The sequence below is a fragment of the Triticum urartu genome, chromosome 1 (assembly GCF_003073215.2).
Source record: "Triticum urartu cultivar G1812 chromosome 1, Tu2.1, whole genome shotgun sequence".
Lineage (NCBI taxonomy): Eukaryota > Viridiplantae > Streptophyta > Magnoliopsida > Poales > Poaceae > Triticum > Triticum urartu.
In genome coordinates this window covers 148,977,442-149,121,620 of record NC_053022.1, presented here as the reverse complement: position 1 = coordinate 149,121,620, position 144,179 = coordinate 148,977,442, and positions in this window count along the sequence as shown.

The window sequence follows — 144,179 nt, the reverse complement described above, 5'->3', positions numbered from 1 at the left end:
GGGAGATTACGAGGATGAGGTTGATCAAAATCAGAACTACGTGCCACCACAAGCACAGCAACCACCAGGTCGTCCACATGCAAATAATGGCAATGGTAGGGCTCACCCTCAGGTACGAGATCATGCCCATCTCCCTAAACTAAAATTGAATATTCCACCATTTGAGGGTAGATATGTTCCTGATATATATCTTACTTGGGAGTTAGAAACGGAACAATGATTTACATGTTTACAATATCCCGAGGAGAGACGTGTTCCTGCTGCTGTTTGTGCATTTACTAGTTTTGCATGTGTTTGGTGGTCTGAGCATTGTAGATTATATCCTATTCCAGTTACTTGGGCTGCTTTGAAAACTGCTATGCGTACTCATTGGGTTCCACCATATTATCAACGTGAATTACTTCAAAAATTGTAGCGTTTAAGACAAGGAAAAAATTCTGTAGAAGAATATTATCAGGAATTACAAACTGGCATGATTGGATGTGGTATTGTTGAGGAGAATGAAGCTATGCTTGCACGTTTTATGGGTGGATTAAATAGAGAGATTCAGACCATTCTAGAGTATAAGGAGTATACTAATATCACTCGTTTATTCCATCTTGCTTGTAAAGCTGAACGTGAAGTGCAGGATCGACAGGCATTGGCGCGAACTAACTTTTCTGCAAGTCGATCTTCATCATGGATACCACGTGCATCCTCTACTTCCACTACACCAGCACCTCCATCAGGTGCCACCTCCAGCCGTGATACAAGAAAGCAAGCACAACCACCACTATCTGCCAAGAGCACACCTCCCGGGCCTGTGCAGAGTTCTTCTTCTTCCATGGCATCAACAGGGCACACAAGTGATATTATTTGTCGTCATTGTAAGGGAAGAGGACATTTTGCGAGAGAATGCAAATCTCAGCGTGTGATGATTGCTACTGAGGATGGTGGGTATGAGTCTGCTAGTGACTATGATGAGGAGACTTTGGCTCTTATTACACGTGCAGAACGCGGTGGAGATGATTCTGATCATGAGACGCAATACATGGCTCCTGAAGATGCTGACAGGTATGAATGTTTAGTTGCTCAACGTGTTTTGAGTGTGTAGGTCATACAAGCTGAGCAAAATCATAGGCATAATTTGTTCCATACAAAGGGAGTTGTGAAGGAACGTTCTGTTCGCATCATCATAGATGGAGGGAGCTGCAATAACTTGGCTAGCATGGAGATGGTGGAGAAGCTCTCACTCACCACAAGACCACATCCACATCCTTACTACATCCAATGGTTCAACAACAGTGGCAAGCTTAAGGTAACACGTACTGTTCGTGTGCATTTTAGTATCTCTACATATGCTGATTATGTTGATTGTGATGTGGTACCTACGCAAGCATGTTCCTTATTACTTGGTAGACCATGGCAATTTGATAAAAATTCTGTACACCATGGTAGAAACAATCAGTATACTCTTGTTCATAAGGATAAAAATATTACTTTGCTTCCTATGACTCCTGATTCCATTTTGAAAGATGACATTAATAGAGATAATAAAGCAAAACAGGAGAAAAATAAAAGTGAAAATCAGATTGTGGCAAAAGACTTTGAGCAACAAATGCAGCCTAATAATAAACCATCTAGTGTTGCTTTTGAAATTAAATTGAAAAGTGCACGTTTAATTGCCACCAAATCTGATATTGATGATTTAGATTTTGGCAAATCTGTTTGCTATGCTTTTGTGTGCAAAGAGGCATTATTTTCATTCGAGGACGTGCCTTCCTCTTTGCCTCCTGCCGTCACTAACATTTTGCAGGAGTTCGCTGATGTCTTTCCACAAGACGTGCCACTAGGATAACCACCTATTCGAGGGATTGAGCATCAAATTGACTTAATTCCCGGTGCATCATTACCCAACCGTGCACCATACAGTACCAATCCATAGGAGATGAAGGAGATTATGCGTCAAGTACAAGAACTGCTCGACAAAGGTTATATACGTGAATCCCTTAGTCCTTGTGCCGTTCCTATCATTTTAGTGCCGAAAAAGGATGGTATGTCACGTATGTGCGTTGATTGTAGAGGCATTAATAATATTACTATTCGTTATCGTCATCCTATTCCTAGGCTAGATGATATGCTTGATGAATTGAGTGGCTCTATAATATTCTCCAAAGTTGATTTGCGTAGTGGATACCATCAAATTCGTATGAAATTGGGAGATGAATGGAAAACAGCATTTAAAACTAAGTTTGGATTATATGAGTGGTTAGTCATGCCTTTTGGGTTAACTAATGCACCTAGTACTTTCATGAGGTTAATGAACGAAGTTTTACGTGCTTTCATCGGACGATTTGTGGTAGTTTACTTTGATGACATATTGATTTATAGCAAATCTTTGGAGGAACATTTGGAACATTTACGTGCTATTTTTATTGCTCTACGTGATGCAGGTTTGTTTGGTAACCTTGGAAAGTGCACCTTTTGCACCGACCGGGTATCTTTTCTTGGCTACGTTGTTACTCCACAGGGAATTGAAGTTGATAAAGCCAAGATTGAAGCTATTGAGAGTTGGCCGCAGCCCAAAACGGTCACACAGGTGAGGAGTTTCCTTGGCCTCGCTGGTTTCTATAGGTGTTTTGTGAGAGATTTCAGCACCATTGCTACGCCTCTCAATGACCTTACAAAGAAGGATGTGCCTTTTGTTTGGGGTACCGCACAGGAAGAAGCCTTCACAGCATTGAAAGATAAGTTGACACATGCTCCTTTACTCCAACTTCCTGATTTTAATAAGACTTTTGAGCTTGAATGTGATGCTAGTGGAATTGGATTAGGAGGTGTGTTATTACAAGATGGCAAACCTATTGCATACTTTTCTGAAAAATTGAGTGGGCCTAGTCTGAACTATTCTACTTATGACAAAGAATTATATGCTCTTATTCGGACCTTAGAAACATGGCAACATTATTTATGGCCCAAGGAATTTGTTATACATTCTGATCATGAATCTTTGAAACACATTAAAAGTCAAGCAAAACTGAACCATAGACATGCTAAATGGGTTGAATTCATTGAGACTTTTCCTTATGTCATTAAACGCAAGAAGGGTAAAGAAAATGTTATTGCTGATGCATTATCTCGTCGTTATACTATGCTTTCACAACTTGACTTTAAAATATTTGGTTTGGAGACCATCAAAGATCAATAAGTGCATGATGCTGAATTTAAAGATGTATTGCATAATTGTAAGGAAGGGAGAACTTGGAACAAGTTCGTTCTTAACGATGGATTTGTGTTTCGTGCTAACAAGCTATGCATTCCAGCTAGCTTCGTTCGTCTTTTGTTGTTGCAGGAGGCGCATGGAGGAGGATTAATGGGACACTTTGGCGTCAAGAAGACGGAGGATATACTTGCTACACGTTTCTTTTGGCCAAAGATGAGACGGGATGTTGATCGTTTTTTTGCTCGCTGCACTACATGTCAAAAAGCTAAGTCATGACTCAATCCTCATAGTTTATATATGCCTTTGCCTGTACCTAGTGTACCTTGGGAGGATATATCTATGGACTTTGTTTTAGGTTTACCTCGAACAAAGAAGGGGAGGGATAGCATATTTGTTGTCGTGGATAGGTTCTCGAAAATGGCACACTTTATACCATGTCATAAAAGCGATGATGCTGTTAATGTTGCTGATTTGTTCTTTCGTGAAATTATTCGCTTGCATGGTGTGCCAAATACTATTGTTTCATATCATGATACTAAATTTCTTAGCCACTTTTGGAGATGTTTATGGGCTAAGTTGGGGACTAAGCTACTTGTTAGTACTACTTGTCACCCCCAAACTGATGGACAAACTGAAGTAGTCAATAGAACATTGTCTACTATGCTTAGGGCTGTTTTGAAGAATAACAAGAAAGTGTGGGAAGAATGCTTGCCTCATATTGAATTTTCTTATAATCGTTCATTGCATTCTACTACTAAGATGTTCCCTTTTGAAATTTTGTATGGTTTCCTACCTCGTGCACCTATTGATTTGTTGCCTCTTCCATCTTCGGAGAAGGTTAATTTTGATGCTAAAGAACATGCTGAATTGATTTTAAAAATGCATGAGTTAAGTAAGGAAAACATTGAGCGTATGAATGCTAAATATAAACTTGCTGGAGATAAGGGTAGAAAACATGTTGTGTTTGCACCTGGAGATCTTGTTTGGTTACATTTGCGTAAGGATAGATTTCCTAATTTGCGCAAATCAAAGCTAATGCCACGTGCTGATGGTCCTTTTAAGGTGTTAAAGAAAATAAATGATAATGCATATAGACTTGAGCTGCCTGCAGATTTTGGGGTTAGTCCCACTTTTAACATTGTAGATTTGAAGCCTTATTTGGGTGAGGACGATGAGCTTTGTTAGGGGTGGCCCTGTTAGGGGTGAAACCTCCTGCCCGACCCCCAATAGAGCTCAACTAAACTGGATCAGCCGATAAATCACCAAGAGTCCTCGAAGCCTCTCGCGGCCTTGGCTGGTGCCCGGATCCCGGAGACGCCACAGGATCCCCACCAACCACGGGCGCAGCAACAGGACCCATGAAGGCATCTGAAACAGACGAAGCCGCTGGAGTGGGGCGGCGCGGCGAAGCGGTGAGAGGCCCCTGGCCGCCCATGCCACCCGACCCTCTCGCCAGGGTAGCCGTCGCCGGTAATGGCGCCGCAGGAGGCGTCGGGGGGATGCATCGCCAGGGAGGGAGAAGGGGGTGCGCATGCCTCCTGTCCGCATGCCCCTCCTTGGTCCGCCAGTCTCTCTAGGGAGCCCATGGCCGCAGAGCCAGCCTTGCCCCCCCCCCCCCGAAGTAGGTGAAGAAGCAGCGTAAGAGGGCCGGGCCACCTACCCGCCTCCATCTGCCGATGCGTCCAAAACGGCCGTCACCTCCAGCCTAGGCAACGGAGATGAAGAGGGAGTAATGGAGACCTCCTGCCTACCGGCTCCTCCCACTCCATCCATCACAAACAAAGAGTCACACCCCACAATCAGCGGCGAAATATGTTCAGACGGATTCCAAATCAACTCGCTCACTGCAAAGACGAGGAGGCGTTGAGAAAGCCCCTGAGGATCCAAGCTACAACATGTTAGTCGGAACAGAAACCGGTGACTTCTCCTTAGCAGTCTCTCCTGCCTTAGACGAATTCGTAGGCCCTGTAGCCTTATCACCATTATTGTGTGCACTATCATCCTGGTTCCCGGAGGCACCTCCCCCCTCAGAAGTGTCCATATGATGTACCTCCTCAAAATCCTTAAATAGATCAGGGTCCTCATACTCGACATCCAACATATACATGATGCCCTCGTTAGTCCATCTTACCACATCCGGCAAGAACTCAATGTTAGCAACACTAACCAGCAAACGCGCCACACCATGAGCATGTGTGAAGGGAATATCCACCTTCTCCGTCTTGCCAAGAAAAGATCCCAGGCTCCATGTGACCAAGAAATTATCCAGTGGTTCAGTTGGCGCCCCAGAGAAACGAACCCAAATCTAAGTCAACGGCGTACCCTAAGGCTCCTTCTTTTTCCACTCATCAAACTACAGCACAAAACTAGTACCAGTGACTCTGCACATGCCAAACTTGAGGATTCTCAACTGATCGTCCTTAGAAGGAAACTCAACTTTGTAGATCTGATCTGATAACTTCATCAATGACCACTTAAAATTACCCGGTGCCAGCTCCCGTAGCTGCTGAATAATTAGCTTCAATCAGCGGTCCATGAACCACCTTCCCAACACCAGGGAAGGAAGTTTCAATCACAGGTGCCACAGGTGCCACATATGGTGGCTCGAAAAACATCAACTCTGAGCAACAGACCCCATAAATGTTAACAGTAGGCTTAGGCCCCAAAAGAAGAGGACACTCTGTCGCCGTATGCTTCGGTTTCCGGCAAAGATCGCACAACTCAGCATTGCATTCACCCATAAAGTGACCCGGTTCACCGCAACGAAAACAGGTCAATTTTTTCTTCTTAATCACCCACTTGGACGGCTTGTCACCCTCGGACTTATCCGTACCTTTGTCAAACGCAGTATCACCAGGCCGAGTTGGCTCCGGCACCGTCACAGCTGCCAAAGACCGAACTGTCTCCACCGCAATCGGAGGCAAAACCGATCCATCAGCAGGCACCTCCGCTAAACTCGTCACCGAATCTGTAGCGGAGGGCGGCAGGCGCGGGGGAGGAGGGCGCCGGTGCCCGCCTCGACCTCGACGGTAGCGGCCCCGGAAGGAGCGGTTATTGGGGCCAACCGCACCCACCACAAAGTTTCCCGGCGGCCCTTGAAACCCTCTCATGTTATCTCCGTTCTCTGACCAAGGATAGCCGCGCCCACCTCCGGTAGACGACTAACCATGATGAAGCCCATCTCCGTAAGCATTAAAACCGTCATTGCCCCACTTACCACGAGGACGGATGCGATTATCTCCCGTGTAAGCGCCCGTTCTGCGGCCAAACGCGCCATGAGCAGAGCCACCCCACCCGCCAGCCTTCTGCCTGGGCCAAGGGTGCTGTGGTGGAGTAGGCGCAGCCCTGGACGACGGCTGCGCGACCCCGGCAGGGGGCATGGCAGCCCGCATGGTCGCCGGAGGGGCCGAACCCGAAGCCTGCGCTGGAGCAGCTCCAGCAAGCCCTGCGGCCATCCTCTCCGCAGGCGCGGTCTTCGTCGGCGGTGGGACCTTAGGCGGCATCACGATCTCGCGGTCTGCCGCCGCCGCGAACACGCCAGCAGGGCCAACACTCCTCCTCGCACGGCCAACAGCAGCGGCAGGGAAACCAATTCGCCCGATACGACAAACCCTAGTTTTAGTGGTGCTGCAACAGGAGGAAGGCGTGCGTGCATGTGGTGGCTCCCGATCCGATGCCTGCACATGCACATTGCCCCCCAGAGACTGAACGCAAGCCTATTCAGCCCCCTGGGCTATAGACCCAGTACTAACCAGGCCCACCTCGGAGACACCCATCAATTCAGGCCCAACTTGGCCCAATAGTGATTTCAAACGTTTCTCCCTGGCCGCCCGGGTCTCACCGAGATCCATCGCCGGTGCCGGCGCCGCCGTCTGCCGAGTCTGCTTCTAGCGAGCTTGAATGACCCTCCACGATCCGACAAAATCACCAAGAGTGAGAGATGGAAGACGTACCTTATGTAATGGACCCTTCCACGGTCTGATTGCCGTCGCCATCGTTCTCCGGTGAACGACTCGCCGGATCATCTCTTTCTTCTCCTCCGCGTCTAAACCAATCCTTATCGGATCATCGAGGGGTAGCACCTTGTCTATAGTCGTTGCCACCTCATCCTCATCGTAACCTGAATTAAAAAACTCAGAAATTAGATCAGAAGGCGTCGGCGATGGGGGATTCTCCGCCGAGTCCGCGTCCGGCTCCCCCTCTGAATCGTCATCGTCACCTAACGCCCAGAAACGGTCACCAACTTGCCGCCGTGAGCCGAGGCCAGGAAGCAAAGAACGAGCATAGGCAGCGGTTGGCCCTACCGTCGCCCCCGCGATTGCCCCCTGAGTCACCCTACGCCCGGCCATATCACGCCTTTCTTGTGAGTTTCCTCGATAGTAAGATACTAATATTTTCTTTATTGTCAGCGTTTTACCACCACATCCTAGTGGTTCATAGGAACATTATTCTTGGATTTTGTTTCTTGCTTCCTACTAATTATGACAGGTTCCGGAGTTATTAGTTCTTGGGCTTCAACGATCTTGGGAGACGTGCCACCACCTAAGCAAATACTACAACCGTCACAAGAGGTACACAAACATCCAAATGCACATGATCAGGTTAATGTTTCTATACCACCATTTAATGGCCATTTTAGACCTGCTTTATATATTGCATGGGAGTTCGACATAAATAATGTATTTGCTTCCCATAATTTTGCTGATCATAAAAAAAGTTTAGGTCGCGGTTGGTTCTTTCACTGGTTATGCTTTAGTTTGGTGGAATGAATACTGTTGGCTAAACCCTGATTATATACCTACTACTTGGGATGGTTAAAAACCTGTCATGAGAGATAGATTCATTGATGTTTAATATACTCGTGGCATGATTAAAAAATTACAAAATTTAAAACAAGGCACTGACACGGTAACAAAATACTATGATGATTTACAAACTACATTGTTGCACTCATGAAGAAACTGGAGAAGATTTTATGGATAGATTTTGGGGAGGATTAAACCATGATATTCAAGAGATACAAATTCATGAAGAGTGTTATCCTATGGACCGTTTGTTTCGTCTTGCTTGTTAATCTGAATAGGAAATAAAATGACGTGTTGACCACAAGAAGAACAAGCGCACAGTGCACATTCCAACTGTTTGTAACACCCACGATGCGGCTATATCTCCCACGTGTCGGAGCACGACTTAGAGGCATAACCGCATTGTAGGCATGTCGCAAGAGGGGTAATATTTACACAACCCGTGTACTGAATAAGAAAGAGATACAAAGTTGGCTTACAATCGCCACTTCACACAATACATGAAAAGCATTACATCATCCAGAATACAATCAAGGTCCGACTACGGAACCAAAATAAAAGAAGACTACCCCTAATGCAAAAGATCCCCGATCGCCCCGACTGGGCTCCACTACTGATCAACTGAAACGAAACAACACAAAGAATGAGATCTTCATTGAGCTCCTCCTTGAGCTCGGTTGCGTCACCTGCACGGTTTCATCGGCACCTGCAAACCGGTTTTGGAAGTAATCTGTGAGTCACGGGGACTCAGCAATCTCACACCCTCGCGATCAAGACTATTTAAGCTTATGGGTAGGGAAAAGGTATGTGAGGTGGAGCTGCAGCAAGCACTAGCATATATGGTGGCTAACTTACGCAAATGAGAGCGAGAAGAGAAGCAAAGCACGGTCGTGAACTAGAAGTGATCAAGAAGTGATCCTGAAACTACTTATGTTCAAGCATAACTCCAACATCGTGTTCACTTCCCGGACTCCGCCGAGAAGAGACCATCACGGCTACACATGCGGTTGATGCATTTTAATTAAGTTAAATGTCAAATTTTCTACAACCGGACATTAACAAATTCCCATCTGCCCATAACCGCGGGCACGACTTTCGAAAGTTCAAAACCCTGCAGGGGTGTCCCAACTTAGCCCATCACAAGCTCTCACGGTCAACAAAGGATATTCCTTCTCCCAGGACAGCCCGATCAGACTCGGAATCCCGGTCACAAGACATCTCGACAATGGTAAAACAAGACCAAAAAAGCCACCCGAATGTGCCTACAAATCCCGATAGGAGCTGCACATATCTCGTTCTCAGGGCACACCGGATTGTCCAAGGTTTCGGTAGGCCAGCCCAGAGTTGCCCCTGGTGGCCACTGGCAGGTGACAAGTTGGACCAACACTCAAAGGAGCACTGGCCCGGCGGTTTAAATAAAGGGAAAAAGGCTTGGTGGCAAATGGTAAAACCAATGTTGGGCCTTGCTGGAGGAGTTTTATTCAAGGCGAATTGTCAAGGGGTTCCCATTATAACCCAACCATGTAAGGAACGCAAAATCAAGGAACATAATACCGATATGATGGAAACTAGGGAGGCAAGAGTGGAACAAAAACCAGGCATAAGGCCGAGCCTTCCACCCTTTACCAAGTATATAAGATGCATTAATTAAATAAGAGATATTGTGATATCCCAACGATAAACATGTTCCAACAAGGAACAACTCCAATCTTCACCTGCAACTAGCAACGCTATAAGAGGGGCTGAACAAAGCGGTAACATAGCCAAACAATGGTTTGCTAGGACAAGGTGGGTTAGAAGTTTGACATGGCAATGTGGGAGGCATTATATAGCAAGTGGTAGGTATCGCGACATAGGCATAGCAGTAGAGTGAGCAACTAGCAAGCAAAGATAGAGGTGATTTCGAGGGTACGGTCATCTTGCCTGAGATCCCACAAGGAAGAAGAACAGGTCCATGAAGAAGACAAACGGATGTAGTCGAACAGATCCTCACAACTCCAGAACGAAACCAAAGCTAACACGAGAAGCAACCCGGAAAGAAGCAAAGAACATAGTAAACAACCATCACATAAACATGGCATGACGCGCAAACAAGTATGATGCATGTCTGGTTTAAATATGCATGGCATGGCAAAGGGCACAAACAAAACTACAAGTTAAGTGGAGCTCAATATGCAACGAGATGCATATTGACGGAACACCACATCAATTATTTAGTTCTCTCTCGTTTATGTACCCAGCAATACTAAATGTTGTTAAACATGGCAAGAGGTGATGCAAAGTAAAACTACCTATTTAGGCAAGTTTAAATGAGGCCAGAACAATAAGCAACAAGTCCGGAAAATCCTCATGTGCATATTTATGGATTTGGTACTGTTCTGCCCTAAACCATATTTTAGAGTTATTAAACATGCAAAGTGATGCCACCATGTTAAACTAGGCATTTTTCAACCCCATTTACATACAAAGTTTATTAAAATCAAAGCTACGGTTATTTAGTTATGAATAAAATCATTTTAACCTGGCAATTAAGCAAAACTTAAACAAACAGTATTTTAAACATTTTAAACATGCGTGAAAGTTGGAGATTATGAATCTAGACACAATTATAATCATTTTTCATATATAATTTATTTTAAAAAGATGCACTGTTTGTGAGTTATTAAATGCATGAAACAGGAGGGTTTTTCTGTAAAAACTGTTGTCTCTGGAATATTGGCAAAATTCGCAGGACCAGGAAAAAAACCTAGCGGGCTGAATCTGGCCGGCCCAACAGTGCATAGGGAGCGGGGGCTGCGCACCAGGCCTCATGGGCCGGTCGGTGGAGGTGTAAGGCAGGCAGAGCCAGCTGGGCCGAGGCGAGGCCGACCCAGGTGCGCGCGGATCTGGCGGTTGACTCGATCGAGTCAACGTGGTCAAGCGGGAGCTGGCATTGGTCGTCGTTCTGAAGGAAAACGGCAGCGGCGGGTTCAGGGTGACGCGGGAACGGGCAAGGGTGGTGCAGGGCCGGGACGGAGCTGTGGCACAGGACTTGGGGGTGCCGGCGGCGGGGATGGAAGCAGGGGCGCGCCGCGGGTGGCTGGACGAAGCGCGCGAGGAGGCAGGCGCTCGTGCACGACCTCGCGAAGCAGGGCGGCGGCGGCGGACTTGGCGCGGAGGCGAGCAGGAACTTGCAGCTTGGTTCCCATGGTGGTGGCTGTGGAATGATTGACAGAAGATTATAGAAAAGAGGGAGCCGCGGGGAGGAGGAAGGAGAGATGGGCGGTGCGGGGCTGGCCTGGTTCCCTGCTGCTGATCGGCGCGACGAGGGATGGCGCGGAAGTGGCTCGAGGCGGCGTCGTGGCTGGCCTGTTTCTCAACAGAGCTCTCCGGCGGTTGCGTGCTCGGGGACGGGAGGACACAGGAGGTGCGGAAGCTGCGGGCGAGGAGCTCGGGGAAGCATCCCTGGCGTTCTTCTGCTCATCGCCGGCAGGGACGGCTGGCTCCATGGAAGTGCTTGAGAAGAAGTAGAGGAGGCCGTGGACTCTGGCTGTTGGTCGAGATCGAGTTTTCTTGATCTGGAAGCCGGCCGGGATGGGTGCTGCTCGGGGAAGGGGAAGCTCGGGCAGTGGTTGGCTATGGTTTGGATCCAGGAAGATCGGGCGAGGGGATTTGGCCTGGTGGGATCTGGATCGCTCCCGAGGAAGGAGGAGACTTGTTCGAGCGCTTCGTTTGGGCTGGTGGGGAGACCGAGGAGAAGGTGGAGGCTCTGGTTGGTTCGCTGGTGATCCCGAGGGGAACCAGAGAGAGTGGCGGCGGAGGGATTCGGAGGATGGGACAGGATAGGCTAGGGTTTGATCTGATATTTATATCAGATGAGTTTAGGTTAGGGGATAACTCGTCCCTCCGATCAAAATCGGATGGTCGGGAAAAATAGGCTAGGGAGCCCAAATAAGAAAACGGTGATGTTTTGTAGATGTTTGGGGATGATCTGGATCCAACAGTGATGACTGTCCGGGTCGGGTCCGAGAATGTTTCGGACGCGCACGTGAGGGGTCGGTGCACTGTGCAAAGCGGGGTTTTCGGACCGTGCGATCACATCGGACGGCTCCGGACGCGAAGAGGGGTAGGTGGATGGACTAGGTGGACTGTGGAGAGGCTGAGAGGAGAGAAGAGAGACAGAGATGGCCCGACAGCAGTTTCCGGAGACCGAAAATGTCCGACGATAGACCGGCTATACTGCCGCTATAGTTTAACGGTTGGGCTATCAAACGAACTCCGAATGCGATGAAACTTGGCAGGCGACCTACTAACACTACAACAACACCGCATGCCAACTTTCAACCCAATCCGAGAACATTTTCCGTCCACTTATAAAATACTATTTCGGACATGCCGCAGGCGCGTGCAAGTGTGTCTGGGCTCAGAACGGACAACGGACGGATGCAAGTTTTGAAAACATGCACATGCAATGTGGATGATGAAATGGCAAGATGCAACACGCAAGTGAATGAGATGGCAATGACGGCAAATAACTAGAAGACACCTGGCGCATCAGTCTCGGGGCGTCACAACACTCCACCACTACAAGAGGATATCGTCCCGAGATCTAGAATGGCACCGGAGAGAAAAGTAAGAGGAAGAGAAGAGGTAAAACTAAGTTGCTTCTTTGACAAACGAGTGACACCAAAGAACCTTGAAAAGTTGAACAAATTGAAAGAAAGAATACAAACGAAGATGAACAAAGTTGAAAAGACTCCTTTAGAAAAGAGAAAGAAGGAAGAACAAATTCGGGCAGCACTCCGGTTGAAAAATGATAAGCAACTTAATAAGATGAAAAGAACTAGAAGAGATGACACAAAACTCCGGTTAAATGGATAAGCAAAGGAAAGAACATGATCTTTGATAAAACGAGATGATGGTTGAAGACAACAATATCACAATGCCTCCGGAATGAAAGAATAGAAGTTGGATCATCAAAACAAAAGAACGTAGAAGAAAACAACATCTTCTACCTCCAATGAGCTTGAAAAGCATCTTTAGGAGAAGGGTCGAACGGAATTGTTGGAAAACCAACAACGAAAAAGAGTAAGCTTGTTGTGGGCTTATAGAAAACATCTCAAAATTATGAGGTGAAATTCCGCCACTAACGGAAGACAAAAGATTTGCTTGGTATGAACAACGAGACGAGAAGCTTATTTCACCGGGAGGATAGATGAAGAACTTGGGTCATTTATGAGCACCATAAATAGCAACAATCCTTAGGAAAGGCTTTAGGTGAAACATGACACAAGATAACCCCAACGAAGAGGTTGATGGATTTAAAATACCTCATTCTTAACAACATGTGAATCATTAAACATGAACTCAAATTATCAAGAATGACATAATACCACCTCCAATGATACGGTAGAAAGAATTGCACTCCGGATTGCAAGATGGAGAATGCTTGAGCTCCTCTGGAAAGAATCTTGATGAACACTTCGAGAAGGAATTAAATCCTTTATGAACCATCATGTAGCGCCTCCATGAAGAACTCCGGTAAACAAAAGGATCGCGAAAAGAAAGAGAAGTTGAAAACACAAGGTGAAAGCTTGTAATGATTTAGATGGATCTCCGTGATAATTAGAGCTTGGAACTCCGAGAAAGAAAAGATGAACAAAAGAAAATCAAGAATTTATTCATCATGAACAAACTCCGAAGGAAGGAATTTATCACTTGGATGAAACAAGAATAAGAATTATGTTATGCGTATCCTTCACCAATTTAATCGATGACAAGCAACGGATTTGGCATACTACTTATTCTCGTAGAAAGAGTTAAGATAGATATAGCACCAACTTGAGAAAGTCTTCAACGAACCATCGGTAGGATTTGGGAACAACGAATGAATTAATACAATAGCAACGGAAGAGAATTCTTGAGCGAACCACCATAAGAATAGAACAAGAAAAGTAGCAAAAGCACAATTCACCGGTAAGAATTGGAAAATGAATGAAGATACTTAAGAGAATTTTAGATACAGGTGAAACGAAGAGATCCCGAGCTGATTATAGAATACTTGGATGATGCACCGGTAAGATTTGGAGAAACGAGAGCTGGAAGCTGGAATGAATAATTTTGAGATGATGGGCTCCGGATAATCTAATTGAAAAATACTCCTGAATTGCTCTGGACGGGTGAAAAGAATTTTTTACAATCTCAACAATTATGAGAGGATGGCATCACGCTTGAACTGAGAATCCTCGAGAGAAGGCACAAGATTTAGAGGAAACACTTCTTTAGTCTTCAAATCCGAGAATAACGATGAGAAACACCACCAAGAATTGTTGAGGCACTCCAAAATGAAAATTAGAAAGGTTGAACCAATGATGAAAAGAATGTGAAAGATCTTGGAGAAGGCATTTGACTGATGATAACTCATTCTTACGTCAAACTTGGAAAATAATTTGAGAATCTCCAGGAAAAATTAGAAGAGTCAAGTAAGATCCTAGGAAAGACCTGTGGGTTAGGGCCCACTCAAAAGAAACACCGTTGAAAGATTTGAAGAGAGATTGCACCGGTTGAAATAAATGGATTGAATAAGATAACAATCTCGAAAAAAGGCTTGAACGAATACAGAGTGGAAGCACGAACGTTCGAGATATCTTCAGCACTCCAGAACAAATGAATAGCGAGGAGTGGATGATTAAGAGGTGCACCGGCATGAGAAAGCATTTGAAACAAGGAAAAGGCATGTGATCAACACAGAAAGCTTGAATTGAATCCACCGGAGAAGAAAAGAATGAAGAATGACGAACGAGTAGAGCATCTTCAAGAGAACCACCGGGTAAGAACGTAGATTGAAAAGAATGGTGAGACTTCACATCCATAAAATGGATAACGAATTAAGAAATCCGAGTCCTTGACGAAAAATGGGTGGGTGGGCGGGAAAACAAAGGCAACTTGGATACGGATGAAACAAACAACATTGACAAAAACTAAGATTGGATCTTGCAAATAGGAAAAAATGATAGAATCATCTTGAAGAGAATCGCACCGGTTGGAAAGAATTGACGTGACAATCTCGATGATCATCAAGGATTAGCATCCACATAAAAATATGAGAACACCGCTTAGGGAAGGTATGGAATCGACACTTGACTTCGAAGCAACTCGAATACCAGAACTCAAAACAAAAACAAGGATTGGCTTGCAAAATAAGCCGGAACAAACATATGATAGAGATTTCATCCGAAGTTTTCGTGGTGGGGCCCACACGGGCTGGATCGTACAGCACCATCATGTACAAGGAAGTGCACATGACATACGAAGCGTCCCCGAGTCAGCATAGCCAAGGACTCTTTAAGACACAACGAGACCACTGTAAAACCAACCGTGGATAGGCAGACCACTAGACGTCGAACCCCAATTTCATATCATACATCTGTCGGAAAGATATCCTAGGAGCTACTTGAATTCCCACTTATAAACTCCCGAAACTTTCCGGTTATGCAATCAGGTGTTGGGGATACAAGGGAAGCATAATATCTCACCCAAAACTAGCAAATCCTACATCCAGCTGTATCCATCCTTCAACACATAACCAAGAAACCTTCGGAAATCATTTACCTCAACCTTCGAAAAGCATCTGTTATACGAGTTATGGCAATTCTCCCGAATTCCCGCCCCAATACTGGGTGGCATCGAGGTTATCTCACCAACAACTGCATAAAAGAGATTTTCGATGTCGGCAAAGCTTAGGTATTCCAGAACTGCAATGATAAAATTGTGACGACAACACCTCGGAGCTCAACTCCCTGGAACACTGCCACAACCCCTAAATGTCAGGAGGCACCAAGAACAATGTTCTCGTCACAAAACCATCGGAACGATTCCAAGATACCCATGTGATCCTAAAATAAATTCAGTGAAATTTAAGGAGAGAAGAGTCAAAACTCTACGTCAGGAGGCCTTACCAGAGCGACGAAGGGACTGAGGAGTAAAAAGAATCCTACTCTCCAATATATATAATCCTCTAAGACTCAAAACATTTTTCTAGACTCAACAACGCCAGTGATTCGATCAAGCGGGCGGCTCCTAAGTTGGGGAAGGCTCTGATTACCAACTTGTAACACCCACGATGCGGCTATATCTCCCACGTGTCGGAGCACGACTTGAGGCATAACCGCATTGTAGGCATGTCACAAGAGGGGTAATCTTTACACAACCCATGTACTGAATAAGAAAGAGATACATAGTTGGCTTACAATCGCCACTTCACACAATACATGAAAAGCATTACAACATCCAGAATAAAATCAAGGCCCGACTACGGAACCAAAATAAAAGAAGACTACCCCTAATGCAAAAGGTCCCCGATCGCCCTGACTGGGCTCCACTACTGATCAACTAAAACGAAACAACACAAAGAACGAGATCTTCATCGAGCTCCTCCTTGAGGTCGGTTGCGTCACCTGCACGGTTTCATCGGCACCTGCAAACTGGTTTTGGAAGTAATCTTTGAGTCACGGGGACTCAGCAATCTCACACCCTCACGATCAAGACTATTTAAGCTTATGGGTAGGGAAAAGGTATGTGAGGTGGAGCTTCAGCAAGAACTAGCATATATGGTGGCTAACACACGCGGTCGATGTATTTTAATTAAGTTAAATGTCAAGTTTTCTACAACCGGGCATTAACAAATTCCCATCTGCCCATAACCACGGGCACGGCTTTAAAAAGTTCAAAACCCTGCAGGGGTGTCCCAACTTAGCCCATCACAAGCTCTCACGGTCAACGAAGGTTATTGCTTCTCCCAGGATGGCCCGACCAGACTCGGAATCCCGTTTACAAGACATCTCGACAATGGTAAAACAAGAGGAGCAAAGCCACCCGAATGTGCCGACAAATCCCGATAGGAGATGCACATATCTCGTTCTTAGGGCACACCGGATTGTCCAAGGTTCCGGTAGGCCAGCCCAGAGTTGCCCCTGGTGGCCACCGGCAGCTGACAGGTTGGACCAACACTCAGAGGAGCACTGGCCCGGGGGTTTAAATAAAGATGACCCTTGAGTCTGCAGAACCCAAGGGAAAAGGCTAGGTGGCAAATGATAAAACCAATGTTGGGCCTTGCTGGAGGAGTTCTATTCAAGGCAAACTATCAAGGGTTCCCATTATAAGCCAACCGTGTAAGGAACGCAAAATCAAGGAACATAACACCGGTATGACGGAAACTAGGGCGGTAAGAGTGGAACAAAACACCAGGCATAAGGCCGAGCCTTCCACCCTTTACCAAGTATATAAGATGCATTAATTAAATAAGAGATATTGTGATATCCCAACAATAAACATGTTCCAACAAGGAACAACTCCAATCTTCACCTGCAACTAGCAACGCTATAAGAGGGGCTGAGCAAAGCGGTAACATAGCCAAACAACGGTTTGCTAGGACAAGGTGGGTTAGAGGTTTGACATGGCAATGTGGGAGGCATGATATAGCAAGTGGTAGGTATCGCAACATAGGCATAGCAGTAGAGCGAGCAACTAGCAAGCAAAGATAGAAGTGATTTCGAGGGTATGGTCATCTTGCCTGAGATCCCGCAAGGAAGAAGAACGGGTCCATGAAGAAGACAAACGGACGTAGTTGAACGGATCCTCACAACTCCGGAATGAAACCGAAGCTAACGCGAGAAGCAACCCGGAAAGAAGCAAACAACATAGTAAACAACCATCACATAAACATGGCATGATGCGCAAACAAGTATGATGCATGCCGGTTTAAATATGCATGGCATGGCAAAGGGCACAAATAAAACTACAAGTTAAGTGGAGCTCAATATGCAACGAGTTGCATATTGACGGAACACCACATCAATTATTTAGTTCTCTCTCGTTTATGTACCCAACAACATTAAATGTTGTTAAACATGGCAAGAGGTGAAGCAAAGTAAAACTACCTATCTAGGCAAGTTTAAATGAGGTTAGAACAATAAGCAACAAGTCAGGAAAATCCTCATGTGCATATTTATAGATTTGGTACTGTTCTGCCCTAAACCATATTTTAGAGTTATTAAACATGCAAAGTGATGCCACCATGTTAAACTAGGCATTTTTCTACCCATTTACATACAAAGTTTATTAAAATCGGAGCTACGATTATTTAGTTATGAATTAAATCATTTTAACATGGCAATTAAGCAAAACTTAAACAAACAGCATTTTAAACATTTTAAACATGCGTGAAAGTTGGATATTATGAATCTAGACACAATTCTAAGCATTTTTCATATATAATTTATTTTAAAAAGATGCACCGTTTCTAAGTTATTAAATGCATGAAACAGGAGGGTTTTTCTGTAAAAATTGCTGTCTCTGGAATATTGGCAAAATTCGCAGGACCAGGAAAAAAACCTAGCGAGCCGAATCTGGCCAGCCCAAAAGTGCACAGGGAGCGGGGACTGCTCACCAGGCCTCATGGGCCGGTCGGTGGAGGTGTAAGGCAGGCAGAGCCAGTTGGGCCGAGGTCAGGCCGGCCCAGGCGCGCGCGGATCTGGCGGTTGACTCGACCGAGTCAACGTGGTCGAGCGGGAGCTGGCGCTGGTCGTCGTTCTGAAGGAAAACGGCAGCGGCGGGTTCAGGGCGATGCGTGAATGGGCTAGGGCGGTGCAGGGCCGGGACGGCGTGGTGGCACAGGACTTGGGGGCGCTGGCGGCGGGGATGGAAGCAGGGGCGCGCCGCGGGTGGCTGGACGAAGCGCACGAGGAGGCATGCGCTCGTGCACGACCTCGCGAAGCAGGACGGTGGCGGCGGACTTGGCGCGGAGGCGAGCAGGAACTTGGAGGTTGGTTCCCCTGGCGGTGGCTGTGGAACGATTGACAGAAGATTAGAGAAAAGAGAGAGCCACGGGGAGGAGGAAGGAGAGATGGGTGGTGCGGGGCTGGCCTGGTTCCCTGCTGCTGGTCGGCGCAATGAGGGATGGCGCGGAAGTGGCTCGGGGTGGCGTCGCGGCTGGCCTGTTGCTCACCAGAGCTCTCCGGCGGTTGCGTGCTCGGGGACAGGAGAACACAGGAGGCGGGGAAGCTGCGGGCGAGGAGCTCTGGGAAGCATCCCTGGCGTGCTTCGGCTCATCGCCGGCAGGGATGGCTGGCTCCATGGAAGTGCTTGAGAAGAAGCAGAGGAGGCCGTGGACTCTGGCTGCTGGTCGAGATCGAGTTTTCTCAATCTGGAAGCCGGCTGGGATGGGTGCTGCTCGGGGAAGGGGAAGCTAGGGCAGTGGTTGGCTATGGTTTGGATCTAGGAAGATCGGGCAAGGGGAATTGGCCAGGTGGGATCTGGATCGCTCCCGAGGAAGGAGGAGACTTGTTCGAGCGCTTCGTTTGGGCTGGTGGGGTGACCGAGGAGAAGGTGGAGGCTCTAGTTGGTTCGCTGGTGATCCCGAGGGGAACCATAGAGAGTGGCGGCGGAGGGATTCGGAGGATGGGACAGGATAGGCTAGGGTTTGATCTGATATTTATATCAAATGAGTTTAGGTTAGGGGCTAACTCGTCCCTCCGATCAAAATCGGACGGTCAGGAAAAATAGGCTTGGGAGACCAAATAAAAAACGGTGATGTTTTGTAGATGTTTGGGGATGATGCGGATCCAACGGTGATGACTGTTCGGGTCGGGTCCGGGAATGTTTCGGACGCGCACGTGAGGGGTCGGTGCACTGTGCAAAGAGGGGTTTTCGGACCGTGCGATCGCGTCGGACGGCTTCGGACGCGAAGAGCGGTAGGTGGATGGACTAGGTGGACTGTGGCGAGGGAGAGGAGAGAAGAGAGAGAGAGAGGGCCCGATAACAGTTTCCGGAGACCGAAAATGTCCTACGATAGACCGGCTATACTGCCGCTATAGTTTAACGGTTGGGCTATCAAAAAAACTCCGAATGCGATGAAACTTGGCAGGCGACCTACTAACACTATAACAACACCGCATGCCAACTTTCAACCCAATCTGAGAACATTTTCCGGCCACTTATAAAATACTATTTCGGGCATGCCGCGGGCGCGTGTAAGTGTGTCTGGGTTCAGAACGGACAACGGACGGAACGAGGAGACCGGGACGGATGCAAGTTTTTCAAAACATGCAGATGCAATGCGGATGATGACATGGCAAGATGCAACACGCAAGCGAATGACATGGCAACGACGGCGAATAACTGGAAGACACCTGGCGCATCGGTCTCGGGGTGTCACACTGTTGATACAGATGTTTCTTGAACTACTAAGCATACTATGATAACCACATCCATTGTTGCGAGGTGATAGAGGCGAGGGGCCCGATCTTTTGATGAGACGATAACTATCGATTTGGTGGAGATGACTTTGACGATCTGACTACAAACGTGCACGACGTTGCGCCTTAGCAATCGCTAAGCCAATCTCCTGAGCTTACTGACGATGATGGAAGCACGATCAGCCTGACCATGAAGGTCTATTCCTGCACGCAATCGAAGAATAAGCAAGAATGTGGTAATGCAATTTGAATATTGCAAATATATATGAAGTATTGATAAAGGTGGGGATCCGAAAGCAGCCTTGGTCTGGTCGTTGGACACAAACGAAGTACACAAAGTTGCAATGGCTAACTTTTAACTAAACAAATCCCAAGGAAAAAGCTACTAGATGGATCTACTTATATAGGAGCAAGGGGTGGCGGCCAAGGATGTGTGACGATGTCCCAAGGCATCCTAAAACTAAACGTAGGTCGTACAAGGCTCATGGGCCCAAGTGGAGGTGATGCAACACGTTTGGACTTGTAGTTTGACTCGGATTCTGCTGCAGCGTCAGATTGTTTCATCGATAACTCAATGCTCCAGACGAATTTTAAGGTGAATCCCATTGAGTTGGAAAGTGCACGAAATCTAATTTCCAACAAAAAAGGAATCACCCAATTCGGAGTCTGTATGAAAGAGTTATTGGTGTTTTGAGTCAGGTATGTCTGTGTAGTCTGAATCTGAGTCCAGAACGTGAGAGACTTGGACTCTATCTTCTCTTGGCCCAAAAGTGACGTGAGAAGACTTTTTGAACGGAACCTAAACTTCTCTTTTTCCATTATCTTCATACGTGGATTGTATAAACGTCCCATACACCTGCAATTAGGCATGACAAAAAAGTTTGTGAAGTATCTTTGTCCTGGATGACATAAATAAATTGTTGCATAGTTTGCATTAGAAATCACCTCACAAATATACATGTATGCAATATTTTTGGTCGTATCCAAGGTAGTCATGTCCTCATCATCCTACCCTTCTTGAAAACAAAGCCGTCCTCGGCGTTGCTTAATCTGAAATGTGGCTAACAAAAGAGATAAGGTGTACATGTTGTATATGCATATGTCATCCATTTTTACTTCCCTTGGTTTTTGCACATATGACACATGTGTACATGATTAACTTTCATAATTCATAAAATCCGAAGCCAAAATATTATCACAAGAAGTAGAAGGCATGAAAATATTGCAACTGAGTTTGCATATATAAGTGAAGCTCTTATTCATTTCAAAAGGTTGACAACGTTCATCATTAAACCATCCCAACATTTGTGAATAAACCTTACTTGCATCAAATTTACATGCTACAACATGCTTAAATAAGCAAACATGCAATAAGTCATTTGACACAGAATCATCAACAAGATTAGAGGTCATATCAAAATGATTAAACATTGGCACAATTATTTTCAAACGTATTTGATCCAAATCTGATTTATTCCTGGATTCACATGGTTCTTTCATATTAACAGTTAATTCAATGGGTCCACTCGAAATTGTTGATCTTTTAGTTGTTTGATCACATGGAAAAGTCAAATTATCAACATAGTCCTCTAAAATAGGTGGTGTGATCAAAGTAGTGGGTAGCTGATCAGATGGTGCATTTAAATTGACAAGGAATTCCTCATTCTCATGTAGAGGTGGAAGATCAGTACCTTTTTCATTACCTCTTACGATCAACTTAGCTGATGTAGTCACTCTCGAGGGTGATGTGTCACATGGTGGAGGTGACGTAATCCTTACAACAACGGATGTGGTTGTCATAGTACAACTAGTAGTTGAAGGAACAACCGTATCAACTCTTGGAATGTGCACCGTATGCTTATTCTCCTTATGGGCAACATGTCATTTTATTTCCTATTCAACTTTGCAAGCAAGACGAAACAAACGGTCCACAGGATAACACTCTTCATGAATTAGTATCTCTTGAATATCACGGCTTAATCCTCCCCAAAATCTATCCATTAAATCTTCTTCATTTTCTTGTAAAAAGGTATGCAACAAGGTAGTTTGTAAATCATCATAATATTTTGTTACAGCGTCACTACCTTGTTTTAATTGTTATAGTTTTTTAATCATAACACGAGTATAATAAATATTGAAGAATCTATCTCTCATGAGAAGTTTTAAATCAACCCATGTAGTAGGTATATAATCAGGGTATAACCGAGAATGTTCGCTCCACCAAACTAAAGCAAAGCTACTGAATGTACTAACTGTAGATTTAACTTTCCTACGCTCATCAAAATTATGAGACGCAAATCTAGCATTTATCTCGTACTCCCGTTCAATATATAAATCAGGCCTAAAACGACCAGTAAATGGTGGCATGGAAACATTAACCTGATTATGTGCATTCTGATGTTGTTGCTCCTCTTGTGACGTTTGTTGTATTTTCTTAGGTGGTGGCAAATCTCCCACGACCGATGAAGCCCAAGAACTAACAACTCTGGAACCTGCCATAGTTAGTAGAAAACAAGAAACAAAATCCGAAAATAATATTCCTATGAACTACTAGGATGTGGTGGTAAAACCCTCACAGTATAGCAAATATCAATATCTTACAAGTTCTTAGCATGCAGCAGGTGGTGACAGGCAACCAGCGGTGTCAAATAACTCTGAAGATTGAGTAAAGTGATTGCCAGGGGAACGTACGTATACACGGTTTAGAAATATGTGGATCTTCGAAGGCATAAATATTTGGTAGAAAAATATTAGCAATCAATTAGAGATGCAATGTTGAAAAAACGCTCAACGACGGTACTGTGCTGGTCCTAGGCGAGACCGCACTAGAGACACGAGTCTAGAACACTAATGAGGTCACGTCGTATACAACTAGCATCAATAAAGGAAACGAAGTAGCTCTGGACAGCAAGATATAAGTGAAGATCACAACGGCAGTAAAGATACTGATGAAAAACAACTACCAAGCAGGATATACAACAACTCTCTCTCCAACTTTCCTCTTGAAAAGTTTGAGCCAATTTTCTGATAATTTTTTCAAAGAATGCTACTAACTCAAGCTTTCGAATGCAAAAAGAATCACTCAATTCCGAATTGATATGAGGAGTCAAAGAATTCTAAAACTGACCTGAAAAACTGGAACAAGTTGTAGGCACGAACTTCGAAGGGCAAAAAGACCTATTTAGAAGCCAATTTTGAGACGCCACATATTAAAGTAGCTTTTGCAACTATTCAGATGTGGCTCGTCGCTAGCTTTAACTTGAGTACTTGTGGAGCCAAAGCGGACTTCGTATGAGAAAGATATGCCTGTTTTACTGAACACTTCGCAAAACAAATTCCAATCCGAATTCAGGTAAGAGATTGATTCTAGATAGATCCAAAATTTCTTTTTTTTCTCATTTTTTTCTTTCTCTCCTTTTTTCTTTGACTTATTTTTTACTTTTCTGCCTTTGTTTTTTCACTCTTCCTCTTTCCAAGACAAACTAGATAAGATGTAGACTGGATCAAGCGAAGATCTGAACGACCTCAACTATGATTGTGACAATGAACGATGGGAAGCACTGTAACGCCCCGGATACAACTTTCCATATTTGTAACTCCGACTCTTGCCTTTTCCGGAGATGCGATATGAGTTTCCCTTCATGGTTGGGTTTTTTTGTCTTTGTTTTGCTTTTTTTTTCATGTCATGTATTTCATATCATGTCATCATGTGCATCTCATTTGCATTCTTGTTCGTCTCATGCATCCGAGTATTTTCCCCGTTGTCCGTTTCGCAATCCGATACTCCCACTTGCACCCGGCGCACCCCTCTTGTCTCTTTTCGTGAGCGGGTGTTAAACGTTCTCGGAATGGACCGAGATTTGCCAAGTGGCCTTGGTACACCACCGGTAGACGACCCGTCAAATTTCGTGCCATTTGGAGTCCGTTTGATGCTCCAACGCTTAACTGGATAATCGTAAAGGCCTTTTTTGTGTTGCAGCCCAACACCCCTCCAAAACAGCCCAACAACCCATCTAAACCATTTCCATGTCCTCCGCCGTCGGATCACGATCGTGTGGGCGAAAACAGCACCTCATTTAGACACTCCCACCTCCTTCTACCTATATATATGTGATCCCCTCCGAATTTCGTGCAGATGAACCCTAGCCCCGCTCCCCTCGCGCCGCCGGACACGTCCAACTCCGGCCGGACATGTCAAGCCTCCGGGTTGCCCGGACCAATCCGGGGACGCCACATCATCATGCCGCCGCCCTCGCCCACTCACAGCGCGCCACCTTACCCGCGCCACCTCACTGCGCCTCCCACCACCGCCGCTGGCCCCGCAAGCCCATCCGGGGCCCTCCCGAGCCCATGGGAGCCCGGATCCCGCCACCCATTGCTCCGCGCAGCGTTGCCCGCTCGCCGCCGACGTTCACCGGTGCTGCCTCGCCAGCGCGACCATAGATTTCTTTTCCTCTTGCATATCTTCAGGACTGAGAAATAGAACACCCCTTTTCTTAGGAGTTGGCTTAGGGGTTGGTTCAGGAACTGGATCAGGGATTGGATCAGGAAGTGTCCAATTATTTTCATTAGTCAACATATTATTCAATAGAATTTCAGCTTCATCTGGTGTTCTTTCCCTGAAAACACAACCAGCACAACTATTCAGGTGGTCTCTGGAAGCATCGGTTAGTCCATTATAAAATATATCAAGTATTTCATTTTTCTTAAGAGGATGATCAGGCAAATCATTAAGTACTTGGAGAAGCCTCCCCCAAGCTTGTGGGAGACTCTCTTCTTCAATTTGAACAAAATTATATATTTCTCTTAAAGCAGCTTATTTCTTATGAGCGGGGAAATATTTAGCAGAGAAGTAATAAATCATATCATGGGGACTATGCACACAACCAGGATCAAGAGAATTAAACCATGTCTTAGCATAACCCTTTAATGAGAACGGAAATAATTTAAGGATATAATAATAGTGAGTTTTCTAATCATTAGTGAACAGGGTGGCTATATCATTTAATTTAGTAAGATGTGCCACAACAGTTTCAGATTCATAGCCATAAAAAGGATCAGATTCAACCAAAGTAATTATATCAGGGTCGACAGAGAATTCATAATACTTATCAGTAACAAAGATAGGTGAAGTAGCATAAGTAGGATTATATTTCATTCTAGCATTCAAAGTTTTTTGTTTCAGCTTAGCTAAAAGCTTCTTAAGATCACTCCTATCATTGCAAGCAAGAAAGTCTCTAGCAGTTTCTTCATCCATAACATAACCTTCAGGAACAACAGGCAATTCATATCTAGGGGGAGAATCTTCATCATCACTTTCATCAATATTATCAGTTTCAATACTTTCATTCTCTCTAGCCCTAGCAAGTTGTTCATCAAGAAATTCACCAAGTGGCACAGTAGTATCAAGCATAGAAGTAGTTTCATCATAAGTATCATGCATAGCAGAAGTGGCATCATCAATAACATGCAACATATCAGAATTAATAGTAGAAGCAGGTCTAGGTGTCGCCAGCTTACTCAAAACAGAAGGTGACTCAAGTGTAGAGCTAGATGGCAGTTCCTAACCTCCGCTAGTAGTTGAGGGATAAATCTTGGTTCTTGGATCTTTTAAGTTCTTCATAATGATAAGCAGATATAAATCCCAAGTGACTCAAAGAATAGAGCTATGCTCCCCGGCAATGGCGCCAGAAAATAGTTTTGATAACCCACAAGTATAGGGGATCGCAACAGTTTTCGAGGGTAGAGCATTCAACCCAAATTTATTGATTCGACACAAGGGGAGCCAAAGAATATTCTCAAGTATTAGCAGCTGAGCTATCAATTCAACCACACCTGGAAACTTAATATCTGCAGCAAAGTGTTTAGTAAATACGCAAAGAACAACATATGGAAAGCTCGTAGGCAATGGATCGGTGATAGAGAATTATGCCGGATGTGGTTCATCATGTAACAGTCACCAATGTAATGTAGGCATGTATTCTGAATATAGTCATACGTGCTTATGGAAAAGAACTTGCATGACATCTTTTGTCCTACCCTCCCGTGGCAGCAGGGTCCTATTGGAAACTAAGGGATATTAAGGCCTCCTTTTAATAGAGTACCGGATCAAAGCATTAACACATAGTGAATACATGGACTCCTCAAACTACGGTCATCACCGGGAGTGGTCCCGATTATTGTCACTTCGGGGTTGCCGGATCATAACACATAGTAGGTGACTATAGACTTGGATCAAGAACTCTCATATATTCATGAAAACATAATAGGTTCAGATCTGAACTCATGGCACTCAGGCCCTAGTGACAAGAATTAACCATAGCAAAGTCATAGCAACATCAGAACATAGTGGATACTGGGGATCAAACCCTAGCAAAAGTAACTCGATTACATGATAAATCTCATACAACCCATCACTGTCCAGCAGGCCTACAATGGAATTACTCACACACAGCAGTGAGCATCATGAAATTGGTGATGGAGGATGGTTGATGATGACGATGGCGACGGATTCCCCTCTTCGGAGCCCTGAACAGCCTCCAGATCAGCCCTCCCGAGAGAGTTTAGGGCTTGGCGGCGGCTTCGTATCGTAAAACGCGATGAATCCTTCTCTCTGGTTTTTTCTCCCCGAAAGTGAATATATGGAGTCAAGGTTGAGGTTGGTGGAGCGTCAGGGGGCCCACGAGGCAGGGGGCGCCCAGGGGGTAGGGCGCGCCCCCCACCCTCGTGGACAGGTGGAGGCCCCCCTAACGTGGATCTTCCTTCCAGTATTTTTTATATATTCCAAAATAATTCTCCATTGATTTTCAGGTCATTCCGAGAACTTTTATTTCTGCACAAAAATAACACCATGGCAATTCTGCTGAAAGCAGCGTCAGTCCGGGTTAGTTCCATTCAAATCATGCAAGTTAGAGTCCAAAACAAGGGCAAAAGTGTTTGGAAAAGTAGATACGACGGAGATGTATCTGCCTCCTCCACGACCATAGCCACGATCACCATGCTTGGGGCGACGACCAAGACGCCAATCACGAAGGGCCCTAAGCTCCTAGCAGTCATTAGTGTTGTGGCTATGCATGTTGTGTAAGATGCAGAATGGGCGGTTGCCCGTGGGAGGTTCGTCATGGTCGTGGCAACGCTTCATCTCAGGTTCAACCGCAAGCATGGTGGGACCCTTGCGCTTCGCCTCCTTAGCTGATGTAGGGTAGAACCCTAAACGGCCGATCTTTCACGATAGGAGCGGATCCCATGAAGAACACGAGAAACACGAGGGTGGAAACAAGGGGAAACACAAGAGAATCACTCAACCAACAAGACTTTGGAGGTGTCAGACAGTCAAGACTTTGGAGACAACAAGTGCGGGACTTGAGTCTTCATCACAAAATACTTGTTCTTCTTCATTGTTCACTTGGCGGTGCATGGCGACTTGCTCAAGGGCTTCCATTTCGCCTTCACTCATGGAGTCATAAGTGCCATCGTCGTTGAAGACCATGGTTCGCTTGTTGGTGCACTCATAGGACTTGTGGCCTCGGCCTCAGCAAGTGAAACACTTGAAGGAACTTGTCTTGACGGTCTCATCGGTTGGGGTTGATGATGATGAAGCTCTCGGCTTGAAGTTCCTCGTAGGAGGATGTCTTGTAGTTGATGAAGCTTTCTTGGAAGTCGACTTGTCGATGTTGGTAGTAGAAGGCTTTGTAGTCGGTGTTGGATTTGTTGAAGCTTGGTTGTTGGAGAAGCCGTAGGACTTGGATGAGAACTTGGCATACTTGAAATCATCTTGCACTTGGCGTTCTGCTTTGGTAGCTTGGTGCACTATCTCGATGAGATTTGAGTATGGTTGGAAGTCGGCGATCTTCTTGATGGGATGATTGAGTCCATTCAAAAAATGTGCCATTGTTTGCACATCATCTTCCGTGACATTGGCTCTTATCATTGCAATCTCCATCTCCTTGTAGTATTCTTCAACGCTCTTTGTTCCTTGCTTGAGTTGTTGGAGTTTCTTGAAGAGGTCGTGGTTGTAATAGGTAGGTACGAAGCGTGCTCTCATGACATCCTTCATTTGCGCCCAAGTAGTGATGGGTAGTTCACCTCTTGCCTCTCGGCACTCTATGATTTGTTCCCACCAAATGAGGACTTAGTCTTGGAACTCAAGGGATGCCATCGCGATCTTCTTCTCTTCTTCGTAATTATGCAAACGGAAGATCTTGTCAACTTTCAATGCCCATGAAAGGTACTCTTCGGGATCGTTGCTTCCGTTGAACTTGGGCATGGTGAACTTGAGCTTGCCATAGCGTTGCTCTTCATTGTGTTGGGGTCAGGGATGATGACGCCCATGTTGTTAATGATTGTTCAAGTCGTGGTGCTCTTCGCGCGAAGGGTTGTCATCGTCATGTTCTTCTTGTCATGGAGGATCTCCAATGTCGTCATGCTCTGGATTGACTTGTTGTTCTTGGCGAGCTTGTGGAGGAGCTTGTCGAGCTCGATGAGGAACTTGAAGATGCACGCAAGCTTGAAATCTTCGTTCTTGAATTTCTTCGCGAAGTGCTTCCTCTTGTTCACGGGCTTGTCGGCTTCGGTCGGCTACGGCTCGACTCGAATTTCGTAGAGCTTTCTACGCCGCAAGTGCTTAAGCGTCACGGAGTTGTTGTTCTTGATGTTGTGCCTCGGCATCTTGAGCATTTTGGTGTAGACGCGCTCGCTCTTACTCTTCATGTTGGCGTTGTCGTTGCCATTCTCGTGCTAGCGCAAAGGCCTCTTGAGTTTGACATTGTCGGCGCTCTTGAGAGTCGGTGTCGCATAAGGGATTGAGGCTTGCTTGACAGTCGGTGCGCGCGGCTCGGCAAAGAGTGTTCGATGTCGGTGTACTTGAGCCGGAGAGGGTGAAGTCGGAGTGGCGGCTTGAACAGCTCCTTGAAGTGGAAGACGAGCGGTTGAGCAACAAAGCACGAATTTCGTCCATCCTTGCATCATTCTCTTGCTTGTGATCATAGAGCTTGTGGTCAGAGTAGTCCCTTGTACGTTGCTCGGAAAGTCGCAAGTCGGAGGCAAGGTTGTCGATGCGTTCACTCATAGCTTGTTGCTCTTGATGCAAAGCACGTTGTGCACCAAAGAGGTGACTCTTGGTGATGAAGGAGTTCATGTCGTCGTCTTGCTCCATGAAGAGTGGGTTGGTAGAAGTACTTGGCCTATCCATTATTCCAAGACAAATGTGAGTGGTAGAAAGAGAAGAACGAGTACCAAATGTACCTTGACCGAAGTTGAAAGTGGATCGAGGATCACTCCAATGTAGGACAAGGAAATAGCACAATTGGTACTAGCTCTTGTCGGTTTCTCACACCTACACAAGTACAAGCTTTTGGTGGAGCTTGGTTAGGATGGTGGCACAAAATTTGATGCAATTGTAAGTGAGCTTCAATAATGTTGGAAAAGATTCGCAAGATGCAATGTAACAAGTAGACCAAGCATATAAGGTACACGGAAACACACACGCAAAAAGATAAGTGGGGTTGTGCAACCAAGGGTGAGCCAAAATGTGGAATCCACAAAAATGCTCTTGTTGCACAACACTAGAGAGACGCTAGCACGATTGCACAATAGGCGGATACAAGAACTTGTGCACAACCTACTTAGCAAAAATGCAACGACTTCTATCCCAAATATGCTCTATGCAAGGAGTTGCTATGATATGATCCAAGATGATCGAGTATGACAATCTTAATGTTGTAAGATGCTATGGTTCTTTCTTTAAAGCTCTTTGCTTAAAAGCTGGTTTGGCTCTTTGATGTTTGAGCTCTTTTCTCATGCAATGCTTGACGAACCAAGATAGCAAATGAGTATGCGATGACAACTTTATGACACAAGAGATGATACCAATATATGCAACAATGATGTATGTATGCTATGGGAAGTATGATCACTAATGTGCACAAGTCTCGTTGCCGGCAATACACAATGGCTAGTCTCGATGGGTAAGCAACGCAAAGGAGTAAGGCTATGATGGCTATCAATGTAATGGCAAGAGTGATATGTCCAATACCAAGATGAGGTTACCGGTCTTGCTTCCGTTATGGTGTCAAAATGGTGGCACGAATACCAAGGTGTAGTCGAGGTGGTCGTTGTTGATGACGATGTAGGACGATGGTGATGATGTAGAACGCATCTGTGTCGAAGATGAGCGGCGGTGATGTCGAAGTCGAACCGTACCTAGATAGCCGAAACACAAAAGGATACGGTATCGCAACTCAAATTCTCAAACCTCGAAGTAGCAAATGTGTCGGAGAGCAAAACGGTCCAAAAATGGTTGGGTTATGCGGAAGTGGTGGAGGTATGCGGAAGTATATATGGTATATGGTGGGCACCGGAAACAAAATGTGGTGAAAGATGGACGGAAAATGGGGTGGTGGATGGAGATGTCGCTGCCAGGGGTCGGATGTCCGGGGGGAAGGCTGGATGTCCGGGCATGACGGGCCGGATGTCCGGGCTCTGGATCCGGGGACGAACGGGATGAACACCGCGTGGAGAGGTTAAATCCGGGCGAAAATTGGAGGAATATGTGGATGCAAATTGGGGGAAAATGGATGGGAAGCTATATCCACTCAAAACAAAGCAAATCCACGGATCCAAACCAATAAAATCTCAACACACCAAAAAATCACAAAAAAAATTTGGGGCTATTTTTGGTGGGGAATTTTTGCATTAGGATGAAAAACAACAAAACAAGGCTAGAAACCCAATGGGGAGGCTCTGAAATCGTGATCAACGTGGCTCTAGATACCAAGATGATGTAGGGTAGAACCCTAATCGGCCAATCTTTCACGAAAGGAGCGGATCCCACGAAGAACACGAGAAACACGAGGGTGGAAACGAGGGGAAACACGAGAGAATCACTCAACCAACAAGAAATAGTCACACATATGCTAGATCCTCGAGTACGTAAAGTAAGATACACGATCCACGATCAACTAGGGACGATACACGGTAACCGGTCTTCTCCGTGAGGAGGTCTTGAAGTTCTTCTCCAAAAGGAGGTCTTAAATCCAAATGGATCTTCTCTGTAGAGGCCGCGGTCTCTCTCGTGGAGTAGATCCGATGTGGATGAGCAATGCTCTATCTCTAAAATGAGCTAAACAAATGCTAACCCTAGAAAGTTGTATGGGGTGGAGTATATATAGTCTAGGGGGGGAGAAGGGATACACGGGCCTCGGCCCTTCACTGTGCACAGACATGGGAGGCGGGATGTCCGGGCTGGTCGGGCCGAATGTCCGGGCTTTCAGGCGACGCCGGATGTCTGGGCTGGGGGGCGGATGTCCGGGCTGGAGTGGTGGCATTTATTGCTCTCGGGTTCGGAGGGGCCGGATTTCCGGGGCGGTGGCCGGATGTCCGGGGGCTCGGGAGAGGCCGGATATCTGGGCTGTCGGGGCCGGTTGTCCGAGGCCTGTAGCTTCTGGCGGTTGTGCTGCTGTAGTGGATGACGCTCCAGGGGCCGGATGTCTGGGGCCTGGGAGATGCTCTTGGCTCCTTCCGTTGGTTCTCCTCATCCGTGGACTTGGGGACTTGTACATCTTCATGCGCATCTTCGGGAGGGCCCTCTTGTTGCCTAATCATGCACAACACCTCAGACTTAGGTAGTAGCCATGTCTCATGCATAGAAAGTGGGAGTTCGGAGAGGAGTGAGTTCACCTTATCTTTGATAGCCTTGGCTCGGGCTCATGTCATAGGTCCAAGTGGTGTCATTGGAGGTGTAGGTGCGTCTATGAGGATGATCTTGGGATGCTCCACATCATCTCCCCTCCCTTTGGGAAGATCCGTCCTCGGATCGAAATCCTCATCACCATGGTAAGGCGAGAGATCTTTGATGTTGAAGATGTCGCTCATGGAGTACTTGTCACGAGGGATGTCGATCTTGTATGCGTTATTGTTGTAGCGTGCAAGAACCTTGAATGGCCCATCCACGCGTGGTCAAAGTTTGGACTTGCGTTCTTGGGGAAAGCGGTCCTTGCGAAGGTGTAGCGACACGAGGTCTCCAATGTTGAATATCATAGGGTGCTTGTTGACGTTGAGCTTGGTCGCAAGGTGTTGTACTTGGCGCTCGATGGTGTTTGTTGTATCTTCATGAACCTTCTTGAGATTGGTCGCTCGTGCACTTGCGTCCCAATTGATGCGCTCTTGGAGTGGTAGAGGGAGAATATCCAATGGTGACAAAGGGTTGAATCCGTAGACGACCTCAAAAGGGCACTTGCCGGTTGTTGAGTGTCTTGCTCGGTTGTAGGCGAACTTGGCGATGGGTAGACACTCCTCCCACTCCTTGATGTTCTTCTTGATAAGTACTCGAAGTAGAGCGGAGAGTGTGCGGTTTGTCACCTCCGTTTGGCTATCGGTTTGAGGATGGTACACCGTGAAGAAGAGTAGCTTGATTCCGAGCTTGGCGCATAGGGTCTTCCAAAAGTAGCTAAGGAACTTGACGTCGCGGTCCGAGATGATAGTCTTTGGCACACCATGGAGACGCAATATTTCCCTACAAAAGAGATTAGCAACATGTGAAGCATCGTGTATCTTGTTGCAAGGAATAAAATGTGCCATTTTTGAGAAACGGTCCACAACGACAAATATGGAATCTTTCCCATTTCGAGTCCTAGGCAAACCAAGTACAAAGTCCATGATAATGTCTTCCCATGGTTGGTATGGAATTGGTAGAGGCATATAGAGGCCATGAGATTGAGCTTTGGACTTAGCTTTGCGACATGTAGAGCATCGGTTGGTGAAACGATTGACGTCCCGAAACATCTTTGCCCAAAAGTAGTTCTTCGAGAGCGTGGCGAACGTCTTGTCGCGTCCGAAATGTCCCATTAAGCCTCCTCCATGAGATTCCTGCAAAAGCAACAAACGAAGAGAGGACTCGAGGATGCAAAGTTTGTTAGCTCTCATAAGATATCCATCGTTGATGTAATAGCGTTCCCAAGATGTATTCGACAAACACTTGGCATAAGGAGTAGAAAAAGTTGCATCATGCTCATACAAGTCTTTGGTATGCTCGAAGCCAATGACATCTAACTCAAGTTGTGTAACAAGCATGCATATGCGGGAAAGAGCATCCGCTACAATGTTTTCTTTACCCTTGATGTACTTGATGACATAAGTAAAAGACTCAATAAATTCACTCCATTTAGCATGACGCTTGTTCAACTTGGTTTGTCCCTTAAGATACTTGAGAGTCTAATGATCGGTATGAATGATAAACTCATGGGGACGAAGGTAATGTTCCCATTCATGCAAAATGTGGACTAAAGCATATAGCTCTTTGTCATAGATGGGATAATTGAGTTGCGCTCCGGAAAGTTTCTCACTAAAGTAAGCTATGGGGCGCTTCTCTTGCGTTAACACACCTCCTATGCCATTACCACTAGCATCGCAATGAATCTCAAAAGGCTTGTCGAAGTTGGGTAAAGCAAGCACGGGAGCATGAGTAAGCAAATTCTTAAGCTCATTGAATGCGGTATCTTGGGATGGTCCCCAAACAAAAGGCGCATTCTTCTTTCTCAAAGCAAGCACAGACGAAGCAATGGTGCTAAAATCCTTCACAAAGTGACGATAGAAACCCACAAGGCCAAGAAAACTACGCACTTGATGCAAGTTGGTTGGTTGCGGCCAAGTCTTAATAGCATTGATCTTGGACTCATCAACATGAACACCCTTAGAAGAAACAACAAAACCCAAGAACTTATCAACACCAAAAAGGCATTTCTCCATATTAGCATAGAGGCGCTCTTTTCTAAGAGTTTGCAAAATGGTGCGGACATGGGTGACATGCTCTTTGATAGATTTGCTAAACACAAGAATGTCATCGAAGTAAACCACAACAAATATACCAATGTAAGGGCGAAAGCCATGATTCATAAGGCGCATAAAAGTTCCCGGTGCATCCGAAAGACCCATAGCCATGACTAACCACTCATACAAACCAAACTTGGTTTTGAAGGCGGTTTTCCATTCATCACCCTCTTGTATGCGGATTTGATAGTAACCACTCTTAAGATCAATTTCGGAAAATATAGTGGCACCACTAAGCTCATCAAGCATATCATCTAGGCGTGGAATGGGATACCTATAGCGAACGGTGATAGCATTGATAGGTCTACAATCGGAGCACATGCGAAAGCTAACGTCATGTATTGGTACAAGAATGACCGGGACGGTACAAGGGTCAAACTTTCACGCACATGTCCATGGTCGATGAGATGTTTTACTTGCCTTTGTATTTCTCTTGTTTCTTCGAGGTTGACACGGTAGGGAGCTTTGTTCGGAAGAGGTGCTCCGGGGATGAGGTCGATTCGGTGCTCAATGCCTCGTAGAGGAGGTAGACCCGGAGGTAGCTCATCGGGGAAAACATCTTGAAATTCCTGCAAAAGAGAAGACAACACTAGAGGAAGAGTGTGAGAAGTGTTAGTTTGTGGTGCATTGTCCTTGCACACGAGGACGTAGTGTAGGACACTAGATGGGTTCTCACACACTTCTCTTATCTCACGTTTGGTGGCAAATAGAACTAGGTTCTTGTTTTCGCTCATCGTGGAGGCACTCGATTTGGGCTTGTGGCGCTCACTCTCTTTTTGGTGGCTCGCTCTCTCACTATGGTCTCCACGATGGGTGGCTTGCTTGTCGGCAATCACTTGACTTGGCAACATTGGACGGAGGATGTACTCCTTGCCCTTCATCTTGAAGATGTAGTGGTTCGTTCGGCCGTTGTGGACGAGTCCTCTATCGAATTGCCATGTCCGTCCAAGGAGAAGATGACAAACAGTCATTGGAACGATGTCTCACTCCAAGGTGTCTTCATAGGTGCCGATTTTGAAGGAGACTTGTACTCGGTGCTCGACTTGGATGGTGCCGGAGTCACTAAGCCATTGCACTTTGTATGGATGTGGGAGCTTCTTCTTGGGCAATTGGAGCTTCGAGCAGAGTTCTTCACTTGCGAGATTATGACAACTCCCGCCATCGATGATGACCTTGACGGATCGTCCATTGATGTCGGCCTTGGTGTGGAATATGTGGCATCGTTGGTCTTCTTCTTGGTGATGTTGGACAGTCAAGACTTCGGAGACAACAAGTGCGGGACTTGAGTCTTCATCACAAAAGACTTGTTCTTCTTCATTGTTCACTTGGCGGTGCATGGCGACTTGCTCAAGGGCTTCCATTTCACCTTCACTCATGGCGTCATAAGTGCCATCGTCATTGAAGACCATGGTTCGCTTGTTGGTACACTCATAGGACTTGTGGCCTCGGCCTCAACAAGTGAAACACTTGAAGGAACTTGTCTTGACGGTCTCATCGGTTGGGGTTGATGATGATGAAGCTCTTGGCTTGAGGTTCTTCGTAGGAGGATGGCTTGTAGTTGACGAAGCTTTCTTGGAAGTTGACTTGTCAATGTTGGTAGTAGAAGGCTTTGTAGTCGGTGTTGGAGTCGTTGAAGCTTGGTTGTTGGAGAAGCCGTAGGACTTGGATGAGAACTTGGCATACTTGAAATCATCTTGCACTTGGCGTTCCGCTTTGGTAGCTTGGTGCACTATCTCGATGAGATTTGAGTATGGTTGGAAGTCGGCGATCTTCTTGATGGGATGATTGAGTCCATTCAAGAAACGTGCCATTGTTTTCTCATCATCTTCCGTGACATTAGCTCTTATCATTGCAATCTCCATCTCCTTGTAGTATTCTTCAATGCTCTTTGTTCCTTGCTTCAGTTGTTGGAGCTTCTTGAAGAGGTCGCGGTTGTAATAGGTAGGTATGAAGCGTGCTCTCATGACATCCTTCATTTGCGCCCAAGTAGTGATGGGTGGTTCACCTCTTGCCTCTCGGCGCTCTATGTTTTGTTCCCACCAAATGAGGACATAGTCTTGGAACTCAAGGGATGCCATCGCAATCTTCTTCTCTTATTCATAATTGTGCAAACATAAGATCTTGTCAACTTTCAATGCCCATGAAAGGTACTCTTCGGGATCGTTGCTTCCGTTGAACTTGGGCATGGTGAACTTGAGCTTGCCATAGCGTTGCTCTTCATTGTGTTGGGGTCAGGGATGATGACGCCCATGTTGTTAATGATTGTTCAACTCGTGGTGCTCTTCGCGCGAAGGGTTGTCATCGTCATGTTCTTCTTGTCATGGAGGATCTCCAATGTCTTCATGCTCTGGATTGACTTGTTGTTCTTGGCGAGCTTGTGGAGGAGCTTGTCGAGCTCGATGAGGAACTTGACGATGCATGCAAGCTTGAAATCTTCGTTCTTGAATTTCTTCGCGAAGTGCTTCCTCTTGTTCACGGGCTTGTCGGCTTCGGTCGGCTACGACTCGACTCGAATTGCGTAGGGCTTTTTGCGCCGCAAGTGCTTGAGCGTCATGGAGTTGTTGTTCTTAACGTTGTGCCTCGGCATCTTGAGCATTTTGGTGTAGACGCGCTCGCTCTTACTCTTCATGTTGGCGTTGTCGTTGCCATTCTCGTGCTAGCGCAAAGGCCTCTTGAGTTTGACGTTGTCGGCGCTCTTGAGAGTCGGTGTCGCATAGGGGATTGAGGCTTGCTTGACAGTCGGTGCACGCGGCTCGGCAAAGAGTGTTCGATGTCGGTGTACTTGAGCCGGAGAGGGTGAAGTCGGAGTGGCGGCTTGAACAGCTCCTTGAAGTGGAAGACGAGCGGTTGAGCAACAAAGCACGAATTTCGTCCATCCTTGCATCATTCTCTTGCTTGTGATCATCGAGCTTGTGGTCAGAGTAGTCCCTTGTACGTTGCTCGGAAAGTCGCAAGTCGGCGGCAAGGTTGTCGATGCGTTCACTCATAGCTTGTTGCTCTTGATGCAAAGCACGTTGTGCACCAAAGAGGTGACTCTTGGTGACGAAGGAGTTCATGTCGTCGTCTTGCTCCATGAAGAGTGGGTTGGTAGAAGTACTTGGCCTATCCATCATTCCAAGACAAATGTGAGTGGTAGAAAGAGAAGAACGAGTACCAAATGTACCTTGACCGAACTTGAAAGTGGATCGAGGATCACTCCAATGTAGGACAAGGAAATAGCACAATTGGTACTAGCTCTTGTCGGTTTCTCACACCTACACAAGTACAAGCTTTTGGTGGAGCTTGGTTAGGATGGCGGCACAAAATTTGATGCAATTGTAAGTGAGCTTCAATAATGTTGGAAAAGATTCGCAAGATGCAATGTAACAAGTAGACCAAGCACATAAGGTACACGGAAACACACACGCAAAAAGATAAGTGGGGTTGTGCAACCAAGGGTGAGCCAAAATGTGGAATCCACAAAAATGCTCTTGTTGCACAACACTGGAGAGACGCTAGCACGATTGCACAAAAGGCGGATACAAGAACTTGTGCACAACCTACTTAGCAAAAATGCAACGACTTCTATCCCAAATATGCTCTATGCAAGGTGTTGCTATGATATGATCCAAGATGATCGAGTATGACAATCTTAATGTTGTAAGATGCTATGGTTCTTGCTTAAAAGCTCTTTGCTTATCTTTCCTCTTTGCTTAAAAGGTTGTTTGGCTCTTTGATGTTTGAGCTCTTTTCTCATGCAATGCTTGACGAACCAAGATAGCAAATGAGTATGCGATGACAACTTTATGACACAAGAGATCACTAAAAAAAAGACACATCCGTGACCTTTTGGGCCGAACGAAATTTTTTTCTGTCATACATATGACACTTCTATGACGATAATTGTGACTAAACCCGGTATCATCATAGATGTGGTGGGCTCCTACTTCTATCACAAAAAATCATGACAGAAAATGGGCTTTTCGTCCTGCGCGGGCCGGAGACGCAGCTGCATGACATTCTTTGGGGCGTCCATGATGGAAAAAAACGTGGTAGAAGCGAGGGGGAGGAAAATTTCGGGGAGTTCCCAGTTACGCTGGGAGGTCGGCGGCCGAGCGATGCACGTTTCTCTCGTACACGTACGCGCGTGTGTGCAAGGCGTTGGCTCTAACTGAACCCGAGCGAGGCGTTGGGCTCTAACTGAACCCGAGCGATTGCACTGCAGGCTACGCGTTACTGAACCCGAGCGATCGATCGATGGCTGCTAACTGAACCCGATCGAGCGATTCCTTCGCTACTGCTGCTAACTGAAGCCGGTCGATGTTGCCTCTGGATGAACAGTGAGCGTTGGGGGGGGGTTGGATGAACAGTTCCCGGTGGGGTGGATGAACAGGACCCCGTGGTGTTGCCTCTGGATGAACAGGATCCCGATCGATCGAGCCGGTTGGGGCTGGATGAACAGGACCCCGTGGAGGGCTGGATGAATAGGACCACCCCATGGAGGGCAGGAGGAACAGTAGACGGTGGAGGGCAGGATGAACAGTAGCCCGTGGAGGGGTGGTTGAACAGGAGCCCATGGAGAGGGCTGGTTGAACAGTAGCCGGTGGAGTAGCGCACGGTGGAGGCTGGATGAACAGGAGCCCGTGGATGAACTGTCGCAGGTGGAGGCTGGAGGAGGTCGACGGTGGATGAACAGTAGCTCGTGGAGGCTAGAGGGGGTCGGCGGTGGAGATGAACAGTATCCCGTGGAGTCCCGTTTTGCGGTACGCCACACCCCTCCCGATTAACAGGACCCCCGTTTCGACCGTGGCCGGTCGAACACAAGGCCGTTTCCTCCGTTTTGTGGTATGCCAGGCCTCGTTTCCATCGCCTGTTCCGTCCAAGCCCTTCCAATGAATACGACCATGCATTCCGTTCCGACCCAGCCGGTTGGCTCCCACGCGTTCTGTTGCCTCCCCATGAACACGACGCATTCCGTTGCCTCCCCATGAACACGACGCATTCCATTGCCTCCCCATGAACACGACGACGACGCTGCTTCTCCGTTCCGACCCAGCCATGTCAACGAGTCGTCGCCGTACGTATGCGTGAGTAGGCGTTCGAGACCCCGCCCGTATGTACACATACGTGGCCGTATTTTCTTTCTTGCACCCTGGCCGCATCTACTACGACACGTGTGCGCCTCTCCATCCACCAGTATATATGTACGTACACGTTCGCGACCAGAATGACAACGCTACGTACGCTTCGACCAGGTGGGTCCCGACTGTCAGGCACTTCCTTGCCTGCGAAGATGTAGCTGGTGGGTCCCAGCAGTCAGGGGGCGAATCGTTTTGTTTTTTGTTTTGCCCGGACGCACTTCCTTGTGTGCGAAGGTGTAGCTGGTGGGTCCCAGCAGTCGGGGGCCTGGTGGGTCCCAGCAGTCAGGGGGCGAATCGTTTTTTTTCGGACGCACTTCCTTGCGTTCGAAGATGTAGCTCGTGTGTCCCAGCAGTCATGGGGCGAATCATTTTTTTCACGAAATACGATGGCCTGTCCGGTGGGTCCCCGCTGTCAGGTGGAGGAATAATTATTTTGCTCGTAATAAGGAGGCACTTCCTTGCGGCTGCCGTGGACCCAACTGTCAGCCTCTCCACGTACAGTACTCTTCCGATGGAAGTCGGTCGTTGACCACGTTGACCACACCGCGCTAAGAGCACCAGGGCGGTGGTCTGGACGACGGCGAGGCCTAGGAAGGGGACGACGCGGAGCCGGGGAAGACGCAGCAGTGGAAGCCCGCGCGGAGAGGAGTACGAGGGTTCACTAGTTCGGCTGCGGTGTGAGGCTACCGTCGCCGCAGAATAACAGGGGGTGTGGGTGAGTAGAGGGATGGCCTGGCCAGCAGTGGGAGTAGTACGGGGTGGTGAGGCCTCCGCGGCATCACAGCCGGCCACGGGAGGCAGGAGCACGTGACACGACCGGCGCTGCTTTGGGTGGCTGGAGCAAGAAGACCAGAGGTTGAAGAAGCACTACGGCCGTTGGATGGACATCGTACGATCACTGCAGCTAGAATCGTTTATATTGACTAAGTTGACAAAGCCCTTGGTACGCGTCAACTTAGTAGGCCCACAGCTCGGATTTGGCAGAGAACATATAGCCCATTTGTGATTTGTAAGAATGTACAACCCATTTTTTAATTCTAATGGAATTTACTACAGTCCATTTACATTTTGTTAAAAGTACAGCCCAACTTCTAGCTAGGACAATGATTAATAATTTCAAACAACCGCTCAAAACAGAATTCAAATAAAATTCCCACATTTTGATGGGATCTGAAATATTTGTATCTGAAATTTCTAGTCAGGTTAAATATAATTTCAAAATAAAGTTGTATTACGTTAAAATCCAACGAAATATTACGCGCGCAACAAGTAATGAAATTAAAATTTTCAAATTCCAAAAATAATATATTTTTCAAACTAATTACGTGTTTGGTGCATAGTAACTGTTCAGTTATTATAATTACATCCCATTTATTATTTCTTAAAGTCCATTTTCTTGTTAAGCCTAATGCATACATCCTAGGAAAGTTTCCATCCCAGCGGGGCGGAGAATAACAAGTTGACCCGGATATTGTGTACAACTGTCGGCCCAGTTGCATTGCTGATGTTGGAAAAAAGCTATTTTTTATACACACATTAAAAATTGTATAGATAAGGAACATTTTTTATACACACATTTAACAATTTTTAAATACATGATTAACACTTTTTAAAACATATTTTTTAGTCAACAGTGGGACCACAGCGAGCGGAGGAGGTCACAATACACATATTTTTAAATACATGATTAACACTTTTGCAAAAACAATTAGCCCACAGCGAGCCAATTAGCTCCAGTAGGCCCACAGTGGGCCGACAGGGGCCAGTCGGCCAGCTGTAGGCCGACTGGAATCCAATTGGCCTGCTGTGGGCCGACAAGGCCCAGTCGGCCTGCAACAGCCGGACGGTGTATTATTTTTTTAAAAAAAATTACCTAGCGTAATATTTATGAAAATTAATAAAAAAATGTATTATTTAAAAAAATAGCGAAAAAGGCCTGTGTAGTACAGTACAACCTAACATGGTTACTCAGCCCACATTCAGCGACGCCGGAAAGGCCCAAACAAGGCTTTTGTACAACTTTTTGAAGTCACTGAGCTCAATTAATAACTTAAGAAAAAAATTAGATTACAGTGGAACCTAATTAAAAGCTGTCACGAGCAAATAAATAATTCAACGGGTCCCACTTGTGCGTGCGCGCGCACGCGTATGTGTGTGTGTGTGTGAGAGAGAGAGAGAGAGATAGAGAGAGAGAGACCCATCGGCCGATGCTCGTAAATACATCTTTCAGCCATATGCATTGCTGATGCTCAGTAAAAACTTATATAGTTGACACAATCATATAGAACATCATAGCACACTGAACTTGCATACAAAAAATTCATGCAGGCGGCACAATCAGGATGGAAGCAGTGGATCACTACGGGAAGGGCTATGTTGAAACCAACGAAGTCGTACATAATGGTTCATCGTCTTTATCAATGACGGGGAAATATCTTGAATGTTGTGCAAAGAAAACAGACAGACAACACAATAAGTTCTCCTAGCACATTAAGTTGATGTACAGCACTTTCTAAAAAAAGTTCAGGTACAAAATTTGAACAGGTCACAATCAAATGTACTGGCATATCAGTGCTTCACACCCATAGCTCGGATTTAACTAGTATCTGACAAGATTCAGTTGTTACCTCAAATTAGAGCACATCGAGGCAGCCAGCACTGCCTCTTCTCCCAAAGAAGCAGTGGCCTCCGCCGCGCGATGGAGTAGGCCTTGTGCCATCCATCATTCCGAGCAACACGGGGAAAGTCTGACGTTGACTCCTATAATGGACGTCGTCGACGGATCCTGGCACCAGCGGCGGCGGCAGGACTTCGATTGATGGATTGACCACTTCTTCGACATGCACGAACACTCGATACTGGTACATCCCTAACGTGGTCCGCGGCGGCCTTGGTGGCGACGAATAGTTCAACCCCGGTTCCTGCACCGGTATCTCAACACCAATCACCTTCGGTATGGTGGACGGCTTCTTCATCCATGCCATAACCATCAGAGCCTAGCTGTCTGGAGGAACAAACATACTTACGAGCTCACCTCCAAGGTCGTTGATAAGCTCGTTCATGGACTCGCTGTTCCAAGCACGTCGAGGTATGCCATGGAAGGTAAGCTTTGTTAAAAACTCAAGCTCAGAGGGCACCGAGCCCCATCCTGGGTTCCACCGATTAAGGCTCACCAGCGCGCCATCGCAGAACAAACGCCGGGAAGATTCGAACACACGACTGCAGTCGAAAGTTGTCCGGAACCTGACGAAGAAATCAGCCGGTGGCGGACAGACTTTGACGAGCAAGTCACTTATTTGGATGACGTGCGCAATGCCAAGAGCTTTGACAAGGTCATCCGGCGAGACAGGAGGCCGGTCGCCGTTGATGGTTACCATCAGCACTTTGCCAGCAAACTGGTCGTCAAGCGCCGCCATGCCACTGTTGAGCGATAGCACGCAGCGACCGAAGGCAAGACGGACCTTAGGATCTCCGGCTCGGACATCCGCGTTGACCGGCGACATGATAGTGCGCTTGAGTACAGGGAGTACAGGAGGGGGATTTGGGGGAACTGGAGTAGGAATCGAGATTCCAGAGGTGGGGGAGGGGCGGGAGACTGCGGATGAAAAAGTAGCATGAATTTCGAGCACGCGCCAATATGCTCTCGGCGCGCAAGCGCACGAAAACACTGGTGGCACCTACATGTCGGCCTAAGAGTCCTTATTCATTCTTTTTTGGAGAGCCCGGCCTTTTTTTCAGGATCTTTTGAGAGCCCGGCCTGAGAGTCATAATTGACCTGTAGTGCATTGCGTTACTACTCGGCCCATATGCAACGACACCTCACTGGCCCAAACAAGTGTACATCATCGAAAAGACACTGAGCTCAAATTATATAACTTGAAAAAAGGAGATATACTCTGAACACTGGAGAATGGTGATGCCCTCATTTAGCCCACCAGTAGTTCGAGACAATAAACAGTTCGAAACAACAATATATACAACATTCAAACACAGACTAGTGACTACTACTGACATAAACAGCAAGACATGATAGTTCATAAGAAGTGTTGCTACACCACCAAAACGCACCCATCTGCAGCGCTCAGACTCTCGTGATCCAGACGAGAATGGCATTCTAAACAGAAGCAACTATTACATAGTAAGAGTGACATGGACGAGGATGACCAAATGACAAGGAATATGCATAACAAAAGAAAGAACTACCCATCCAGAACCAGCAGCAAAGACAACAAAGTCATTCGAAGAGATGATCCAACACCATCATAATTTGCAGCCCTGCTTCAGCGACCAGTGATCCGGAGACACCAGTACTCCACCCTTTCGATGCAACAGCCCAATTACCTATCAACCTGAAGGCTCGAACCACATCACTGCCTGTCGTAATTGAGACATCCAAGGATCAAAGTTAATCTGGATGCCTTTGTCATTCTCACCTTCTTTTGGCTACAGGCTGTATCATTGACAATCAGGGGAGTTTGCTCCTGAACTCCTAGGGCTCGCCGTGTAGACACAGTTTTCCATAGCAAACAGAGCCTCTCTGCCATCAAGGTCCTTGCCAACGGTGATCTCCTGGTTAATAGGATAATTGAGTCCGAGAAATAGAGAGTGTGAACCAAGGCTGTTTACCCGCCTCCAACTAAAAAATCCTAAAGGCCCCAACAAACTGGTATCCTGCTCATAGACGTAACAACCACTGTCCAGATACTCATGTATTACACGGTGCTTGTATACAGTGGGGTTTTTGCAATATAACTTTTCTGGCTCATGTGTCCGAATGATCATCAGTCTTTTCCCGTCGTCTAATTGAGCGAGGAACCAGTTGTTCTTCCCTGTTTTTGGAAAAGGTGGTGTGATTACAAAGGGCAGTAACTGTAGGGACACTGCATCATATCAAAAAGGACAGGCATTGTTAATGTAAGATCAGCATTGTTCAGAGTATGAGTAGGATAATGCAAGAAACAGCATTGATATGTCCTTGTTGGAACTGGGAGGAAAATATAGGGAAATGTACACTGGGTTCGAAAATATAGAAATGCCATGCATGCTTATACTCATGTTATCTCGCAATCGATTCTTCACAGGAAACTACCATGTCATGCATGTTATGTAATCATGTTCTGTCCTCACAAACAAATTCTTCAAGGTAACTAACAGACCATGCATTGTTATATACTCGTGTTCTGTGGGCAAAAATTTTGTGAGGATATTATTCTAGCCATTGATTGCTGAAGGGAGAATATAGGTATGTACACATGGTAAGCATTGCAGGATTTCACTACTTCCAAATATAGAGTTCTCCATATGCACATTTACTTCCCTAATGTATGGTTAGATGAAACCAACAGTGTGGTGCATGTTTCTACATCACGAAAATGAGGAAACTAACATGGCCATTGATATACACTCATATTTAGTAGTAGTATATAGATTACTGTAAAATAAGGATAATATCCATATATTCCTAACCGTTTGATTATTTAGGGTACAAATTGGCTGTAATGACATGGTCACAATCGCATGAATTAACTCATTCCAAATATAGCTGATTTACGGCGTCTCTAATACATTGCCATAGTTCTACTCAAATTCTGCTCAAACAGAGATATGCCAATCATCACAAAAAGTTCAAACAGTGTCATGGCGTCATCATTAACATGAGCGGAAACAACTTACACGCGCCGTCCCAGCAATACGTGGTACCATCTGCTTTGTCGATCGCGTAGATGATGCCATTGTGTTCAATAGCATCACAGAAGTGTGTATCAGCTTTGATGATGATCCACTGCGAGCCGAGTTGTCTCCAGCTAAATAAGGCACCGGCGTAAAGATAGGTGAGTCCGCGGTCGAACAAGGCAATTAGCTTGAAGTATGCATAATTCGCATGTCGTGTGGGCACTTGGCAGATTACAATGTTCTGCAAAACAAGGTCCGTCCAACTGACGTAGTAATCTAGATGACTTGGATCGCGATGGTAATACTCTATATAATCCAACGGAGGAAGGATAATCTCATGGGAGGTCTGGAAATTCACGAGCACCAACTTTTTACCGTCTTCTCTGAAGGCAGCCATCTAGTGGGAGTTCATGTCGACCCAGTACATACCTGCCAAGAAGTTTCAGGCGATGGTGATCGGATCGATGTCGAGGGAAATGATGTACGGCGACCCACTACATACCTGCAAAGAAGTTTCGGCTAATGGAGATCGGATTGAAGTCGAGGGGCATCATGCACGCCTCCGTATCATGGTGAGCCAATCTCGCAAGACCAGATAGCAGCAAGCGGGGTGTCTTGAAAAGCTTAGGCCTCGCTTCAACGATGGCCGTGTGCATGTCCCTCGAGCATGCTGCCAGCCGCAGGGCGCTCAGCATATCCATACACAAAAAACAGAGGTCGAGGATGTCACTGGGGAGATTGCTCCAATCGCGGCTCATATGGATGTTGCGCGGTTCGCGTTCGGCCATGGTGGAGTTTGGAAGGGGGCTTGATTTACGGGGGAGAAGGATGTCGGTGCTGGAGCGGCTAGCGAGGGAATAGTGGTACTGGGGGAGACGAGTGAGGCGACGGTACACGGGGGCACGGTGAGATGGAGACGAAGATGGAGATGGAGTGCTGCTATGGGAGCGGAGAGGGAGACGAGGCGAGGCGCCAATGTGCTGTATAGCGGCGGTGACAGACTGCACTGTGCACAGGGTGAGGCTGACTTTGGTAACCTGAAGACGCCGCCTGGACTAGTGTCAGGCGCAGGGTGTTGTCACTTCACTGTGAGGACCGGATGAATAGTATTTTGACCATCAAGTGTACCACAGTTGTACTACTACAACTACTAGTAGGTACATGATTACTCCAGTATTGTATAGCGTAAATAGGTCTCCCGTGCTAGCATGCCTGTTCACTTCATCGTTCAGGTATCATCCATATTGCGAGCAGAACCAAATTCTCGTGCATGCCCAATCAACGCTCTGTTGCGATGCATGCAGTGGTCATTCTGGTGCATCAAGGACGGCATGCAGATCGTTCCACACTTGACAAGAGGAAAAATGGAAAGGTAGAACGCGGCAGTAGAGGAAGAGAATGCTGGCTAACGAGGCTGGGAGGGGATCGAGCAGGAAGTTAATGCTCCACGCCTAAAGGTTTTGGGAAAACCTGATTTTCATAAGGTTACTTATACTCACCTAAACAGAGGGAGTATTCCTTAACCAGAGAATGTTGTGTCTCCCACTCACGCGCTCAAAAAAAACTACGACACATTTTTTATCTGTTTACATAGGTCCCACTTATCAGGAAGGATGGGCACGTACACGAACAGGTATGACTCATCAGTCTACCCGCATAGCCTTTTCGTTTAGTCTACCTAGCCATATAATCAACTGCCTGCACGCCACTTCTCCCATTTACTTCTCCATCGGGAACCGATTCTCCTCGTCTTCTTCACCTCCCCTTCGTCTTCATTTGCATCCAAACCCCACTGCTTTCACATTGTTTTAACCTCTTTAAATAATCATCTACTACTTCAGTTAGACTAGCCATCTAATCCTAATTCTCCAAACCATAGCCCTCCGTTCCAGCGGTTCCAAATGGTGATAGAGATCGAGGTGCAGGTTTTTGGCGTCCAAGATGTCCTCGTCGAAGGCTCGATGTGCATAGTTGCCACCGTCACCGTCCACCCAAGGGTTGTTCGGCAGTGGATCAACAATGTATCCAACTCCCTCGAAAAGGTAGAGACGAGGGTCATCGGTCTCAATGCAGAGTACACGGAGCGTGCCCCTGGGAAGATCCAACACGCCGCCGTCCTTTAGCTGTGCCTCGAAGATGAAGTTTTGGTGTACCACATCATACACTCGCCCTCCATACCAGGTGAGCTTCACGATTTCTTGTCTCAGGAGGACGTATACTTCTGTGGGGTAGCCATCGAAGGGGACAAACAGAAGCTGGAGCCGTACAACCTTAATTTGAATAGCATCGCTGACCTACAAACCAGAATCAAAATTCCTGTAGAAGTTTGTGATAAAAAGACACCATCCCTATTCGACGTAGCAAATTTTGTGCTCGGTACAAATCTTCAGAAGGGTGACGAGACGGTGGCATTAAGGTCGTCTGGATGGGCGAATTATCCCTTGACGTACGAGCGGATAAAATATGCTGCCCTCGATGCCCGTGTGAGTTTCGAGATAGCTGTAAGGTCCAAAGAGCTTGTTGCGAAGCCGTCTCCCACAGAGAATGAGAACAAGAAGAAGAAGAAGACGAAAAGGTTGCACCAGCAGGAGGGCATTATGGATGGATGAACTATTTCCTCTTTTGTAAAAAAATTATTCCCTCTCGGTGTATATTGATATAGATGGACTATTTCGACGGTGTGCATTTCTTTGGAATAGAGTAGTAGCGTGGGTCCGCTTGACTATAAGGAACTATTTATCCACATATATAGCTTTCTCTGCTACTCCTTCCAGTGATCGGTATGCACTGCATGTGTCCGTAGACATGACAGCTTGTCCATGGAAGTTCAACTACGGCGACCATCACGTTTCATCTCGCGATTCCCACGACGCCTCTCCAACCAATGGCACCACGCCCCCCGACGTGCGCCTCACCCCTCTCGGCCGCACCGCCCCTCTGCCTTTGTGTGCATGACATGTGGGCCACCTAAAATGCGGCGTGCATCAAGTTTCTACCACAGCCACCCGCGATTCCCACGACGCCGCTCGAACCCATGAAACCACACGTCCCCCGACCTACGGCTCACCCCTCTTGGCCCCACTGCCCCTCTGCCTACGGGAGCATTACATGTGGACCAGTCACCTATCGGGTCCACATGTTATTGACTCAAAGGTAGGTGTAGTAAGGCGCTGAAGCTCAGTCCCGACGGCCCCGAGAGGGAAATGTAACTCCTGCGCCAGGGCTTGTGGTGCTCCCGTAGCACGAACTCGTGCCAAACTCAAGATTTGTTTCTTTACTATACATGCACGCAACGATTTAATGGACATTGTAATCTCAACATGTGATGGGGAGCTCTAAATTTGAATTTGAAACTTATAAAATGAAAAGATTGAAAACAAATAAACTGGGAGAGAGGGAGTATATCGTAGGATGTGTCCCATACAAAATAAGTCACCTGGTTTGTCACCGTGAAGATGCGGTTAGAAAGGAGCACAGCGTCTTCCTACTCGTACGGCAACAAATCGGCCGCAGACAGCATGGTCCGCCTTTGATCTCCATGTGCAAGGTTCGTGCTATCTTATTCAATCTCACGGTGGTTCCATCGTACTAATTCATGCGATGGCCCGTTGCATGGTTGATCCCAATGTTGGACAAAGGTTCTACGGGAATGGTTTCACCATTCTAAATGTTGTGCAAATTGATGTTGGTACCCTCCCGTACATATGCAAGACAATCTCCACTCGCACCGAGCCTAACCTGTGAAACAGTGGGCAGGGGGAGAATTAGGAAATGGACACGGAGGTAGTCTTTAGAATGCATTTACTATGTGATCAAACTCATCTTACCTGCTCATCGGAGGAAATGCGAGTGCCCCTCAACGTCGGCATCTCAAGGGGCGTCAACTTGCAACTACGGCCATGCCGCGCTGGAGAGACCCCCAAGGAAACATCCTCGTGCGTTCCACGGAACATCAAGATGCATTTATATGAGTAGTTTATCTTGTGAGAGAAAAGGATGAACGAGGGAAGGCCTCTAGAGATAGAGATGGACACTACTACTACCAATGTGCTGGCTCGTGCGTTGCAATGGATCCAAAGTAGTAGAATAATACTTGTTCACGTGCTTGAAATATAAACACTCTAGTTTTGATATACATGTGTCAGCAGACATGACAGCTTGTCCATGGAAGTTGAACCACGGCGACCATCATGTTTCTTGTTTCTATCACTAAGCCACTGAAGTTCGGTCCCGTGGGCCCTGAGAGGGAAACGTAACTCCTGCGGCAGGCCTTGTGGTGCTCCCGCGGTACGAGCTCGTGCCAAAACTGGAATTTGTTTCTTACTACTACCAACTAGTACTAGTAAGGTACACGTGCATTGCACGCATGAGATTCTGGTGGTTTGTGCATTATGCTTCTACATGTGGAGCTTTCTGGATTCTAACATGTGGCAAAATCTGGTGGAACGTAAGGTTAGGCAAGTTTGATTAACTTAGGCGAGTGTTTGATTCAAGCCACACCTTAGGCAAGCCACACTAAGGCCCCACATGACATACACACAAAAAATGTGGCAAGACTCCCTTAGGCTTGCCAACTTGTTTCTCTCGTTTTGAAGAACTAATAACTTTGCCTAAGCTTAGTTGTGGCAAAGTTAGGGTCTGTTTGATTCAAAGGATTTTCATAGGATCTTTGAAGGATTAGAATCCTTAGGAATTTTTACTATGTTGGTCATTTGATTCATAGGATTGAATCATGTAGAATATTTTCCTAAGGATTCATTTGTACTACGTTTCACAGGAATTCTAACATGCACTCCAACCTCTTGAAAGAAATCCTTTGTTTTTCATGTGAAACAATCAAACAAACTCAAATCCTATAGGGATCCAATGAACATGCCATTCCAATCCTACATTTTTCCTATTCCTGTGTTTCTGCAATCCTATGAATCAAAGAGGCCCTTAGTCATGAATTAAGTTCAACCATGGAGTCTTCTAGATTATACATGTGGCAGAATCTGGTGGATGATATCCAACGGCCAGTAGTGCTCGGATTTGCCATCTTTGTACCGTCGGATTGGCTTCATCCAACGACCAACTTTCAAAGTTTTTCACACACTATATAGGGTGTATAGATATAGATGTGTCGGTCCGTTGCAATGGATCCAAAGTATATATATCTATTTAGTGGAGTGCACTCTAAACACATTATCTATTTATTTTCTCTAACCTTTTGTAGCCATGCAACCAAGCCACATAAGCTTCATGGGTGCCCCCCACATCATATTATTCATACTACGTTGATTGAAAAAAAGATAAATCACCCAAAACAAGATCTTCCCGTTTTTTGTTCCTACGATGTTGTGCCGTGCACGTACCTACTAGTTGTATAGTGGTAGTACTAGTAATATAGTATTAGGAGTACAAACTTGGTACTAGTAGGAGTAGTACTAGTATGGAATGCTCCTACTCTATCAACGAGCCCCGTCTGACACCAAATTTCTTGGCTTCCATGCTACAACTAGATCTTCCCCTCGTTTCTTTTTTCCAACCTGGCGGCGGGCGGGGTGTCGGTTTGCTCAACGGCGATCCCACATGAAAGTGAAAATTCTAGGCAACACGCCTTCCCTAAGCCATGTGTCGTGCCGGACGGGTCGTGTTGTACTCCCGATTCCCGGGCGTGTGGGGGTGCGACGCGAACGCGGCAGGCCTTTTCCTTTTACCAGCAATGTGCTCGTGCGTTGTGACGGATCCAAAGTAGTAGAATAGTAGTATTTGTTCACAAACTTGAAAGAAATCACTATTGTTTTGATATACTCCTAATATATTACTCCCTCCATACTTAAATATTTGTCTTTTTTGAGATTTCAAATGGACTATCACATACGGATTATATAGACATATTCTAGTGTTTCTAGCAAGATGCCCGCGCGTTGCACGAAGTTGATGGAAAAGGTAAGCACAAGTTATAAATTGACGGATGGAGTACTAGTTACAGTGATGCATATAATTAAGCAAAGGGATCACACATGTCGGTATTGACTGGAACGAGAATGCAACAGCACAATAAGAATTAAGGCCACGATGATGCGATCGCAGTGGTGGTTACAGAAGGCAAGAAGAAAGATCGATCCACGAACGTACGACCTCCTCCTCCTCAACTTAGTGCGTCGGGCCACCGACCAGCGTCTAAGGAGCGGCCACTTTTGTGGTGAGGTCGAGGTGCTTCTCAGCAAAGGCATCCAAGGCTTCCAGCCGGTTGAGGAAGGCCAACGTCATAGCGTCCTCACTGGCCTTGTAGATACCTATGTACACGATTTCCTCGTACATGTGGATGTGTAGGTCGATGAATTCTTGCACGGCGAGGTGCCTCGCGGTGAGCGCGACCTCCAGGTGGACATTCTTCGTGGCGTCGGCGGGCAGTCGCAAGGCCACCAGTGCTTGAAAGAGGTTCTGGCCATGGAGGCCGATTAGGGTGGCAGGCAATGAGGAGCCCGGGCGCGCGGGCTGGAGGAGTACGGCGATGTTGTCCGCGAGCTTCTTAAGGACGGTGAACTTGTTGCTGGTGGCAACGATCATCTGGTCCAACTGAGAGTCGTAGTTGGCGTCGAAGGCGGCCATCCACCAGCCGGTCTCCAACACCGTCTGGAGACGATCCTCGGCGCCATGCCACAAGCCAGCGTCGTGGACCATCTGGCGCAGCCGCTGGCCGCTCACGAGCATCGCCGCCATGGGTATGGAGTGAGCTCTTTTGCACTTAGTGTAGGTGCTTAGGCAAATGCTTAGGTGCGTACGATGTGGTAGATGTATTGGAATGGAGGGGCACCTTTATATGAGGGCAATGAGGGCAAACTGCGTTGCATTCACATCGTGCGGCCTCTCTTCCCGGACCTCCTCCCATTACTTCCCTCATGCATTAATTGAAGAAGGATGCATTGGCTGTTCAAAATATCAGGAACTACTACTCCCTCCCTCGTCTACATTAAAGCCGTATCAGGAACTGCGCCGCCCGCTGTCAAATCGAATACTCCCTCCGTCTAGGTGAGTATTAAGTCATCTTACGAAAACCAAATACTCCCTCCTTTCCGGTTTATAAGGCTCAATTCAAAAATCTCACCAACTAAGGTAGATGATGAGTGGTGGAATATTTCTTGTAGTTTGCAAAATCACCCAATTAATGCTCTTGTTTTCCTCAAAAAATTATGTTTACGAATGCATTAATTGCAATGCATGCATGCATAAAGTGCATGCATTGGTCAGTTTTCTCTTAATACTTGCATGCAATGATTTAATGCACCTTGAAGTCTGAACATGTGATGGGGAACAACCAAATTGAGCCTTATAAAATGGAAAAACTAAAATTTTGAGATAAGCCCTATAAACCGGAAAGGAGGGAGTAGTAAACACATAGGCGTGGTGCATTAACTCTCACGTTGTTTCTTATTTTTGACATAAATAGAGGAATCAACCAAGAAGAGATGTGGGGCTTGTATGCTTTTAATGACTTGAGACTATCAAACATGACATGCATTGGTCAGTTCGTTGCACAAGAACAAATACAACCCACGTCAGCACACACGCATCTTATATAGCATCACATCCAATGGCTATAAAAGATGAATGAGACCAAATTATATCTCATCTTGACGAGTTCTAGCAAAACTGTATTGATAATACTTAGTACTCCTACACCATGTATCATATATTAGTATCATGTAGTACTTTATTTATTTATGAGGTATCCTGATGGCACTGCACCGCCAAGAAAAGAGGGTAACATCAAAATTATGGACTACTTTTTTGAGTATGTTGGTAAGGTCCGGTCATAGTCACTTGTTGAAATCTCTAAAAAGACAAATACTCCCTCCGTCCGGAAATACTTTTCATCAAAATGGATAAAAGGAAATGTATCTAGACGTATTTTAGTTTTAGATACATCTCTTTTTATCCATTTTGATGACAAGTATTTTCGGACGGAGGGAGTAGAAAACAGAGTTGGTGATGATGGTGTGCGTGCCATCCTGCAATATAGGCCGTCGGATTTATATCTAACGGATAGGAAAGAAACTATGGCAATTTTGCAAAAATATACCCACACGTCTCTCCATGTTCGCAAATAAGGCCTTCCCTCGTTCAACCTTTTCTCTCACAAGATAAACTACTCATACAAATGCATCTTGATGTTCCGTGCAACGCACGAGCAGCTAGCTTATTTCTTTTAAAATAGTTGTTGTGATATTTGGGTTGAAGTGATATATTTTATGTCTGCCTCAAATGATTTCAGATTCACTAGTAGTAACAAAGAAAAGGTTGCCTTGTTAATTAACAGAAAACAGGGTGAAAACTATCACATGAGGCCGGTAAAAACAAGGCACACTGGGTTCAGCGTCATCGTCACTACAGCTGTGTGCGCGCGAGAAGTCTACATATCAAGGGGGCTACCGAGCGAGGCACCGAGACACAATGTTTGAGAGAGAAACCAATTGACAGATTATGATCAGATCGAGTTGTCACCCTTCTGCTGTCATTGTTGGGGGGAGAGAGAAAGATGTATCGAGAGTGTGCGCGGTAGGCACAGAGGCACAACTAGCGAGTGTGTGTGTGTGTGTTTTAAAGAGGGGTAGATAGATTATTATCAAGATCGATGTGCCACCCTACTCCTTTGGTGCTGGGTAGTGTGTGTGTGTGTGTGTGTATGTTTGAGAGAGAAGCCAGTCGATAGATTAGTATCGAGATCGAGGTGTCACCCTACTCCTTCGGTGTTGGGAAGTGTGGGTGTGTGAGGGGGGGCAGTGACACTCACATATCTCTACTCCTATAAAAACAGAGTTGGTGATGATGGTGTTCCTGCCATCCTGCAATATAGGCCATCCAATTTATATCCGACGGATAGGAAGGAAACTATGGCAATTTTGCAAAAAGATACCCACACCCCTCTCCGCATTTGCAAATAAGGCATTCCCTCGTTCATCCTTTTCTCCCAGAAGATAAACTTCTCATACAAATGCATCTTGATGTTCCGTGCAACGCATGGGCATCTTGCTGGTAGGGGGAAGAAGTTTGTGTGACACCTCATATCACTTTGCGGCCTCACGCACGGTATTCCCACGGGTGTCGCCTTACCATGGCCCGGGATCGTTTGTGCCTTTTGGCTCACGTATATGATAGTGTCGGTAGCATCCATATGATAGAGAACCCGGGCTAGCATGACTAGTCATGAACCCAAAGTGGCACTAACTTATGGGGACAGGCATACATGAATCAACATCGAGCATGTCGGTCAGCAGCGTGCGAATCCGGGCTGTAGCACTGGGCTAATAGGACTTCGGTGAACCGGGCTGTAGCAGGCTAGGCAGGACTCCGGATGTCACCGCATGACATTTCCCCGAAGGGACAGACACAGGAATGAAGTGAATCACATGCCGGCTAGTCTAAGTGTTCCAGAGCAGTAGTGTTTGGCTAGCAGGACTCCGGGTAAACCGGGCTGTAGCGGACTACCATGGCTCAATGGAAGCACTAGACTACATTTCCCCATAAGAGAGGCTACCAAGGAAAAACAACTAGGTTGTCGGATCCCACACATAGCAATACATGTCACACGTACGCATAATGCAAGTATGTGTTGTACAACATGGCATCACAACATAACGCAAACTCATATAGATAAAGGCCCAAAAGAGCCACATAGCATTAAATACAAATAGGGGTCACATGACCCATCATACAAAGCATACAAGCAACGGAAGCATTACATGTCTGAGTACAGAAAACTACAAAAGGAAAAAAGGCTGAGAAGCCTGACTATCTACAAGTCCCTCCCAAGGGTACAAGATCGTAGCTGAGGTAACAAGCTACTCGTCGAAGTCCAAGCGGTACTACTAGTGAGACAGATGTCTCACCTGCAAAACATAAATAAAGTAAACGTGAGTACAAAGGTACTCAGCAAGACTTACATCAGATTCTACCATACATGCATTTGTATAAAGAAGGTAATGTGGGTTTTAGTTGCAGCAAGCCAGCTTTGACTCAGTGGCTATCCTGTTCTATGACTACGAGAAACTTCTTTGTGGTGAGGCAGCACACACGAGTCCACTAATCACCACCTCAATACACTACTATGGATTCATCCCTGTCTCTCTACGAGAAGGCCATCCATAGCACTCACACTTGTCTTGAGCATTTTAGAGTATCCATTTCAAGTTGTCTATGTACCACGTAAGCATCCAAGAAGTCCATAACCGAGGACACGGCTATTCGAATAGTTCATGATAACCCTACAGGGGTGTACTTCTTCACACACGCTCTCGCCACTTACCGCCAGGTACACGTCATGTATCTCGGCAACCTTCAAGCGGAAGCCTGGCGAGGGAGTTGGCCACGACCTAACTAACCACACAAGACTCTAGTCCAGGTTTATCGCCTATTCGGGTTCCATCCGCAAGGAGATCCGGCTGGCGTGTCGCTCATGGCCCCAAACGATGTGCGAAGGGTTCCCAAGCCCACCTCGCCGGATGGATCTATGGTTGGTACACCGTGCCACTTGTGCCTAGTCTGTCCCAAGCCTAGCTGGCCGGGTGCCACTTGGTAGACTACTAACACTACCTACAAACATCAGAAACTATTGCAACTCCTGGACAGAGATCAAGGCGGTTAATAAGTCGAGAGAGCTTGGAGCGCCCGGAGCCCAATGTGTGGTAGTAGCTAATCATTGGACAACTTAAACAGAACTCAGTTCTTAGGGACGGTTCCAGTGAGACAACCCACCATGTACTCCTACATGGCCTCTCACCGCTACCTTTACCAAATCGTGTTCACCACTTAACTCTCAACATCAGAACATAGCACTGTACTCCAATTCATTCCAAATGACCTGACATACTCTAAGCAATAGCAGGCAATGCATGGTAGGAACACAACAATCAACTCCTGCACATGCTAGTGGGTTTTAACTATTTACTGTGGCAATGACAGGTCATGCAGAGGAATGGGTTCAACTACCGCAGCATAAAGTAGCAGTTGAATCGTTGTTGTCCTAATGCAATAAATGAGAGCAGGAGCAAGAGAGTAGGATTGTATCGGAATGAACAAGGGGGTTTGCTTGCCTGGTAGATCAACAGGGGGCACTGCTCCACAGACAGGTACTCTCAAACAGACCTCGGAGCAGGACCTATCGAGAAGAACGGTGCCGCCAATCAATACACAAGCATATGCAACAATATGATGCATGATCATGGCATGTAGATGTGATGTTGTTTGAGCTAATGCAGCTAACATTCATTTGGATGAAGTCCATTTGAACCAAGAATTCAAATGCAACTCCAAGTTAAGTCTTTATAAATGCCATAAGTGTGTTTTCATATATACAACATGTATAGGTTGGTTTTTCATGCATGAAAATGGTACAGATGGATAGATTGAATTTTTTTGATAATTTTTATATATAACTTATTTCAATCTGAGCTATGGTTGAATTTCTACGAATTTTAGAAGTTTATATCATTTTCTGGATTTTCCTGATTTATTTATAAACCAGAAAATGATATATTGCGTCAGCACTACATCAGCATGATGTAAGCGAGTCAACGGGGCTGACCAGGTCAAACCTGACGCGTGGGGTCCACACGTCAGTGTCACAGTTAGTTAACAGGGTTAGTTAGTTATTAAACTAATCCTAAACTAAAATTAACAGGGCCGGGCCCCACATGTCATTGACCCATACGGGTCAAATCTGGTCAAGTGGGGGGTCAAACCCAGTCAACCCGCCGGCGTTTAGCCGCCGGCGAGGCAGAACGCAGCGGAGGGGCACGGGATTCGCCTTCCGGCGACGAAACGCGCGGCGGAGACCACCTACGCGATGCCCAGGCTCGCGCGCATCCAGTGGGACACGCGGGAGGCCGTGGGGTGGCCGGACCTACGGGAACGGCGGGTTCGGCGCTACGGAGCTCGGTAGGGGAAGCCGTTGGTGGCTACGGTCTTATGGAGGGACGCTGAGCACGTTGATGTGCTCGCCCGCGTGCTACAGCGTCTGAAACGACGGCGGCGACATGGCTGTGTGGCGGCGAGATTCGGGCACGGCGGCGCTGGCGCTTAGAGGACGTGCGGGGTGACGGGGTTAGGGGCGAAACGAAGAGGGGCTCACCCTACGTCGTTTGGAGGCGTCAGCGAGCTCGGGGGAGGCCGGACGGCGATGTGGCGTTGCAGGCGATCTCGGGCGCTGGAGGTTGAAGACGATGGCGGTGGTGGCGTTCCAGGGCTTCCCACGTCATGTGGCTCGACGGGGGGGGGGGCAGCAGGCGGCGGGGCGGAGCTCGTGGGCACGACGACGGGGTGAGGGGGAGGCGGTGAGCGTGTCAACGGCGAGTGGCGGCGACGGTCATGCGCGGTGGTGGGAAGAGAGCAAGACAGGGGAGGGGATAGAGAGCAGCGAGTGAGGGAGAGGAAAGAGGGGTCTCGAGGCGTCTCCGTGGCGTCGTCTAGGCGCGTCGAGGGGGAGCCAGGCAGGCAGGCTGCTGCCGGCGTGGCGCGCTCGCGCTGGGGCGTGCTCTGCTTCTCCTCTGCCTTCTGGCAAGAGGAGGGGGATGACTGGCAGCGGTGGTGGGCTGGGCCAGCTCCTGGGCTGCACAGTGCCAGGCCGCAGGTAAGCATAGGTAAGCTTTTTCCTTTTTGTATTTCTTTTCTATTTATGTAATTTCTTTTCTGATTTAGTAAAATACTAAATCAATTTATTTTCTTCTGAAATTTATTGTAGGAGCTAGTTGAAATATTCCAGAGCCCCTCACATAAAAATCAGAATTATTGGACATATATAAATAAATATATCATATATATATCCAATGCAAATAATTATTGCATTAATTCCAAATGGCCAAAATAAATATTTATGAGCTCCTGAAAATATTTGTTTGAGTTTTACCTCTAACCAATATTTTCAGAGAGCAACATGAACATTTTCTTGGACCTTTTTGGAGCAATTTTTATCTGGGTTATTTCCAGAAATGATTCCTGAGGGTTTCATAAATCCCCATTTAAAATTTAAATGAAATTTAAACATGATGCTCACAAGAAGGTTAGCCTAGGTCATACCAGAACTAGGGATGTGACAACTCGCCCCCACTCGGAAGAATCTCGTCCGGTGATTCAGGAGTTGGTGGAAAGAAAGCGGGGTACTCAAGTCGAAGACGATCTTCACGCTCCCAAGTAGCTTCTCTCTCGGAATGATGAGACCACTGAACCTTGAGAAACTTGATGTTATGACGTCGGGTGACACGCTCTGCTTGATCAAGGATGCAAGCAGATAACTCTAATATGTGAGGTTATCTTGGAGAGCAAGCGTTTCGTGGTCCATCATGGAAAAGACTGAGTATCCAGCGAGCTGATCATATAGATCGTTGATCCTGGGGAGCGGATACTTGTTCTTTATCGTGACCAAATTAACGGGACGATAATCTACAACCATCCGGTCCGTACCATCCTTCTTCTTGACGAAGAGAACGGGGCAAGCCCAAGGAGAAGAACTACGACGGATGAAACCCTTTTGCAAGGACTCATCAAGTTGTTTCTTTAGCTCGGCTAGCTCTAAGGGTGCCATCTTGTAAGGTCTCCTGGAGATTGGAGCGGTTCCTGGGATAAGATCTATGACGAACTCTACATCTCTGTCAGGTGGAATACCTGGCAGTTCCTCAGGAAAGACATCCGGAAACTCACGGATTACCGGGATATCTTCAAGGTCAGGAAGAGGGTTGGCATTAAGAGAATAGAGTTGGCGCTTTGCAATTCTGGTGGAGACAGTGACTATCTTGCCAGAGGGGTGTGTGAGCTGAACAGACCTGGTGTAACAGTCAATCTTGGCATAATGAGCTTTCATCCAGTCCATACCCAAGATGATGTTTATATCTGAAGACTTAAGGGATATCAAGGAAGCTAGGAATACAAGTCTGTCAACATGTATTTCATTGCCATAACTTATCCTAGAAGTTTGCCACTTGGATCCGGGAGTTTGAATGAGTAATGGGGAGGGCATATCACAAAATGACATGTCGTGCAAGCGGGCATAACTTTCGGAAATGAAGGAGTGAGATGCTCCAGTATCGAATAGAACCGAAGCTGGATGACAGTTGACAAGGAGTGTACCAAGAACAATATCTGGATCATCATGAGCGTCTTTAGCTGAGACGTGATGCACACGTCCATGTTCAGTGGGAGCTGACTTGGCACTGATCATCTTGCGTGATGGCTTACTACCACGGCCAACAGACTTCTCGGGCTGGGGTGGAGCAACACGGGTCTGAGTGCAAATACGGGCAATGTGGCCTGGCTCTCCACACTTGTAACAAATCTTGGAGGTAGTATATGGACCCGTATTGGCAGGCGGTCCACCAATAGGCCTGGGTGGAGCATATGGCTGAACTGGGTGAGGCGCCACATAAGAAGTCCTTCGGTGTATAACCGGCTGGAAGAGCGGAGTTCGGAACCCAAATCCGACGCTTCTGCGAACTGGAACCGGAGGAGGAACCCAAATCACGGGTGTGCTTACGAGACTCCTCGTAAGTGAGTTGAGCTGTCTCTGCATTAATGGCCTTGTTCACAAGAGCCTGGAATGTATTGCAATGATGCAAGTGGAGATCACGATGCAACTTGGGGTTGAGACCCTTCCGGAACCTAGCCTGCTTCTTGGCGTCTGTGGACACCTCTTCTGTAGCATAGCGGGCGAGGTTCTCAAACTCTTTACTGTAAGCATCAACAGCCATCTTACTCTGGGTGAAACTACATAACTCTTCTCTCTTGTGGTCAATGAGAGCCAGAGGGATGTGATGCTCGCGAAAAGACTCAGTGAAATCTCTCCAGGTGGGTATCTGGCCAGCTGGAAGCATAGCCTCATAGTTCTGCCACCAAAGGCTAGCAGGACCTTCCAGATGATAAGCAGCGTAGGTGACCTTGTCACTTTCAGCTACGTTCGCAGAACGTAGCTTGTGAGTGATACTACGAAGCCAGTCATCTGCATCGAGTGGTTCAATAGAATGATGGAAGATAGGTGGTTTCAGACCAATGAAATCATAGATGGTCGCTGACTCTTTGCACTGGGGTGCGGTGTTCTCCTCGATATGTGCTAACAAGCGGTTAGACTCACGCTTGTTCCTCTCCATTTCTAACATGAACTCTGCCAATGAAGACTGGTCGGGAGGATCCTCATCCCTACCATCTCCGTGGTTCCGACTACGAGCAACAGAACTTCGGTTAACCGGCAACATCCTGAAGAACGAAACCAAGGAAAACAAGGATGGATTCACTATCATCATAAGGATGTAGAAGGTAGCACAAGAATTTAGTATCTCTCGAACTCCTAGGACAATTCCGGCAGCATAACGGTAGTAAAATGCTCAAAATGAGACATCCTGCAAATGATGGGGTAGTACCAAACTCAACATCATCACTCAAGGTTCTGAGATATTACTAAACATGCTACACCGGAGGTACTCGAACTGGGATATGACTCTGATCAACCAATCCTAAGAGACTACGGAGTAGTAACACGTGATCCTGATAGACGGAAGAGAAAGCCTAGTTTCTTAACCCCGTAGGAAAGATAGGATGACTTAGATCAGAAGGCATGAGGTATAAGGAGTAAAAAGAGCCTTACGTTCCCTTCCACAATCAATTCCCTTATATAACTAAAGAGTTTCTAGACTCAACTTTGTCGGATTTCAGGTTCCGGCAGACCCTTGAGGTTCGAACACTGGGGTGCATGCAGAGATTTCGCCTCCTACCTACCTGCACCCCCCCGCCATGCTAGGATCTGAACTAAGGAAAGAACAACACAAGAGACACAGGGTTTATACTGGTTCGGGCCACCGTTGTGGTGTAATACCCTACTCCAGTGTGTGGTGTGTGGATTGCCTCTTGGGCTGATGATGACGAACAATACAAGGAAGAACAGCCTCGCGAGGGTCTGTTCTTGGCTGAGGCGATGAACTGCTGGGAGGAGTTCAGCCACCTTTCTCTCTCTCTCTCTCTCTCTCTCTGCTCCGACCGACCCCTTGCCATGTGGGTGGCTGGTCCTATTTATAGAGGCCCTGGTCCTCTTCCCAAATATCGAGCGGGAAGGGAGCCAACAATGGTGGGCTAATTTGAAGGGGGACAGCAAGTATCTGCTATCCTGACAAAAGTAGTCTTCGCCTGCGCAAAGCTCTGGTGATGATGCCGTCTTGGGCTCCACGGTGACCTCCGTCTCGTAGTCCTCCTGGTCTTGGTCTCGTTGCACCAAATGGCAACCTTTGCCTGACGCCTCGGTACTCCGCGACTGCGCTTGCCCCCTTTGCACCAAAGAGGAAAGGAGGACGCTGCGCGGGCTGGCGCCCGCCTGGCGCCCTGAGTCATCATGGCTTGCATCACGGGCACCTCGCGAGGTACCCCGCCTTGATCTCTCCGCCAACTCGTGAGCCAGCCTGGTCGTCCGCCCCGCGAGGCTTGGCCCCTCGCGAGGGTATTGAGTTTGTGTTGGTGAAGATGGGCCGTGCTGGGCCCCCCTTTGAGCCACGCCGCAGGCCGCAGGCAGGCAAGTCTGGGGACCCCCGTTCCCAGAATGCCGACAGTAGCCCCCGGGCCCAAGGCGCGCCCAGACTTGGCCATGCAGGGAGGCGGAAGGGCAAGAGCGAAGCGCCGCGGGCCCTAACAGCCTGCGGCCTTGGGCGCCGCTTGGCGGTTGATTGGACGTGGGCGCCTCCACTTCCCCACGGCGCCTCGGCAACTACACGGATTGGACGAGTCCCTGCATGCAAAACGGGTCATGATTACCTGCGATCGTGGAGGTCGGCGGTTGGCCTCCGCCGGTTATAAGTACGGAATGTCGTGCACCCTTCCAGTCCATCCCTCCTTGCTTCTCCTTCTTCCCGATTCTTGCTCCGTCTTGGCATGATTACTCCGATCCGCCGGTTCTCGACGGCAGAGAAGGGAAAGGCTCCCCGAGAGGGGCCAGACCCACTTTCGCCGAAGAAACGACATGTCCACCGTGGCCCGGACGAGGGGGCCCTTCAGGTGGTGTCGTGGCCTTGGGGCGAGCGTGCGCCGCCGGGGTTCCCGCTTCCATTGTACGCCCACGTCGAGGGCCCCGAAGGAGCTGATGTCGACCTCCACGGGCGGCGCCGCCGTCGGCGCCGATGGGTCATGAAGGTGTGGGTCGTCCCCCCTGGGGCCCACACTGAGGGCTCCTCCCAAGAGTTCGTGCTCCACGTCGCCATTCCTCTTCAGTCTTGGATCCACCTTCCTCCCTTCTTCTCCTCCGTCATCCCGCAGGGGGAGCCCCTGGAGCTCTGGTTGCAGCACGCCGGCTGTAGCACCCTCGCGACCGAGGCAGAGGTCGCGGTCGTCACCCCAGGCGAGGTCTACATGACCCGGGGCTGGAGAGAGATTGCCCGGGTTTGCAGGACAAGGGGCGTCTTCGCGATCCACTTGGACTACGACGGTGCTTCAGTGATGCTCCTCAAGGTCTTTGACGCGAACGGCGCCGGGTGGAGTGCTGCCCCGGTGAAGGCGGCCAGGGCCCTGCTGCGACAAGGACTGGGCTCGCCAATCGCTCCCTTGGCGGCTCCTCAGGCGGTGGAGACGTCGTAGGCTCCAGCGACTCCGGCGAGCCCTTCGCGACTCCGGAGACGAGCGACGACAGCTACGAGCCCCCGAGCCGGCGCCGCTCCCGGAGTAGGGCAGGCTCGTCAGGCCGCCGCCGACTCTGATCTGGATGGGGTTGGCATCGGTGCTTGACGGCCCACTGTTGATGATGGCGTCTTTTGTAGCGATGCGCGTAGTTTGCGTCTCTTTAGGTTCTGTTCCCTGCGAGGAACCAAAAACGCGCCCCATGGGGGCTTGTAAAGTGCCTGTGATCCTGTTTTGTTAATATAACCCTTGTCGTAGATTTGCGTGAGTTGCTCATCCCGTCTTAGCTCGGTCCTCCCTTTCGAACCTCACGAGGGCTTGGTGCTCTGCACCGACAGGTCCCAGTTCCAAGGCGGCTTCAGCCGTCGCTGGTATGCCAGGTCGCGATGCCGTGGTCAAGGCCAGGAGGTGAGCGACCCGGAGTCCGATAAGAGCCCCTGAGTCGTGATGCTCAGGAGGTCCCCTTTGGCGCCCAAGCAGCCATCGTTCGGTGAGAAAGGGGAGCGACGTCGCTAACATGGGATAGCATTAGGTGCAGGGATGGTGCCACAGTAGCTGGCGCTTCCGGGTGATAACTTATCTCGAGGATCAGGGGCCGCTCTCTGGTGTGTGGCCGGGTCCGTGCATCGGCAGGCGCAAGGTTTCTCGGCGAGGTCCTCGTGTGTCTCTCCCCTCTCTCCTTTGCTCCCCTTTCTGCTCTACGTCCTCGGGTCCCGGCCCTCGAGTGAGTCTCAGCCGTCGCTGGTATGCCAGGTCGCGATGCCGTGGTCAAGGCCAGAGGGTGAGGGCTGGAGAGCCAGTAGGAGCCCTGAGTCGCGATGCTCAGGCACCCCCCCTTTAACGTGCAAGCAGTTCGCGCGGACGAGAGCGAAGGAGACACAGCAAGAGCTTCGCCTAACGCAGCTCCTTCAGGAGGTCCTGCAGGTCCATCATAGAAAGAGCAAGGAGTTGCCATAACAATTGACGGTCAGCCGTTGGTTGCTTCCGAAGGGTAGTGAGGCACTGAAGGCTTGACGAGGTGACGCTATGCGGGGCTGCCGCGGCCAGAGCTCAGCCATCCAGGTTTGTCGGCGTTGCAGGGACGGACCCATGCGCAAGCGTCGTGCCGTTTGGGAGCAGCTCCGTTAGTTGGCGTCAGCTGAGCAGGCAACTAGGTAAAGCACATTAGCCGTGAAGGAGTGGATTCGTTCAAATAGATGCGGAGATCACTGGGTCAGGCTCGAGCGACTTGGGGGTCATGCTGCCCGAGGGGCACCCCCAACAAGGTAAGCCAACAACATGGAATGAAAAGGGATACACGCCGCAGGGACGTACCCACGCGGCCTGGGAATAATGCAGCCCTAGGGGCACTCCCAGCCGGAAGTGAAACTTGAAAGATGTCACCTGATGACGCTGAAGACGAAGGGGTGTTGGTGTAGCCGGCTCGGTGGGCTGCGGAAGCCGATCCTCATGAACCCCCAGGCCCAGGGGCCTCGGGAGGCTTCGGAGGCGCTGACGGTTCCTCGCGGGCCATCTTCATCTCCGCCAGGGCTGCGGAGTGCCTAGCCTCCTGAGCCTCCGTGGTGCCCCTCATGAGGCGCTGGTGTGTGTCAGCCACGTTCGGCAAGCCGTAAGGAATGCGAACGTAGCTATGGGGTGGACCTCCGCAGCGCCGGGAGGCTTCGGAGGCGCTGGCGGTTCCTCGCGGGACATCTTCATCTCCGCCAGGGCTGCGGAGTGCCTGGCCTCCTGAGCCTCCGTGGTGCCCCTCATGAGGCGCTGGTGTGTGTCAGCCACGTTCGGCAAGCCGTAAGGCATGCGAACGTAGCTGTGGGGTGGACCTCCGCAGCGCCCCACTCGCGAGGGCCAGAGGCGCCCCAGGGAGGCGACTCGGTTGAGCCCTAGTATGTCGATGCAGACGCGCAGCCCGCCATCCTCGCCTGGATGGGGAGCCACTGCTGGTAGGCGGCGGGCGCCTCTCATGACTCTGGACTCTTGTAGCTCCTGAATGTCCTTGCTGACGAACTCCTGTGGGTCTGGATCTCCTTGCCTTGCTCCTTCTTGAGGGAAACATGCTTCGAAACACGCCTCCATGTGGTGCCCCAGCGCCTCCCTCGTGACCCTTGCTAGGTCGGTGGCCCTCCAGGGGAGAGCCCCCGAGCCCTGCCTGAGGAGGGCGCCGGGCGCGCTTTCCTATGCGATGGAAGGAGGTTCCCCCTGGGCAGGCACGGGCCCAGAGGGGCCTGCCTCCTGAGGGGCCAGGCCGGACGATGTCTTCTTCTTGGGGGCGACCTCAGGAAGCCTCCTGCTTCCGCGATCCGGGTCTTCCAGTGATGCGGCCTGAAAGGCTCGCTCCAGGGAACACACCGCGTCCTTCTCTTCACAGGGCACAGTGATGACTCCGCCGCTTCCTGGCATCTTGAGGACGTTGTAGCCGTGGTGAGTCACGGCCATGAACTTGGCCAGTGCTGGGTACCCAAGGATGGCGTTGTACGGCAGGCGGATGTGAGCGACGTCGAAGTCGATGAGCTCGGTGCGGTAGTTGTCGTGTGCCCCGAAGGTGACAGGGAGGCGGACCTGCCCGATCGGGACCGTGGAGCCGTCGGTGATACCGGAGAAGGGCTTGGTTGGCTGAAGCTAGCTGTAGGGCACTTGGAGGTTGTTGATTGTCTCTACGGACAGGACGTTGAGCCCTGCCCCGCCATCGATGAGGGTCTTGGTGACCACCACGTTGCTGATGATTGGGGAACAAAGCATCGAGAGGACTCCGGCTGTAGCCGCACACTTGAGTTGATCTGCTGAGCTGAATGTGATGGCGCACGCCGACCACCTGAGAGGGCGCGTGGCTTTGAGCCTGGGGAGGACTGCGTTCACTTCGTGGGGAACTGCTTGAATATGCGTTGAGAGGCTGGGGCTTGAGCTCTGCCCAGGATGCAGGCGATCGCGCGCGGCTCCTGGAAGCCCCCAGCCTCCTCGTCCTGGTGGCGGTCCTCGTTTCTCCTTGGCTGCGGCGGCAGCGGTGGGAGGCCTGCATTGCCTTGCGGGCGATCCTCGCGAGGCTGATCCCTCCAGCCTCCCTCGCGGGGCGGGTCTTGCCAGCGATCCTCGCGAGGTTGGTCGCGCCACCCCTGGCGCGGGCCACGGTCTTCCCAGCGTCATGCGTTCCTTCCTCCTCCTCAGCCGTATCCCCGGTCACCACGGTCAGGGCGACGGCCGATCCTTCCTTCTCGCACGGCTCGGAGTTCTTGGCATTTGCTAGTGTTGTGGGTGTGGAGGTCGTGGTACACGCAGTACCGGCTGCCCTTGGGAGGTTTGGGCTGATCTCTGCCCCGCTTGGTGTCTGGTTCTGCCACGAGCACGGCAGCCCCCTTGCGCTTCACTTCCTTGGCCTTGAGCTTCTTCTCTTCTGGGTTTGCAGCAGGCAGCTCGAGGAGGGAGAGACGCCCTTCCTCAGCCCTGGCGCACTTGTTCGCCAAGTTGAGCAGCTCCAAGGAAGTGCACAGGTCTTCATGCATCGCCAGCTCCTCCTTCATCTTGACGTCGCGCACGCCGTCGGAGAAGGCTGAGATGATGGCCTCTTCAGTCACCTTGGGAATCTTGAGCCGTGCGTTGTTGAAGCGTTGGATGTACTTCTGCAGGGTCTCCCCGGGTTGTTGCTTGATGTGGCGCATGTCGCTCACGGCGGGTGGCCGGTCGCGTGTACCTTGGAAGTTGGCGATGAAGCGGGTGCGCATCTCTTCCTAGGAGGAGATTATGCCTGGAGCCAGGTTCGGGAGCCAGGTGCGGGCCCCGTCCTTGAGCGCCATGGGAAACCAGTTCGCCATGACCTTCTCGTCTTCGTTGGCAGCTTCGTTGCCCAGCTCGTAGAGCTGGAGGAACTCCGCAGGGTCGGCCGTGCCGTCGTAGCGAGGGGGCAGGTCCGGCTTGAACTTGCCTGGCCATGCGACGCTGCGCAGTTCGGTGGTGTAGGCGCGGCAGCCTGCTGTGGCCACGGGAGGCCTTGGGCGATGGAGAGCCTGGTCTTGCATGTCCCCACGCGCCGGAGCAGGAGGATGGTCGCGACGTGCTGGAGCAGGGAGCGCCCGGGGAGCTTCTGGCGGGCGAGGGACTTCTTGGCAGCTCTGTTCTTGCTGCGCTGGCACCTGACGGAGCGGGTTCCGCCCAGGGGCCACGCGCCTTGGTGCCATGGCGTCTTCTTGAGGAGGAGGCGGCCGGGGCGCCGCCGGAGCCTCATCACCCGCGCGGGGCGGGGTGCGGTGCAGCGGAACGGACGGCACGGAGGAACCCCCTGCGACGCGGACGAGCTCGGCGACGAGGCCAAGCCATTCTTCGTAGACGTTGTCGACGGGACGGTAGCGCAGGAGCTCATTCGCCGCGATGAGTGCAGCCCGAGCCTCCATGGGCGCGCGGAGCGCGCGGGACGAAGATCCAGCTGAGGCGAGTGAGGGAGTTGCGGTGCGGCCATCTTGGCGCACGGATGGATGCTGAGACGATGCTTGCTGCTCGTCCCCCGCCGGGCCGGTGGGTGCATTGATGGCAGGTGATGGGGAACGGCGAGGACGCCCACCGACAGGGGCTGTCTGGGCGACGTGGGAAGCGAGGGCGGCCCAGCGCTCCGCGCGGGCCCGACGAGCGTCAGACATGAGCGTGGTGGTCGGAGGAGAACGGGGCGATGAAAGACGAATTCCGGCGCACCCCTACCTGGCGCGCCAAATGTCGGATTTCGGGTTCCGGCAGACCCTTGAGGTTCGATCACTGGGGTGCGCGCGGAGATTTCGCCTCCTACCTACCTGCACCCCCCCGCCATGCTAGGATCTGAACTAAGGAAAGAACAACACAAGAGACACAGGGTTTATACTGGTTCGAGCCACCGTTGTGGTGTAATACCCTACTCCAATGTGTGGTGTGTGGATTGCCTCTTGGGCTGATGATGATGAACAATACAAGGAAGAACAGCCTCGCGAGGGTCTGTTCTTGGCTGATGCGATGAACTGCTGGGAGGAGTTCAGCCACCTTTCTCTCTCTCTCTCTCTCTCTCTGCTCCGACCAACCCCTTGCCATGTGGGTGGCTGGTCCTATTTATAGAGGCCCTGGTCCTCTTCCCAAATATCGAGCGGGAAGGGAGCCAACAATGGCGGGCTAATTTGAAGGGGGACAGCAAGTATCAGCTATCCTGACAAAAGTAGTCTTCGCCTACGCAAAGCTCTGGTGATGACGCCATCTTGGGCTCCACGGTGACCTCCGTCTCGTAGTCCTCCTCGTCTTGGTCTCGTTGCACCGAAATGGTAACCTTTGCCTGACACCTCGGTACTCCGCGACTGCGCTTGCCCCCTTTGCACCAAAGAGGAAAGGAGGACGCTGCGCGGGCTGGCGCCCGCCTGGCGCCCTGAGTCATCATGGCTTGCGTCACGGGCAACTCGCGAGGTACCCCACCTTGATCTCTCCGCCTCCTCGTGAGCCAGCCTGACGAGGCCGTGCCTGAGGAGCCTCTGTGTCGTCCGCCCCGCGAGGCTTGGTCCCTCGCGAGGGTCTTGAGTTTGTGTTGGTGAAGATGGGCCGTGCTGGGCCCCCCTTTGAGCCACGCCGCAGGCCGCAGGCAGGCAAGTCTGGGGACCCCCGTTCCCCGAACGCCGACAAACTTCGACCAGGTTGGCTTGGAAATCCTATGGGCAGTCAGGCTCTGATACCAAAGCTGTCGGGACCCCGATTCTAAGTCACACCGATCTAGCATGTAACACCTCATATCACTTTGCGGCCTCACGCACGGTATTCCCACAGGTGTCGCCTTACCATGACCTGGGACCGTTTGTGCCTTTTGGCTCACGTATATGATAGTGTCGGTAGCATCCATATGATAGAGAACCCGGGCTGACATGACTAGTCATGAACCCAAAGTGGCACTAACTTATGGGGACAGGCATACATGAATCAACATCGAGCATGTCGGTCAGCAGCGTGCGAATCCGGGCTGTAGCACTGGGCTAATAGGACTTCGGTGAACCGGGCTGTAGCAGGCTAGGCAGGACTCCGGATGTCACCGCATGACATTTCCCCGAAGGGACAGACACAGGAACGAAGTGAATCACATGCCGGCCAGTCTAAGTGTTCCAGAGCAGTAGTGTTCGGCTAGCAGGACTCCGGGTAAACCGGGCTGTAGCGGACTACCATGGCTCAATGGAAGCACTAGACTACATTTCCCCATAAGAGAGGCTACCAAGGAAAAACAACTAGTTTGTCGGATCCCACACATAGCAATACACGTCACACGTACGCATAATGCAAGTATGTGTTGTACAACATGGCATCACAACATAACGCAAACTCATATAGATAAAGGCCCAAAAGAGCCACATAGCATTAAATACAAATAGGGGTCACATGACCCATCATACAGAGCATACAAGCAACGGAAGCATTACATGTCTGAGTACAGAAAACTACAAAAGGAAAAAAGGCTGAGAAGCCTGACTATCTACAAGTCCCTCCCAAGGGTACAAGATCGTAGCTGAGGTAACGAGCTACTCGTCGAAGTCCAAGCGGTACTACTAGTGAGACAGATGTCTCACCTGCAAAACATAAATAAAGTAAACATGAGTACAAAGGTACTCAGCAAGACTTACATCAGATTCTACCATACATGCATTTGTATAAAGAAGGTAATGTGGGTTTTAGTTGCAGCAAGCCAGCTTTGACTCAGTGGCTATCCTGTTCTACGACTACGAGAAACTTCTTTGTGGTGAGGCAGCGCACACGAGTCCACTAATCACCACCTCAATACACTACTATGGATTCATCCCCGTCTCTCTATGAGAAGGCCATCCATAGCACTCACACTTGTCTTGAGCATTTTAGAGTATCCATTTCAAGTTGTGTATGTACCACGTAAGCATCCAAGAAGTCCATAACCGAGGACACGACTATTCGAATAGTTCATGATAACCCTGCAGGGGTGTACTTCTTCACACACGCTCTCGCCACTTACCGCCAGGTACACGTCATGTATCTCGGCAACCTTCAGGCGGAAGCCTGGCGAGGGAGTCGGCCATGACCTAACTAACCACACAAGACTCTAGTCCAGGTTTATCGCCTATTCGGGTTCCATCCGCAAGGAGATCCGGCCGGGGTGTCGCTCACGGCCCCAAAGGATGTGTGCAGGGTTCCCAAGCCCACCTCGCCGGATGGATCTACGCTTGGTACACCATTCCACTTGTGCCTAGTCTGTCCCAAGCCCACCTGGCCGGGTGCCACTTGGTAGACTACTAACACTACCTACAAACACCAGAAACTATTGCAACTCCTGGACAGAGATCAAGGCGGTTAATAAGTCGAGAGAGCTTGGAGCGCCCGGAGCCCAATGTGTGGTAGTAGCTAATCATTGGACAACTTAAACAGAACTCAGTTCTTAGGGACGGTTCCAGTGAGACAACCCACCATGTACTCCTACATGGCCTCTCACCGCTACCTTTACCAAATCGTGTTCACCACTTAACTCTCAACATCAGAACATAGCACTGTACTCCAATTCATTCCAAATGACCTGACATACTCTAAGCAATAGCAGGCAATGCATGGTAGGAACACAACAATCAACTCCTGCACATGCTAGTGGGTTTTAACTATTTACTGTGGCAATGACAGGTCATGCAGAGGAATGGGTTCAACTACCGCAGCATAAAGTAGCAGTTGAATCGTTGTCGTCCTAATGCAATAAATGAGAGCAGGAGCGAGAGAGTAGGATTGTATCAGAATGAACAAGGGGGTTTGCTTGCCTGGTAGATCAACAGGGGGCACTGCTCCACAGACAGGTACTCTCGAACAGTCCTCGGAGCAGGACCTATCGAGAAGAAAGGTGCCGCCAATCAATACACAAGCATATGCAACAATATGATGCATGATCATGGCATGTAGATGTGATGTTGTTTGAGCTAATGTAGCTAGCATTCATTTGGATGAAGTCCATTTGAACCAAGAATTCAAATGCAACTCCAAGTTAAGTCTTTATAAATGCCATAAGTGTGTTTTCATATATACAGCATGTATAGGTTGGTTTTTCATGCATGAAAATGGTATAGATGGATAGATTGAATTTTTCTGATAATTTTTCATATATAACTTATTTCAATCTGAGCTACGGTTGAATTTCTATGAATTTTAGAAGTTTATATCATTTTCTGGATTTTCTTGATTTATTTATAAACCAGAAAATGATATATTGTGTCAGCACTACATCAGCATGATGTAAGCGAGTCAATAGGGCTGACCAGGTCAAACCTGATGTGTGGGGTCTACACGTCAGTGTCACAGTTAGTTAACATGGTTAGTTAGTTATTAAACTAATCCTAAACTAAAATTAACAGGGCCGGGCCCACATGTCATTGACCCATACGGGTCAAATCTGGTCAACTGGGGGGTCAAACCCAGTCAACCTGCCGGCGTTTAGCCGCCGGCAAGGCAGAACATGGCGGAGGGGCACGGGATTCGCCTTCCGGCGACCAAACGCACGGCGGAGACCACCTACGCGATGCCCAGGCTTGCACGCATCTAGTGGGACACGCGGGAGGCAGTGGGGTGGCCGGAGACGATGGCCACGGCAACCATGGCGGTGGCCTGAGCTACGGGAACGGCGGGTTCGGCGCTACGGAGCTTGGGAGGGGAAGCCGTTGGTGGCTACGGGCTCATGGAGGGACGCTGAGCACGTTGATGTGCTCGCCCGCGGGCTATTGCGTCTGAAACGACGGCGGCGACATGGCTGTGCAGCGGCGAGCTTCGGGCACGGCGGCGCTAGCGCTTAGAGGACGTGCGGGGCGATGGGGTTAGGGGCAAAACGAAGAGGGGCTCACCCCGCGTCGTTTGTAGGCATCAGCGAGCTCGGGGGAGGCCGGACGGCGACGTGGCGTTGCAGGCGATCTCGGGCACTGGAGGTTGAAGACGATGGCGATGGCGGCATTCCAGGGCTTCCCGCATCGCGTGGCTCGATGGGGAGGTAGCAGGCGGCGGGGCAGAGCTCGTGGGCATGACGACAAGGCGAGGGGGAGGCGGTGAGCGTGTCAACGGCGAGTGGCGGCAACGGGCGTGCGCGGTGGTGGGAAGAGAGCAAGACAGGGGAGGGGAGACAGAGCAGCGAGTGAGGGAGAGGAGAGAGGGGTCTCGACGCGTCTCCGTGGCGTCGTCTAGGTGCGTCGAGGGGGAGCCAGGTAGGCAGGCTGCTGCCGGCATGGCGCGCTCGCGCTGGGGCGTGCTCTGCTTCTCCTCTGCCTTCTGGCAAGAGGAGGGGGATGACTGACAGCGGTGGTGGGCTGGGCCAGCTCCTGGGATGCTCAGTGCCAGGTCGCAGGTAAGCATAGGTAAGCTTTTTCCTTTTTGTATTTCTTTTGTATTTCTATAATTTCTTTTCTGATTTAGTAAAATACTAAATCAATTTATTTTCTTCTGAAATTTATTGTAGGAGCTAGTTGAAATATTCCAGAGCCCCTCACATAAAAATCAAAATTCTTGGACATATATAAATAAATATATCATATATATATCCAATGCAAATAATTATTGCATTAATTCCAAATGGCCAAAATAAATATTTATGAGCTCCTGAAAATATTTGTTTGAATTTTACCTCTGACCAATATTTTCAGAGAGCAACATGAACATTTTCTTGGACCTTTTTGGAGCAATTTTTATCTGGGTTATTTCCAGAAATGATTCATGAGGGTTTCACGAATCCCCATTTAAAATTTAAATGAAATTTAAACATGATGCTCACAAGAAGGCTAGCCTAGGTCATACCAGAACTAGGGATGTGACAAATTCATTCACGTATCACTATCTAGCGATCGTGGACGTGCATCGCTTGAACATAAGTCAATATCTACTCCGTATCATGGCCAAAGGTACAATACCGATTCAACTCTATAAAGATTGGACACTCACATATCACATTTTTTCTATTTAAATAAGCCTTTTTAGTTGTGCATGCCAAAGTTACAGTGATGTTTCTTCAAACAACCAATGTAGCTATCATGAACATGCACCATCGTTACTCTTGCATTCAAATTCATTAGTCTTGGATGATTTAAGTTTCTCTTTTGAAGTAATATATGTAATATTCATATATGAATTCAACGGGTACGCAATTTATGAAATGGAGGCTATGTAATCATATGAGGTAACACTTTTAAGTAGCTGACTACAATATCCATTTCTTTTTGTGCGCCTCTACACTAACACATCAATGCATTATGTTTAAAGTAAATAACCAATGGCACTAAATTATCTATTTACATGAGAAATACATAGGCTGAGCGTTTGATCCCTTTTTTTGTGAACGCGTCACTACACCCGTACGATTGGCCGCGCCCGTGTGAACGTCCAAGTAATCGGCGCATCATCCCGAGTTATTGTCTTTTTTCTGGGGTGGACTTCACACCAGTTATTAACTGGTGATGCGTGCCCCGTGTACACAGTCTAGCATGACCTTCCCGCTAGCACGGTCCAAAATTAGTTGAAACTGGATACGAACGATCCCGCGGGCGGCAAAATCTCCCGCCTCCTTCTAAAATTTCCGCCACCTTAGTCTTTAGCATGCGAAATCCCCCTTTTGTCCTTGATGCACGGAGACCAACATTTACAATACCGCCCTCATCTACATGATAGGTCGGGGCTGCTTTGGTAACTTCCGGTTCCCCCACTACACGGCACCCCCATTTCCTCTCCCCCTCCCGCAAAAACGACTAACTCCACAGCACCAGAGCATCTTACATCACGTCGTCCATACTTCATCGCCCTTTCTCCCCTCCCCTCTCGAAACCCTAGACTGCTCATCCACCGGCGTACCATAGCCCATCCACTGCCAGCGGCGTCCACCTTGCCGGATCTGCTTCTGCGGCCGCATCTACCCCTCCCACCTCCCCTAGAAACAAGTAGACTGCTCATCCACCACTGTACCACAGCCCATTCAGTGTCGGCCTTGTCCACGGCGCCGGATCTGCTTCGCCGGTACTCTCGTCAACCGCCGCGCATCTGCAGCGGCTCATTCGTACTCCCCACCGGAGACGCTTCGTCCACACCCCCCGGAGCCGCCCCACCGACGCCCCCGTCGACGGCCTCTGATCCTCTTCGCCGACACCTTCCTCAACCCTACCAGAGCCGCTTCGCTGACACCTTCCTCAACCCTACCGGAGTAGCTTCGCCTATACCATTCTCAACCCTACCGAGGCCGCTTGCCAACTCACAAGTCCACGGCCTCATATCTGCTTCCTCGCACCCTCATCCAACCTACCGGAGCAGCTTCTGACGCCCCATCCACGGCCGCAGATCCGCATTGTCGACACCACCCTTAACCCAACCACCGGAGCAGCTTCTGACGCCCCGTCCACGGCTGCAGATCCGCATCGTCGACACCATCCTTAACCCAACCACCGGAGCAGCTTCACCTACGCCCTCGTCCACGGCCATAGATCTGCTTCGCCCACACCGTAGTCCACCCTACCGGAGCCGCTCCACAAACACCCTACTCGACGGTTCTAGATCTCCTTACCGGACCCCGACAGCCAGCGCAGCGTCATCACCCTCGATGTTTCTAACCTGATTCCCACAGTATGGAGAGATGCCAAGCACCTGCCACGTCCTAGGTACTTGTCACCTTTAAACCCGTCCAGCATCACCTGCCCGATGTACTTAAAATATACTAACCGGTTGATGTTACCTGTTATGCAGCTGGCAAAAGCTACAAGGACTATGTTTCTTCTGGATCTAATAGCTTGGCCAACCAAGATCCTGGACTGAGGCATTGCTATGATCTTGTAAGCGCGTCTCTCTCTCTCTTGTATTGTTCTGTGCCTGCCAGCGTGCTTTGCTAGGATTTTTGACCAGTAATCCCTTTGTGCAGACAATGATTTCTACTACTGGCTGCTAAATTAGATATGTAGATGTCATACATGATACTACCTCGTACCTCCATTCCTAAATATAAGTCTTTCTAGAGATTCCACTATAGGCTACATACGGAGCAAAATGAGTGAATCTACACTCGAAAATGCATCTATATACATCTGTATGTGGTCCATACTGGAATTTCTACAAAGACATATATTTAGGAACAGGGGAAGTACATTACACAAAATCGTAGGTGGCATGTAGGAATTCCAGTGCACTACATTAGGCTCCCTTAGAGTGCCTGCTAGTCCAGCATACAGAGTCATGGCTAGTTTATGGTACGCACACAATCGTTAATTGGTGGTTTAAATATGCGCAAGGGATATGCAATGTAATATCATGTAGAGATGTCTGAAATTAGCCGTGTCAACTTGCACATAGGGTTACACAATGAAAAAGTACAAGATGTATGTGGCAATTTCATGGAACATCGCAAAAAAAGGAGAGGCAGCGGTGAGCCTATACAGTGTGCCATGGTACGTCACTCCTCCATTGCAATTATCGTGACATGTTATTTGTATGCCAGTTCTATTAGCCAAGTTTCTTAGGGACAGTTATTATGAGTTATCGTAAGAAAATAAGCACCTGTGAATATAAGCTCCATGTAATAAGCCAACCAGTTCTTTTCATTGGGTTCTCATCTTATCTTTGGTATGATCAGTGGAAAGTCTAGATTGCATTATATTTTTTTCATTTTGCTGCCCATATGGAAATTAATTTGACTTGCAAACATCACAAATTGAACCCAGTGCAGTAATTAATATGATAGGAAAACAGACCATCACTATTTGCTCAAAATGCAAATACAAAGATACCATCTACTTGGCAGAATCTACTTTGGTCAATGTTTTCCATAGAGATCCCATTGCCTAATTTAAACGAAGAACGCATGACCCACATTTAAATGAAGAACAATTATTTATTGAAATTCGATGGTCCAAGTGGCTGGTTATTATCATATAGCAGCACCACCTGAAAGCATCATATAGCAGGAGCAGCAGCAGCTCATAGCAACTCATCAGCAGCAGCAGTCTGCAATTCATCATATACCAGCAGCAGCTCATAGCAATTCATCATATAGCAGTAGCAGGAGCAGCTCATAGCAATTCATCATATAGCAGTAGCAGGAGCAGCTCATAGCAATTCATCATATAGCAGCAGCAGGAGCAGCTTGTAGCAACTCATCATATAGCAGCAGCAGGAGCAGCTTGTAGCAACTCATCATATAGCAGCAGCAGCTCATAGCAATTCATCATATAGCAGCAGCAGCTCATAGCAACTCATCATACAGCAGCAGCAGCTCATAGCAATTCATCATATAGCAGCAGCAGGAGTAGCTCATAGCAATGCATCATATAGCAGCAGCAGAAGCAGCTCATAGCAATTCATCCTATAGTGGATCAGAATGAAAATTTGGCAAAAAATCAGAGGAGATCCTCACCTTGTTGGATGAGCTCATCCTTCAACAGCACCTCAAGGCCATGGCCTGGGAGGAGGGGATGGGGAATAATGTGCCTTCTGCCGTAGTGTGGCATCAGCCGTAGTTGTGCAGCGCCCGCCAGAGTAGTGCGTTGGACGAACCACAGTGGAGCAGCTGCTGGAGACCATGAGAATGAGGGGCGGCGCCAGAGGGAGGAGAAGCCAGGGAGATTTGCCCCTACCCGCCGGCCATGTAGCCTAGCTGGACATAGCATCATCGAGGACAAGGCCAGATGGGACTAGTGGCGACGGCTCGCTGGAGGAACCCTAGTGCTGCAGTCAGGGGATCGAGGTAGAGGGAAAGGGGAGAGGAGATGCAAGCGGGCAGGGCAATGAATGCTTGCGTGTTTGTTTCTACATGAGGGTCAGGTGTGACACAGGCGTCAGCAGTTGCATTTTGAGTGTAATATAGGCAGACAACATAGTCATTTCACTATTCCCCTTCCCTTCAATTTTTAGTGAGGTTCTACCCGAAACACCCCCCTCCAAAGCAAAATTAGTTTAGCCCAAGCCCATAACTAAAAAATGACTTCTTTTCATCTTTTATGGCTTATTTTGACAATATGCCCTGAAAAGACGGAATCGAACTGGCCCTTAACCTGCAATTCAATTGTGCGTGCAATGATGAATCACTCCTGCCTGCTATCTGTACATTTAGGCATCATCATACATGGCATAACCTAATACATGTGCATTCCATTGTAGAATCTGGAATATGCAATGTTTATGTTAGTTCATACGTTGCACATGATGTTTAAATGCCCCTTAAATCTGGTCAGTCAAGTGATGGTCTTTAAGCCTCCTTCTTTGCTTCTTTTCTTGATATGTAAGATTTGCTCACACATCTGTTCAATTGCTTGTTTGCATCAGCCAGCCATACTAGGACTGTTTGCTTTGATTACTTGTTGTTCTTGACATAACACTCTAACAGAGCTTGTCAACGATCTAAACACTAAGGGCTGCTATAGTGGGGCCCTGTCTAACTCATAGGTGACATAAAGGTTTGGTTGTACACTACAGTAGGCTCTCCAAGAGTACCTAGAGATCCAGTTCGAAGGTATGCATAGTTTTTACATAGTGCAGACATAGTAAATGCTCATTTCATTGTGTGCAAGTGCAAGAGATGCGGCATGTTTCATTATGTGGTGTTGTTTTGTTATAATCTCATTCTTTTGTGTTCACAGACTGGAAAGTATGCATATTTATCTTCCAAGGAGACGAGTAACTAGTTTGTGTCACCTTGCAGAGAGGGTGCAATGAACATAAGATTGAGGATTTCCAAGTACAAGATGTTAGGAAGGAGCCTTGCAAGAGAGTAGGAGCTGCGCTGAGCCTCTTCAACCTGCTAAGGTAAGTCACTGTATGCAACTCAACAGTTCAATTCCTTGTTTGTTTCAGGCATAGTTAATTTTCTCTTTCAGTTGCTTTATTTGTCCTCAGTTAATGAGATGCCCAAATAATCATGCCTGATGTTTGGTACTTGTATCACTATTAGTTGACATAACTAAAGGCCTTCCATTTAATTACTCTGCCGAAGTGTGCCTGAAGCTTTGAAGTCTATTAACCAACTATTATTGCATGAGACTCACAATCTAGTTTATACTACGCTAATGATTGCATAGTTTTTCCTGTTGTAGTATGTTTGTATGAAACCCTCTGCTGTTCATTATGCTCCCTAAGACTTTAATTGAGGCGCAGAATGGCCAACTGCTTGCTTACTTATACGCAACGTGTTGTCTAAATTTGTAACTTGTCTGTGTTTTCGATTGGGCCCCAACATCATGCTCCTCTGATGAGCTAAGAGGGATTTCTGTATGCACGCTGCACAGACTATCTTTTTTATAATTTTTAAAATATCACCTGCTTATGCTTCATGACGTGTAACATTTTTTTTCAAAGTGACGTGTAACATTATTGTTAGTCCTATTTTGCCATGTAGTACAAAATAGTGTCTTGTTCGCTTCACTATTGTAACTATATTTTTGCCCTAGTCATGTGTACTTACAGAAACATTTCAGGATGAAGTGACATCAACACAAAGATCTGTGAGCAGTGCGGCATGGCCATTACCGAATGATTATGGATTGGAATTGGAATGTGCTAATGTTCTCGAGCATCAACTAGAGGTGGCAAGACAACATGTACATGATTGTCAACGTATAATCGACAAGTTGAGAATGGACATGCAGGAATTAGATGCAGGAGTCAAAAAATGAAACAAGACACTGAGGTAACCATGAAGGAATTGGAGATTTTGCAGACTGAAATTTGTGCTATCTGAATCCGGCCAATCCTATATTCTGAAGAGATTATAGTTCAAATGGAGTTAAGTTCATGCGCGTCCATGATGTATGAGCTGTATTTGCCCAGTGGGTATAATCGGCTGTAATTTCTTTATTGTATAGTGTAGGATTATTCTACCTTTCTATGCATTGATCTCTTTGTTGCAATAGTGTAGGCTTTTTAGAGGTGATAGTATTGAGTAGGATAATTCTTTGAATATGCTATATCATTCAAACGGGGGCCAATTCGCCCGACCATGGCCCTTCACGGGCCGTCGGATCCATGGGCCTTCTACGTCTCGTAGGATCCATGGGCCTTCTACGTCTCGTAGGATCCATGGGCCTTTTATGTCTCGTAGGATCCATGGGCCTTGTACGTCTCGTAGGATCCATGGGCCACCGGCTCATTTATGGGTCTTGTACGGGCCTTTAATGGGCCGTAGACGGGCCTTTAATGGAAATCATATGTTTTATGGCTGACCATAACGGGCCGTTAATAGGCCGTATTTGGTGATGCTATGAAAATGGCCCAACAGACTAACAGTCCAGAAATGGGCCGACTATAACGACGGGCTGAATTTGGCCCACAAACAGAAAATGACAGTAACGGGCCGTAAGTAACCGAACGCTGCAAATGAGCCCAAGAATAAATGGGCCCTCAAAAGGCCGAAAGTTAACTTGGGCTGGAAACGGAATAACGGGCCGTTAATGGGTATAAAGTGATACACTGTTCATTATGGGCCAGTTTCACCACGGGTCGTTAATGGGTGTAAAGTAACACACTGTTCATTACGAGCCAGTTTCAGCATGGGCCGCTAATGGGCTAAGAGTTACAAAGGGCCTCATATGGGCCGAAAGACTTCATGGGCTATACATGGGCCAGAAGTGAAAACGGGCTGGAATCATATTGGACGGCCCAGATGACGCTACTGGGCCTAATTCGGATAGTGTGTAACGGGACTTGGGTTAGCAGGCTGTAAATGGGCTATATGCGAACAGGCCGTTAACATGCTTTTCATGGGCCGGCCCGCCAGCTTTTGACCAAGTCAAATGGGTCGGCCTTTTCACAGGAATGGGCCACTGTTGGGCCGTGCCACATGTCGACGTATCATAGGCGCCTTCTGTCCAGTGAGTGGATGACATCTGTCCCAACGATGAACCGACACGTGTTTCCTCTAGCCAATGATGATTTTACATGTGGAAAATCCACATTGGTCGGGGCTGTTAACGGGTTATCGGATCCAAAACCCGGCCCGATAGCTTAACAGTGTTCCGTTACGGTGGATGCCACATGTCGGTCACCCTTGACGAAAGCACTTCTGTGATGCATGATTTATTGTCATGGAAGTGGACACTTCCCTGATGATAATTTTGGTAATGTCATGGAACACTTCTACGACAGCACAGGTATGACTATCTTGATTCTGTCATAAATTTGTCATGGATGTACATGCATGACAAAAAAAGCGACCTACTGTGACAAACACGTATCATCACGGAAGTGTATTTTTTTGTAGTGGATGATACCAATATATGCAACAATGATGTATGTATGATATGGGAAGTATGATCACTAATGTGCACAAGTCTCATTGCCGGCAATACTCAATGGCTAGTCTTGATGGGTAAGCAACGCAAAGGAGTAAGGCTATGATGGCTATCAATGTAATGGCAAGAGTGATATGTCCAATACCAAGATGAGGTTACCGGTCTTGCTTCCGGTGTGGTGTCAAAATGGTGGCACGAATACCAAGGTGTAGTCGAGGTGGTCGTTGTCGATGACGATGTAGGACGGTGGGGATGATGTAGGACGCGTCCGTGTCGAAGATGAGTGGCGGTGATGTCGAAGTCGAACCATACCTAGATAGCCGAAACACAAAAGGATACGGTACTGCAACTCAAATTCTCAAACCTCAAAGTAGAAAATGTGTCGGAGAGCGAAATGGTCCGAAAATGGTGGAGGCATGCGGAAGTATATATGGTATATGGTGGGCACGGAAACAAAATTTGGTGAAAGATGGATGGAAAACGGGGCGGTGGATGGAGATGTCTCTGCCAGGGGTCGGATGTCCGGGCGGAAGGCCGGATGTCCGGGCTTGACGGGCCGGATGTCCGGGCTCTGGATCCGGGGACGAACGGGATGAACACCGCGTGGAGAGGTCAAATCCGGGCCAAAATCGGAGGAATATATGGATGGAAATTGGGGGGAAATGGATGGGGAGCTTGATCCACTCAAAACAAAGCAAGTACACGGATACAAACCAACAAAATCTCAACACACCAAAAAATCACAAAAAAAATTTGGGGCTATTTTTGGTGGGGAATTTTTGAATTAGGACGAAAAACAACAAAACAAGGCTAGAAACACAACGGGGAGGCTCCGAAATCGTGATCAACGTGGCTCTAGATACCAAGATGATGTAGGGTAGAACCCTAATCAGCCGATCTTTCACAAAAGGAGCGGATCTCACGAAGAACACGAGAAACACGAGGGTGGAAACGAGGGGAAACACGACAGAATCACTCAACCAACAAGAAATAGTCACACATATGCTAGATCCTCGAGTACATAAAGTAAGATACACGATCCACGATCAACTAGGGACGATACACGGTAACCGGTCTTCTCCGTGAGGAGGTCTTGAAGTTCTTCTCCAAAAGGAGGTCTTGAATCCAAATGGATCTTCTCCGTAGAGGCCGCGGTCTCTCTCGTGGAGTAGATCCGATGTGGATGAGCAATGCTCTATCTCTAAAATGAGCTAAACCAATGCTAACCCTAGAAAGTTGTACGGGGTGGAGTGTATATAGTCTAGGGGGGATAAGGGATACACGGGCCTCGGCCCTTCACTGTGCCCAGACAGGGGAGGCCGGATGTCCGGGGTGGTCGGGCCGGCTGTCCGGGCTTTCAGGTGACGCCAGATGTCCGGGCTGGGGGGGCGGATGTCTGGGCTGGAGTGGTGGCATTTATTGCTCTCAGGTTCGGAGGGGCCGGATTTCCGGTCCGGTGGCCGGATGTCTGGGGGCTCGGGAGAGGCCGGATGTCCGGGCTGTCGGGGCCGGTTGTCCGGGGCCTGTAGCTTCTGGCGGCTGTGCTGCTATAGTGGATGACGCTCCAGGGGCCGGATGTCCGGGGCCTGGGAGATGCTCTTGGCTCCTTCCGTTGGTTCTCCTCATCCGTGGACTTGGGGACTTGTACATCTTCATGTGCATCTTCGGGAGGGCCCTCTTGGTGCCTAATCATGCACAACACCTCGGACTTAGGTAGTAGCCATGTCTCATGCATAGAAAGTGGGAGTTCCGAGAGGAGTGAGTTCACCTTATCTTCGATAGCCTTGGCTCGGGCTCGTGTCGTTGGTCCAAGTGGTGTCGTTGGAGGTGTAGGTGCGTCCATGGGGATGATCTTGGGATGCTCCGCATCATTAGCCTTGGCCTTCTTGTCTTCAGGGTCGGCCTCAGGAAGCTCCAGGAGGGAGAGGTGACCCTCCTCGGCCCTTGCACACTTGTTCGCCAGGTTGAACATCTCCAGGGCCGAGCGTAGGTCCTCGTGGATGGAGAGTTCCTCCATCATCTTGAAATCCCAAACGCCAACAGTGAAAGCTAAGACGTTGGCCTCGTCGGACGCCTTCGGGATCTTGAGGCGGACGTACGTGAAGCATTGTATGTACTTGTGTAAGGTCTCGTCCGGCTGTTGCTTCACGCGCCGCAACTCAGCCACTGTAGGAGCGCGGTCATGGGTGCCCTGGAAGTTGGCGAAGAAATGCTCGTGAAGCTTGTCCCGGGAGGAGATCGACCCCTCCGGGAGGTGCAGGAGCCAGGAGTGCATGCCATCCTTGAGAGACATAGGGAACCAATTCTCCATGAACTTCTCATCCCCGTTTGCCGCCTCGATGCTCAGCGAGTAGAGCTGGAGCAACTCCGCAGTGTCAGGGTGCTGTTGTAGCATGGAGGGAAATCCGGCTTGAACATGCCGGGCCAGATGACGCGGCACGGCTCCGGCGTAAAGGCACGAAAGTCCGCCGCACTCAAGTGCGGGACTTATGGTTGGAGGTCGGTCTTGACGCCCACGCGCCACCACCTCCAGCAGCGCGTGGTCTTGGCACGACAGCGCAGGAAGTGCACGAGTCACCTTGGGGCCACTGCGCCACCTGGCAGCTCGCCTTGTCGCGTGCTGGTGCCCCGCGTAGCGGGTCGCGTTGTTGCACATCATGCTCGGGCTCAGGGTCATCACCACGCAGAGGAGGAGGAGGAGTGACATGAGCCACGTCACACGCCTGGGATGGCAGGGGACGAAGCGAGCGGGACGGTGCAGGGGCTTCACCCGCGGTGCTGACGAGCTCGGCGATGCGGCATCGCCAGTCGTCGGCAGGACGGCAACGCGGCAGCTCCCGCCCCATGAGAAGCGCAGCCTGCGCGTTCGCCGGCCCGCGGCGAGCATGGGAAGCCGACGACGTGGTTGGAGTTGGTGACGGAGTGGCGGTGCGGCCGTCGCGTCGCACGGAAGGTGGCAGCAACGAGTCTTGCTGCTCGTGGACAGCAGGGTCAGTGGCGGCATTGGCCACAGGGGAAGCAAAGCGGTGGCGGGCGCCGCGGCCCACGGGCACCATTGTAGCGACGCAAGCGGCCCGGCGCTCAGCACGGACCCAGCGGGCATCAGCCATGGGGGTGACGGAGTGGGTGATACGTCTCCAATGTATCTATAATTTCTGACTGTTTCATGTTGTTATATTATCAATCTCGGATGTTTTATAATCATTTTATAGTCATTTTATATCATTTTTTGGTACTAACCTATTGACATAGTGCCAAGTGCCAGTTCTTGTTTTTTCCGTGTTTTTAACATCACAAAAAATCAATATCAAAAGGAGTCCAAATGCCATGAAACTTTGCGGAGATTCTTTATGGGCCAGAAGGAACACAACAGGCCCTGGTTGCACCTAGGGGGGAGTCCCAAGGAGGGGACAACCCACCAGGGCGCGCTAGGAGGCCCAGGCGTGCCCTGGTGGGTTGTGCCCACCTTGGGTGCCCCCCGAACCGCCTCTTTACTCTATAAATACTCAAATATTCCAGAAACCCTAGGGGACTCGACGAAATATACATCCAGCAGCCGCAGAGTCCAGAACCACCAGATCCAATCTAGACACCATCTCGGATGGGGTCCACCACCTCCATTGGTGCCTCTCCGATGATGCATGAGTACTTCTTTGTAGATCTTCGGGTCTGTAGTTAGTAGCTAGATGGCTTCGTCTCTCTCTCTCTCTTGGTTCTCAATACAATGGTCTCTTGGAGATCCATATGATGTAACTCTTTTTGCGGTATCTTTGTTGGGAGCTGATGAACTTTGAGTTTATGATCAGTCATATCTTTTTATATACATGAAAGTTATTTGAGTTTCTTTGATCTCTTATATGCATGATCTTTATAGCCTCGTATTTCTTCTCCGATATTTGGGTTTTGTTTGGCCAACTTGATCTATTTATCTTGCAATGGGAAGAGGTGCCCGGTAGTGGGTTTGATCTTATGGTGCTTGATCCCAGTGATAGAAAAGGGAACTGACACGTATCGTTGCTACTAAGGATAAAAAGACGGGATCTATATCTATGCAATAGATAAAGGGATCTTGTCTACATCATGTCATCGTTCTTATTGCATTACTCCATTTTTCCATGAACTTAATACACTAGATGCATGCTGGATAGTGGTCGATGTGTGCAGTAATAGTAGTAGATGCAGGCAGGAGTCGATCTACTAATCTTGGACGTGATGCCTATGTAATGAGCATTGCCTGGATATCGTCATAATTATTTGAGGTTCTATCAATTGCCCAACAGTAATTTGTTTACCCGCCGTTTGCCATTTTTCTTGTGAGAAGCCACTAGTGAAACCTACAGCCCCGGGGTCTTCTTCCTCATATATTATCTTGTGACCTACTTTTCCTTTGCATTTTTATTCAGATCTATTAAACCAAAAATACAAAAATACTTTGCTGCAATTTGTTTTATTGGCGATCTATTATTTCAATCTACTACAATTTTCTAGCATCTTTACCCGAAAGGGATTGACACCCCTTTAACACGTCCGATTGCGAGGTGTTGTTATTTGTGTGCAGGTGTTGTTTACGTTGTGTTGCTTGGCTCTCCTACTGGTTCGATAACCTTGGTTGCTTCACAAAGGTAAATACCTACCGTCGCTGTGCTGCATCATCCTTTCCTCTTTGGGGAAATACTGACGTAGTCCAAGCAGACAGGAGTTTTTCTGGCGCTATAACCAGAGAGCAATCAAAAGGAATTTCTGGCACCGTTGCCAGGGAGGATCTTGTTCACAACTAGGTTCCTAATCACAAATCTCATCTCCTTGCAATTTACATTATTTGCCAGTTTCCTCTCGTTTTCCTCTCCCCCACTTCACAAAAATTTGCCGTTTTATTCGCCTCTCTTTTCCATTCGCCGTTTGCTTGCTAGATCTGTTTTTGCATGCACTCTTATTTGCGTATTCATGATGCCTCAAAGAAAATATTATGATGTTCCTTACCCAAATATTTTGCTTGAAATTGAGAAAAGTACAAAGGAGTATATGATTACACAATTTGAGCATAATAAGTATTTTACTGAAGAACTTAAGGAGCACTCCGTTGTGCTTGATGCTATTACAAAACAACTTGATGATATCGGTAGAGAAGTTTGCAATCTTCAATCTAAGTATGCTTTTGCCGAAAGTTTGCTAGGAAAAATATCCGATGCACAAGCTACCTTAGTGAATCAAATGGCCGCTAAACCAATCTCACTAGAGGATAAAAGTGATGAAGATCTTAAAATGATTGGTGTTTCTTCTATTGATTCCTTGTTTAGTAAAGTTAATATTGATGAAAAGGGACTGGAGAAGAGTTAACTTTAGGTAGAAGGCGTCCCAATATTTCGGAGGGTGGAAATCTTGTTGAAAAAATTGATGAAAGTGGGTTTGAAGAGGTCAAAACTTTAGCTAGTGATGTGCCCACTCTTTTGGATTACAAAGACTTTAATTATGATAGTTGCTGTTTTATTGATTGTATTTCTTTGTTGCATTCCATGATAAATTCACCCCATGCTTATGAACAAAATAAAGCTTTTACTAAACATATTGTTGATGCTATGATGAAAGCTCTTGAAGAAAACATTGGAATTAGAAGTTTCAATTCCTAGAAAATTGCATGATGAATGGGAACCTACTATCAAAGTCAAGATTAAAATTATGAGTGTTTTGCTTTGTGTGACTTGGTTGCTAGTGTTTCTCCAATTCTGAAATCTTTATGTGATGTGCTTGGTCTTACCGATCTTGAATCATGCTCTTTGAATTTGCACTTGGCGGATTCAACTATTAAAAAGCCTATCGAAAGAATTAATGATGTTCTTATTCTTGCAAATAGGAATTATGTGCCCATAGATGTTATTGTTCTTGATATTGACTGCAATATGTCTTGTCCAATTATTCTTGGTAGACCGTTTTTACACACTATCGGTGCCGTGATTGATATGAAAGAAGGAAATATTAAGTTCCAATTTCCTTTGAGGAAGGGTATGGAACACTTTCCTAGATCTAGAATTAAGCCACTCTATGAATCAATCATGAGGGCATCTTATGGATCTCGAACCAAAGACAAGAAAACTTAGATCCTTGCTCTACGCCTAGCTAAGGGCGTAAAACTATAGCGCTTGTTGGGAGGCAACCCAATGAATAAATTTTATTTTTTCTTTTTGCTTCCTGTTTTTTTGTGTTAGCAAAATTATGCTATTGTTATGATTGTGTTTTTTATGTTTTAATTAGTGTTTGTGCCAAGTAAAGCCTTTAGGATCTTCTTGGATAATAGTTGTTTGATCTTGCTGAAAAAACAGAAAAAAATACGCTCACTAAATTAATTTTCATCTTTTACCAGAGAGCGATAAAATACCCATTCCACCTGCAGAAGATTAGTATACAAATTTCTCAGGTCATCCTAATTTTTTCAGAATTTTGAGAGTTACAGAAGTATTTGAAATAGTCAGATTGCTACAGACTTTTCTAGATTCTGTTTTCTTTGTGTTGTGTGCTTATTTCAATGGCTCTATGGTTTTCTTTGTTGCGTATTTGCCATATAAAAGTTGGAATACATTAGATATAATACAAAAACAAAATATGAGTTGGTTTTTATACATCACTTATAGTAGTGGTTTATTATTCTTATACTAACGGATCTCACGAAGGTTATGTTGAGTTTTGTGTGATTGAAGTTTTCAAGTTTTGGGTTATCTTACGATGGATGAAGAAAGGATGGAAGAGCCTAAGCTTGGGGATGCCCCGGCATACCAAGCTATTATCCAAAAATGAGCAACCAACTAAGCTTGGGGATGCCCCCGAGTGGCATCCCCGCTTTCTTCCAACAACTATCTGTATTTTACTCGAGACTATATTTTTATTCGTCACATGATATGTATTTTGCTTGGAGCGTCTTGTATGATATGAGTCTTTGCTTGTTTTATATTGTGTTTTAAGTCATCAATCCTTGCTGGACACACCTATTTGAAAGAGCCAAAATTATGTCATGACTTGTTAGAATTGCTTTTTGTGCTTCACTTAAATCTTTTATGAGCTAGGACTTGCTCTAGTGCTTCACTTATATCTTTTTGAGCACGGTGTGCTTAGTATTTTTGAAGAAATGTTGTCTTGCTTCACTTAGATTTATTTGAGAGTTAGTAAAATTTTGAAGAAATTCTTTCTTGCTTCACTTAAATTATTTTGAGAGAAAGAAAATTTGTTATGCGCATGATCTTCACTTATATTTGTTTGAGCTTATAAAAAGCAACACATGAAAATTAGTCCCAAAGTGATAGATATCCAAGAAGGATAAAGAAAAGAAAAATGCCATGAAGATCATTGGACAAAGTAAACTTGATTCTTAGTAATAGTTTTGAGATATGATGATGTGATATGTGAGTTATGTTGGTGAGTAATTGTGCTCTAGTAGGAATATTGGTGTTAAGGTTTGTGATTCCCGAAGCATGCACGTATAGTCTCTCGTTATGCTATGATGTTGGAGCATGATTTATTTTTGATTGTCTTCCTTATGAGTAGCGGTCGGGGACGAGCGATGGTCTTTTCCTACCAATCTATCCGCACACAATGATCGTCAAGCAAGCCTCAATCCTCTACGCGACACCGACTCTCAAGAGCGTCGACAACGTCAAACCCAAGAGGCCTTTGCGCTAGCACGAGAACGGCAACGTCAACGCCAACATGATGAGGAAGAGCGCGCGCGTCTACATCAAGATGAACAAGATGCCGAGGCACAACGCCAAGAACAACAACTGCGTGAAGCTCAAGCACTTGCGGTGCAACAAGCCCTCCAAGATGCAAGTCGCGCCATAGCCAACCGAGGCCGGCAAGCTCGTGAACATGAAGAAGCACTTCGTGAAGAAGTTCAAGAATGAAGATTTCAAGCTCGCATGCATCGTCAAGTTCCTCAAGTTCCTCCTCGAGCTCGGCAAGCGCCTCCACAAGCTCGCCAACAACATCAAGTTCATCAAGAGCATGACAACAATGGAAATCCTCCACGACAAGAGCAACATGAGGTTGACAACCCTCCTCACCAAGAGCTACACGAGCTTGACAATCATCTACAACACGGGCGTCATCATCCCCGACCCCAACACAATGAAGAGCAACCTATGGAAAGCTCAAGTTCACCATGCCCAAGTTCAACGGAAGCAACGATCCCGAAGAGTACCTATCATGGGCATTGAAGGTTGACAAAATCTTCCGTTTGCACAACTATGACGAAGAGAAGAAGATCGCGATGGCATCCCTTGAGTTCTAAGACTATGTCCTCATTTGGTGGGAACAAGTCATCGAGCGCCGAGAGGCAAGAAGTGAACCACCCATCGCTACTTGGGCGCAAATGAAGGATGTCATGAGAGCATGCTTCGTGCCTACCTACTACAACCGTGACCTCTTCAAGAAACTCCAACTACTCAAGCAAGGAACCAAGAGCGTTGAAGAGTACTACAAGGAGATGGAGATTGCCATGATATGAGCCAATGTCACGGAAGATGATGAGCAAACTATGGCACGTTTCTTGAATGGACTCAACCATCCTATCAATAAGATCGCCGACTTCCAACCATAGTCGAACCTCATCGACCTAGTGCATCAAGCTACAAAAGCGGAACGTCAAGTGCAAGACGATTTCAAGTATGCCAAGTCCTCACCCAAGTTATACGGCTTCTCCAATAGCCAAGCTTCAACGACTCCAACTCCTTCTACCAAGCCTTCTACAAGCAACATCGACAAGTCAATTTCCAAGAAAGCTTCGTCAACTCCAAGTCATCATCCTACTATAAGCAACTTCAAGCCGAGAGCTTCATCATCATCCACTCCAACCGATGATACCGTCAAGACGAGTTCCTTCAAATGCTTCACATGCGGAGGACGAGGCCACAAGTCCTATGAGTGCACCAACAAGTGGACCATGATCCTCAACGGCGACGGAAACTATGACTCGATGAGTAAAGGAGAAATGGACGCTCTTGAGCAAGTCTCCATGCACCGGCAAGTGAGCAATGAAGAGGAACAAGTATTTTGCGATGAAGATTCAAGTCCCGCTCTTGTTGTCTCCAAGGTCTTGACTCTACAAATCACCAAGAAGAAGACCAAAGATGCCATATCTTTCACACCAAGGCCGACATCAATGGAAGATCCGTCAAGGTCATCATCGATGGAGGGAGTTGTCATAATCTCGCAAGTGAAGAACTTTGCTCCAGGCTCCAATTGCCCAAGACGAAGCACCCACATCCATACAAAGTGCAATGGCTTAGTGACTCCGGCACTATCCTAGTCGAGCATCGAGTACAAGTCTCCTTCAAAATTGGTGCTTATGAAGACACTTTGGAGTGCACGTCGTTCCAATGACCGTTTGCCACCTTCTCCTTGGATGCCCATGGCAATTTTATAGAGGAGTCATCCACAACGGCCGAACGAACCACTAAATCTTCAAGATGAAAGGAAAGGAGTACATACTTTGTCCCATGTCTCCAAGCCAAGTGCTCGCCGACAATCAAGCCACCCATCATGGAGATAATAGTGAGAGAGCGAGCCAACAAAAAGAGAGTGAGCGCCACAAGCCCAATCGAACACCTCCACGATGAGCGAAAAGAAGAACTTAGTCCTATTTGGCCACCAAAAGTGAGATAAGAGGGGTGTGTGAGAACCCATCTAGTGTCCTACACTACGTCCTTTTGTGCAAGGACAATGCACCACAAGCTAACACCTCTCACACTCTTCCTCTAGTGTTGTCTTCTCTTTTGCAGGAATTTCACGATGTTTTCCCCGACGAGATACCTCTGGGACTACCTCCACTACGCGGCAGCGAGCACCGCATTGACCTCATCCCCGGAGCACCGCTTCCGAACAAAGCTCCCTACCGCGTCAACCCCGAAGAAACCAAAGAAATACAAAGGCAAGTAAAGCATCTCATAGACCATGGACATGTGCGTGAAAGTTTGAGCCCTTGTACCATCCCGGTCATCCTTATGCCAAAACGAGACGGTAGCTTTCACATGTGCTCCGATTGTAGACCTATCAATGCTATCACCGTTTGTTATAGGTATCTCATTCCACGCCTTGATGATATGCTTGATGAACTTAGTGGTGCCGCTATCTTTTCAAAAATTGATCTTAAAAGTGGTTACTATCAAATCCACATACAAGAGGGTGATGAATGGAAACCCGCTTTCAAAACCAAGTTTGGTCTATCGGAAGCACCGCGTACTTTTATGCGTCTTATGAATCATGTCTTTCGCCCTTACATTGGTGTGTTTGTTGTGGTCTACTTCGATGATATCCTTGTTTTTAGCAAGTCTCGCAAAGAGCATGTCACCCATGTCCGAACCGTTTTACAAACTCTTCGAAAAGAGCACCTCTATGCTAATATGGAGAAATGCCTTTTCGGCGTTGACAAGCTCGTTTTCTTGGGTTTTGTTGTATCTTCTAAGGGTGTTCATGTTGATGAATCCAAGATCAATGCTATTAAGACTTGGCCACAACCAACCAACTTGCAACACGTGCGTAGCTTTCTTGGCCTTGCGGGTTTCTATCGTTGCTTTGTGAAAGATTTTAGCACCATTGCTTCGCCTTTGCATGCTTTGAGCAAGAAGAATGCGCCTTTTGTTTGGGGACCATCCCAAGATGCCACTTTCAATGAGCTTAAGAATTTTCTTACTCATGCTCCCATGCTTGCATTACCCAACTTTGACAAACACTTTGAGATTCATTCGATGCTAGCGGTAATGGCATAGGAGGTGTGTTAACGCAAGAGAAGCGCCCCATAGCATACTTTAGTGAGAAACTCTCCGGTGCGCAACTCAATTACCCCATCTATGACAAAAAGCTCTATGCTTTAGTCCGCGTTTTGCATGAATGGGAACACTATCTTCACCCTCATGAATTTATCATTCATACCGATCATGAAACGCTCAAGTACCTTAAGGGCCAAACCAAGTTGAACAAGCGTCACACTAAATGGAGTGAATTTATTGAGTCTTTTCCTTATGTCATCAAGTACATGAAGGGTAAGGACAATATTGTGGCGGATGCCATTTCCCGCATATGCATGCTTGTTACTCAACTTGAATTGGATGTCATTGATTTTGAGCATATAAAAGACTTGTATGAGCATGACCCTACTTTTGCTACTCCTTATGACAAGTGTTTGATGCACACCTCTTGGGAACGCTATTACATTAAACATGGATATCTTATGAGAGCTAACAAACTTTGCATCCCCGAGTCTTCTCTTCGTTTGTTACTTTTGCAGGAATCTCATGGAGGAGGCTTAATGGGACACTTTGGACGCGACAAGACGTTTGCTACGCTCTCAAAGAACTACTATTGGCCCAAGATGTTTCGTGACGTCAACTGATTCACCAACCGATGCTCTACATGTCGCAAAGCTAAGTCTAAAGCTCAATCCCATGGCCTTTATATGCCTCTACCAATTCCATATCAACCATGGGAAGACATTAGCATGGACTTTATACTTGGTTTGCCTAGGACTCAAAATGGGAAGGATTCGGTATTTGTCGTTGTGGACCGTTTCTCAAAAATGGCACATTTCATTCCTTGCAACAACATAGACGATGCTTCACATGTTGCTACTCTCTTTTGTAGGGAAATATTGCGTTTACACGGAGGGCCAAAGACGATCATCTCGGACCGCGACATCAAGTTCTTTAGCTACTTTTGGAAGACCCTATGCGCCAAGCTCGGAATCAAGCTACTCTTCTCCATGGCGTATTATCCACAAACCGACGGCCAAACGGAGGTTACCAACCGCACACTCTCCGCTCTACTTCAAGTACTCATCAAGAAGAACATCAAGGAGTGGGACGAGTGCCTACCTATTGTCGCGACCGGATTGTCAGGATATATTTCCCATAAAATGGTCCTTGTGCCCACCAGCCCCAGGATTACTGTTAGCTAATGAGGCACCAACTTGATACATAAATTCCAAGCAAAATACAGAATATGTAGTACAAGACCATTCTAGCCTATGAGTACAACACAAGGTTTCTAGTGGCTGATGGCGGAAGCGGTTTGTGGTTCATCAGCGTCTATGGGACTCCATTTCCCATAGGAACAGCTGACCTGGATAACTCCTGTCTTTGCGAGGCTGCTATCACCATTGCGTAGGTTCCGGGGCTGTCATCGCAATGCTCCTCTCCATGGAAGAAATCCGGCTAAGACAATAGCCAGGGACAAGCCAGTGGGTACTTTGAATGTACTCGCAAACATTATGAACTCAGGTATAATATAACAAATAATAATCATGCCCTGGAATATCCCATGATCACAACGTCAGTCATGAAATAAAAATCCATGATGCACGCAAGTAGGTTATTCATGTCAAACACGAATATGCAATCAGAGAGTAGAAACAGAATGCACTGATCCGGTGTCTGAAGCGAAGCCTCAAAAGGATAATAATATAAAGCATGCCTCAGTCGGGCGTCTGAGCGACACCACATAGAGGGCTTACAAATAAAATAAATAACAAGCATGCCACAGTCGGGCGTCTGTGCGACACCACACAAAGGGCTTATCAGTAATTTCAATAACAAGCATGCCACAGTTGGGCGTCTGAGCGACACCACATAAAGGGCTTATAAGTAATTTAAATAACAAGCATGCCACAGTCGGGCATCTGAGCGACACCACATGAAGGGCTTATATGTAATTTAAATAACAAGCATGCCACAGTCGGGCGTCTGAGCGACACCACATAAAGGGCTTATAAGAGAATAATCACAGTGAATATCCAGGAGGTAGAGCCGTCCCAGGGATACTCAATAATTCAAATAATACCAATGGTTAGGCTATAGTAATAATAATCATAATCATCATATGTCCCAAGTCATGATCAATGTTCTGGTTTAGCAATTTTTTCTCCGAAGACCGACACTTGACCCATCCATACTGTAGTCCTTAACTACGAACACGGCTATTCGATTAGATATAACCTCTGCAGACCGTGTACTCTTTACCCACGAGTAACGGATTCCTTTAGTCCATCGGGGCTAATTCCGTCTACGGTCTTTTAATTGAAAACACACCTGACCGCACACACCAGCCTAACTTACCTGTGTTTGGAATCACCCACGACACCCGTTAAGAGAAACTCTAAGTGGGGAGGCTACAACCTTGACTAGCATGGGATCACAAAATTTATAACGCGCGCAAACTAGGGGAGCTACCCCTTCGGCTCCAACCGGAAACACCCATGCCCCCAGATCAGGTGGCATGTCTACCGGATGTAGCCGGTATCTTCCACCATGGCCTCTCTATACGGTGTGTGCAAGGAAGGGGTTGACAACTTACTGAACCGTACCCTACCTATGGCAGGGACAAGTGGTAGTACGAAACAAGTATGGGGGTTACTGGAACAAGACTCGATCTACGGTCGACTCGGGAGATTAAGGCATTCCCTGCAGGATTAGTATAACAAATATATTTCACACCAACAAACAGAATCACCACTCATCATACCTCACCATGCCTTACCGGACATAATCGTCTCAACGAATTATTAGAGACAAGTTCGTGTCTACCCAAGACAGAGACTTTCCCGGATTCCTCTCGATAGGCATGAAAGGCATACGAGGGTGATTACTATCAGAAGCATATCAAATTCCAACAGCAAGGAATCATCATTATGCACTCATGAATATGATCATAACACCACATAAAATATCGAACACTCCATGTCAAGGTGGTGTCGTATTAGCATCGAACGACACACAACAAATATTATGTCGGGGTTCAGAATGCTTGCCTTCAAGAGTATGCAAGAGGGGGTGCACTTTTTGAAAGTTGCTTCCTTCCTCAAAATCCTATTTTAAGAAAATTTAAATTTACACATAGTTTCAAAACAGTACACAAAAGTTGTTTGGAAAATTTTCAGATAAATATGGAAATAAACTAGATGAAATTTGGGAAACAACAAAAAAGAATCAGGTCAAACGGAGTTATATTTAAAAAGTTATAGCTAGTCAAAGTTTTAGTCAAAATATGTTTTTAAATTAAACAGAAAAAGAAAAATGGTTCGAATAAGAATACGCTTTCGAGACAGAGAAGACGTACTCCTGTGTTTTACGTTTCCACTTAAAACACGTCGGCGGAGCTGGGGTCACTGGCAGGTGGGGTCGTCGGGTCCACTGGTCAGGTCCACTGGTCGTCGGGGTCTCGAGCTATGGTGGCTCCCGATCGGGCTAGAGAGGTGGGGCGGCTCCGCACGGTTGAGGGGAGTCGGATGGTGGCGCTGGAAGAACTGGGGAGGCCCTGCTCGCGACGTACGGCACCGGAGCATGGCGGCGGCCGAACTGGCCGGAGACGAGGCAGACTGCCTCCCTCCGTCGATTCCTGGCTATGGGAGCACTAGGGAGATGGCCCAAGGTCGCCTGAGGGTCTGGACGAGCTCGGGGGATCCTTTTATAGGCGGTCGAGGTCGGTTCCCGCGGCTGCGGATAAGAACGCTGGCCAACTGCCATTCTGTTGCTGGCAGGGCGACGTGGCGGCGACGGGCGCTAGCGGACGGGCTCGTGGATGAGCTCGAGCTGTTCCAGAGGGCAGCTAGCGGCCGGCTGTGGTTGGGCAGCGCTGCCATGGCAGGGGCGTGTTGCGGACGCCGACGTGCCACCAAGAGGGCTCTTACGGCAGTGATGTAGGGCGCCAGGGGCGGCTTAGAGGGTCCTGGTGAGCGGACGAGAACGGGGCGCGGCCCTGTGGGCGAGAAAAGGCCAGGGGCAAGACGCGGCGGCTCGGTTGCGCGCGTGTGCAAAACGTGCGCTCTGGGCGCGCCCAGAGCACGCACACTACATGCTCGACAGAAAGCCAGGGTGGCCTAGAGGGCTTGGGTGAGGCTGGCAATTAACAGGTCTAGGTTGGAGGTGGCTAGGAGATTAGTGGACATGCTGGTTTGTCCAGAGGGGCAAGATCACAGTGCAAACATAAAACTATGCCAAAGCTGTCCATGAACTCAAGGTGCTCGATAGAATGCCATGGGCATCTATGCATCTCTTCTGGTGGCCCAAATCTCTAGGTTGGGATCTCTTTAGGTGCAAGTGATGATGGCAAGGCTATTTGGGCAAAACCAGAAACTTGTTAGTGCAAGTTTTGCAAATCTTCAGTTCTGGACAGAAAGTGAAGGGCATTATTGCATGGACCAAATATACTCCAATGGGTCCAATCTCCTGGACTTAAGGGTTTGGTAGGCTGGTCTATAAGTAGGATAAAAATCAAGGGTAATATGGAAAGATAAAACATGGTTGCAGTACAAAACACCAAACTGGACCCGAATGAAGATGAGGATGATTTGCTCAAATTTTTCAAAGAACACCAATGGGTTTTTGCATAAAGTTGAATTATACACTACTACTAACATCCCCCAATTTTGGTGGAATTTTTAAAGAAATATTTAAATAGGTTGTAGTGCAAATGGAACTCTAAAACTCATGAAAAATCATTTTTTTAAGAAATAAAGCTGAGGAAAAATAATTGTAGAAATAATTACACTGATAAAAAGGAATGGTCTTGGGAAGATATACAAGTCCAACAATATTTTTGAAAGGTTTCCACCTAGAAGGAAAAAAACTCAAAAATTCAGAGGGACAGAGTGATCTGAAATTAAAAGATAAAACTAGAAAATAAAATTTTAATTTCCTAGCAAAATTTTAATTAATAAATCAAGGACAAATTTTTGGGGTGTTACAACACTACCCCCCTTAAGAAAAAATCTCGTCCTCGAGATTTGCTAAGGGCTGCTTTGAAAAGAATTACTCCTACTATCTCAAAGTAATATCACAAAAATAACTATCCTACTCATGCAATAAAATGTGGCTACAGTGAGTGGGCAATTTAAGTGGTGTAAGACTACAGTGTGGAATACTGGTGCTGCGTGGAAAAATCTATGGTTGGGGAAAAATGAGAAATACCTACTTTTGGTTACAGTGAATTTAGAATAAATTTCTAAATTTCTAAAACACGCTAGTCGTACCCGAGAGCACCGTGCTCTCTTTGGCTGACAGGTGGACCCGGAGCCCACTGTTAGTCTCTTCTTCTACCTCTGGCTCTCTTTTCTTCCTCTCTCTCGCGTGCTTTCCCGTGCTTTCTCCACCGGCGACATCTAGCGCGTAAAGCATCTAGGCCGTACTGCGGTAGTGCGCGGTGCGCTAGCTTCCGGTGCAGCGTGCACTCACCTCGTCGGCACTACTCGTGGATTCGCCTCCGAACACCGGCGATCGAGCGACGAGCGGCGCTGGTGGACTTCGCCCACCGTACACCGATCTCGAGCTATAAAATGACCGAGGTGCTCCTTTCTTCTACCTCACACCTGGCCTCGCTTCTCCTTCTCCTTCCTTCTCCTCCATTTCTGTTTGCAGGAGCTCGAGACGAGGCTCTAATGGCGGAGGTGATGCCAGACTGGTACATGATCCTGATGTGCGGAGGGTTGGCGGCATTGCTGGGGTTCTCCGTGCTCTTGTGCGTGATGATCCTCGATGATCGTCGTGATGCTGCCGCTCGAGTGTTAGCTCTCCACGGTGGCGATGATCATGAGGATTAAGTGCGGTGTCGGGAGCTAACTGTTGTCAGTGTGCTAGAGGCAACTTTCACCCGAATAATTACCCACAAATCTCTCCTTCAGAGACTGTGGTGTGCTAGGGAGGTGATCAGTTAGGTGCAAAATGTGCACGTGGATTTGCAATTAGTGCACGTGGTCGAGTGGTTGTGGTTGTGAGTCTGCTGTCGTGGTGCTGCGTAAATAAAAATCTATGTCGTGAAGAAATATACGCTGCAACAACTCAGGGAAAATCTCACTTCAGAATTTACCGAGAGTGAAATTAGTTAATCAAAATTATCAGCAGTAAAAACTATTCACATTAATTGAAACCAAATATTTAATTCATCGTACAAATTTAGGATACCACGCATAAGTTGCAACACATAACTAGATGCTGGGACAATAAACATAGCAGTGACGTCTACAATGAAAACGGCAAATAGACAGGGTCCTGAGAAAACGTCTCTGGTACTGGGGCACACTCCTCTTCTATCGGGGGAAGCGGGTTGACTAGTCGAAGGACGCGTCTCTCTTGGTCGGGCCTTAGTGGTCTGCCGATGGCGATCTGAGGATTTAAATTAGCGAGGCTCTGGAGATAACCCATTACTCATTGGGTTAAACACTCTTGAGCGATGACATACTAGGCAAGGTTGGCCAGTGCTGGGTCTCTCTCAATTCATCCACCGGGAAAAGCTGCTACTTCTCCGGGTGCTGCACGACTGGGGAAGTAATAATACCCTTGTTCGCTGGCATAGGGTACTGCGAATCGAAGGCGAGCAAGCGCTTCATACGCAGCAGCTTCTATGGCCATTTGCAGAGTCAGCATAGATTTCCCCACGAAGGAGACTTCCGTTGGGTCTTGGTTTGGGTTTGCAGGGAGGGATGTGCACCAGTGCCCAATATTTCGAGGTGGATGGGGTGATCCTCGATTTGAGCAACTCGTACTGGGGTGGATGGGTAGAACTCATGGTACTGCAGGTAAAGTCCCACAATATTTTAACAAAACTACCTGGGGTTGCATCTGGAGTTCTCAGAAAAATACCAGGGCTTGGCATGGCAAAGAAATGGTCGTGAGAGTTGTGCACAAGGTGAGGGATACTTGGTAAGGTCACGAGGTGGCCTTTTATATAGCATCTAGGCTGGGTCATTTATCGCGGTGAGGGGCAACTAGTTTGTCGGTTCTGCTCTATGGGGTCGGGGTCAATGCCACAGATACACATATCTCACAAAAGTGACGTATAACTGTGGGTGTCGTCGGGGGTGGTTTTTGGTAGCTACGCCCGGAATTAAAAATGCAACCGTACACCAACATACTTATGCATGGCTACTATTTAAAATAGGGGCGCACAAGCATACAGCATTTAATTATGGCAATACAAGATCACACAATTACAGGGCGTGGACATACTAAGACTCGGTACTACTCGAGTGACTTACTCTACCATGTTAATATCAAAGCGGGCGTGCCTTGTGGACGTCGAGGCTTCTCCACGGGTTTCACCATCGGGGTTAGTTGGATGGAGTTGAGGAGCTGCAGGGTCGGGGTAGCGATGATGACCATCGCGGGGGTTGTTGGCCACAATCCCGTTGGAGCGTGTTCCCAAAAGGCGATGAAGCACTTCTGGGGACACCAAAGCATTTTGGTCGATGGCTGGGGCAGACCTCAAGGACTCGATCGGTTGTCTGAACAGCACGACTGGGTTGTCGGCGTCGAGCTCATCCCCTCCTCTTGCCGGGGCTTGATGAACCAGTTCTCCACGAGCTGCGATCAGATCAAGGGTGGTTTGATCGAACAGTTCCTCTAGTGCACTTACATAGCGCACCAGATGCAACAATGCAGGATCTGTCTTGTGATCTCCGTTGGAAACCTGGGGTGGCCTACCATACCCGTCACGGCTGGGGTAGTAGTAGAACGAGCGATAGTTAACTCTGGGCGACAAGTGCCGGAGTTGAACTATAGCCTCTCGAGCAGCTAGTTGGATGGCTTGTGGCTCAAAGGAATTTGTCCTTCCGATGAACCTGTAGGGGCGTTCTGGCGATAGACCCCTACCATAGACGTGCATAGTGGCCCAGAATTGACGGCTCTCACCGCTCATGGGCCCTTGGTACACAACATACTCTGGGGGCTCTTCTAATGCAAAGGCACGGCGGGTGAGGTTTGGTAGCACGGTCACAAAACCTCTAAGGTTGGTTGTTGTGGTCTCATTGTGCACAATGGGGCCAGGCATTATAGCTCGGTTTGGGGAAGAGGCTGTGCTGTGCTGGGTTGAGGCTAGCGTGCCCTTTTTATAGAAAAAGGGGACGGAGTCTTCCTTCGCACGCTTGCGAAAGAGACTATTTAGGTGTCGGTCACTGGCGCGTGATCGGCAGGCTAGGCTGATAGGTTGGGCACCGACTTCCAAAACGTGTCGGGGTCACTGTGTGGCTATCTTACACGAGAAGCTTGACTGGGGCTAGGTTAAGGTCTGGTGGATTGGTTAATCTAGGTTTATTGACCTGGCCAAGATAGGATTAGCCAATGGTCAGCCTGACTCTGATACCAAGCTTGTCGCGACCGGATTTTCAGGATATATTTCCCAGAAAATGGTCCTTGTGCCCACCAGCCCCAGGATTACTGTTAGCTGATGAGGCACCAACTTGATATAGAAATTCCAAGCAAAATACAAAATATGTAGTACAAGACCATTCTAACCTATGAGTACAACACAAGGTTTCTAGTGGCGGAAGCGGTTTGTGGTTCATCAGCGTCTATGCGACTCCATTTCCCACAGGAACAGCTGACCTAGATAACTCCTATCTTCGCGAGGCTGCTATCACCATTGCGTAGGTTCCAGGGCTGTCATCGCAACGCTCCTCTCCATGCAAGAAATCTGGCCAAGATAATAGCCAGGGCCAAGCCAGTGAGTACTTTGAATGTACTCGCAAACATTATGAACTCAGGTATAATATAACAAATGATAATCATGCCCAGGAATATTCCATGATCACAACGTCAGTCACGAAATAAAAATCCATGATGCACGCAAGTAGGTTATTCATGTCAAACACGAATATGCAATCAGAGAGTAGAAATAGAATGCACCGATCAGGTGTCTGAAGCGACGCCTCGAAAGGATAATAATATAAAGCATGCCTCAGTCGGGCGTCTGAGCGACACCACATAGAGGGCTTACAAATAAAATAAATAACAAGCATGCCACAGTCGGGCGTCTGTGCGACACCACATAAAGGGCTTATAAGTAATTTAAATAACAAGCATGCTACAGTCGGGCGTCTGAGCGACACCACATAAAGGGCTTATAAGTAATTTAAATAAGAAGCATGCCACAGTCGGGCGTCTGAGCGAGACTACATAAAGGGCTTATAAGTAATTTAAATAACAAGCATGCCACAGTCGGGCGTCTGAGCGACACCACATAAAGGGCTTATAAGTAATTTAAATAACAAGCATGCCATAGTCGGGCGTCTGAGCGACACCACATAAAGGGCTTATAAGTAATTTAAATAACAAGCATGCCACGGTCGGGCGTCTGAGCGACACCACATAAAGGGCTTATAAGTAATTTAAATAACAAGCATGCCACAGTCGGGCGTCTGAGCAACACCACATAAAGGGCTTATAAGTAATTTAAATAACAAGCATGCCACAGTCGGGCGTCTGAGAGACACCACATAAAGGGCTTATAAGTAATTTAAATAACAAGCATGCCACAGTCGGGCGTCTGAGCGACACCACATAAAGGGCTTATAAGAGACTAATCATAGTGAATATCCAGGAGGTAGAGTCGTCCCAGGGATACTCAATAATTCAATTAATACCAGTGGTTAGGCTATAATAATAATAATCATAATCATCATATGTCCCAAGTCATGATCAATGTTTTGGTTTAGCAATTTTTCCTCCAAAGACCGACACTTGACCCATCCAGACTGTAGTCCTTAACTACGAACACGGCTATTCGATTAGATATAACCTCTGCAGAGGGTGTACTCTTTACCCACGAGTAACAGATTCCTTTAGTCCATCGGGGCTAATTCCGTCTATGGTCTTTTAATTGAAAACACACCTGACCGCACACACCAGCCTAACTTACCTGTGTTTGGAATCACCCACGACACCCATTAAGCGAAACTCTAAGTGGGGAGGCTACAACCTCGACTAGCATGGGATCACAAAATTTATAACGCGCGCAAACTAGGGGAGCTACCCCCTCGGCTCTAACCGGAAACACCCATGCCCCCGGACCAGGTGGCATGTCTACCGGATGCAGCTGGTATCTTCCACCATGGCCTCTCTGTACGGTGTGTGCTAGGAAGGGTTTGACAACTTACTGAACCGTACCCTACCTATGGCAGGGACAAGTGGTAGTACAAAACAAGTATGGGGGTTACTGGAATAAGACTCGATCTACGGTCGACTCAGGAGATTAAGGCATTCCCTACAAGATTAGTATAACAAATATATTTCACACCAACAAACAGAATCACCACTCATCATATCTCACCATGCCTTACCGGACATAATCGTCTCAATGAATTATTTGAGACAAGTTCGTGTCTACCCAAGGCATAGACTTTCTTGGATTCCTCCCGATAGGCATGAAAAGCATACGAGGGTGATTACTATCAGAAGCATATCAAATTCCAACAGCAAGGAATCATCATTATGCACTCATGAATATGATCATAACACCACATAAAATACCGAACACTTCATGTCAAGGTGGTGTCGTATTAGCATCGAACGACACACAACAAATATTATGCTGGGGTTCAGAATGCTTGCCTTCTAGAGTATGCAAGTGGGGGTGCACTTTTTGAAAGTTGCTTCCTTCTTCAAAATCCTATTTTAAGAAAATTTAAATTTACACATAGTTTCAAAACAGTACACAAAAGTTGTTTGGAAAATTTTCAGATATATATGGAAATAAACTAGATGAAATTTGGGAAACAACAAAAAAGAATCAGGTCAAATGGAGTTATATTTAAAAAGTTGTAGCTAGTCAATGTTTTAGTCAAAATCTGTTTTCAAATTAAACAGAAAAAGAAAAACGGTTCGAATAAGAATACACTTTCAAGACAGAGAAGACGTACTCCTATGTTTTACGTTTCCACTTAAAACACGTCGGCACAGCTGGGGTCACTGGCAGGTGGGGCCATCGGGTCCACTGATCAGGTTTGACTAGTTGCCCGCGCCCTCCTTCCTTCTCTGGCCGAGCGGTGGCGGGGCTCCGGCGATTGCCGCAGGCGAACGGCGGCTCCCTGCAGGATTCTGAGGGCGGGGATGGATCCGGTGGTCCAGGGCAGTCCTCCCAGTGGTCGATAGGCTAGAGGGGGTGGAGGGGGTCGCCGGCGGTGAGCTCCGTGACGGACGATGGTTTCGGGTGGATCGGGGTCTCGTGCTATGGTGGCTCCCGATCGGGCTAGAGAGGTGGGGCGGCTCCGCATGGTTGAGGGGAGTCGGACGGTGGCGCTAGAAGAACTGGGGAGGCCCTGCACGCGACGTATAGCACTGGAGTGTGGCCGCGGCCGAACTAGCCGGAGACGAGGCAGACGGCCTCCCTCCGTCGATTGCTGGCTATGGGAGCACTAGGGAGATGGCCGGAGGTCGCCTCAGGGTCTGGGCGAGCTCGAGGGCTCCTTTTATAGGTGGTCGAGGTCGGTTCCCGCGGCTGTGGATAAGAAGGCCGGCGAACCGCCGTTCTGTTGCTGGCAGGGCGACTTGGCGATGACGGGCGCTAGCGGACGGGTTCGTGGATGAGCTCGAGCTGTTCCAGAGGGTAGCTGGCGGGCGGCTGTGGCTTGGGCGGCGCTGCCATGGCAGGGACGTGTCGCGGACGTCGGCGTGCCGTCAAGAGGGCTCTGACGGCGGCACTGTAGGGCGACAGGGGCGGCTTGGAGGGCCCTGGTGAGTGGACGAGAACGGGGCGCGACCCTGCGGCGAGCAAAGGCCAGGGGCAAGACGCGGCGGCTCGGTTGCGCGCATGTGCAAAAAGTGCACTCTGGGCGCGCCCAGAGCACGCACACTACATGCTCGACAGAAAGCCAGGGTGGCCTAGAGGGCTTGGGTGAGGCTGGCAATTAACAGGTCTAGGTTAGGGGTGGCTAGGAGATTAGTGGACATGCTGGTTTGTCCAGAGGGGCAAGATCACATTGCAAACATAAAACTATGCAAAGTTGTCCATGAACTCGAGGTGCTCGACAGAATGCCATGGGCATCTATGCATCTCTTCTGGTGGCCCAAATCTCCAGGTTGGGATCTCTTTAGGTGCAAGTGATGATGGCAAGGCTATTTGGGCAAAACCAGAAACTTGTTAGTGCAAGTTTTGCAAATCTTCAATTCTGGACAGAAAGTGAAGGGCATTATTGCATGGACCAAAAATACTCCAATGGGTCCAATCTCCTGGACTTAAGGGTTTGGTAGGCTGGTCTATAAGCAGGAGAAAAATCAAGGGTAATATGGCAAGATAAAACATGGTTGCAGTACAAAACACCAAACTGGACCCGAATGAAGATGAGGATGATTTGCTCAAATTTTTCAAAGCACACCAATGGGTTTTTGCATAAAGTTGAATTATACACTACTACTAACATCCCCCAATTTTGGTGGAATATTTAAAGAAATATTTAAATAGGTTGTAGTGCCAATGGAACTCTAAAACTCATGAAAAATCATTTTTTAAAGAAATAAAGCTCAGGAAAAATAATTGTAGAAATAATTCGACTGATAAAAAGGAATGGTCTTGGGAAGATATACAAGTCCAACAATATTTTTGAAAGGTTTCCACCTAGAAGGAAACAAACTCAAAAATTCAGAGGGACAGAGTGATCTGAAATTAAAAGATAAAACCAAAAAATAAAAATTTAATTTCCTGGCAAAATTTTAATTAATAAATCAAGGCCAAAATTTTGGGGTGTTACACCTATCACCGAGTTCGCCTACAACCGAGCAAGACACTCAACAACCGGCAAGTCCCCCTTCGAGGTCGTCTACGGATTCAACCCTTTGTCCCCATTGGACATTCTCCCTCTACCACTCCAAGAGCGCATCAATTTGGACGGAAGTGCACGTGTGACTCATCTCAAGAAGGTGCATGAAGATACAAGACATACTATCAAGCGCCAAGTACAACGGCTTGCGACCAAACTCAACATCAACAAGCACCCCATGGTCTTCAACATTGGTGATCTCGTGTGGCTACACCTTCGCAAGGACCGCTTTCCACAAGAACGCAAGTCCAAGCTTCGACCACGAGCAGATGGACCCTTCAAGGTGCTTGCATGCTACAACGACAACGCCTACAAGATCAACATTCCACGCGACAAGTACTTCGTGAGTGACATCTTCAACGTCAAAGATCTCTCTCCCTACCATGGTGATGAAGAATTTGATCTGAGGATGGATCTTCCCCAAGGGAGGGGAGATGATGCGGAGCATCCCAAGGTCATCCCCATGGACCTACCATCGTCTCACCAAGTGCCTAGCGGACCCATGACACGAGCACGTGCAAGAGCTCTTGAAACCGAGGTGACATCTCTCCTCTCACATTTCCACTTTGATGCACATGAGACATGGCTACTACCTCATACGGACACATTGTGCATACTCAGGTACCATGGAGAATCTAAGGGGCAAGGAGAAGAATAAGAGGAAGATGGACGTGAAGACGGAGAAGAAGAAGTGATGAAGAAGAAGCTACAGGCTCCGGACGACTGGCCAGGACCAGACGTCCGACGATCTCCAGGCTCTGGACGTCCGGCCCTCTCCGGACGACCGACGCCACCGCACCCGAGCCAAATCTACGGATTCCCGGAGTCCAACGAACGACCGATGCCCAGACGTCCTACCCCGACCGGACGTCCGACCGAAGCACACCCGAGCCGAAATTACGGACGTCCGACAGGCACCGAACGTCCAGACCCTCGCGAGCCTCCGGACGACCGGTGACTCCCGGACGTCTGATGCCTATGCACTACCATGTGTTGGGCCGCAGCCCATGTACCCCTTTTTCGCCCCCTTTTTCACTAAGACTATATATAGACCTCTCCCTCCTCCTTTCTAAGGTTAGCAAAGGATTAGCTCATATTTCGTGTGAGAGCTTTGCTCATCCACTTGGTTAACTTCTCCTCGGAGATTTGAGCCTCCACCGGAGGAGATCCCCCAAGCAGATTCAAGACCCCTCTTTAGGGAAGAACTCAAGACCTCCTTTGGAGAAGAACCAGCTACCATGTACCGTCTGTTGTTAACTTTGGATCTTGTATCTCCTATCGTGTTTCGAGGATCTAGCGCATGTGTGATCATTCTTGCTGGTTTGAGTGTTCTCTTGTGTTCCCCTCATGATTTTCCCCTTGTTTCCCTCCTCGTGTTCTCCTTGTTCATCGCAGGATCCGCTCCTTTCGTGAAAGATCGGCCAATTAGGGTTCTAGCCTACATCATGAGGTCAATGCCATAGAGCCAGGAGAAGATTCCCAAAAGCCGCTCAAATGGTCCCGCACACCTATCATCTTTGACGTAGAGGATCACCCTGACCGCACCACTGTGGTAGGGTGTTTGCGGTTATTGGTTTCGCCAACAATCCACAACATCAAGGTCACAAAGATGCTAGTTGATGGCGGGGAAGGGTTGAATCTGATTTCCTCCAAAGTGATTACAAAGCTTCAGAGATCAGATGAAGAGCTCAAGATTATTGGCACATTTCAATGAATCAACCCCGGCAGGACTCGTCCTAAGGGGAAGATTACGCTGTCAGTGACGTTTGGCGGAGAACTAAACTACCGGACATAGAGGGTTGTGTTTGATGTGGTCGAGCTCCCCTTGCCGTACAATGGGATTCTTGGTCGTCCAGCTCTGGCAAAATTCATGGCGGCATCTCACTGTGCCTACAACACTCTAAAATGCTAGGGCTAATGGGCGTCATTTCCATCCCGTCCGACAAGAAAGATGGAATCATATGCGTGGATAAGATGTACCGGGATGCGATCGCTACCGAGGCTGCAGAAGTTGTAGCTCCCACTAAGGAAAACAAGAAAGGAAAGAAGGCTAGCAGAGATGCCAACAAGGAATCCGGGAAGCGCCTCTCCGGAGTGTGCTGCACCTGTCGATGATTTGCCAGAGAGTTCCACTAGCAAGAGATCTAAAGTTTCTTCGCCTGCTATAAAGAAGGTCCCAAGAGGGCTGGATGGCGCTGGTGGTACATTCACCATCAGCTCCACCCTTGATGACAAATAGGAAAGTGTGCTCGTTGACTTCCTATGGACGAATGTTGATGTGTTTGCTTGGCAACCATCTTACATCCCCGGCGTTCCCAGGGAGGTAATCGAGCACCACTTCCTATCTTCCCTCATGCTCGGCCCGTCAAGCAGATGGTTGGGAAGCAAGCTTTGGAGCGGCAACAATTCATTGTCGAAGAGATCAAGAAACTAGAAGCGACTGGTTTGGTAAGAGGAGTGTTGGATCCGACGTAGTTGGCGAACCCAGTGGTGGTGTGCAAGGCGAATGAGAAATGGAGGCTTTGCATAGACTTCATAGATCTGAACAAGGCATGCCCGAAGGACCCTTTCCCCCTGACGCACATCAATCAGATTATGGATTCCACTTCCGAGTGTGATCTACTTTCCTTTTTGGATGCATACTCCGGATACCATCAGATATTCATGTCCAAGGAAGATAAGGAGAAGACCACGTTCATAACCCCATGTGGCACGTACTACTTTGTGCGAATGACCTTCGGGTTAAAGAGAGTTGGATCCACTTTTGCAAGAGCAGTGCAAATTTGGTTTGAGCCTCAGTTGCACAGGAATATTGAAGCTTACATGGATGACATAGTGCTCAAAACCAAGGACAAATCAACACTTATTCTGGATTTGGAAGAGATCTTTGCAAACATGTGCAAGATTAACTTCAAGTTGAATCCTGAGAAGTGTGTGTTTGGCGTTCCCTCCGAGAAGCTACTCAGCTTCTTTGTGTCCCACCGAGGGATAGAGGCCAACCCCGACAAGATCGGAGTGATCGAGCAGATTCAAGCACCCAAGACAGTCAAGGACGTGAGGCGTTTAACTAAGTAGGTTCATTTCCAACTCTGCCGAGCGCGCCCTACCGTTCTTCAAAATTCTGAAGAAGGCAGGGCTAATGAATAGGATCCCGAAGGCAGAAGCAGCTATGCGAGACTTGAAAGTGTATCTTTCCTCTTCTCCCACCTTGGTCGCTCCTAAACCACAAGAGTCATTGCTACTATACTTAGTGGCAAGCAATCAAGTGGTTAGTGCAGCGTTGGTAGCGCAGCGGGAAGTAGATGAAGGAATAGCCGCACCTACTGTCCTCCATGAAGAAGGAGCTGGACTAGTCACGGCAAGGTTGGATACAGATTAGGGAGAAGCAGGGAAAGCTAACGATAGCAGTTCTGAAGCCACAGCAAAGAAGAAGGTAGTGCAGTAGCCAATGTACTTTGTTAATTCCCTGTTGCAGGGGGCTAGGTCAAGGTACTCTGGAGTGCAAAAGTTGATCTTCGGCCTCATCATGGCCTCAAGAAAACTGCGCCACTACTTCCAAGCCCACGAGATCACAGTTGTCACTCGTTTCCCTTTGCAACGCATACTGAGGAACCCTGAGGCAGCCGACAGAATAGTTGAATGGGCATTAGAGTTCTGAAGTTTTGGTTTGAAGTATGAGAGTACCTCAACCATTCAGAGTAGGGCACTGGCGTATTTCATTGCAGAATGGACACCCACGCCAGATGAAGGGACACCAGAAACAGTTATCCTTGGCAAGGAGGCGCCCCAAGAATGGATCATGTATTTTGACGGTGCCTTCTCGTTACAAGGCGTAGGGGCTGGTGTGCTCCTTGTTGCGCCCACTGGAGAACACCTCAAATATGTGATCCAAGTGCATTTTCCCTGGGAGAAAGCCACCAACAACACTGTGGAATATGAAGGGCTCCTTGCCGGACTCAGAATTCCAATGGAATTGGGAATTAAGAAGTTGATCATTCGTGGAGACTCGCGGCTCGTAGTGAGACAAGTAAACAAGGATTACCAGAGTCCATTAATGGAGGCATATGTAGAAGAAGTGAGGAAGCTGGAAGAGCATTTTGATGGATTGCAAACAGAGCACGTGTCGCGTGCGGAAAACAACATTGTTGACCATATTTCAAAGTGTGATGCACAAACACTTCATGTGGAACCATGAACTTTTGTTCTCCACCTGACTCAACCCTTAGTATCCCCAACAACGATGGCCAGAAAAAGGAGGAAATTGGACTCCGGCAAGCATCTCCCGACAGGGCTTCCCAAAGCCCCTGGTAGAGAGGCTGCCGGAAATAACTCTACTTCGCCTGCTGACTGCTGAGTAATACTCTCCCGCGAAACTACAAGTTCTTGCGGTCAAGATATGCGCTCCTATGAACGAGGAGGTGTCGTTTGTCCTTGTTGCCGATCCTCAAGCTCCAACTTGGGCACATCACATAGTCCACTTCCTTCAAACATGAGAACTTCCCGAGGAGCAAGAAGAAGTCGAAAGAGTAGCCCAGAGGGCCTATATGTATCAATTTGTCAATGACACATTGTATAGAAGAAGGCCCAATGGTGTGAAGTTGAAGTGCATTTGCTGGGAAGAGGGAAGGAACTGTTGGCAGAAATACACAAAGGCATGTGCGGCTCCCAAATTGGATCAAGAGCCTTGGTTGGAAAAGCTTTCCGGCAAGGTTTCTACTAGCCCACGGCCCTCCAAGATGCAATTGAGATAGTCACCATATATGAAGCCTTCCAGTTCCACTCCAAGAATATCCATCAACCTGCTCAAGCTCTCCAGACGATCCCTTTGTCAGGGCCATTTTCGGTCTGCGGGCTCGACATCTTGGGCCCCTTCCCCCGTGCTACCGAGGGCTTTCAATTCTTCTACGTTGCAATCGACAAGTTTACAAAGTGGCCAGAAATGGAGCCTGTGAAAAAGGTAACCGCACAATCAGCTTTCAAGTTCTTGAAAGGATTAGTGTGCCGTTTTGGAGTACCCGCCAGAGTTATCACTGACAACGGCACCCAATTCACAAGTCGTGCCTTCATGCAATACGTTCAAACCCTCATAAGCAAGGTTTCATTCGCCTCCGTTGCTCATCCTAGGAGCAATGGACAGGCTAAGAGGATGAATGCTAAAGTGCTGCGGGGGCTCAAGACAAGGACATTTGATATAAGTTGCAAAAATGCGGCAGACACTAGATCGACGAGCTGCCGGTGGTTATTTGGTCCCTTCGTACCACACCAAATTGAGCTACTGGCCAAACTCCCTTCTCCCTAGTCTATGGGGGAGAAGTAATACTCCCCAGGGAATGCATATACGGGTCACCTCGGGTACTTGCCTACGATGAAGTAGAGCAAGAGCATCACCGGCATGACGATGCCATGCTCCTTGAGGAATACCTTCTCCGAGCTGCTGTGCGTGCTGCATGCTACCAGCAAGCCTTACGCCATTATCACAGCCGCATGCTCCATTCCCGGAGCCTTGAGAAAGATGACCTTGTCCTTAGGTGTGTTCAGTCCACCAAGGGTACCAACAAGTTGACGCCGAAGTGGGAAGTCTCTCATCGGGTAGTACAAGTCACCAGACCTGACGCGGTCCATCTTGAGACCGAAGATGGCATCAAAATGCAAAACTGATGGAATATTGAGCATCTTCGCAAGTTCTACCCGTAAGGCGCGGCTGCTGGGCCCAGCCCCAGCAGCCACCCTTTTGTGCAAGCCATGCCGATGCGCATGTAACCCTTTGTACAAAGCCAGGCGCAGACCCTGAGCACAGATAATAAAACGAAGCGTTAGCACCCTAAAAACGTGCATGCATGTTTAGTTTAGCATAAACTTGCCATGATCATTTAGATGAGATCATATCCTGATATGTCTTGCTATGCACTAACTACAAGGCTCTTATCGCGGGCTCGATCCGGAAAAGAAGAGATGGAAACAAGCTTACAAATTGGTCCCCGACAGGCAAAATAGATAAGTTTCTTTTTATCCGTAACATGTCTCTGTAAGAAAAAACTTGTGCGTAGAAAAACCTTGTCACCTTCAAAACATTTGTGCTCCCATCCTTTGATTCGACATTATTTTGGTCAAGATGGTTGTAGTGGCATTTGACAGAAAAGGTTCGACGAGGGGCCGGTTCCCTTCTATAGTTTTAAGCCCGGCAGGCCAAGCCCCGCGGCAACGACGGAAGGCGTCGGCAAGATAGCTTGCCTAAAAAACTTGTTTACTTGAGAGTATAGAAGCGTTCCTCCTCTGCATGGATAAGATACATGCACATGTACCCGGCAAGCATGTCTTTTTTCATTAATATGCAGATAAACAAGTACAAACCTTATAGAGTACAAACATGGATAGAAGAAATTGCATATTCAAGACTAAAATTTGGCAAGCATCAACATCCTTTGTAATATAAAAAGGGAAGATGCCTCGTGATGCCTTTATTCCCTCCTTCTTCCAGGATTCATCTCAAGTGTGAAGGGCAAAAGAAGCACCTAGGCGGGGTGCACGTGGCAGAAGGCACCAAGAGAGCTTCCCCCGGCAACCATTCGGAAGAGGCTGCTGATGTTGGCGCCGGGGGGGGAGTCGAAAGACGGAGCAGCAAGTAGGCAATACGAGACGAAGGCGTCGGTTCCATCATACTCCGACCTGACGGCCTACGACCTGCCTTCATCGTCTTCGCCGGTTTGCTCCTCGTCACTGTTGCTCCGGGAGGACGCCAGGCCCCTGGCCCGTCACCTCCCCTGGAGAGGTGGCTGATGGTGGTGGTGGTGCCAAGGGGCGCCACCATATTCAGCATCATCCCCGACCTCGCCGGAGAGGGCAATGCTGGGATTACTAAAGATCCCGAGCGCGGCGCCAGAGGCGGACACCAGAAGCCCTAAAGACCCCACCGACAGGTTATCGAACTCCCATAGCTTGCAGTAGGGGCGGCACCCCTGCCCTGGGCGGCTAGCTCGCATGGAGGGTGCGAACACTCTGTCACTAAGGAGAAGCGTGACGCCTTCCATACCAGAGTCGATGCGGAAATCATGGGTGCGTTGCCGCAAACTGCGACCGCCCCAACGATGACCAGCATGTCTCCCACGGCCCCAGACCAGACTCACTCCCTGAGTGTCAACACGAGCCTTCAGAATCGTCACTCCCGAGCCGAGGCCTAGAGCCAGGCCCCGGCCTCTCTCCCTTGGCATGGTGAAGAAGAAGGCAAGGAAGAAGAAGGAGAAGGTGTGCGGATGAATGCCTCTGTTCCCACTCGTGCTCCCTTTTATAGACGATATGGGGCCGGGGGCTGACTCTCCACCCCCTGAGGCTCCTTCAAATTCGACCCATCTATACCGCTGATGGCGGCTAGACTCGTCGACCGCCCTCCCGCACCAATCTGCGATGTGTGGTTTTCTGCCATAGCACTCCTTCCTACACCATACGCATATGTTACCTACCCCACACGATGCATGAGGCGTATGTGGCAGAAAGGACGGGCGTAGTGGGATGAGTGAAATGGCAGTTACCTCCCCGTGAATAAAAGTCATTCACGGTCCATTACAGAGATGGCCCCACCGCGTTTGGTGTCACACGACGCACAGAAATTCGAGAACTAACCCAAGCACAGGTTAATGAAGAAGCAAGGAAAATACCAAGGAAAAGGAGAAAATTATCTCAAGTACCCTGCCTATTTACCTCATAGGGCCTACCCAATGGTGCTCGGCAGCATGGTCGAACTAGGCCCGGGGGCTCTTGTCGGTGCAACAAACCTTCACGTATGTTTCCCAGACTGTACACAGGCATGATGGCAAGGGTACTACTTCACCAAACATACAAGTCAAGAACAAGCGAGATAAGCAGCTCTTTGATGCATCAAAGGGCGGATCAATAAAACCAAGATAAGCCAAGGCATCAAGATATCACAAAGAGAAAGCCTCCCTTGCCGGGCTAGCGAGCCTAGTCAGGTTGAGGCTGCCACAAGGATGAATCCAAGATTTCCCTGGCATGCTTGTCGGGCCCGCTAAAGGCAAATCTCCCTGCCAAGACTCTGCCGCTCCACCACACCGCGACGCAATTCATCTATCTGTACGGTGTCGAACCCCCAAGTGATTAAGTGGCTGTCATTAGGCACGTGGAAGCCATTTGGAAGGAAGGTTACCTCTATATGACGCCCGTCCAGAGGCATGTCAAGCAGACAGATAGAAGATGATTAAGTAGCGCGGCAGGCTTGCAAGGCTGCATCCACAGTGTGGCACCTAGTAGTGCATTTAATGCACTTTGTCCTAACTGCCAGAGTTAGGTATGATAGCACTGTTAGCTATCTAATCACTAGATAAAGATTGTTTTGCCACTGTGGTTACCCCTTATCCTATATAAAAGGAGGGCCATGGTAGACTGGAAAAGGATCCGTACCCTTGTATACTCGTACACGCGTAGGTGCTCACCCCGAGGCGACCTTGCCGGGCTTGAGTGTTGTGTGTTCGCCCTGGTCCTCCTGTCTATCGACCAAAGCAGGAGTAGGTTTTTATGCTTCTTAGTGGCCTGAACCTGGGTAAAAACACCAGCATCACCAATGTCATGCGGTTCCATGGCTTCTGCTCTTTGTGCAATGTGACCTTCCCCCTTTGTCGAACCACAAGTGGCTGATTGTCCCATAGGTGAACGTGTTCCACCACAACAGCGAGACACGTGGGTGACGCAAGCCGCGACGAGCGGAGCCAGGAGGGCACCAACGGGCACAGTCCAGGACAGTTTCCTCTTTGGTGCCAAAGGGACAAGGCCAGCATGCAGATTCCCAAGGAATCCCCCAAAGCTTACCTCTTTGGTGCAACAAGACCAGGACGACGGGCTCGCCAGGACGGAGGTCATCACCGATCCCACCTGCGCATCATGACCAGAAGCTTTGCAGTCGAAGACCACCTTTACTCGGGATATGGTGTACTATTGTCCCCTTTCAAATTAGTCGTTGTGGCATCCCTTCCCGCCTAGCAAGGCCAGTATAAGTATCGGTTAGTCCGCACCATAGAGAGGGGTCAACTCTTGAGCCCTCCAGAGCCAGTTCATCCTTTTACTAGTCCATACTCATCCTACTAGCGAGGCAATCCACCACAAAGTAGGAGTAGGGTCTTACGCTGCAAGGTGGCCCGAACCTGGGTAAATCACCGTGTTCTGTCTTCTTCCTTCTCGCTCGGGGATGATGGAGCATCGACGTGAGGCAGTGAGCAATGAGCCATAGTGTAACACCCCGTATGTAACCCACCATATTTGTATTCCAACTCTTGCCATTTTCGGCACTAAGTTATGATATTTCCTCGTTGTCGGGTTTTTGTCTTCGAGTGCTTTTGTCTTTGTCATGCATCTCATATCATGTCATCATGTGCATCGCATTTGCATACCTGTTCGTCTCATGCATCCGAGCATTTTCCCCGTTGTCCGTTTTGCATTCGGTGCTCATATGTCCTCCGGTGTCCCTTTCTACCTCTTTTCGTGTGCGGGTGTTAAACGTGTTCGGATTGGACCGAGACTTGCCAAGCGACCTTGGTTTACTACCGGTAGACCGCCTGTCAAGTTTCGTGCCATTTGGACTTCATTTGATACTCTAACGGTTAACCGAGGAACCGAAAAGGCCTCGTGTGTGTTGCAGCCCAACACCCCTCCAAAGTGGCCCAAAAACCCACCTAAACCCATCATCTAGGTCGTTCGATTATGATCGCGTGGCCGAAAACCGTGCTCAAGTTGGAGCCTCCTAGCTCCTACCTATAAAAAGGGCTCTCCCCCGAAATTCCGGATCCATACCACCCTAACCCTAGCCCCGCTCCTCATCCGCGCGCCGGACACGTCCGGGCCGCGCCGGACGCTCCCGCCGCCGCCAACCAGATCGCGCCACGTGTCCCGCGGGCGAGTCCCACTTCGCCGCCGACCGCGCGGGCCTGCCAGGCCCAGCGCCGACCCCCGCGGCCCGTCTCTCCATGCCGCCGCCCGAGGCTCGCGCCCGCGCCCGCCTCCTTCCTCCTCCTCGCCGCACCGCCGCGTCCTTACCTCGCCGGCGACTGCCGCCTCGCCGCGCCTCCTCCGCCGCCTCGCCGCCCGGGCTACCACCACCCTCGCCGCGCCCGTCCTTCGGCGTCCCGCGCCGCCCCGGCCGAAGCTCCGGCCAGATCCGGGGAAGGAGACCCCGGATCCGCCGTCTCCTCTCCCTCCGACGACCTTTCTCCGGCCGGCGAACCTCGATCCCCGCGCTGCTATAGTAATCGGCCTATCCAGATCTGGGTCCAAACTAGGGTTGACTTTTGCCCTAATTTCAGTAACTTTTGGCATTCTTCATAGCATCGCATCTTTGCAACCGTGGCTCCGTTTTAGGCGTGTAGCATATCAAATTGTTCGTCTCGTCGAGTACTTCATTTCATTCCATTGCACCATGTTCATTTGAGCTCATATTGATGCCCTAAATGCTGTTGCATGAGTGCTAGTTTATATTAGTTTCAGATTCTTATCAGTTTTTGGACATTTGTCATTTTTGCCATGATTGATGTGTGCCTCCTATGAACTTGAGCCCTACATGTGTTTTGAAGTATGCCATGCCATCTTTACAGGGGTGTATGCCATGTATGTTTGTGATCTTTGTGGTGACTAGCACAAGCATGCAAAGTAACCCTCATAATGTTGCAGATTTCAGGGACTTAGAAATCTTGTAAGTCTTTGCCCTGTTAATATTTTTATGCCATGTATTCATGTTGCTACAGAGTGATCCATGCCTCTTTTGAGCATGATCAGTAAGGATGTTTTGTAGATATTGTTGTTCTCTATCCGTCCATGTCTTTGTTTGCAATTATGGAGCACCCTAGCTTGAGTCAATCGAGCTCTACTTTTGCTATAAAATGTTCCTGGCAGAATGTTTATGCGTTAAGCATTTTTGCCGAACTTGTTGTAGTTGATCCATGCATGCTATGTAGTTGTTCTTGCCATGTTTAGCTTCTATGCCATGTCTACTTGCTAGGTGTATGCTTAGTTTGTCATGCAATGCCTTGTGATGAGTGCATCGAGCTCGCAAACATGTATACTTAATATCTGTTATGCCATGTTCCAGTTTTCTACTAAGTCTGAATCTGTTAATGATAATTGCTATGTTCACATGGTTGCCATTATATTTTCTGGTCCCTTTTGGCTTATGGTCAGTAAGGGACTTTTGTTGTATGCTTTGAGTAGCTTCATGCAATGCCTTGCTTTGCCATGATATGTTCCTGTAGCATATTGTTATCTTGCTCTAAACATTGCTTCCTGATGTTAAATTCCTGACATGTTATGTTCACCAAGTCTGTAACCTGATATCTTTTGCACTTTTGCCATGCTTGGTTGAACCTGTTATTGAGTAAATTAACCATAGCTCAATGTTCATCTTTTGTCAAGCATCTTGAGTGGATCCCTGCCATGTGCTTTGTTGTTATGTTAGAGTGCAGTAGCTTGTTGTTCTTGATGCATTTAGATGGCCTCGTGTTGTTAATCGCAGATCAGTGCCATATTTGTTTTGGTTGCCATTTGCAAACCGTGCATCCGATTCCAGTGATCTTTATATCGATTTCAACCAAAATCAAATCCTCTTTCCAGTGGCACTCTTGGTTTTCCAAGTTGAGGCCAGTTTAAATCTTTCCTTTCCAAGTCATGCATATGCATTGCATATCACATCCCGTATATCATGCCATGTTTTGCATCATGTTGCTTGTGCATTGCACGTGGTTGATTGTGTCTCCCTTTGCTTGTGTTCTTGCTTTGGGTAGAGCCGGGAGACAAGTACGTGATCGAGGAACCCGTTGAGTACGCTTACGAGGATCAAGCTAACGTCAACTCAGAGAACTTTGCAGGCAAGATGACCATACCCTCGAAATCACTTCTATCTTTGCTTGCTAGATGCTTGCTCTATTGCTATGCCTATGCTACGATACCTACCACTTGCTTATCATGCCTCCCATGTTTCCATGTCAAACCTCTAACCCACCTTGTCCTAGCAAACGGTTGTTTGGCTATGTTACCGCTTTGCTCAGCCCCTCTTATAGCGTTGCTAGTTGCAGGTGAAGATTGGAGTTTGTTCCTTGTTGGAACATGTTTATTGTTGGGATATCATTATTATGTATTAATCTATTTTAATGCATCTATATACTTGGTAAAGGGTGGAAGGCTCGGCCTTATGCCTGGTGTTTTGTTCCACTCTTGCCGCCCTAGTTTCCGTCATACCGGTGTTATGTTCCTTGATTTTGCGTTCCTTACACGGTTGGGTTATAATGGGAACCCCTTGACAGTCCGCCTTGAATAAAACTCCTCCAGCAATGCCCAACATTGGTTTTACCTTTTGCCACCTAGCCTCTTTTTCCCTTGGGTTTCCGGAGCCCGAGGGTCATCTTTATTTAACCCCCCCCCCCCCCCCCGGGCAAGTGCTCCTCTGAGTGTTGGTCCAAACTAGAGCCCTTTGCAGCGCCCCCTCGGGGAAACTCGAGGTTTGGTTTTAGTTGTACGGAGCGCTCATCTGAGTGTGCCCTGAGAACGAGATATGTGCAGCTCCTATCGGGATTTGTCGGCACATTCGGGCGGCTTTGCTGGTTTAGTTTTTCCATTGTCGAGATGTCTTGTAACCGGGATTCCGAGTCTGATCGGATTGTCTTGGGAGAAGGAATATCCTTCGTTGACCGTGAGAGCTTGTGATGGGCTAAGTTGGGACACCCTTGCAGGGATTTGAATTTTCGAAAGCCGTGCCCGCGGTTATGGGCCGATGGGAATTTGTTAATGTCTGGTTGTAGAAAATCTTAAACTTAACTTAATTAAAATTATCAACAGAGTGTGTGGCCGTGATGGTCTCTTTTCGGCGGAGTCCGGGAAGAGAACACGGTCTCGAGTTATGCTTGAACGTAGGTTGTTTTAGGATCATGTCTTGATCATAGTTTCTCGACCGTGCCTTTGCCTTCTCTTCTCGCTCTCTTTGCGTATGTTAGCCACCATATATGCTAGTGCTTGCTGCAGCTCCACCTCATACATTTTACCTTACCTATAAGCTTAAATAGTCTTGATCGCGAGGGTGTGAGATTGTTGAGTCCCCGTGACTCACAGATTCCTTCCAAAACCAGATGCAGGGACCGATGATACCTCTCTAAGTGATTCGATTGAGCTCAAGTGGGAGTTCGATGAGGACTCAGGACGATACTACGTTTCCTTTCCAGACGATCAGTAGTGGTGCCCAGTTGGGGCGATCGGGGACATTGTTGCATTTGGGGTTATCTTTATTTTGGTTCCGTAGTCGGACCTTGGTTGTATCTGGATGATTGTAATGTTATTTATGCATGGTGTGACGTGGCGATTGTAAGCCAACTATGTACCTCTTTTCCTTATTCATTACATGGGTTGTGTGAAGATTACCCCACTTGCGACATTGCTTACAATGCGGTTATGCCTCTAAGCCGTGCTTCGACACGTGGGAGATATAGCCGCATCGTGGGTGTTTACACATAGCCTAGTGAAGTTCTTCGCCCACACCTTAGAGTTCGAACCTTTCTTCGGGTCTGCGGAGCCCTGATTCCGACAGATAGAGGAAAAGGTGTCCTGATGTTTCAATGAGATAGCAATCGTTTTCTGTGGAAGTCAACTTTGATGATCCGACTATGAACGTGCGAAAAGATCATGCCTTAGCAATCACTAAACCAACTTCCTAGGGGTTATTGACCACGCTGGAGCATGATCAACCTGACCACGAGGGTTTATTTCCTCCAAGTAAATGAAGAACAAGCAAGAAACTGATATTGTAATCTGGATATTGCGAATATAAAAGGAAAGCTTTATTAATCAAGGTGGGGTTATGTGACATCTTGGTCGGGTCATTGAACACAAATGAAGTACGCGAAGTTGCAGCTATGGCGAGCTTTAATCTAAACAAAACCCAAAGCCTAAACGGCGCCCTAAGGGCTATATATGTGGAGGAATAGGGGGAATTTGTGACCCCTTGGAGGAGGGGTCCAAAACCAACCCTAACTCTTGTTTCCCCACACATACGGACTCTAAAAATATCCTATACTAAAGTATTTCGAAATTACATGGGCCTGGCCCAATAATAAGGTGACGCGGCACCTATAATAACCTTTGGACGAAATTTATGAAGTGGCATCTTGTATATTTCGCCCAAGCCTTCATGCACTCATTATGGTGGCTTCAAAGTGCTGGAATCATCACTTGAAACTCCATTCTTGTTCCCGTTGCGCATGCCATCATCTCCATGCTTGATCTTGCTCCAATGTTCATCGTTCTTGTCCAAGCTATCCAATTTAGGCAGCATCATATTCTCATGAACATTAGAATCGATAACAAGAAACAAAATGATAACCCACAAGTATAGGGGATCGTTTGTAGCCTTCTTTGATAAATAGGAGTGTCGAACCCAATGAGGAGCTAAAGGTAGAATGAATATTCCCTCAAATTCTATCGACCACCGATACAACTCTACGCACACTTGACGTTTGCTTTACCTAGAACAAGTATGAAACTATTTTGCAAGAGTAAAACTATGAGTACTTTGCGAGAATAAAACTACGAATAAATTGCAAGGTAATAAAAGTGGATAGCTTTTGTCAACAAGAAAGTCATTTGTCCCTAGGTAATCGATAACAAGTACCGGTAACCATTCTTGCAATTATATATGAGGGAGAGGCATGAGCTAACATACTTTCTCTACTTGGATCATATGCGCTTATGATTGGAACTATAGCAAGCATCCGCTATTACAAAAGATCATTAAGGTTGTGAAACCCAACCATAGCATTAAGTATCAAGTCCTCTTTATCCCATACGCAATGACCCACCTACTCGGGTTTAAGCTTCTGTCACTCTCGCAACCCACCATAAGCAAATCATGAATGTATTGCAACACACTATAGCGGGGACCCCTCACGTTTGCACGAGACGGAGGGTAGCGAAGGACAGCACCATAAATAAAATATACAATCATACCAACCAAGATCACGATTAACCCACAGGACAAAACGGATCTACTCAAACATCATAGGATAACAATAGATCATTGGGAAATAATATATGGAGTTGAGAACCATGTTTAAGTAGAGATTACAGCAGGGAGAAGAGAGGTTACACCGCTGCATAGAGGGGGAGAAAGTTAGTGTTAACGGTAGCAAGGTTGTTGATGTAGATCGTCGTCACAATCCTAGCCCCGATGTCGTTCAGGCGCCACCGGGAGAGAGTGGGAGAGAGAGCCCCCTCCTTCTTCTTCTTCCTTGGCCTCCCCCTTAGATGGGAGGAGAGTTCCCCCTCTAGTCCATGGCCTCCTTGGCGGCGGAGGGGTGGGAGCCCCTCCGAGATTGGATCTCCCTCTCTGTTCTCTACCGTTTCATGCTCTTCAGATCTGGCCCTTCGTGGTTTCTTAAATTCCCGAAGATCCGTAACTTTGATTGCGCTGAAATGTTTACACAACTTTTCCATAAATTATCTTTCTTGCGCTAGAAGAAGGGCCCCAACCGACATTCGAGGACGGCATAAGACACCTGGGCGTGCCAGGGGGTGCCCCGCGCGCCATGGTGGGTTGTGGTCACTGTGGGCCCCCGTTTACATTTATTCCAAGTCCCAAAAATCACATATTCCAAAATAATTCTCCGCAAATTTTTATTGCGTTTGGACTTTGTTTGATATGGATTTTCTGTGAAACAAAAAACATGCAACAAATAGGAACTGGCACTGGGCACTGGATCAATATGTTAGTCCAAATAAATCATAGAAAATGTTGCCAAAAGTGTATAAAAGTTGTATAATATTGGCATGGAACAATCAAAAATTATAGATATGACGGAGACGTATCAGCATCCCCAAGCCTAATTCCTGCTCGTCCTCGAGTAGGTAAATGATAAAAAAGATAATTTTTGATGTGGAATGCTACCTAGCATAATCTTGATCATATATCTAATGGCATGAATATTAAGGCATGGGTGATTCAAACCAATAGTCTATAATTTGACATAAAGACATCAATACTCAGGCATCTCGATGAACAATCATGTTTTTCAAAATATCAATGCTTAAGAAAGTTATCCCTACAAAATCATATAGTCTTGTCATGCTCTGTCTTCTTAACACAAAGTATTTATCATGCACAACCCCGATGACAAGCTGAGCAATTGGTTCATACTTTTTAACATGCTTCAGCTTTTTCCACCCTCATGCAATACATGAGCGCAAGCCACGGATATAGCACTACAGGTGGAATAGAGTATGATGACAGGGGTAAATATAGAGAAGACAAAAAAGTAAGAAAGTCTCACATCGAAGCGGCTAACCAACAGGCTATGGAGATGCCCATCAATTGATATCAACGTGAGGAGTAGGGATTGCCATGCAGTGAATGCACTAAGAGCTATAAGTGTATGAAAGCTCAATATGAAAACTAAGTGGGTGTGGATCTAATCCTATAATGAAAAATTCCCGCTAGTATATGAAAGTGACAACATAGGAGACTCTCCATATGAAAAACATGGTGCTAGTTTGAAGCACAAGTGTGGAACTAGCATGTCCCTTCTCACTTTTTATTTTTTCTTTTTCCTTTTTTTTCTTTTTCTTTTTCTTTCATTATCCGGAGTGTCATCCCGACTTGTGGGGGAATCATACTCTCCATCATCCTTTACTCACTAGGGCAATGCTCTAGTAATAAAAACTGATGATCATCACACTTCTATTTACTTACAACTCAATATTACGACTCGATACCTATACCAAAATATGACTATATGAATGCCTGTAGCAATGTAACAGGATGTGCAATGATCTCGGATAACAACGATATCAAAAAACGGATAATCCATGGAAATATCATGATATATATCTTACGATAATGCAAAGCAATATGACAATGAATTCTCAAGTCATCAAAACGGAGGCGGTGGAAGTTGCATGGCAATATATCTCAGAATGACTATGGAAAGGCCATAATAGGTAGGTATGGTGGCTATTTTGAGGAAGATATAATAAGGCTTATGTGTGATAGAGCATATCATATCACGGGGTTTGGATGCACCTACGAAGTTTGCACCGACTCTCGAGGTGAGAAAGGGCTATGCACGGTACCGTAGAGGCTAGCAAATTGCGAACAGGTAAGAGTGCATATAATCCATGGACTCACATTAGTCATAAAGAACTTGTATACTTATTGCAAAAGTTTATTAGCCCTCGAAGCAAAGTACTACTACGCATGCCCCTAGGGGGATAGATTGGTAGGAAAAGACCATCGCTTGTCCCCGACTGCCACTCATAAGGTAGACAATCAATAATAAATCATGCTCCAACTTCATAGCATAACGAGAGACTATACGTGCATGATTCGGGAATCACAAAACTTAACATCAATATTCTTACTAACCACAACCGTTTACTAGTACCTCCCACATATTATCATCTCTTTATCGCAAAACTATTGCAAGGAATCAAACATATCATATGCAGTGATCCATAAGTTTTATGTAGGATTTTATGAATAACCATGCAATTGACCAATTCCTATTGACTCTCTAAATAGATCTAAGTGAATCATGAGAGTTTAATTCTTTCTACAAAAGACCATGCTCTAACAAATATAAGTGAATCAAAAGAGCATCCTTCAAACAATGGTTTTCTATGTGAAGAGAAACAGGCAATCCAAACTTCAAATGATATAAGTGAAGCACATGAAGCATTCTATAAAGCCACACTCAAAAGATATAAGTGAAGTGCAATGAGCATTCTACAAATAAACCATGGACTATGTCATACCAGCATGGTGCATAAAAGAAAAATGAAAACTAAATGCAAAAGACGCTCCAAGGTTTGCAAGTATCAGGTGAACGAAATGAATCCTAAAACATACCGATACTTGTTGAAGAAAGATGGGATGCCTTCCGGGGCATCCCCAAGCTTGGACGCTTGAGTCTCCTTGAATATTTACTTGGGGTGCCTTGGGAATCCCCAAGCTTGAGCTCTTTCCTCTCCTCCTTCTCCACATATCGAGACCTCCTCGATCTTTGATCAATTCATCCACACAAAACTCAATAGGAATTTCGGTAAGATCTGTTAGTATAATAAAGCAAATCACTACTCTAAGTATTGTTGAAACCCATTTCATATTTTGTTTTTGCATTGTATCTACTGTAATATAACTTTTTCATGGCTTATACCACCGATAAAAATCGGTAGTTTCATCAAAACAAGCAAAACAATGCATCAAAAACAGAATATGTCTTAAACAGGATAGTCTGTAGTACTCCGAACATTCACCATACTTCTGGTACTCCAAAAATTCTGAAAAATTAGGACAAAATAAACTTTGTATAGCAATATTGTGCAAAAATTTTCAGAACCTTTTGACGTTCCAGTAAAAAATGAAAATTCACGCGCTATAGCCAGAGTTTATGTTTCTGCACCGCACATACCAACAAGCAATCTAATCATCCTAAAGGCAAATCTCAGCACATTATTTTTATAATAAAATGGAATTGTACAAGAGGATAATTATTTTTGTGAGAATCTTCATGAAAAATTCTACATTGTTTCCATGAGCATGAACACAAGTGTTCAAGGTCGACCCTCACTTCTCCAATACATAACTTCCAATTGCTTCTCTTTTGTGAAAAAGTTTTTAAGTTCCCCTCTATATTTTTTGTTTTTAAACTTTATAAAAGCACTCAACAGAAAGAAATGACTCTCTAAAACTTCCGGGTTGTCTCCCTGGCATCGCTTTCTTTAAAGCCATTAAGCTAGGCATAAAGTGCTCAAGTAATGGATCCACCCGGATCCCAAGGTATATCGAAGCCAATTTTAATTAACAATGATTTGGCATTTAGTATTGAGCACAAGGCAACATATATCATCCAATGACGAAGTCTAACTCTCTTCCTAGGCATCGGCATGTCATAAAAGAATAATTCATGCACATCAAGTAAATGCCAATACATATCATAAACAGTTTCTTGCAATTTTTTCATGTTGGAAACATAAAGAGGTGGAGATATAGTTCCTCTCTCATAATAATTGCGAGTAGGAGCAGAAAGCACATGCATATTATATTCATCAAAATTATCAAGTGCAACGGTAAAAGGCAACCCATCAATGTAATCCTTAATAAGTGCAAACTTCTCTGATATAGTGTAGTTTGGATAATTCAAAAAGATACTAGGACTATCATGTATGGGTGCAATAGCAACAATTTCATTCTTAACATAAGTAACTATAGCAAGTTCATCTCCATAAGCATAATTCATATTGGCATCTTGTCCATAATCATAGCAAGCATCAAGTTCATCAAAAAGGGATATTTCAAAAGAATCAATGGGATTATAACAATTATCATAGCATTCATCCTTCGGTAAGAACGAAGGGATATTAAACAATGTATGAGTTGGAGGGTTACTCTCATTAGAAGGTGGTCATGGGTAGCTAATTCGCTCTTCCTCCTTTTGTTCTTCGCTCTCCTCATCATCTTTTTCATCCAATGAGCTCACAGTTTCATCAATTTCTTCCTCCATACACTCATGCAGAATATTAGTCTCTTCTTGGACAGCGGAGATATTCTCAATAAATACATCAATATTGTAATTAAATTTATAATTATCATAGCAATATTGAAGGATAGCAAAAATTTTAGGTCTATAAACTAAATCATCAAAATCTTCAAACTTTTCAAACAAAGATTCAATTTCATAAGCACCCTTAAAAGCAACAAATTCTTCTATTCATTCCACATCATAATAATCATATCTACCATTAGCATAAGAAGCTAAGGTTTCATTTTCATTAAATTTCCATCAAAGGGGAAGGTGTGGAGCCTTCATCCTAGAGCAACAAGTATAATCATATCTTAAGCATAGCTCCCGAGCATACCAATGCAACATATGAATTTGATCCCATAATAATTTCCCTTTTTGTGTCAAGCGATAATCCCTAAAGTATTCACGTTGATCCAAAGTTACTCCCATTATCAAGTTGAATGGAGTTTTCTCAGGATTATCAAAGTAGTACATAATATTTTCACATAATGAGCATCGAGGGTTTTAGAAGGTTCCCCATCTCCATGAGTAGCAAGTACCACTAATTTTTTTGGTGTTTCATGTTCCATATCCATAGCTAAAGATAGAGAACAACTTAGAACAGAAAATAAAAACTACTTAGTGATAAAGCAAACAAGCACACACAAGAATATTCACCCCCACGTTATTGCTCCCCGGCAACGGCGCCAGAAAAAGGTCTTGATAACCCGCAAGTATAGGGGTCGTTTGTAGCCTTCTTCGATAAATAAGAGTGTTGAACCCATTGAGGAGCTAAAGGTAGAATGAATATTCCCTCAAGTTCTATCGACCACCGATACAACTCTACGCACACTTGACGTTTGCTTTACCTAGAACAATTATGAAACTATTTTGCAAGAGTAAAACTATGAGTACTTTGCAAGAATAAAACTACAAATAAATTGCAAGGTAATAAAAGTGGATAGCTTTTGTCAACAAGAAAGTCATTTGTCCCTAGGTAATCGATAACAAGGACCGGTAATCATTCTTGCAATTCTATATGAGGGAGAGGCATGAGCTAACATACTTTCTCTACTTGGATCATATGCACTTATAATTGGAACTCTAGCAAGCATCCGCAACTACTAAAGATCATTAAGGTCATGAAACCCAACCACAGCATTAAGTATCAAGTCCTCTTTATCCCATACGTAACGACCCACCTACTCAGGTTTAAGCTTTTGTCACTCTCGCAACCCACCATAAGCAAATCATGAACGTATTGCAACACCCTACAACGGGGACCCCTCACGTTCTCGCGAGACAGAGGGCACCATAGGACAACACCATAAATAAAATATACAATCATACCAACCAAGATCATGATTAACCCACAGGACAAAACAGATCTACTCAAACATCATAGGATAACCATAGATCATTGGGAATTAATATATGGAGGTGAGCACCATGTTTAAGTAGAGATTACAGCAGGGAGAAGAGAGGTTACACCGCTGCATAGAGGGGGAGAAAGTTGGTGTTGACGGTAGGAAGGTTGTTGATGTAGATCGCCGTAACGATCCTAGCCCCGGCGGCGTTCCAGCGCCACCGGGAGAGAGGGGGAGAGCACCCCCTCCTTCTTCTTCTTCTTCCTTGGCCTCCCCTAGATGGGAGGAGAGTTCCCCCTATGGTACATGGCCTCCATGGCGGCAGAGGGGCGGGAGCCCCTCCGAGATTGGATCTCACTCTCTATTCTCTTCTGTTTTGCGCTCGCCAGATCTGGCCCTTCACGGTTTCTTAAATTCCTGGAGATTCGTAACTCCGATTGCGCTGAAATTTTTACACGATTTTTTCCATAAGTTATCTTTCTTGCGCCAGAAGAAGGGCCCCAATCGATGTTCGAGGAGGGCATAAGACCCCTGGGCGCACCAGGTGGTGCCCAGCGTGCCTGTCGGTGTCAAAACTGGCGGATCTCGGGTAGGGGGTCCCGAACTGTGCGTCTAGGATCGGTGGTAACAGGAGGCAGGGGACACGATGTTTACCCAGGTTCGGGCCCTCTCGATGGAGGTAATACCCTACGTCCTGCTTGAGTGATCTTGATGATATGAGTATTACAAGAGTTGATCTACCATGAGATCATAGAGGCTAAACCCTAAAAGCTAGCCTATGGTATGATTGTTGTATATATCTATCAACTAGCCTGGCCTCGGTTTATATAATGCACCAGAGGCCTAGGATAACAAGATTCCTAGCCGAATATGCCGGTGGGGAGAAGTCCTTGTCTTGATCGCCAAGTCTTGTGGAATCTTCCTTGTATGCGGCAGCTGTCCGAACTGGCCCATGAGTATACGGCCATGGGGGTCCTCGGCCCAATCTAATAGACCGGGAGATGACGCGGTGAGTACCCCCTAGTCCAGGACACCGTCAGTAGCCCCCTGAACCGGTCTTCAAGTTAGGGACGCTCCTCGATTCTTCTGAACTGTTCTTCATCTTCGGTCGTCGGTCTTGAAAACTGGTTCAACAAATCTTCTCATCTTCGGTCTTGAGGATCGCCGAAGTGCATCCGAAGAGTTTACACGTCGGTTATCCGAGGAGCCCTTTTAAGTTTCCGGCCTTTATCAATGCCTTGTTATTTTTATGCCACACCTCGGGTTTTGAAGTTGTTCCCGGGAGGCCGTGTCCACTTGCGTCCGAGCTCCAACGCTGGATTGCATTCGAGGTATCTTTTGCAGCCGAGCACCAATGCCGGACTGCTTCCGAGCTCCAACGTCGAAATGTATCCGTGATCTAACGCCGGACTGTGTCCAAGCTCAAACGCCGAACTATATCCAAGATGTCATAGATCATCTTGGTCCAAAAAAGTTGAAGGATTTTAGCCGAGCTTAATGCCGGAAATGCCCTCTATGGAGCTAGCTGCTAGCGCCCGAGCTTTATACCGGACTACTTCCAAGGTGGTGCACCATCCCGACCGCGGGCTGATTTTTTGTGAATATTTTTAAGTGGTGCAGTTTATTCTCTGCCGATGTATATCCAGTAGCCCTCAAGGTGTGTATCAGTCTAAAACCCGAGATGCACCTGAAGGTAAGCATAAAACCGTTGTTCCCAGTAACCCCTGAGACTCAGGTCGATGCGCGAAATCGGCCTAAGGATCAACTCCTAGCTCGGCAGCATATATAGGAATAAAAACACAGTGTAATATATTAGAGATAATAGTGATCGGCGAACGGGCCCCTGAGAGAGGGTCATGAGAAATCGCCGTGATATATTAGCTTGGTGCCAGATAGGTCCAGATGGTACTTATTGCTGTTCGAAGATGCGCTTTCCCATAGATCAATCAAGCCGAACACTGAGCCCTTTGAATTTTCTGCATTGAATAGGCAATGCAGTAGCCCCCGATACACTGGTCGGGTGGCAACACCAGATCAGGGGATCGATGTGCCCCTTCAATATTTGTAAATAATGAGCGCAAAGCCCAGTAGCCCCGAGCCTTAATGTGGGCACGGGTGGCCGAATTAAGAATCAATACCCAGAGTAAAATCACAGATTATGTGTAATGATTCTATGTATCCAAGTACTTTACATCATTATTTTGACTCCATTGCAACCGTTTATCAGTTGAAAGTGGCGCATCGTCGGCCTCTTATCCTTAGATGCTATGCAGGGTGTTTCCGCAATAACAAAACAACCCTTAGCCGATGTCTCGGTGCCCGAAGGCGGTTGTGTTAGCGGAAACGAGGCAATCAGATATGCGGGGTTTATAACTTTCGCTTAGTCATAGGAGCTTTAAACTGGGGAAGCTAGCTATGAGCCCCCGGTTAGTGTTCGGCAACATCCGAGGTCAAGCCGTAAACACTTCGACCAATGTTATGAATGGCCTGTCATTTAACATAGTCAACGAATCGCTGACCAGTTTACGCCTATTGTGACAGTCAGTTTTTGGCTTTCTCCACTGAGGTGCTTAACCATGTGAGCTGGAAGCACAATCGTAGTGGTTCTCCCTTTGCACACCTAGCTGAACAAAGCGGAACGTAGGAGGCAAGCACAGGAGCCGGGCAACCCAACTATTGACCGAAGACACAATTCAAAACCGATACATATATGGCAATATCCGAGAGTGTTTTTGCCGAATCTCCAAAGGTGTCCGGCGTTGCACTACGAGACTAATGTTGGAAACACACAAATAGTTTAAAAGTGCCATAGGCTTGGAAAATCAAAAAACGTCAGTGAAAACTTGACGTCCGAATAAGATCAAGTGTTCGGTGCCAATCTAAAAATTGGACTTTAGAAAAAAAAGTGCTTCGGTCGTGCTTTAACATGACACATCCTATCTCAAGACTTTAAGCGGGTCAGCCTACAGCTTCAACCTCCTATCCCGAAGGCGGAGTACTTCTCATTAGGCCGGTTTAGCAAACTAAACTCTAGCGGCTTTGAGAGAGAAATTAGGCTCCCGGACTAGTGACCACACACTCGTGTTGAAAAAAGGAGTGGTAAATAATAATAAAAACTTTGCAACGACTAAGAAGAAGAACACTTATTGTAAAACGGCTCATATAAATTTACGAGCCCCCAAGTGACTTGGGTAAAAGAATTTTATGTATAATGATTCTATGTACCGAAGTACTTATGTCATATCTGTGTTCACCTGAACTTTAAACGCGTCTTAACCGACCATCGGCTTCTCCCTCTTCGGTCAAGGGCCGAAGAGTGTTATGTACTCTACCTGTCGAGAATATCGACTGTGTTTCCGATAACCAGGCAATCAGGCCATAAGGTTGTAACAGACAAAGCGCGCTCAGGGAACTGATGCTATATTACTGACGAAGTGTAAGAAGCATCTTCGAAGAAAATAGTACCCCCGCCGATACCTTTCTTCGGTTGCTCATTACTACTATGAGACTTGTGCAATAGATTTTTTGTACTCATGAGTTCCATTGTGTGTCGACCATAATTGAAAACAATAAGAGCGCTAGCTTTCGGCTTCACCCAGTCTGAGGTCCGGCTCGGATGACCCGATCGTGACAATTGTAGAGGTGCTCCCTTTACTCCCTAGCCGAACAATCGGGAACGTAGGGGTAAACACGGGAGCGAGGCAACCCAGCTTGCAAATCGCTTAAGTCAACATGGTTCATATTGTGGCGTAATACACGAACAAGGAACGAAGCCGTACAAGTGTAATCATTTGCAAGAGGAAACGCTTCATAAAGGAAGCCCCCAAGTAAACGGGGTATTAAATTTGTGTGTCACAAACAAAGTTTTGACAAGGAAATTTTTTACAAGCAACTTTTTTACAAAAAAGTATAATGCTTGGTCGAACCGAACACAAGTTAGAAATTTAAAACTTTGAGCATGAAGGCAACTTAGCTGGTTAATGTGTTTGGTATTGATGACGCGGTCCGAGCTTGATGCGGGACAAGGTTCCATCCCCCAAGCCGGTCCCGAGGTGGTGGAGCAAAGAGATCGACACTCCGAAGTGGTGACATAGCACGGTCAATGCAGGCCGGCAGAGTGATGCCAAAGTCCCCGGCATGGGGTAATGAAGTGTTGACGAAGCCCCCCATCCAGCCGAGGTGACGTGGTATGTCAGTACGCCGGGTTGACGATACTGCCCAACCCGGATCATTTTCCTGTGCACAAAAAATAGTGCAAACCGGAGATAGTAGTAATAATAATAATTTTTTTAAAAATCGTTGCATAATAAATAATTTATGCAAAGTGAGTAATAAAAGAAATATGGCCTGGCGCCTAAGTCAATGTCGATGCAGGGTGTCGGCGTGATGCGATAAAGGCGTGGCAAAGCCTGAATTCACAGGTCGGTCCGAGTTCCGGATGCGGTGTTTGTCGGACCATGTACGGAAACTAACCGAACCACCATGCGACCGTCGTTAATGCGGCCACCATTTGATAGACCTATGTACATATGATGGACAAACCAGAGTAATAATTCCTTGGGAAAATGAACCCAAACAAGCAAAAAATACTAGGATTAATAGCACCTGGTTTATTTGTTGTAGCAATCCGAAGAAAGGTGATTCCCAAAATTGGGACTCGATCCGCACACCCATTGCTTAATGGGCGATAAAGCGACAGCATGGCGATGCTGGCAAAGGTTGGCTCACCGAGGCAAAGCCCTCGGTCCAGCTAACGGGACGGAGCTGGACAGCTAGTGACGCCGAAGTCTCTGGAGTAGGTTGATGAAGAGATGGCGAAGCCCCCGGTCCAGCCGAGATGTCAAAGCCTCGATGTCAGCCGATGAGTTGAAGTAGGTCGGCGTGATGGACACCGGCTTGAAGAAGCAGCAGTGCGGCCCTGTCGATGCTGGTCGTGACGTGGTCAATGCCGGCTTGATGAAGTGACCGTGCGGTGATGCCGGTGTGCCCACTCCGTGTAATCCGTGGGGCGACGATGTTGGTGATGATTTATCCTTCGCGATGCCGAACTCTTGTTCGGCTTGCCGAGATGATGATCTGAAGAAGTTGAGCTCGGCTCAACAAAGTGACGACGTGTCTAGCGCAGGTCGGCAGCCTTGGAACAATATTGCCGGACTGGTTTGACACCAGCATGATGATGAAGATGACCTCAGGGGAGGCTTAAAATTTTACAGGCACGTGTTTAAAAATGACACACAATACCCTAGAAGAGAATTCCTCTAAAAAGGTTGTCCAATATCATGTTCATAAAGAAACATAAATTCGGGTCGGATCCGTATTTGCGCAAAAAACAGAATCAAAAATTGGTCCACCCATCGGAGGGTTCTCGGAGTTTGAACCGTCGGATCGAGCTGAAATTTGGAGGGGTGGTAGATATGGGAATTCCGTAGTAGATGAACGGTTGGATCTTCCAAAGGACCTCCGAGCTGGGCTCTGGAGACCATACCTTAAACTCATCCAGATTCCCGTCCAGATTTGACAGGGCTGCGGTATATCGCAGATTGTCGGAGATTCCTCCATCGGAACTCGACGACATTTTGCATGGCTGTTCTGGACGTAATTCCACACTATTCCAACCAAGCAATCGTCAAACCGATGCTCGAGGAGGCGATGACGGTGGATACGACTTCGCTATCCATAAAAACAGTACGGCCGCCCGAGGGCAATGTTAACGTTGAGCCCTCGAGCTCCATGGATGATTCCTCTATGATCATGATAGAGATCGGAGTTGATGTTGAAGAAGGCCCCTGTCCGAACATGACGTGTAACATCCCAAATTTTCAATTTGGAATGTTATACACTAGATCATCATTTGCATATCATATTTCACTGCATTTTGGTTGATCCTAGAAAATTATACGCAACTCAAGGACCCTCGGAGAGAGTTGGGGATTTCGTTATTTTCATATTTGAGTTTTCTCAAATTTTGAAAATAGGATCATTTGATTTTATTTATTTTATCTTCAATTATTTCTGTTATCAAAATATGAGAGCGGGAATAAACTGACTTTCCCAAAAAATAAAGAAATACTGAGGATTTAATAAAAAATCAAATAAGATTTTATTTTGGTTTTATTTGCTATTTTATTTGAATTTAGGAAAAATGTGCAATTTTCAAAATTGCATTTAGGCCCCAAATAAATGTTCATCCTGTGCGGCTTGATTTTAGAAGCCGGCGAAAATTTATTTCGGGATTTTTGGACTCCGTTTAGTATTCCTTTTGTTTTTTTCTGAGCGTAACTATTTAAGAAAATACGCGCAACCGACTTACCGGGCCGTGTCCGACCAGGACACTTGGCCCGGCCGGCTTTAAATAGCCGAGGAGGCCCAGCCGCCACCCCCACCAAACCCTAGCCGCCGCCGCGTGCCGCCGGAGGTAGATCTCGCCGCCGGTTTTTTTTTAAAATCGATCGGTTTTCCGTCGGTTTCGTTTGGTTTTTTTTAGTTCGTTTTTTAATAGATCGGTTTTCCGGTTTATTTACTTAGCGAGCGTTCGCCCGTTCGTTTGTTTTAACGAATGCGTTCTTCGATTAGATCCAGTTAACGAACGTTCGTTCATTAATCTGTTCGTCGTTTTCTTTTTCTCAGATTAAATCCGCGATTTTTCTGATCGCGATTCCTGATCCGTTTTTCGTTCTAGTCTAACTTTTCGCTCGTTTATCGGAATCAGGCGATTCAAGTGCCTGGAGTTTTGTCTCGAAACCCTATTTCCGTTTAACTAACTCAAACAAGTTTTTGCCACTGTAAAAATTGCCCTAGATACCAAATAGTAAACGAAGCTTGTTTCTTTTGTTGTTTGTCTTTCGTTGCTTCGTTCGATTTGATTCTTTTCGCCGACCGGAGTTCTTAAGTTGAACTTTCTGGTTAGATCTCTTATTCGAGTTTTACCTATGCATTAGTTGAGTACTTATTGTATGCTTGTTTGTTTGCGATAGAGTACCCGGAGTGCGCCGCTTGCTACTTCGAATCGCTAGGTTTTGCGGATCATCAGCAAGGCAAGTAACACTTTGATCATACTTTCAATTACCCAGTTTTATTGCATTAGATCAATCCTCACACATTGCATGATTAGGATCTAATTAAATTGTGGGTTTGGTAAGTAGATGAGGTAGTACCTATTACCTGTTATTATCAAACCTTTGGGAGTTACTTCTACGTTGCTTATTATGCTATGCTATGCTAGTAGACGTGGATTAGGTGAGTGTATCCATGACAGAAGTGAGATTGTTAAATTAATGGTTTATCTAAGGTGGCAACTTAAATACACATCTGGGTGGATTGAGGCACCTGGGTATTCCAGCGATTGCCTGTTTTTCTTTATGGACTGCCACCCAGGCTCAAAGGGATCATGAGACTACTCATGCTAGAAACTTCCGTGTGCAGCCACAAGCTACTATGGGCTCTAGCATAGTTGATTAAGTTGTGTGAACTCTTAAAGTGGTAGACTAGCAGATGTAGGGGAAAGTAGGTGTAACGGTCTACCCGGTCGTAAGGTGCTAGCGCTTCTGAAAGACTATGTCTCGGTCATCCGGTTCTCAAACACCATGCAGTGCGAGAAATCAAACGGAGGAGATCGAGTCTTGTAGGGAAAAGTGCGCAAACCTCTACAGAGTGTATAAACTAATCATGATTAGCCGTGTCCCCGGTTATTGACATCTTGAGTATCTAGTACCTGGATTATCATGTGAATCTCATCATGTTACTCTAAAATTAATTTGTTGGGTTTTGTTTAATGATGATGTTTAATTGGGATTGAGAATGCTGTCAACCATTCTCAATGTTTAACAACTACCGTGATAGTTAAATAAAAATTTATTCCTTTGCAGTAGGGAAAAATTGGCTTTACGCAAAACTGTAACCATAGAGCTTTCCACCAGCCAAATATGCATATAGTATAGCCTATTTCTTCCATTACTCTCTATGTGTTACATTGCCAGCATATTCCATGTGTCGACCCATTTCGGGCTACAACGTTAATGTTGCAGACTTTTCAGACGACGATTAAGGTGTTTTTAGGTCGTGGTTCTATACTTAGTGATGTCGTTGGAGTTGATGGACTCACTTATCTTCCAAGCCTTGCGCTGTTATCGTTATTAGATGGCCTTAAGCCATATTTATTGTAATAAATTCTCTTTTGAGACTCTCGATGTAATAAGTGTGTGATTGCTACTCTGTTATAAATCCTTCAAGTAATGTGTGGTGTCAGCATTACTGATCCAGGGATGACACCTGAGCACAGAGATTGGACCGTTTGAGGTCTGGTCGCTACAAGATGGTATCAGAGCACACGCTGACTGTAGGACCCGACCACTAAGCAAAAGACCTAGATCACTACTCACTCTTCTCATTCTGACTTCTCATCTTTTATACTCTTTTAGGATGGAGGATGCAAAGAACAAGTTCACGCAACCGGATGAAGATACACTCTTTGGACGTCACTTGAAGGAAGTCACTAGATACCTGAAGATAGGAGTACCAAGCTTCACCGGAACCTACAACGCCACTCTACCTGAAGAAGAGCGCTGGATGATTCAATTTCAAGTTCCAGGAAGGACGTTCATGCCAGTCACTGAGCCCATAGAGTTTTCCTTTGATGCACCAACTTGGAATCTAGGAAAGAGCATGGCAACTCACATCGCCATGGGATGCATTGGAGAAGTTTACCGCAATGATCTCAAGGATACTATCTACCAGATCTGTAGGCGCCGAGATGAGCACTGGGAGATGATCAGCACCAGGAAGGATAGATCGGTTGCAGCTTTTATCTAGGAGTTAAACCAGCACATTCGACGTCAGGAGAACCAGATGTGCGCCGACATGATAGATCTGAAGAAGGCGAGGACAAGAATCAAGGAACTGGAGGAAGAACTCAAGGCTACACATGAAGATTATGAAGAGGAAATCGAAGTATTAGTGGAGAAGAATGGCGATCTGATCAAGAAGATTGGAATATTTTTGGGAGGCCCTACACTAGTAGAGGAAGACGAAGAACCCAAGGAGATTCGCCCGGAAGACTACATCAGCATCGACGACACCGACTCGGATCCAGATGATAGCGATGATGACTATGTTGATGAAGCTAGAGCAGATATCATGGAGTCTGCAACCGAAGAATATTTCTAGTAGACCACCCTATCAGTAGTAGTAGTCCCCCATGTAAATATAGTAGTCCGAGCACTTTTGCGATAGTTAGATCGATTGTATGCCCTTGTTTGATTGAATGAAGTGAATTGTTTGCTTTTGCCTCATGTGCATATGGGTAGTGTTTTCTCTTTAGACCCCCTCTAATCTTAAATCTCATCTTTTCTAAAACCTCAGATGCCTCCGAGATGTGACCCCGGATTTACCTTCCCACCGGAGCTCACTCAGTTGATCCAGCAGCAGAACACATTGATGTAGTTGCTAGTGCAGAATCAGAATCAGGGGAACAACAACAACCCACCACCACCACTTGTTGATCACTTAGCCCGTTTTCTTAGGCTGAATCTGTCGGTGTTTTCCAGTAGCACCGAGCCGATAGTAGCAGATGATTGGCTCCGTAAGACAGCTAGAGAGTTGACCACGGCAGGATGCACAGATGCGGAAAAGGTGAAGTTCGCCGCACATCAGCTGGAAGGACCCGCAGCATCATGGTGGGAGAATTTCACAGCCACTTTCCCTGTCGACACTGTCACGTGGGATCAGTTTTAGCAGGCTTTTCGTACTGCCCATGTTTCGGCAGGAGCTATGGCCATGAAGAAGCGAGAGTTTCGCAACTTGCGCCAAGGAGGGCGGACAGTTGGCCAGTATGTGGAGGACTTTAGTAAGCTAGCACGTTATGCCCCAGATGACGTTGCTACGGATGCCGCTAAGCAGGAGAAGTTTCTGGAAGGACTGAATGATGAGTTGAGCATGCAGTTGATGGTAGCAACCTTCAACAACTACCAGGAGTTGGTAGATCATGCTCTCATGATTGAAGGGAAGCAGCAGCAGATTGAGAATCGCAAGAGGAAGTATGGACAAGGGAAGTACAATTCAGGAGCTCAGCAATGAATGTCCTGAATCCCAGAATGGAGATGGCAATGGAAGCTCTGGGAAGAAGCCGAACCCTTTCAACAGGGGACAGGTGAACCACGTTAACGTGGAGGAGGTTGAAGAGCAGTCGGATGCTGTAATCGGTAAGTTTTTGGTTAAGTCATTTGCTGCACTCATTCTTTTTGATACTGGTGCATTGCATTCATACATATCAAAGGGATTTGTGGATAAGTATAACCTGCCAACCAAAGTTCTTAGAACACCTATGTTAGTAAGCTCACCAGGAGCGGAGTATATGGCTAGCCAAGGATGTTTTCACGTGCCATTGAGTATAGGTAGGCATGTGTTTCCCTCGGATTTAATCATTTTGGAATCACAAGGATTGGATGTAATTCTGGGTATGGATTGGCTGTCGATGTATGGAGGAAACATCGATTGCGCCAGTAAGTCGATCTTGCTTACCACCCCAGAAGGGAGAAGGATCAAGTATGTTTCCCGGCATGTGCCGAAGAGGACTCAAGTAAATTGTCTAACAGGAGTTGTGCAGGAGGAAGTACCAGTAGTGAAGGATTTCCCTGATGTATTTCCAGAAGAATTGCCAGGCATGCCACCGGATAGAGATATTGAGTTTTTGATTGAGCTTTTGCCAGGCACAGGGCCAATATCAAAGAGACCATATAGGATGCCCGCAAAGGATTTGGTGGAGATTAAGAAGCAGATTAAGGAGTTACTAGATAAGGGATATATCCGCCCAAGTTCTTCACCTTGGGGATCGCCTGTACTTCTAGTGGAGAAGAAGGATGGATCGTTAAGGATGGTTGTGGATTATCGAGGATTGAATGAAGTAACCATCAAGAACAAGTACCCACTACCGATGATCAATGATCTGTTTGATCGATTGCAAGGGGCTAAGGTATTTTCCAAGATCGATCTGTGATCAGGATACCATCAGTTGAAGATTCGAGAACATGATATACCTAAGATGGCTTTTACCACCAGGTATGGGTTGTACGAGTATATCGTTATGTCATTTGGTATGACTAACGCACTTGCATATTTTTTGAACATGATGAACAAAGTGTTTATGGAGTTTTTGGATAAGTTCGTCGTAGTGTTCATTGATGATATCCTTGTTTACTCGAAGAATGAAGAGGAGCATAAGGAGCATTTGCGTTTGGTTCTTGGAAAGCTCAGAGAACATCAATTATATGCCAAGTTTAGCAAATGTGAGTTTTGGTTGAAGGAAGTTGGATTTCTCGGACACGTTATATCCGGAGAAGGTATAGCAGTAGATCCCACTAAGGTTGATACCGTAACAAATTGGGAAGCCCCAACAATAGTTGGAGAGATCCGGAGTTTTCTTGGACTTGCAGGATACTACCGGAGGTTTATTGAGAATTTCTCAAAGATTGCGAAGCCTATGACGGTGTTGTTGAAAAAGGATACCAAGTTCACATGGACAGAGGAATGTGAGGCTAGTTTCCAGGAGTTAAAGAAACGTTTGGTTACATCACCTGTGTTGATTTTGCCGGATCAGACCAAGGATTATGAGGTGTATTGCGACGCTTCACGTCGAGGACTTGGAGCAGTGCTTATGCAAGAAGGAAGAGTTGTTTCATATGCCTCACGACAGCTTAAGCCTCATGAGTTAAATTATGCTACACATGATTTGGAGTTAGCAGCCGTAGTGCATGCATTGAAAACTTGGAGACACTTTCTCATTGGAAATCATTGTGAGGTGTACACGGATCACAAGAGTTTGAAGTATAATTTCACGCAGAAGGAGTTGAATCTCAGGCAAAGGAGATGGTTGGAGCTCATCAAGGATTATGATATGAGATTGCATTATCACCCCAGAAAGGCTAACGTAGTAGACGATGCGCTGAGCCGTAAAAGTCATGTCAACACCTTAATGACAGGAGATTTACCAAGGGAGTTAGCCGAAAATCTTCGAGAGCTATGTTTGGAAATAGTACCAAGAGGCTATGTAGCAACATTGGAGATTCAGTCTACTTTGATGGATAAGATCAGAGACGCCCAGAAGACTGACAAGGAGATTGCCTCTATAAAGGAGAAAATGAGCAAAGGAAAAGCTACGGGATTTCGTGAAGATGAGCACGATACCTTATGGTTTGAAGACCGTGTTTATGTGCCTAATGATTCGGAGATCAGGAAGTTAATTCTGCAAGAGGCCCGTGATTCACCATATTCGATTCACCCAGGAAATACCAAGATGTATTTGGATTTGAAGGATACTTTCTGGTGGACCAGAATGAAGAAGGATATTGCGGAATATGTAGCAGTTTGTGATGTATGTCAGAGAGTAAAGGCAGAGCATCAGAAGCCAGCAGGATTGCTACAGCCATTGCCAATACCCGAATGGAAGTGGGATAAGTTAGGCATGGATTTTATTACAGGTTTACCCAGAACTCGTTCAGGCTATGACTCAATATGGGTTGTAGTCGATCGTTTGACAAAGGTAGCTCATTTCATTCCAGTGAAGACTACCTATACCAGTGCAAAGTTGGCAAAGATATACATGACCAGAATCTTATGTCTGCATGGAGTTCCAAGGAGCATAGTATCAGATAGAGGAACCCAATTTACCTCAAAGTTCTGGAATCAGTTGCATGAAACTTTGGGTACCAGACTGGAGTTTAGTACAGCTTTCCATCCGCAGGCAGATGGACAGACCGAGAGAGTCAACCAGATTTTGGAGGATATGCTAAGAGCTTGTGCGCTAGATTATGGATCTAGTTGGGATGAGAATTTGCCATATGCAGAGTTCTCTTGCAACAACAGTTATCAATCCAGTTTGAAGATGGCCCTTTTCGAAGCCTTGTACGGAAGGAGGTGCAGGACCCCATTGTCGTGGGATGAAGTTGGAGACCGCCAGTTGTTTGGACCGGATCTGATTAAGGAGTTTGAACAGAAAGTGAAATTGATTCGCGATAGGCTCAAGGTAGCTCAGTCCAGGCAGAAGAGCTACGCAGATTCTAAACGCAAGGAGACAGTTTATGAAGTCGGAGACCGAGTTTATCTTCGAGTATCTCCACTTCGAGGAGTTAAGCGCTTTGGAGTTAAGGGAAAGATAGCGCCACGTTTTGTAGGCCCATACAAAGTTTTGGAGCGTATGGGGGAAGTAGCCTATAAGTTGGAATTGCCTGAAGGATTGTCAGGAGTTCACGATGTGTTCCACATTTCCCAGTTGAAGAAGTGCCACGCAGAGATGGCTGATATACTGATGAGAGATACAATGTCACTGGAAGCGATTCAGTTGGACAGTGATTTGACCTATGAGGAGAAACCAGTTAAGATTCTAGAGTATGCCAGTCAAGTCACCCACATCAAGGTTATCAAGTTTTGCAAAGTTCAGTGGAGCCACCACATGGAGGATTAAGCCACCTGGGAGCGAGAGGAAGAATTGCTGAAGGACCACCCTCACCTATTTTCTAGCCAACCCGAATCACGAGGGCGAGATTCATCTTAAGGGGGGTAGGTTTGTAACATCCAAAATTTTCAATTTGGAATGTTATACACTAAATCACCATTTGCATATCATATTTCACTGCATTTTGGTTGATCCTAGAAAATTATACGCAACTCAAGGACCCTCGGAGAGAGTTGGGGATTTCGTTATTTTCATATTTGAGTTTTCTCAAATTTTGAAAATAGGATCATTTGATTTTATTTATTTTATCTTCAATTATTTCTATTATCAAAATATGAGAGCGGGAATAAAATGACTTTCCCAAAAATAAACAAATACTGAGGATTTAATAAAAAAATCAAATAAGATTTTATTTTGGTTTTATTTGCTATTTTATTTGAATTTAGGAAAAATGCGTGTTTCTCAAAATTGCATTTAGGCCCCAAATAAATGTTCATCCTATGCGACTTGATTTTAGAAGCCGGGGAAAATTTATTTCGGGATTTTTGGAGTCCATTTAGTATTCCTTTTGTTTTTTTTCTGAGTGCAACTATTTAAAAAAACGCGCAACCGACTTACTGGGCCGTGTCCGACCTGGACACTTGGCCCGGCCGGATTTAAATAGCCGGGGAGGCCCAGCCGCCACCCCCACCAAACCCTAGCCGCCCGCCGCCGGAGGTAGATCTCGCCGCCGGTTTTTTTTTAAAACCGATCGGTTTTCCGTCGGTTTCGTTCGGTTTTTTTAGTTCGTTTTTTTAATAGATCGGTTTTTCCGGTTTATTTACTTAGCGAGCTTTCGCCCATTCATTCGTTTTAACGAACGGGTTCTTCGATTAGATCCAGTTAATGAACGTTCGTTCGTTAATTTGTTCATCGTTTTCTTTTTCTCAGATTAAATTCGAGATTTTTCTGATCGCGATTCCTGATCCGTTTTTCGTTCTAGTCTAACTTTTCACTCGTTTATCGGAATCAGGCGATTCAAGTGCCTGGAGTTTCATCTCGAAACCCTCTTTCCGTTTAACCAACTCAAACAAGTTTTTGCCACTGTAAAAATTTCCCTAGATCCAGAATAATAAACAAAGCTTGTTTCTTTTGCTGTTTGTCTTTCGTTGCTTCGTTCGATTTGATTCTTTTTGCTGATTGGAGTTCTTAAGTTGAACTTTCTGGTTAGATCTCTTATTCGAGTTTTACCTGTGCATTAGTTGAGTACTTATTGTATGCTTGTTTGTTTGCGATAGAGTACACGAAGTGCGCCGCTTGCTACTTCGAATCGCCAGGTTTTGCGGATCATCAGCAAGGCAAGTAACACTTTGATCATACTTCCAATTACCCAGTTTTATTGCATTAGATCAATCCTCACACATTGCATGATTAGGATCTAATTAAATTGTGGGTTTGGGAAGTAGATGAGGTAGCACCTATTACCTGTTATTATCAAACCTTTGGGAGGTACTTCTACGTTGCTTATTATGTTATGCTATGCTAGTTGACGTGGATTGGGTGAGTGTATCCATGACAGATGTGAGATTGTTAAATTAATGGTTTATCTAAGGTGGCAACTTAAATACACATCTGGGTGGATTGAGGCACCTGGGTATTCCAGCGATTGCCTGTTTTTCTTTATGGACCGCCACCGAGGCTCAAAGGGATCATGAGATTATTCATGGTAGAAACTTCCGTGTGCAGCCACAAGCTACTATGGGCTCTAGCATAGTTGATTAAGTCGTGTGAACTCTTATAGTGGTAGACTAGCAGATGTAGGGGAAAGTAGGTGTAATGGTCTACCCGATCGTAAGGTGCTAGCGCTTCTGAAAGACTATGTCTCGGTCATCCGATTCTCAAACACCATGTAGTGTGAGAAATCAAACGAAGGAGATCGAGTCTTGTGGGGAAAAGTGCGCAAACCTCTACAGAGTGTATAAACTAATCATGATTAGTCGTGTCCCCGGTTATGGACATCTTGAGTATCTAGTACCTAGATTATCATGTGAATCTCATCATGTTACTCTAAAATTAATTTGTTGGGTTTTGTTTAATGATGATGTTTAATTGGGATTGAGAATGCTGTCAACCATTTTCAATGTTTAACAACTACCATGATAGTTAAATAAAAATTTATTCCTTTGCAGTAGGGAAAAATTGGCTTTACGCAAAACTGTAACCATAGAGCTTTCCACCAGCCAAATATGCATATAGTATAGCCTATTTCTTCCATTACTCTCTATGTGTTACATTGCCAGCATATTCCATGTGCTGACCTGTTTCAGGCTGCAACGTTAATGTTGCAGACTTTTCAGACGACGATTAAGGTGTTTTAAGTCGTGGTTCTATACTCAGTGATGCCGTTGGAGTTGATGGACTCACTTATCTTCCAAGCATTCCGTTGTTATCGTCATTAGATGGCCTTAAGCCATATTTATTGTAATAAATTCTCTTTTGGGACTCTCGATGTAATAAGTGTGTGATTGCTACTTTGTTATAAATTCTTCAAGTACTGTGTGGTGTCAGCATTACTGATCCAGGGATGACACCTGAGCACAGAGATTGGACCGTTTGAGGTCTGGTCACTACATGACGATCGGAGATGGAGAACGGTCCTCGGTCGAGCCAAGGTGACCAGTCGAGCCGGCAACGAAGATGCCAGCGTCGCAGTTGACCTGCGGGCGAGCCATTGATCCTTTTGTCGATCACACAGTGGAACTCTCAATGAAAGCACCAATGTCGGTGTCAAAACTGGCGGATCTCGGGTAGGGGGTCCCGAACTGTGCGTCTAGGATCGATGGTAACAGGAGGCAGGGGACACGATGTTTACCCAGGTTCGGGCCCTCTCGATGGAGGTAATACCCTACATCCTGCTTGATTGATCTTGATGATGTGAGTATTACAAGAGTTGATCTACCACGAGATCATAGAGGCTAAACCCTAAAAGCTAGCCTATGGTATGATTGTTGTATATATCTATCGACTAGCCTGGCGTTGGTTTATATAGTGCACCAGAGGCCTAGGATAATAAGAGTCCTAGCCAAATACGCCGGTGGGGAGAAGTCCTTGTCTTGATCGCCAAGTCTTGTGGAATCTTCCTTGTATGCGGCAGCTGTCCGAACTGGCCCATGAGTATATGGCCATGGGGGTCCTCGGCCCAATCTAACAGACCGGGAGATGACGCGGTGAGTACCCCCTAGTCCAGGACACCATCAGTGCCCTAGTGGGTTGTGGTCACTATGGGCCCCCGTTTGCGTTGATTCCAAGTCCCAAAATCACATATATTCCAAAATATTCTCCATAAATTTTTATCACGTTTGGACTTCGTTTGATATGGATTTTCTATGAAACAAAAAACATGCAACAAACAGGAACTGGCGCTGGGCACTGGATCAATATGTTAGTCCAAATAAATCATAGAAAATGTTGCCAAAAGTGTATGAGAGTTGTATAATATTGGCATGCAACAATAAAAAATTATAGATACGACGGAGATGTATCACAAAAGTACCTGGTAATTTAATTGGCGTGCGTGAACTCTAGTAATTGGTCCAGTATATGTAGCTTTAGGGATCATGGGTGTAACTGTAGTATTGATGTCCTCATCATCCTCCCCTTCTTGAATTTAAGTCGTCCTCGACGGAAGCTCATCTTCCTCACCCAAGTAAGGCTTCAAATCTGCAATGTTAAAAGTGGGACTAACCCCAAAATCTGCAGGCAGCTCAAGTTTATATGCATTATCATTTACTTTCTCTAGCACCTTAAAAGGACCATCAGCACATGGCATTACCTTTGACTTGCGGAAATCAGGAAACCTATCCTTACGCAATTGTAACCAAGCAAGATCTCCAGGTGTGAAGACAACATGTTTTCTACCCTAATCTCCAGCAAGTTTATATTTAGCATTCATGTGCTCAATATTTTCCTTAGTTAATCCATGTATTTTTAAGATCAACTCAGCATGTTGTTTAGCATCAAAATTGACCTTCTCCGAAGATGGAAGAGGCAACAAACCAATAGGTGCACGAGGTAGGAAACCAAACACAGTTTCAAATGGACACATCTTAGTAGTAGAATGCAGCGAAGGGTTATAAGAAAATTGAATATGAGGCAAGCATTCTTCCCACATTTTCTTGTTATTCTTCAAAACAGCCCTAAGCATAGTAGACAATGTTCTATTGACTACTTCAGTTTGTCCATCAGTTGGGGTGACATGTAGTACTAAAAAGCAGTTTAGTCCCCAACTTAGCCCATAAACATCTCCAAAAGTGGCTAAGAAATTTAGTATCATGATCTGAAACAATAGTATTTGGCACACCATGCAAGCGGATAATTTCACAAAAGAACAAGTCAGCAACATTAACAGCATCATCGCATTTATGACATGGTATAAAGTGTGCCATTTTTAAAAATCTATCCATGACAACAAATATGATATCCCTCCCCTACATTGTTTGAGGTAAACCTAAAACAAAGTCCATAAATATATCCTCCCAAGGAACACTAGGGTACAGTTAAAGGCATATATAAACCATGAGGATTGAGTTGTGACTTAGTTTTTTGACATGAAGTGCAGCAAGCAACTAAACGCCCAACATCATGTCTCATCTTTGGCCAAAAGAAATGTGTAGCAAGTATGTCCTCTTTCTTCTTCACGCCAAAGTGTCCCATTAATCCTCCTCCATGCGCCTCCTGCAACAACAGAAGACGAACTTGTTCCATGCTCTCCCTTCTTTACAATTGTCACGCCCACAATGCGGCTATATCTCCCATGTGTCGGAGCACGACTTAGAGACATAACCGCATTGTAGACAATGTCGCAAGAGGGGTAATCTTTACACATCCCATGTACTGAATAAGAAAAGAGATACATAGTTGGCTTACAATCGCCACTTCACACAATACATGAATATAGCATTACAACATCTAGATACAATCAAGGTCCGACTACGGAACCAAAATAAAAGAAGACCACCTCTAATGCTACAGATCCCCGATCGCCCCGACTGGGCTCCACTAACTGATCAACTGAAACGAAACAACACAATGAATAAGATCTTCATCGAGCTCCTCCTTGAGCTTGGTTGCATCACCTGCACGATATCATCGGCACCTGCAAGCTGGTTTTGGAAGTATCTGTGAGTCACAGGGACTCAGCAATCTCACACCCTCGCGATCAAGACTATTTAAGCTTATGGGTAGGAAAAGGTATGTGAGGTGGAGCTGCAGCAAGCACTAGCATATATGGTGGCTAACATGCGCAAAAGAGAGCGAGAAGAGAAGGCAAAGCACGTTTGAGAATCTATGATCAAGAAGTGATCCTAGACTACTTACGTTCAAGCATAACTCCAACACCGTGTTCACTTCCCGGACTCTGCCGGAAAGAGACCATCATGGCTACACACGCGGTTGATGCATTTTAATTTAAGTTAAGCTTCAGGTTTTCTACAACTGGACGTTAACAAATTCCCATCTGCCCATAACCGCGGGCACGGCTTCCGAAAGTTCAAAACCCTGCAGGGGTGTCCCAACTTAGCCCATCACAAGCTCTCACAGTCAACGAAGGATATTCCTTCTCCCAGGACGACCCAATCAGACTCGGAATCCCGGTTACAAGACATTTCGACAATGGTAAAACAAGACCAGCAAAGCCACCCGGATGTGCCGACAAATCCTGATAGGAGCTGCACATATATCGTTCTCAGGGCACACTGGATTGTCCAAACTTCCGGTAGGCCAGCCCAGAGTTTCCCCTGGTGGCCACCGGCGGCTGACAAGTTGGACCAACACTCAGAGGAGCACTGGCCCGGGGGTTTTAAATAAAGATGACCCTTGAGTCTGCAGAACCCAAGGGAAAAAGGCTTAGGTGGCAAATGGTAAAACCAAGGTTGGGCCTTGCTGGAGGAGTTTTATTCAAGGCGAACTGTCAAGGGTTTCCCATAATAACCCAACCGCGTAAGGAACACAAAATCAAGGAACATAACACCGGTATGACAGAAACTCGGGCGGAAAGAGTGGAACAAAACACCGGGCATAAGGCCGAGCCTTCCACCCTTTACCAAATATATAGATGCATTAATTAAATAAGAGATATTGTGATATCCCAACAAGTCCATGTTCCAACAAGGAACAAACTCCATCTTCACCTGCAACTAGCAATGCTATAAGAGGGGCTGAGCAAAGCGGTAACATAGCCAAACAATGGTTTGCTAGGACAAGGTGGGTTAGAGGCTTGACATGGCAATATGGGAGGCATGATAAAGCATGTGGTAGGTATCGCAGCATAGGCATAGCAATAGAGGGAGCATCTAGCAAGCAAAGATAGAAGTGATTTCGAGGGTATGATCATCTTGCCTGAGATCCCGCAAGGAAGAAGAATGAGTCCATGAAGAAGACAAACGGTCGTAGTCGAACAGATCCTCACAAACGCGACATTATCGGAACCAACCTGAAGAAGCAACACCGAAAAGAAGTACACAACATAGTAAACAACCAACACATGAACATGGCATGATGCACAGTCAAGTATGATACATGTCCAGTTTAAATATGCATGACATGGCAAA